The following is a 144,179-nucleotide window of genomic DNA, read 5'->3' on the forward strand; positions in this document are numbered from 1 at the left end:
ATTGGAAACCTTAGAGTTTGGTCAGATTTGGGCATCCCAAGTTGCTCAAAATTCGAAGTCTTGGGCTGATCAGATTTGGAAGTTAAAGTTTGAAACAAATTTGGTAACTTGGAGGTTGATCAAGAATGGGAAACTTAGAGTTTCTTGGAGAGTCGATTGTTCTTTTCTCTCTTTCTTTTTTTTTTGTTCTTTTTTTTTTTGTTCTTTTTTTTTGTTCTTTTTTTTTTTTGTTGTTTTGGCTCAATCAGATCCTTTCAACCATGCAATTCCAGTCCCAAATTCGGTTCTCAAATCACAGCTTGCCATGGCAATATGGTCGAATGTCTTAAGGGTCAAGTGACCCTAAAAGCTGAAACAAGGCTTCAAGAACTTCCAAGATCAACCTTTGGTGATCCAAGAACTTCAAGAAATTTGTTCAAGAAGCTCAAGAACTACTCCAAATATGTTTTGGTAATCAGGATTTGTAAGAAACAATACTGCAATTCGGGAAACAAGGGCAAAACAGATTCGGCAGCCACACCTAAAGCAGATTCCAGCAATATGTTTCAAGAGCAAGGTATGCGACCACCTCCCCTTTTTTTTTTATTTTTGCTGGGTTGTTTTGCAACCCTAACGACACAAGACAGCAACTAGAACAGACCACAATATCACAGCAAATAATGAAACAAACAAGCTGGACAGATTTGCGATACAAGGACAACCCACGCAAGATGCGATAAGAGGAAACCCTAGCCGCTGCAAAAACAAAATATTATTTTTTCTGGTCAAGACACAAAACATGACTAACCCATAGAGTTACGGACACCAAACAGAAATTCAAGCACCAAAACAAACGACAAGGTTGGGCAGAAGTTTGGGACAGCAACTATCACAACAAACGAACGCAAAGACAAACAAGAACAGATTTCGGACTTGGACAAACAAACCCTAACACGTAAATGACAGATTTGAAGACAATAAAAAGAAGGATATACGTGATACCTCTACTAGCTCTTATACCAGATGATACGAGATAGGGAAGCTACTTAGGATCTTAGAGGACACGTTGCGGAATTGACGGAGTTGAACCCGAACTTGGACCACTCAAGAATGACTTCAAAGGTAGAGGACGCCACAATCAAGTATGTTTGCGTGATTGATAAGTCAAGAAACAACCTAGGAACCACGCTAGGATGTTCAATTTAGCTTTCACAAGCTAAAGGAATTTGCCTTAATGGAAGACGAAATTCTGGAATTTTATTAATAATATTGCAAAACTGAATGTAAAACATCACTTAAGGCTAGTTATAGCCTTGACTAAACTCTAGTAAAGCTTGGAAAACATGAAGGAAATTCGGCCAGCCCTTGGGCTTCTCTTTTGGCCGAAACTTGGCCCAACAATATATATACCGACAGCTCGGCGGAGGGACTTAACTGCGGCCCAATCCGCTGTTTGAAGCTTGAACACTTGCATCTTCAATTGTAAGCAACACTTTAGTAGTCTTGCAAGGATCTTCCAACTCAATCCCTTCAATGGGCGGTTTCTCTTGGGCTTGGACGACATGAACCAAGGTTTGAAGCGACTCCTTGAATCTCTTAGCTCGTGCTCGTGTCACTGGGCCTTGGGGCACCTTCACAGGGTCCACTTGAGCACCAAGGGCCTCATGCTCAACCGCATCACACCCTCTTTTCAACAGTCTTGTCCTTAAGACTTGAACTGAGGAAACTGAGCTTGGATGAAGTCTTTGTCTTCCCACGAAGCTTCTTCCTCGGGAGATGACACCACTTGATCAAGTACAGAATGATTGACTGTCCATTCCTCATAATCGCCCTTCTCCTAAGCACCAGTTCAGGTAGTAAGGGGCATTGATCATCCAAGTCAGGTTCAAGTACAGTGATAGCAACTGACTGTAGGGGACCTATCTTCTTTTTGAGTAGCGAGACCTGGAATACTGGATGAACGCGTGCTCCAGCAGGTAACTTGAGACGATAAGCTACTGGCCCAATCCTAGCTTCTATCTGGAAAGAACCATAGAATCTGGCAAATAACTTGAGACATTTCCTGATGGCCACTGATTGCTGTCTATAAGGTTGCAGTTTCAAGAAAACCCAGTCACCCACTTCAAAGGTTCTTTTCGTGCTTTTCTGGTCAGCAAAATGCCTCATTCTTTGCTGTGCCTTGATAAGATGATCCTTGATACTACTGGAAATCCTTAACCTCTCCTAGAGTAGCTGAGAGACTGGTGGAATTATGGTGTCAAGGTGAGGACCAAGGGGTAGGGGAGAAGGCTTGTAGCCATATAATGCCTCAAAAGGGGTCATTTGCAAGCTGGAGTGGTAGGAGGAGTTGTACCACCATTCTGCCAGGGGCAGCCACTTGCTCCAGTTGTGAGGGAACTCCCCAGTCATGCACTTGAGGTAAGTTTCCACACACTGGTTGAGCCTCTCACTCTGCCCATCTGATTGAGGAAGATAAGCAGAGCTATACCTCAATTCTGTCCCAGCCATCTTGAAGAGCTCTTGCCAAAATGCACTAGTGAAGATCCTATCCCTGTCAGTGACAATGGATTCTGGAAGTCCATGCAGTCTAAAGATATTATCCAGGAAGAGCTGAGCCACTTGCTTGGCTGTGAAAGGATGAGCTAGCACTAGGAAATGTCCCACTTTGGTCAGCCTATCAATGATGACCATCACAGTATCATACCCCTGAGATTCTGGTAGGCTCTCTATGAAGTCCATAGTGATGTGAGTCTAGGCTAATCTAGGCACAGGTAGTGGTTGCAGCAGACCAGGATAAGAGACATGTTCAGATTTAAACCTCTGACATGTATCACAGGCTTGAACATAGTTAATGACATACTGCTTCATATTAGGCCAGTAGAATAAAGCTTTCAACCTTTGCCAGCACCCTCTTTGTCCAGAGTGTCCCCCAATGACAGATGCATGGAGAGCCTGGATCAATGTACCCCTTAGTCCCGTGTTAGACCCCACATACAACTTGCCATTGTACTTTAATAAACCATGATTCCACTCGTACTGAGACTGAGCAGCAGGATCCAGTAATAGTTGGGAAATAATACTTTAGTATTGAGGGTCAGCATCATAACTCCTTTGAAGTTCTTGGATCCACAGGGGTGTAACAGAAGAGATAGCTAAGCAGGACCCTTGCTGAGTTATTTCATCTGCATTCTTATCATACAGTCTGGACAGTGCACCAGCCACTTTATTTGTTGTCCCCTTTTTGTACTGAACCTCATAATCTAGTCCCAACAACTTAGCCAACCATTTGTGCTGCAATGTGGTAGTAAGTTTCTGGTCTAACAAGTACTTCAGAGATTGATGGTCTATTTTGATAACAAAGTGATATCCTAGTAGGAAGTGTCTCCACTTAGTCACTGCCATCACCAATGCCAACAACTCCTTTTCTAAGCTAACAATCCCAAGTTCCTAGGTGATAATGCCTTACTCAGGAATGCTATGGGGTGGCCTTCCTGCATCAGCACTACTCCAATACCTCCCCCACTAGCATCAGTTTCAATAGTGAAAGTTTTCTTGAAGTCTGGCAGTCTAAGTACAGGAGACTTACACAAAATGTTCTTTAGTGAATCAAATGCTTGCTGTGCCTCTGCCTTCCAGACAAAGTTGTCTTTCCTAAGCAAATATGTAAGTGGCCTGCAGATGACTCCATAGTGCCTGATGAACCTCCTATAATACCCAGTCAACCCTAGAAAGCCCCTTAACTCCTTGATAGTCTTAGGAGTAGGCCAGTTCATAATACTTTCTATTTTTGACTGGTCCATAGATACTTCATTTTTAGTGATGGTGTGCCCAAGGTACTCCACCATCTGTTGGGCAAAGGAGCATTTAGATCTCTTTGCAAATAGACTATGTTTCCTCCAGACAGATAGTACTGTTCTCAGATGTTCCACATGTAACTTAAGTGTAGCACTGTAAACTAAGATGTCATAAAAAAATACCAGAACAAACTTTGTTAAGTATGGCTGAAAGATCTGGTTCATCAGGGACTGGAATGTTGCTGATGCGTTGGTCAGCCCAAAGGGCATGACCAGAAACTTATAGTGCCCATAGTGAGTTTGAAAAACAGTTTTATGAGTATCCTTGGGTTTGACTCTGATTTGGTGGTAACCAGAGGTGAGATCCAGCTTGGTTTTATACCTGGATCCTGCTAACTCATTGATCAGGTCATCTACATTTGGGATGGGATATCTATCCTTAATGGTCATTTCATTCAAACGTCTGTAATCTACACAAAAATGCCATGTCCCTTCCTTCTTCTTAACCAGTAACACTGGTGAAGCAAATGGACTATTACTGTTAATGATTATCCCATGTTGCATCATCTCCTTCACCTACCTTTCAATCTTCCCTGTCTGTGAATGAGGATTCTATAAGGCCTCATTTTAATAGCCTGAGATCCCTGTTTCAAGGAAATCTCATGGTCTATCTCCCTAGTGGGAGGTAACTCAGTGGGGGTCTGAAACACATCAGTGAAGTCCCTAAGGACCTGTTGAACCATAGTAGGCATGATAGGTTACAATTTTATCATTTATTTTATTATTAATTTTCCCTATTACATGACTTGATATGGATTTATTATTAGATTCTACTCACTTTTCGTAATTTGCATTTATTTCAGGGAGTAGAACGAAAATACCTTAACCAATGCCAATTTGACAGTCATCAGAAAAGAGTTCAAGTAGCAGATATCTAGGGGTATTTTTGGAATATCAAGACATGACCCTCTCTCGTAATTTGCGAAAGACAGCATAAAAGAGGAAGAAGGAACGCAGGGCTGGGCGTTCTTTCCCTTGGGGGCTAGAGCCGCCGCACAGAGCCAGGCATTAGATAGGAATTAGGGGAGCAGAGGATTTGTCCTCCTAGAGTTTTTGTTCTTTGACTTTTCTTGTTAGCTTAGGAGTAGCTTTAATTCTTACGCATGTCAGGGTCAAAAGGGAAGAACTTTGACTCTTCCTTTCTTGCTTTCATAGTAGCTTTCCTCCCTTGGTCAAGGACGATGGCCGCGGCTTCCTCTTCAATTTTGCGTGGGATTTGTTCATCAAGAATGAACTAATTTTCTTTTTCTAGTCAAGAAACAATGGATGCTTTGGATCGCCTAAAATTGTGAGATCGATTTAATTTTATCTTTTTTTTTATTTATTGGTATTCGCATATTCCTTCATTGCAGTACTTAGGATTATTTAATTAACTGATTGTCTTGAATTCGGATAATTAGTTAATTTGATAATCTATTGTCAATTGGGACGTTAAACCCGTAATTGTTTAATTGTTTCAAAATAGTGATAACTGGCATGATTGGGTTTGTGTCAGGGGAATACGCGGGCTAACCTAAAATAACCCTGGTAGTGTGTTATTTGGTTAGAATAGAGCTCCTCTAATACGTAAGGCAATTGGGGAATTAAATCTTACGGGCGTACCTAAGATTATTTCTTAATTAGATTAGTGATTAACGGGCGTACCTTAATCACCGACACAGTAAGGAGGGGTTGACTGTCATCGCTTGTTTGGCAGTTATAACCTATTTATTAGTAAATAATTGGAATCGCCTTTGTTTCAATGATCAATTAGGTGAACCATTGTTGAAGTTATTCCTTGGCTAGATCTTTAATTATCACTCATTTGATTTTAGTAAATTGTTATTTAATTTCTAGTTAGCTATTTTATTTTTATTATTTTACTTTTAGTTGAATTGCTTAAATTGTCACCCCTGATATAAAAACACTCCCTTGTCACTGTGAATTTGAAAGGAAACAATTACTCCCAATTCCTATGGATTCGATCCTGTTCACCGCTATCTACAGAAATTACTTTTAGTTTGAGCAGGTTTTATTATTGCACAGGCTGACAACATGTCAATTTTTGGCGCCGTTGCCGGGGATTGGTGTCAGATTAGTTTGTTTCTTTTTGAGTTCATCTTGTTTTCATTTTTTATTTATTTTTCTCTTTTTTTTTTATATAGTTTATGGCTGCTACCATTCCGTATTTTGATGATAGACTGGATTTTATTCCTGAATGGGGTTATGAGACTCGTGATTTTCCTAATGATCAATTGGCTGTTACAAATTGTGGAACTTATTTTGTTTCAGGTATTCAACTGACATATGCCCCGCATTTCAAGACAACCTAAGTGCTCCAATTGATACTTTTAGAAATTTTTCACCTCGATTTCAAACGTGGTATGACCCTTACTCAAACAGGTATGATCAAGGATGGTGGGATAACTCCAATTTTAATTATGCGACCGGACCAATGAATTTTCAACAGCAAGAGTCTCAACAACCATCATCCATGTCAGGTATGTCTCTTGAAGAAATGATTGAATTACTAGCTACTAATACATATCGATTTCATCAGGAGACACAAGCGAGTATTCGTAACATGGCGGATCAAGTGTAACTATTGACATCCGGGATGGCGTATCAAGTGGATCTATTGACATCCAGGATAGCGCGATTAGCTTCTCACCTTGAAAAATTGCCCTCACAAACCAATATCAACCTTGAAGAAGATGAGAGTGCAATTATCCGGCCAAATGACATGGAACTGCAAGAGTTTCAAGAAAACGGATCTAAAGATGCAGTTGAAAAGGAAAGTGAAGTGCAAGAAATGAGACCCCAATATCAATTCGTCCAAGTGAATGAATCCAGTGTACAATCTCCAAATGCGGTGATATCTTCTCCATTCCTTAATCAATATTTTCCTGACCCCTATTCTTCAACTCCTGTTACTGAAATTGATTTTATTATACCAGAAAATTTGAAATTTCATGACAGGAAGAAGTTAAGAGTGGTGATGGCAAAATATCTTGAACCGATAAATGCGTGTGATAGAGGAGTGAATGGAGAATACAAATTATCGTCGACTTGTTTGGCGCCATTTACTAGTCCATGGAAGCCCGTAGCTCATGTGTCCAAGAATTACTCTATTTACGAGGGCTATCAGGACTATATAAAGGATGAAGTATTAAGACGAGTCACAAGATTTTATCCTCCATGAACAAAACATGATAATATCTAGTCAAAGACATTAAAGAAAGGCGCTCATTGGGAGGCAACCCAATTTCTTTTAGTTGTTTGTTTAATTTTGTTTGATAGTTTGAACATGTTTTTCCATGAATTTGACTGATTTTTGGTTTCAATTTTCTTTTTTGATGATTCATAGGCATCCCTCTGACATGACACGCCCGCGTCAACTGGGTGCGTGGCACAGTGCGACTTTCTGGTACTTAGTAAAAAGGGTTTCGATCCTCTTGACGTGCTCGCGTCAAGTCTCATGAAGAGCTCATGGTCAGAGAGCTCTCTTGTCCTCATGACGTACCCGCATCACGTTCGCAGGAAAGGTAAGTATCCAAAAAAGCTCAAGAACGACTATTGATTTTCTGTTAATCTCTACTTTTAAATTTCAAAAATAAATTTTGTCAATAAAAAAAAAGAAGTTATATATATTAAAAAAAATCTTCAAAAAAAATTTCAAAAAAAAAACCTTTTTTAGTAATTAACTAAAAGAAAAAAAAAAGAAGAAAAAGGGGAGAGTCTTCCCGTAAAAAAATTCTAAAAAGAGAAAAAAAAATGAAAAAAAAAACAACAAATGCTATTTTCTTTTCCTTTTCTTTTTCTTTCTTTCCTTTCTTTCTTCTTCTTTCTTTCTCTTTTCTTTCTTTCTTCTCCCCTGTTTCTTCTTCTCTTTCGGCCGAGCACACCTCATGCCCGCCACCATCTCCTTCACCTGCGACCAAAGCCGAGCGACGACGCACGCTGCTCCCTGCCCACAGTCACACGACAGCCGCCGCTGCTAGTGTGCCGCGCGTCGTCCACAGCCGAATCCGCTAGCCCACGCCGCCATCCTCCCCTGCCCACATCTCCCCTGTCCGCCGCCTCTCTCCATAGCAGCCATAACAGCCGCCGCAGCTCTCCTCATCTCCACGACCGACGACCGCCACTCGCTCAGCGCCATCTTTCTCTCTTCGATCTACCACCGCGGGCCGCTGCTGCAGCTGGCAGGCCGCCAGCGATGACCTCCAGCTCAGGCCGCCAGCACCCTGAGCTTCCTCATCTCTTCCCACTTCGCACTACACCACCAGCTCACCAGCGACCCCATCGCACGCCGCCACTGCGTGGCTCTCTTTCATCCTCCGCCCACGGAGACGCCGAAGCCCGCATCCACGAGGAGCAGCTGCCGCCAGCGCCAACGACCACCACCGTCCTCGCGCCTCTCTCACTAGCTCTCACTGTCTCTCTCTCTGTTCGCCTCTCTCTGCTCACGGCCGCACGTCCCACTCAGCCACGTAGCCGCAGGTCACCAGCTCTCTTACCACCACAACTCCACTGTAGCTCCTGTCCGCGACCAAGTCACAGCGCCGCCTGCCTTTCCCCTTGCCGCACTATCGCTCCCTGTAGTCGTCAAGGTGGAGGTATTCCTTTAACTCCTGTTCTTTAACTTGTCCAGCAACCTTTGTTGGTGATTTTGCAATTTCGAGTGCGTGGACAACTTTTGAAATCAATTGTGACCCACTCTGCTACTTTATTACTGAGTGACTTGAGGTCGGTTGTGGAGATTAATTTGGGTATCGTCTGCTTGGAACGTCTATTACCACTTTAGTGGGGTAATTTCTGCTTTCGTTTGTTTGATTGGGAGGCTTCTATGCCATTTACATTGCTTATTCAAATTGGGTGCATTTAATTGAATTGCTAGGAAATATTCTGACCATTGCTTTTAATTGCTAAGTTTGTTGAGGTTTCTTTTGGGATTCTGGTTGAATTATTTCTGAAGTTGCCTGATGAATTGGGAGACATTATTAGCAATTGATCTGCTCTGATATTGCTCTGTTGGTGGCATGTTCTCTTTCTTGTTGTTGGATTAACACTTGGGGCTATTGCTTTACTACTGCTCTACTCTGCTATAGCAATTTCATTGATTTTGGACTACGTTTTGTACCAGTGGTACTGGTTGGGGTATTTTGATTAGCATTTGTTATTTCCAATTGGTTGGCTACCTGATTGTGATTGTGTGGTTATTCTCCAATTTCTATACTGCTATTGCTGGAATTGCCGCTATTGAGTTGAGAAATTAACTGTCTACTTGGAGGCTTTGTTGAGATTTTGGGTGACAGAGTTTTGCATTTGCTGGTTGAATTGAGTTAAGATGTCTCAGTACTTGGGTGCATACTTCCACCACATCGATTTTCTTCTACTGTTCCCGCCTACCCCTTCGCCATTCGAGAGGGAAGTTTCATTGTTCTTTTCACTTTAATTACTTTATTACCTCCATTAGGGATAATGTAGGATTTAGGTGTGGGGGGGGAGCAGTTATGGTGTTAGTTTTTCTAGTTCTTAGTTTTCAGATATTTTTCTTTTATTTTTAGTTTGTTATTTGTCTAGTTTTCGCTTACTTTTTGTCATTTATCTGTCTAGCTCTCCTATGACTGCCAAGTTTGATGTTGGCTTGTTACCTCTATTTCTGCTATTGCCAAATTTTAATAATAAAAGTGTATCAAGTTAATGTGGTCGAGCCCAAGAACATCTCTTTGGTGAATATCGGTGATTGCTTGACTCTTTTGATTTTTGGTTAACTTTTCTAGGCGTAGGGAATGATTGTTGGTATTTTCATGTGAATTGGTCCGGTTATTAACCTTAGTTCTCCATGTTTGAAAATGAGACTACCTGATGCAAATTTTCTTTTGAGTTTTGTGTTATATTGAGTTTTTGTGTGAATAAGAGTTGACTGTACTCTGCTAGCCTTTACTACCAAATAACCGGGGATCTTCACCTAAAGTGTCGATTCTCGCGTCAAAAAATAGTAATTTCTATGAGTACGTGGTCGTATAGCGATAGGAGTTGAGTAACCGGGCTCCTTCATCTGGCAAATGTTGGAGTTCAGTCAAAAGACTCCGATGGCTAGAGACTAAGTCTTTTGTGCTATTGAAAAAAAAAAGAAAAAAAAGAAAAAAAAATAAATAACGAAAAAAAAGAAGTGAAAGTTGTGTTAGTGTGTGATATAAGTCAGCTTGCCGAATTATGGATTTAATGTTGAGATTTTGGTTAATAGTTGGACCATTTGCTGATAAATGTTGAGCGATCATTCCTTCTTCTTAGATTAGTTAACTTGGAATTGAAGGAGTTTGTAGTTTAAAAACTAACCGGGGTGATGTTTCTTGGATTTTGATCACTGATGCTTGAGATATTTTTCTTGATATCTTGACAATATGATAGAGAGAGCAATAGCCATTGTCAAATATTGGGGTTTGTTTACTGTTCTTATGCTTGAGGACAAGTATGGTTTAGGTGTGGGGGGAATTGATAGGTTGCAATTTTTTCATTTATTTTATTATTAATTTTCCCTATTACCTGACTTGATATGGATTAATTATTAGATTCTACTCACTTTTCATAATTTGCATTTATTTCAGGGAGTAGAACGAAAATACCATAACCAATGCCAATTTGACAGTCATCAGAAAAGAGTTCAAGTAGCAGGTATCTAGGGGTATTTTTGGAATATCAAGACATGACCCTCTCTAGTAATTTGCGGAAGACAGCATAAAAGAGGAAGAAGGAACGCAGGGCTGGGCGTTCTTTCCCTTGGGGGCTAGATCCGCCGCACAAAGCCAGGCATTAGAATAGGCATTAGATAGGAATTAGGGGAGCAGAGGATTTGTCCTCCTGGAGCTTTTGTTCTTTGACTTTTCTTGTTAGCTTAGGAGTAGCTTTAATTCTTACGCATGTCAGGGTCAAAAGGGAAGAACTTTGACTCTTCCTTTCTTGCTTTTGTAGTAGCTTTTCTCCCTTGGTCAAGGACGATGACCGCGGCTTCCTCTTCAATTTTGCATGGGATTTGTTCACCAAGAATGAACTAATTTTCTTTTTCTAGTCAAGAAACAATGGATGCTTTGGATCGCCTAAAATTGTGAGATCGATTTAATTTTATCTTTCCTTTTATTTATTGGTATTCGCATATTCCTTGATTGTAGTACTTAAGATTATTTAATTAATTGATTGTCTTGGATCCGGATAATTAGTTAATTTGATAATCTATTGTAAATTGGGACGTTAAATCCGTAATTGTTTAATTGTCTCAAAATAGTGATAACTGACATGATTAGGTTTGTGTCAGGGGAATATGCGGGCTAATCTAAAATAACCCTGGTAGTGTGTTATTTGGTTAGAATAGAACTCCTTTAATACGTAAGGCAATTGGGGAATTAAATCTTACGGGCGTACCTAAGATTATTTCTCAATTAGAGTAGTGATTAATGGGCGTACCTTAATCACCGACACAGTAAGGAGGGGTTGACTGTCATCGCTTGTTTGGCAGTTATAACCTATTTATTAGTAAATAGTTGGAATCGCCTTTATTTCAATGATCAATAAGGTGAATCATTGCTGAAGTTATTCCTTGGCTAGATCCTTAATTATCACTCATTTGATTTTAGTAAATTGTTATTTAATTTCTAGTTGGCAATTTTATTTTTATTATTTTACTTTTAATTGAATTGCTTAAATTGTCACCCCTGATATAAAAACACCCCCCTTGTCACTGTGAATTTGAAAAGAAACAATTACTCCCAGTCTTTGTGGATTTGACGCTGCTCACCGCTATCTACAAAAATTACTTTTAGTTTGAGCATGTTTTATTATTGCACAAACTGACAACATGTCAAGGCACCTCAGAATTTTCAGGTAACGGTTCTTGTCCCATCCTCAGGGCCAGGCATATTTGCTCTCCTATAGCATCTTCAAACTCAATTTCCTCCTCTTCATCATTAATCAACAGGTTCAACTAACCAGATTTGCATTGATGACCCTGTCCAAACTTCTCTCCATACTTGAAACAAAGTCCATGGTTCCTTCTGTATTGAAGCTCCTCTGCTGAGAGTCTCCTAGATTCAGCACCTAGAGTAGTCATTATTTTGCCTTTGAATGGAGTATTCCTGAAGGTGCTGGTGGAAGGCACCTTATAATAAGTTCCTAGAGATTGTACACTGGATTCATTCACTTGGACGAATTGATATTGCTGATCTGGTGTTGGGAAGAGTTCCTAGAGATTCCAAATTTCTCATCAGATGCAACCTTTCCTCCCTTCTTGAGGGACCTTGTTTGAAGCCTTAATGCCTCTTCCTGTAGTGCAGCCAATTCAAACGCTTCTGACAGGTTTGCAGGTTTTAGCATTCTTATCATGGTTTTGATCTCATCTTTAAGGCCACTGATAAAGCTTGATACAAAATACTCCTCATCCAGATGTGGATTTCTAATCATCATTAAAGTTTTAAACTCCTCAAATCTTTCCTGGTACTCCTCCACCTTACCAGCCTGTCTCAATTTATTAAATTCCTCCACCACATCTCTCCCATTTCTACTGTCAAACCTCCTATACAGCAATTCCTCAAATGTTTTCCAAGTCATTCCTGGTTTTTCCAACTTAATTCCTTGGAACTAGATATCTACCTTGCCTTCCAAATACATTTCTATAACTTCCACTTTCTGATCATCAGGAATCTGGTAATTTAGACAATATTTGTTGCATTTTCGGATCCATTCCCTCGGATTCTCACCAGTAAACATAGGTAAATCAATTCTAGGAGGATTTGGCACTAGAATCTTACTTGTGTCTTTCCTTGCGGTCCTGTTGTTGTCCAATCCAATCTGCAGCCTCTGGTTCAATGGTAGAGTTGGTAAGAGTGGTGCTTGTTCCACTCTTTGCCTGTCATCGTTTGGAACTTCTCTGTCCTTGCTTATCACTGCTCTCACGAAGGCACTGAGCTCCTGCTTCATTTCAGCTACCAAATTCTCTACTCTCTTGCCATTTTCTTCTAATTCCGTGCGGAATTCCCTCTGCATCTGCTATTGCTGTAGTTGCGAGGATTGCAGACCTTCAATTACCTCTTGGATTCTGATCTCTTGCTTCTTGATCTGCTCCTCCAAAGTCTTGAATCTGGTACTTTCTGCCATTAAATTTCCTTCTTTTTGATGTTGTTCCGAGGATTCAGCCTGCTCTGATACCACTTGTCAGGCTTTTAGATCCATTTCTGTTCTTGAGTTCGTGAATTAGTTCAGAAATTGGGGAAAGGTTGTGAAGTTTGAGGACGGAGGGAAACAAGGAAGGGGAGGGAATTGAGAGAAACGGAAAGTAGAGAGAGAAATTAGCAAAAAAGAGAAAGAAATTCTGTTATGCTTCTTTGATACCTTTCCCACCAATCAGAGCTATACAAATAGGATGGAATAACCGACTCATTAAGTCGGCAACTAATTCTATTATTCCTACCACACGACGTCGTCCTACTTATTACTGAAACTACTGAATTGTAAGCAACACGACAACGTATGGAACTTGGGGAAAAATCAATTGGAACATTTTTACAATTAATTTCTGCGTCCTGACATTATGGTTCACTTGTTCTGATCAGAAGAAAAGAAGAAGAGAAACCAAAAGAAAAAAAAAAAAGAAAGATGGAAAGGATTTAAGTTTTTACTTGCAATGAGCTCTCAGATACTCTTCCTATAATGGTGTGCATTTACAGATTCCCCAGCAAGAAAAACAATAAGAAAAGGACAAAAAACAGCAAATGGTTGATTCAGGCTGGATAGGATGGAGAAAAGTTTCTACTGAACTTTTTCTCACATCTGCTAGAAAACTGTTTTGAGCGACTCTCTGGTACCTCTTTTTCCAGGTTCGTGATGGATACGGCTTTCTGTTCAGTCAAGTAGATATTTGTTTAGTTGTTCATTTACATATTACTATAATATTCTTTTCTTATGTTGTCGAAAATCTCCAGATTCAGGAAGTACAAGGGAGTTGTCCTGCAAGAAAAAAGAGAGAGCATGGAAGAGGCGCTGCTGCCAGAAAATGATAAGGAGACAGGATCAACAAAGGTGGCAACTTGGAAGATTTATGTGGAAGAGTTGAAAAGGGTAAATGGCATAGCACTTCCGATGATGGTAGCAGCTGTGGGACAATATCTCTTGAGAGTTTCTCCAATCTTTATGTTAGGCCACCTTGGCCAACTCCAACTCTCTGGTGCCTCCATTGCCACATCTTTTTCCAATGTTACTGGTTTCAGTGTTCTTGTAAGTCCTTTCCCATAATAGATAATACCCCAAAATGTTCATCTGATACATGCAGTTGAGATTATCATTCAATTATCCACAAAATTATAGTAAGTCAAATCTTCGTCTTGGACTAGAATATATACTCTGAGATGCATATGCTATATTTTCGATAACCAAAGCAAGGGAAAATTAATTAATATGAGAAAATGTAGTGTATTAGGGAACTGTTTGATATAAATCCACCCTACAAGATAACTGTGTCTCACAGAAATTGGCTCTTCTTCTTTCTTCTTTTTTTTTGTCAACTATCACTGTCTACTCTACTCCTGCTCCTACTCTTGCCTATTCTAGGGAGAAATCCAACTGGACTCAATTGAAGAACCGACAGGATTGAATCACCATCGGACTATATGGGTGCACTGTACATCCGTATAGATTTGGAGAAGCCACATATACTGGTAAAGCGATGGAAGGCAAGGTTTGAACCCTTGACCTCCCACCCTGCCAAGAAATTGGCTCTTCTTGACTCTGCACTGTTTATGTAGAATGGCCAATGCGGACTAGGGTCTCTAACACCAGATCCAATCATACATAAATTATTAGGTGGTGCAGAACCTGTACCACTAAGTTATCACAAGGTATGACTCACTATCATTACTTGGTGAGGTACTGATGCATGCCACATGGTGCACATATAGTGTGTCATGCCTTCTCGCTGTTCTACTAGAAAGGTTGAAGTAGTCAAATTAGATACATTGTTGAACACAGGTAACATAGCCTTCTGCATAGTTACTTGCAGAAAATACAAGAGAAATGGCTTATTCATAATAGAATTGTCATTAAGATAAAAAAAAAATCTAGTAACATTAACAATGATGACGATGATGATGAATACTTACACTGCACATTACAAAGCTTGATTCCATTTATAATCTGTGATTATACTAGATATGTGCTCTTGAAACATGTTTATTAAGAGATGAAACAAATTAACTACCTTGCAGTTTGGGATGTCAGGTGCACTGGAGACCTTGTGTGGTCAGGCTTTCGGAGCAGAACAATACCAGAGACTTGGAACCTATACTTATGGGGCCATCATATGTCTCTTCATAGTTTGTATACCAATATCCCTTCTGTGGATGTTCACTGACAAGCTGTTAATACTCACTGGCCAAGATCCTGCAATTGCAACTGAGGCTGGCAAATACTTGATCTGGCTCATACCTACACTATTCCCTTATGCCATTCTCCAGTCACTTGTTCGCTTTCTCCAGACTCAGAGTTTAGTCTTTCCAATGCTGCTTAGTACAGTTGCATCGGTATCCTTACAGCTACCTCTTTGTTGGGTTCTTGTATTCAAGTTGAAGCTAGGGAATGCTGGAGCAGCTTTGTCAATTGGTATATCATATTGGTTAAACGCCATCTTACTTGTGCTGTATGTGAAGTATTCTTCTTCCTGTAGAAAGACTCGTGTTCCTTTCTCAATGGATGCTCTTCAAACAATGGGGGGATTCTTCCGTTTTGCCATCCCTTCCACTGTAATGACTTGGTAAGTTTTAATCCTTAAGCCTCTCCATTTGTCCAGATAGTTCTTGTCCTCTGGTTCTTTACTATCTGTTAATCATCCTGATGATGGTAGTTTGGAGTGGTGGGCATATGAGCTAGTTGTGTTGCTGTCTGGCCTGTCACCAAATCTTAAGCTAGAGACCTCTGTGCTATCTATATGGTAAGCTTATTTGTCAGCATTTTCATACTGCGATTAGAACTTGAAAACTAATTCTTACTGATTCTGTATTTCCCTTGAGCAGCTTAACCATTACTTCTCTGCACTACCTCATAGCATACTCTTTTGGTGTTGCTGCAAGGTTTGCCCTTACACTAAGATGCATTGATAAATTGAATATGGTGCTTTTACTTATACAACAGAAAAGTGTCATGATTTCAAGCAAGTAAGATTTGTCTAAAAAGAATATCTTTTTGTATTTTATAGTACACGGATATTAAATGAGCTAGGAGCTGGGAATCCAGTGGCAGCAAGAATTGCTCTTTGTACAGTACTATTAGAATCTGTATCAAAATTTTTTCTGGCAAGCATAACTTTATTTCTCTGCCGTTCCATACTTGGATATGCCTTCAGTGACGAGAAAGAAGTTATTAACTATGTCAAACACATGACTTCTCTTCTATGCATGTCCATCATCATGGATAGCACTCAAGCAGTATTATCAGGTATTTTGCTGCCTTGGCTTTAAGCTTTCTTAATCTTTTGACTAGTTGGAAAGACATCCGAGGTGGTATTGCAATTTGGGAAGAACTAACATTATACATATAATGTAAATCTCCCTGACATCATTCAGTAAAGGAAATAGCGTTTGGCTTGCAAAATTCATCTCGCTCGTAGTTTTTTCTCTTTATCCAGAGTAATTTGGCAGCATAGTTTGAGCCCTGAGAACCCGATATATAATGCATCCCATGTGGACTGAAAATGATAATGGTCCTCTTTGGTCAGGCATAAGTATTGACAGATATACACGTTTCACCATGAAGATGGAACAAAGACAACAGAAGTTGTCAAGGACACAATAATCATATCACTGAAGCTAATGAAACGTTCTGAACTGATAAACTTTTTTCACCCGATTGTCTGTTTTCTATTAGCTTAAGGTCTGATTTCATGTTGGCTGATATATAAACAGAATTTCTTCACTATAAAACATATGAATGTTCCATAGGCAAAAAATCCACCATTTTTCGAATTCAGAACTTTAAACGGTAAGCTCAGGACATCATAGAAGAATGTCAAAGTAGGCAAGACATTGAACCTTTATTTCCTATCATCTTCTAAGCCAATGCCATCTTTTGGCACCAGCGGTAGCAAGATGAAGTGGATGGCAGCACTTAGGAGCTTATGGAAATCTTGGGGCATATTATCTGGTTGGAATTCCTGTGGCTTTAATATTGGGATTTGCACTGCATTTAAGAGGAATGGGTCTGTGGAGTGGACTGGTCGCTGGAGCCACGGTGAAAGTCTTCTCTTGTCCATCATCACAGGCCTGACAAACTGGGAAAAGCAGGTTGGAATGCTAAGTCCACTAAATTACTTGAATTTCCTTTCACATTATTTCACTTCAGTGAATTCTAGAACTTAATTCATTGGTGATTGGTAAAATCTTGTTGATACTAAATCAGCTAGCTGCCTCACTTTTACTCGTGTGGATTGATATATCTGTAACAGGTAATTGAAGCTAGAAGCAGAATATATGAAGGGGAAGAAGAAAGGGCCACTCCAGTGTGAGTCAATTGGATGGAAAAACTAGCAATTGCAGGGCACAAATGAGCTTTTTCATGTGCTTCAACTGCACGAGGTGTAACGTTATGTCGAGAAAGTTTAATTGCACGAGGTGTAAGAGACTCAAAGATATGCTATAATTCATTAATGCCTTTTAAATAGTATTGATTAAATAGTATGAACTGCATTCATTCTTTGCAGTTAATTAAATATTTGGTAAGTATTAATAATTAAGATAAAGATGATTAAAAGGTTTAGGTCTAGTGGTTGAAATTAAATTTACAGGACTTAAAGGTTTTGGTTCCCTGCTTTTTGGATTTCACTCTTCCCTACTAGAAAAAACTTTAAAAAAAAAAGATTTAGATGATAACATGAGTTAATTTAATAGTGAAAGCGTCGAAACTCGTTTTACGTAACAAACGATTGCGCCATTAAAGTTACTTGCACCTCCTGTAAGTTTACTCTTTCATTGGCGCCTTTTCGGACTTTTTCCTCCCTGGCAATATTTTTGTTGCACTTTGCCTCCTGTTATTAAGTCACACTAGCTTTTACAGATAAACTCTATAAAGTTTCAATTTTACCATATCTCCATTTTCTTCTATTCTTCTTTTTCCTACCCAACTTTTTCATGTCACCCATTTCTAATGATATTCATTTGTTTTAGAAAATCAAGAATTGAGTTCCCAAAAAAAAAAAATCTAATCATATTAAGTAAATTCAAAACTTTGCTATTGTTAAACATATTCTTTCTAAAATTGTGAAATCAATAAATAGAGGTACGACACAACTTTTGGTAAGATATCTCTTTTGCACGTATCATGAAAATTTGAATATTTCAATCAAAAATTTTGTTGTAAAACTTGGATGGTATTCTTTTTTTGCTAATTATTTTATGACTTTTTTATGCATGAAATGATTTGATTTTAGATTATAAAATATATTTCAAGAGCATGTGATTTTCTCAAGTGGTTTGTTAGGATATGCAACTTTTCCTACATATTTTGCTAGATTATATTTGATATCAAAATAATTTAGTTATTAGAAAATAAGGATATTTGTTAACCAAAGATCATGTTGGTTTGTTAACAAATATTTTAGATAAGATTTGCTAGTAGTAGAAGATTATATTTTGTTGAGATTTTTTAGGATAATTGTTAGTTGGATATTTTGCTAGTTTGTTTCATGTAATCACTATAAATAGTGAGTTGATGAATGTAGAACATAAGCTCATCTTCCATCTTCAATACAAGTCTCTTATAAGCTTTTTTTGCAACACTAAGGTGTTGTTTCTTAGTTTATGCCCCAAAAAACCAACAAAGTGGTATCAAGAGCCTATATCTTAAGGGCCTGAGGTTTTTTTAGAGTGAGTGCATTGGTGAGGATCCTTTATAAGTTCAAAGCCATGACAGGAAAGAACTTTTTGTCAAATATTTCAACTTTTAGTGGTGAAACTTACCAAATTTGGGCCATAAAATTTTGGACTTATTTGGTAGTCAATGATCTACGGGATATGGTGGAGACGAATTTTGTTTTATCAGCATTTGAAGAGCTGATGGACACACAAATTAGAGACCACAGAGTTGCAGTCAGACAGAGATCCAAGACCAGCATTCACATATCAGTTTTTGATGCCGTTTTCACAAAGATAATGGCTGATGATTTGATTGAGAATAAATTATTCTCAATTAAAATAAAAAGGAGAAGTTTCACTATGAATTGGTCGGATTTTGACAATTCTACAGTGGAACATGATGATGAAATCAAGAATCCAGATCCTGAAAAAATTCAGGAGGAGATCATTGATAAGTCAGGAAGTATCAAATTGTTTCCTGATATTTATCAAGATTATAACATTTCTGTTTTTGAGTCTACAGATTTTGATGGTCATGACAAAATGAAGAACCATGCAGAATTTCATATTTTCTGTATAGGTTCAAATATTGTCAAAGAATGTTCCACTTTAAACCTATGAGAAGGTTATTTGGAAACATTAAAAAAAATCATCTTTTATGTGGAGTTTGGCATGAGAAGACAAAAGAAGTGGTTTGTTGCAAGACTAATATTTAGCTTGCATAAAAATCCAAAGAAAGAAGTTCATTGCAAGGCTAATCATCAATTGCAGAATTTCTTACAAAAGTCTCGTCCAAAACAAGATTCAAAGATTTGAGAAGACAATTCAAAATCTGCAGCAAAAGTGGCAAGGAGGAGTGTTAGGATATGCAACTTTTCCTACATATTTTGCTAGATTATATTTGATATCAAAATAATTTAGTTATTAGAAAATAAGGATATTTGTTAACCAAAGATCATGTTGGTTTGTTAACAAATATTTTAGATAAGATTTGCTAGTAGTAGAAGATTATATTTTGTTGAGATTTTTTAGGATAATTGTTAGTTGGATATTTTGCTAGTTTGTTTCATGTAATCACTATAAATAGTGAGTTGATGAATGTAGAACATAAGCTCATCTTCCATCTTCAATACAAGTCTCTTATAAGCTTTTTTTGCAACACTAAGGTGTTGTTTCTTAGTTTATGTCCCAAAAAACCAACATGGTTGGATTCCATTTGTAAGGAGTACGAACATCATCTCGAAATAAAAAAAAATGAATATTCTCCAACATTGTTTCCACTAATTATTATTTTGAAGTCATTAGTATCTTTTTTGCTCAATCGTTAGTGTTGATCGTTAATCAATGGGTAAAAATGCAACAAAAATATGACACCAAACTTTAGTCGGAGGAGGAGGAGGAGGAGGAGGAGGAGGAGGAGGAGGAGGAGGAGGGGGGGGTGGGCACAATTTAGGTTTATGCTTGGCATTGTTCTTTCCTTGTGTTTGAACGTCAATACAGTAAAAGCAGGCTTGGCAGTTGGTGCGGTCTGAGACTAAGAGCTTCCATTATCACATTTTGGAGGGGCCAATGTTCAAGCTTTTATAGGATTCTTCCAAATCGTGGTAATCTTTTTAGTGTTCGTGGTAATCTTTGGCATTTCTTCCAATTCGTTGCTTGTCACTTCCTTGCTTGTCATTTCCTTCAAGCTTTTCTTTTGTTGAGTGGTACATTACCACTTTGGCATTTCGCATACACGAAATTCTGAAGCATCAGAATTTCGTGTATGCGAAATACCAAATGCTATATATGGATGCTATATATAACCACCAGCCGCCAAATGCTATATATGAATGCTATATATAACCATCAGCTTTTGGGCCGGTAGCCACTACCAATGCATTAAAGTTTGGTAGGGTGGGAGGTAAAGATTAAAACCTTGTCTCCCATGAATTTTGCATCATCTTAACCACAAATTTGTGATTAAAAAATCCAGACGGGTGCGTAGTACACCTGTCTGGTCCGGTGGTGGTTCAGTCCCCTTCGAGTTATCCCAGAACCTCTTCGGACCCTCCCTCTCCCCAAAGTGTAGGAAGCTATCATATCGACAAAAATATATATATTTATGGATGATTTACTTGATACAGAACTCTCATAAGAATTTTTTTCTGTGCCTATCAAAAAATGGCAAGCTCAAGAATCAACGAGGATAGGAGCAACCGATCTGCTGCTTATAGAGCAGTCTTAGAGGGAAAAAAACAGTCAGTAGAAACCTTTCGCAGTTTCTGGAGGGAAGAAGGTGTTGAACCACTTGATAAATGTGGTGATACTGTTCTCCATTTTCTGGCCATTTACGGAAATGTGGATGCCTTCAGATTACTTCTCCAGGATGGTCTTGTGACCAGTGAAAATCTGAAGGCAAAGAATGTCAATGGCGACACTGCATTGCATGGAGCTGCAAGATTTGGCCACAAGGATGTTGCAGAGTTCATGTTAAGGACAGAAAAGGATTTAGTGTCTGAGAGAAACAAACTGGGTGAAACCCCCCTTTTTGTGGCTGCTGCATGTGGGAAAAAGGAAGTTTTCTCACTTCTGGAAAAGTACATCGGTGATTGCATGATGAGGAGGAATGATGGATGCACAATCCTTCATGCTGCTGTAATTGGAGGATATTACAGTAAGCTTCTCTATCAAGTAAAATTTTGATTGTCTCTGCAAAAGTTATCAAGTTTGTTGCTGAATTTGAACTCTATGCTTGTTCAGTTTATCAGATTATGCTATCTTATCTTTTGTCTAGGTCTATGCTGGTGGAATATGATGTGGGATGTTGTTGCATTAAATGTTAGTCCTTTTCAAGTTTTCGCTCTATTGTATCAAACAGGTTTGGCAATTGGCATATTGGAGTCGTATCCTGATCTTGCTGGCAAACGTAATGAAAAAGGAAAAACTGCTTTACATCTTTTGGCTGCAAAACCAGAGTCCTTCAGGAGTGTTTCTGCCTACACGCTCAACGATCTTGGCAGGAAGTCCCTCATTCCTCTGCATATACTCCGAGCTATAATCTATTGGTGTAAGTGCTGTATTATTACCCACATGCAAGTTGCAACATAATTCTTTTCAAGTACTCAAGTACTCTACCCGCATAGCTGATTAGGCAAATTGACAATAATCATTGGGCTGAATGTGATATGGTTTTGAAGTCAATGCAGATCCTATCAAGCATATGATTATTCCCCTCTTGTAGTATGTTCAGGTGACATGAATTTGTGCTTAGCCTGGAGACGTTGCTAAAAATCATCTAATTTTGTGTTTAATGGTTTTGGGATCCATGGAGAAGCAATTTGAACTACCATTTTATCTGCCAGCTGGTTTTTTTGAGGATGCCCTCAAAATTTTGAAAGAGTGATATTATCAGTTCGTTGTGTTGCTGGCAGGTATTCCGGTCTTGAACAAGGAATCGCAACCTGTCAACAGTGCAGAAGAACCAAGCAATTCAGCTTCCATTCATAAATTGGACAGATCTTCTTCTGTCAATTATATCTTGGGTAAAGCATCTTCTTGCATCTACTACATATGCACTCATGCTAGTGATGATAGAATATGTTGATAAAATTTTGTTTTCCCAAATTCTTCTTTTGAGAGTTGAAGCATAGTCTTGTCTAGCCTACCTTCGCAGTTACAAGAACGTCTTATTTCCTTTGAGTAAATTAGTTTCTTTATCATGCCTAACCCATGTAAGAATTTAGTTTTCAAGTGGTATTAAGCTGGGCCTGCATGCTCTCTTCAATTTCCTTTTACTTCACATATCTTTATTCGTTGGCGAGCTGTAGAAAAAATGTATAAACAAGCAATTGCAAGTCTAGAAATTCATTTCAGCCAATTGAACCTCCTCAAACTGTTTCTTTTTAAGAACCGAATAGATTTGTGCCAAAATAATAGATGCTAAGAATAACAAAAAGCCTAGGACATGTAATGGATCTTGAAGTACTCATTAATGGAGTTACTCATTAATGGTTTATCCAATTTGATGTATTTGCCCTCTAGGTTTTCCTTGGCTTAAAGAAATTGATGATGCAAAGCAAAGCCATGCAGTTGCACTAATGCTTGCAGAAAGGTTAATCAGAAGAGAAGATTGGAGCAACTATGTGCATACAGAGGACAAAGATATTGAAGGCAGCCAGTTTGGGATATCATCAGAAAAGAAACATAGGATGCCAGATCCACTAATACAAGCAACGAGAATGGGCATCATTGAGGTAGTTCAGGAAATCCTCAGTGTCTACCCTGAAGCTGCGTATACTTTCGATGGAAAAGGAAGGAATATACTGCAAATTGCAGTGGAGGAGAAAAAATGGTTCTTGTACGACTACTTGATGACTAGTGGTACTAACATGGACATGATGCTAAGTGCTATTGATCACGAAGGAAATAGCATTATACATCTCGCAGCACGCCTGGAATCCCCTCCCAGCACTCCCCCTGGAGTTTTTCAGCAAATGATGTGGGAAGTCCTCTGGTTTAAGGTACCAAATTAAATTAATATCAGTATTGCATTGCCTGTTGTATATTGTTTAATTTTCTTTTCCGGACTATTTGCAACTTAAGATTGATCTTTGGCTGAACAGCGGGTTCAATATGACTGTTATCCATATCTCTGGCAACTACAAAATTCTGATGGGAAGACAGCAAAACAAGTATTCGAGACGAAACATGCAAGCCTACGTGAAAGTGCTGAGAAAACTGTGAGAGAATTGGCCAACGCTGTGTTGATTGTGTCTACCCTCATTGGTACCATAAACTTTGCTGCAATTTTTACTGTACCTGGAGGTTTCGATCAAACGACTGGAGAGGCCATTTTTCTCAAGAACCGGCACTGGGAATTCGGCTTGTTGATGTTCTACTTATTTGGAGGACTGTTCTGCGCTCTGTTCACCATGGGGACTCTGCTTGTGATTATCTTTTTGCGATTTGAAACTGATGATTTTTATGTTTCCCTGCCCTTCTACTATGTGATGGACATGATTTCCATCTTCTACTCGGCGGTCTTCACAATCGTAGCATGTTGCCAAGCATTAATAGTGCAGAAAGTTGTGATTACCGACTTCACACCCCTTGTGGTGTTCTTCTTTATCTATGGTCTCCTGGCCGTTGTGCTCATGGAAACATCATACGTGATATTCGACTATGTGTATCACCTAATTCGTTATTGCCTTTGTTATAGAGGGCTAGAATCTTAAGCACTGCCCTTGCTTATTCATGTCAATTTCATGCAGACTGAAAAAGTTTTGAGCAAGTTTGTGAAGAACTTTTGCTTGTCATCAGTATTAATTTAGGTGTCATCCGTTCTCATTGTTTAAACAATGAAATCAGAAAAGCCTGTTAGTTGACCTTTTCTCAAATCAATACTCCGCACATAATTGATTATGACCTGGCGTAGGTACAATTTTTTGAGGCAAAATTTTGTGAATGAAAGGTTCATAGCAGACTTCTTCAAGGCCTAGCAAATTACTTTTAACATTCAACTGCTGGTAGGTGTCGTTTCCTCTCACACCACCACAAAGTAATGACGCCTTTAGTTCTGCCATTTGTAAACTGACCATTTACTCAACCTAGCAATCAACATAACTAAGTGAATGCGGACACTAGACAAGCAGAAATTGTAGCAGACAAGTGGTAGGACAATGGCAATTCTAGATCTGAAAACGAAAAGAAAGAACAGTATACTTGTGAAAATTGTTGGCTGTTTCAATACTAAAATATCAAAATTTTAACTAGCAGATAGCAGCAAAAATTTCTGATGATCATGGAAAGCTTTCAGTAAATGGGACTAAATATATCAAGCGAAATTCTATGATTCCTTTTTAGGATGTGGAAGTGCTAAGATCAACAAGAAAATGGAATTTCCAATCTAGTGAATGATAAGGACCTTCAGATCATCAGTTCCAAATCGAAGGTTCTCCTCCTCCTTAATTTTCACGACTGATTTTTCAACTGAGTCACCGCAGTGCTGCACTTCAATCATCTGCAAGGTAGATATCTCCACAAAATCAATGGGAAAATTGTTGAGCTTCTCACATTTTTGTAACACCAGCTGCTCAAGTTTAGGCATGTGATCTTCACTGGCAATCCATTCAACAATGTTTAGATTGCCTAATTTCAAGAATTTGAGTTCAGGGAACTCGTCATCACTCATCTCCCATGTGGTGTCCTCAAAAACTATTGAAACTAATTTGAGAACCTCAAGATTTTCCAATCTGCCAATTGCCGAAATGCGATCCCACCGCAAAGAGAAATGTGACAATGATAGCCTTTTAAGACTTGAAAGAAAGCTAAATTCACCAGCATTAAGTGCCCTACCACAATATAGTATTTTAAGCGAATCCAACTGAGTTAAATCTTCCTATCTCAGAAATTCAGAGCTATTCTGTGAATAATCCCCTGATTGTGTAAAGTCACAACTCAATCTTTCAACATTAGACATCCTTCTAATGATTTCCTCCATATGATCCCCACAAGAAAGATAGGGAGTTGAAAAAGACAACAAATTGGACAATGTGGGGTTTGTGGTCCAACCCATTTGGTAGGCCAAACCACAATTTAAACTCATTAGGTTTCCAAGTCAATTTTTGACTTGAGATTATGGCATGTGACTGGCCAATTCGACTCAGCGTTGTTAGACTGGAACCAAATCGGCTGGTTCGACTGTGAACCAACTTTCTTTTCGAACTGGTTTGTAGCACAAAATCTCTTTGGTAAAAAACTAGTCAAAACTGTAAAAAATTGGCTAAATCAGTGACCTGATTCAACTAGTTGACACGGTTCTTAAACTTTTCTTTCTTCCTTTTCCCAAACATAATTGTAACACTTTCATTTATTAATAGGAATGAGTAAACCCACTTACTTAGTGTAAATATCAAGACCACTCATTTTCTTGAATGATCTCTAAATAAAGATATTTTCATCCCTATGATCTTATCAATTTAGGATCAATGATTCTAACTTGCATTAAATTGTTTTAATTTAATTTTTCAAGTAGTTTTGGAGAATGGACATATTTTAGTCATGAATTTACATTTTTATATGTAATTATTTGGTGTACATAGAATATTTACATTTTCTATGATTGGCCAAATATAGACAAGACCTTAATTTCAATATTTCCAAAACTTATATAAATATAAAATAATTATGATATCATGCCGATGTCATAATTATTAATGGTTGATCCAATTTCATGCATCGCCCTCTAGGTAATCCTTGGCTTAAAGAAATTGATGACACAAAGCAAAGGCATACAGTTGCAGTAATGCTTGCAGAAAGATTAGTCAAAAAAGAAGATTGGAGCCACTATGTACATACAGTGGACAAAGATGTGATGGTATCAAACAGAATCTAGGCACTGATTGATAAACTAGTGCAGAACCAAGATTAATAATAGGAAAGAATCAGATAACTAACTGATGAATAACCCAATGAAATGGTATTGATATTGATCAAAATAAGAAGATTACAGACTTGGCGGGAAAAGGAAAGAAAAATGATAGAATGAAGGAAAATAGAAGGAGAGAATGCTCAGGGAATGATCCCTTACAATGGCTAACAAAATCCCCCTTCCCCTCTGCTGATCCTATCTATATATAGCTAGCTGACAACTAACTTCCTTGGCGTTTTCCAATCCAGCTCGGCCATGTGAATTGCTAACCGAATCTGTTTGCAGGACCACTTGCTGATGAGCTCACGTTGGTTGAGCTTGTTTCCAGCAAAGGCGTGTTTCTAATCTCACGCCTTTGTTTCTGCTTCTTCTTTGTGTTTCACGCTTTTCTCCATTAGTGCACGCCTTTCTCCTTCTAATAAAACGTGATATTAGATTTCCACGCCTTCAGCTTCCCTTCTGTTATCCTAATTAAGGCGTGATACTTAGTTCATGCTTCCAGTTTATTTTAGCTAACTTCTGCTCCATGACAATTGCTCCTCCTTCAATCAATCTTGTCCTCAAGATTGAAATCTAGGGAACTCCTTTTCAATTCGTTCAGCATCCTCCCAAGTAGCTTCAGCTGGTTGAGTTCCCCACCAGTGGATGAGCCACTGTACAGTTGCAGCATTTCTTCTCTTAACAATTCTTCGGTCTAACACTGCTACTGGCTCCACTCTGAGATGCCCCTGTTTGTCTACATTTGGTAACTGGAGTACAAGGGTTGTATGGTTTCCCACCTTCCTTTTTAGTAAGGACACATGAAATACTGGATGTATCTTGGCTCCTTCAGGCAACTTAAGTTTATATGCGACCTCTCCTACCTTCTGTATCACTTGGTAAGGCCCAAAATATTTGGCAGACAGCTTGGTGCTGCCTCTTAGTTCCATAGTAGTTTGTCTATGAGGTTGTAATCTCAGGTACACCCAGTCTCCTATATTGAAGGTCCTTTCACTCCTCTTTTGATCAGCATACAGTTTCATTCTGTCTTGTGCTTCCTGTAAGTTTCTTTTGAGTAGCTCATCCAACCTTTGTCTGTCCTTCAGATGGTCTTTTACAGTAGCCACCCTGGCCTGAGTGTAGGGTCCTAGAGCTAGTTGGGGAGGGGTTATCCCATACAGAGCTTCAAATGGACTCATTCGAATGGCAGTGTGGTAGGTGGTGTTATACCACCATTCTACAAGAGAGAGCCAAGCATTCCACCTTTTAGGCTCCAGATGAGTCATACACCTTAAGTACATCTCTAGTACTTGATTCATCCTCTCAGATTGGCCATCTGTTTGGGGGTGGTATGCAGTGCTCAACTCCAGTTTAGTTCCCAGCAGAGAGAACATCTCAGTCCAGAATTGGCTAGTGAATACCCTGTCCCTATCAGAAAGCATACTGAGAGGCACTCCATGCAGTTTGCAGATTTGATCATAGAATATCCTGGCCACGGTTGGAGCATCAAAAGGATGGGATAAACTGATGAAGTGAGCTGTCTTGGTGAATCTGTCCACAACTACCATGATGGTATCCTTCTTTTCAGATAAATGTAGCCCCTCAATGAAGTCCATGGTTACATGGCTCCAGGAGTATTGGGGAATAGGGAGTGGTTGCAGAAGTCCTGGATAGGCTATGTGGTCATCCTTGCACTTTCTGCATGTATCACATTGTAACACAATACTCCTGATGTCCCTATATATTCCTGTCCAGTAAAAAAGTTGTTTAGCTCTGAGATAGCTGGCCTGCACTCCTGAATGTCCTCCTAGCTGAGACTCATGTAGTGTAGCAATAATCTTCTTCCTCAGCTCTCCTGATGAGCCAACTACTATCCTGCCTTTGTATCTGAGCACTCCATCCTGATAAGAGTGTTCTGGTGGGTTACCAAGTGTAAGTACTATTTGTCTGATCATGTTCTGCACTTCCTCATCTCCTTGGTAGCTTCCTATAACTTCCTTTATCCACTCAGGAATGACACAAGTTAGTTCAGTACAATCTCCTTCCTCTCCACTTGCCCTTCTGGATAGAGCATCTGCTGCTATATTCTCCTTTCCCTTCCTGTATTGAATCTCATAGCTAAGTCCCAGCAGCTTGGTGAGCTATTTCTGTTGAAGTGTGGTAGTAATTCTTTGGTCTAGGAGATACTTAAGGCTCTGATGGTTAGTTTTTATAATGAAGTGGTTCCCCTCCAGATAGTGTCTCCATTTAGTAACAGCAGTTACCAAGGCTAGTAATTCCTTCTCATAAATAGACATTCCCAAGTTCCTGGGTGCCAGGCTTTGACTTAAGAATGCTATTGGCCTTCTGTCCTGCATCAGCACTGCCTCAATCCCTCCATAGCATGCATCAGTTTCAACTACAAATGGCTTAGTGAAATCTGGCAGAGCTAGCACAGGGATGCTACACATTGCCAGTTTGAGTTTCTGAAAAGCCTCATCTGCTGCTGCACTCCAGTGGAATCCATCCTTCTTGAGTAACATGGTGAGAGGCTTTGCAATAGCCCCATACCCCTTTACAAATTTTCTGTAGTATCCTGTTAGACCAAGGAATCCTTTGAGCTCCTTGACAGAGACTGGTTTGGGCCAGTTCATCATACCTTCCACCTTCTTTGGATCTGTCATCACTCCTTCTCCTGAGATAATGTGGCCAAGGTACTCCACCTCTGTTTGTGCAAAGGAGCATTTACTTCTCTTGGCATAGAGCTGGTGTTCCTGCAGCAGGTTCAACACTTCTGCTACCTGTTGTAGATGTACTTCCAGGGAGGGGCTGTAGATTAGTATGTCATCAAAGAAAACCAAGACATACCTCCTCAATTGATCCCTGAAAATGTGGTTCATGAGGCTCTGGAATGTTGCTGGAGCATTCGTCAGCCCAAAGGGCATAACCTTGAATTCATAAAGGCCTTGGTGAGTTCTAAAAGCTGTCTTGTGTCTGTCCTCCACTTGGACTCTGATTTGATGGTACCCAGCCCTCAAGTCAATCTTGGTGAAATATTTTAAGCCATGTAATTCATCCAGTAGCTCATCTATTAGTGGCATAGGGAACTTGTCCTTCAAGGTGAGTTCATTAAGTTGCCTGTAGTCCACACAAAACCTCCAGCTACCATCTTTTGTTTTTACTAGTAATACTGGGGATGCGAAATGGCTATTGCTAGGTTGAATGATTCCCATCTGTAGCATCTCCCTTACCAACCTTTCTATCTCTGCCTTCTACACATAGGGGCACCTGTATGGCCTGATTTGGAATGGAGTAGCTCCTCCCTTCAATGGAATGCTGTGGTCATGGCTCCTCCTTGGGGGCATGCCTTGTGGCTCAGCAAATACTCCTTCAAACCTGTGCAACAGATCTTTCATCTCAGCTGGTATTACTTCAGAGTTCTCTTTTCCTTCCTCTACCACACACAGCTGGGCAGTTATCCCATATGCTTGCTTTCTCCTCCATTTGGCCAGTTTACTCCCTTTGATGGCCCTGAGTTTCAGTTCACTGACTTCCCCTTTCAGCTCCACAGGCTGCCTTCCTTGTATGAATCTTATGGAGAGTTGCCTGAAATCAAACTCAATGGGGCTATACCTAGCCAGCCAATCCACCCCCAAAACCATGTGACAGCTCCCCAATTTCAAAGTGTTGAACTGATGTGTGAATTTGTGCCCCTGCATTTCCCACTGTAAGGCCCCTTGCAGCTGCCTGGATTCCAATTGTTCTCCATTGGCAACCTTGACTGTCAAGGGCCTCCCACTAGTTTGTAGTTGTATGGTCTCTGCTAACCTTTCATTAATAAAACAGTGAGTACTACCACTATCCACCAGGACTATGATTTCCTTTCCTATTATCTTACCCTTTAGCTTAAGGGTCTTATGCTCAGTTCCCCCTGCCAATGCATGAATGGATACTTCTATATTTTCATTACTCAATTCCCCTTCTGGACAGTCACAGAATTCTTCTGTGTCTTCCCTTGGTTCCTCTGATGTCTCCCCTACCCCAAGAGATTCATCTACCAATATGTAATTCAGGTGAGCTTGTTTGCAAATATGTCCCAAGGTATACGGTTCAGCACACTTGAAGCACAACCCCTTTTCCCTCTTGTAGCTCAGTTCAGAGGGAGTAATTCTCTTGAACTGGTCTACTGACTGGGTTCCAGGTCTAGCATTTCTATTAGGAAGGGCCTCTGGCCTTTTAGGTTGGAAGTTAGGCCACTTTACTTTAGTATGTGGAGGGAAATTCTGTTTGTTGACTGGTGGGATGTTGGGTGGGGAAGAGTATCTTTGCATCATTTTTCCTTGGGTCTTCCTAATGGCTTCCAAGTTCCTCTCCTGTAGTTTAGCAGCTTCAATGGTGTCTGCTAAGGTAAGGGGTCTGGTCATCCTAACCATACTCACTCTTTCTTCTTTTAAGCCACTAAGAAAGCATGATTTATAGTAAGAATCAGGTTGACCAGGAAGAGATACCATTACCATGGATTTTAGTTGTTCAAACCTTTCCAAGTACTCAGTTACACTCCCAGTCTGCATCAATTTGTTGAACTCCTCTATGGCCTCTTCCGGATCTCCTTCTCCAAACCTCTCACATACTGCCATTGCTAGCTCCTTCCAGGAAACCATCCCCTTCTCTTGGTACATGCCATGGAACCAGATATCTGCCTTCTCCTGGAGATGGAGTTGAGCAATATCTGATTTCATCCCTTCTTCCACTCCATGAATCTGGAAATATTTGTTTGCCCTTCTAACCCACTCTCTGGGGTTACCTCCATCAAATGTAGGGAAGTCCATCTTTGGTAACCTGGTTCCCCCTCTATTCCCCATCCTCTCAGTGGTGTCTGTGGTAATCTCTACCCGGGTCTCCCTCTCAGAACTACCTCCTACTACTTCCTTTCCCTTGTCATTCAACTTAGCCATGATCTGAGCCATCATGTTCATCATGCCTTCTTATTTTTTATCTAAATTTTTGATGGCTTTATCTGTGTTCTCCTGTCTATGCTCCATTGCCCTTACAGACTGTTCTACCCCATCATTCTTATTGGCAAAAGTCCTAACCACACTCCCCAACTCAGTGAGCTCCCTTCTCAGAGCTTCCTCCTGAGTTTTAGTCATCTCCCAATGGCTCGTAGCTAGCTCTGATACCACTGTGATGGTATCAAACAGAATCTAGGCAACAGAGCTGCTTCCAATGGACTGATTGATAAACTAGTGTAGAACCAAGATTAATAATAGGAAAGAATCAGATAACTAACTGATGAATAACCCAATGAAATGGTATTGATATTGATCAAAATAAGAAGATTACAGACTTGGCGGGAAAAGGAAAGAAAATGACAGAATGAAGGAAAACAGAAGGAGAGAATGCTCAGGGAATGATCCCTTACAATGGCTAACAAAATCCCCCTTCCCCTTTGCTGATCCTATCTATATATAGCTAGCTGACAACTAACTTCCTTGGCGTTTTCCAATCCAGCTCGGCCATGTGAATTGCTAACCAAATCTGTTTGCAGGACCACTTGCTGATGAGCTCACGTTGGTTGAGCTTGTTTCCAGCAAAGGCGTGTTTCTAATCTCACGCCTTTGTTTCTGCTTCTTCTTTGTGTTTCACGCTTTTCTCCATTAGTGCACGCCTTTCTCCTTCTAATAAAACGTGATATCAGATTTCCACGCCTTCAGCTTCCCTTCTGTTATCCTAATTAAGGCGTGATACTTAGTTCACGCTTCCAGTTTATTTTAGCTAACTTCTGCTCCATGACAAAAGATCTTGAAGGCAGCCAGTTTGGGATACCATCAGAAAAGAAAAATTGGATGCCAAATCCACTACTACAAGCAACAAGAATGGGCAACAGTGAGGTAGCTGTGGAAATCCTCAAAGTCTACCCTGAAGCTGCGTACACCTTCGATGAAAAAGGAAGGAATCTACTGCAAATTGCAGTGGCGGAGAAAAAAATGTTCTTGTATGACTACTTGATGACTAGTGGTATTGACAAGGATAGGCTGCTAAGTGATATTGATTACCAAGGAAATAGCATTATACATCTTGCAGCAAGCCTGGGATCCCCTCCCAGCACTCCCCCTGGAGTTACATACCAAATGATGTGGGATGTCCTCCGGTTTAAGGTACAAAATGAAATTAATTCCAATATTGCGTTGCCTGTTGTATATTGTTTAATATTCTTTTCGGGGCTATCTGCAATTTATAATTGAAATTTGGCTCCAGAGCGAGTGCAGTATGACTCTTATCCATATCTCTGGCATCTACAAAATTCTGAGGGAAAGACAGCAGCACAGGTATTCGAGACGAACCATGCAAGTCTGCGCGAAAAGGGTGAGAAAACTTCCAAAGAAATTGCCGACAGTGTGTTGATTGTGTCTGTCCTCATTGGTACCATAAACTTCGCTGCATTTTTACTGTTCCTGGAGGTTTCGATCAAGACAATGGAGACCCCGTTTATCTCAAGACCCGGCATTGGGAATTCGGCTTGTTGATGTACTACTTAGCTGGAGGGCTGTTCTCCCCTCTGTTTGCCATGGGTACTCTGATTGGGATTATGTTTTTGCAATTTGAAACTGAGGATTTTTATGTTGCCCTGCCTTTAAAGTGTGTAGTCACCACAATTTCCATCATCTCCTCCGCGGGCTCCACAATCATATATAGTAGAGACAGTTGCGGTTAGCAGCTTCCAAATCCTTCTGGTGCTCTTACTTTCTTATGTTATGATGGCCTTTGTGTTCCTGGATACATCATATCTGATGTTCGACCAAGTATTATGTGATTCGTTATTCACTTTCTTATAGAGGGCAAGACCCTTAAGCACGGCCCTTGTTTATTCATGTCAATTGGATGCACACTGGAAAAGTTTGTGCTAAGTTTGTAAAGAACTTTTGCTTGTCATCTACTTATTTAGTTTAGGGTGAATTTCGATTTGGCCCTCCAAATTTGACCAAGGTGTCGAGTATGCACTTCAAAGTGATTGCATCTCAATTAAGCCCTTCAAACACAGAACTATGTTCCAAACCAGCCCTTTGGTCAACTCAAGTTACATGATTAACGTTTCGTTGAGCTCTAAGAGATGAGTTGATGATAATAGGTGCAGCTTAAAAAAAATTAAACTAATTAAGATTTTCAAGATTGAGATTATTGAGTTTTTATTTTATTAATCAGTTTTTGAAGTTGGTGAATAGAGATTGGAAGAGTAGGAGCTTAGAAGTAAAGTAGCAGGAGCATTTAGATTAGAGCAGCCACTTTTTTTTGTAGCCAAGATGTTAATTGCTTCAAAGTCCCTAACAGTTTGATAAATTTTCATTTTATCTCTCAAGCTCACTAAAATTTTAATCACTTGACTTGAGTTGACCAAAAGAATGGTTTGGAATGTAATTCTAGGTATGAAGGGCTTAACTGAGATGTAATCACTTTCAAGGGCTCAATTGACACTTTCGAGGGCCATATCAAAATTCGCCCACTTACCTATTCCTATATACTATTATTCAGTGTTATTCACTGTTACGGGTTGCTCCGGAAGGAAGGAAGGAAGGAAGGAAAAATGGAGTTCCTTGTTCTCAAATTGCTTCTCCATCATGTTCAAGCGCTGTGCCACCTTTTCAGTTGCAGAAGCATAGGGATCATAAACAAATGTTGAGCTAGAAGAAGCAGTCCGCCCCATCTGATCACACTCCGGCGGCTTAGTGATTGATCTGTATGCCGAACAAAAATGATAGGAATTAAAGTGGAAGACAACAAAGTCAAAAGAAGCTCGAGTTTTTCTATATACTAAGACAGAAGGCACCAGATAGAACATGGTTTTTCTTTTTGTTTTGGATTCCATGGTAGTCTGAAGCAACAAATTCTAATCTACGCAGTAGCTCCCCCCACTCAATTGTTGGTGTATTAGCTGGGTTAAGATTGAAGTTTGAACACGAATAATTTACACCATCTAATACACAATTATCAGCCAGCAGCTTATTTCATCAATTCATTCCACCTCCATGATGAAGGTGTAAACTAAATAATCTAAGCCTTAAAATCTCAAATTAAGTAAATCTCAAATTAAGTAAGATTGAAGTTTGAAAAGGAGGTTGTGTAGTCAAATGAACTCCCAGTTGATTATTCATAAAGAATATCAGTCCACTTTTTGTAGTAAAAAAGGCACGGTTTATTCATCAAGAAAGGGTAAATTATTACATATCTCTATGTGGTTTTGTCTATTACTACAAGACTTTCCTAAAGTTTAAAATGTCCACTTGAACCCTAGTAATTTTAAGTAAAGTGAAAACTGGATGGAAAATAGCATTTATAATGTCCGTTATTTGAAATTTTAGTGTTATCCTTAAATACTAAACATATAATAGGAGGTTGACCACATTGCACCAACGACCCATACCATAAAAGAATTATGTAGATACATGAGAATAACAGTTAGATTAAGAGGATGTTTCAAGAGTGTATCTGGGTCAATTAACTAGAGTTACTTTTCACTTTATATAAAAAGTAAAGGAAAATTATGTCGATATTTTAAAACGTTAAAGTGATCGTATGAGAATAGATATAGTTTCAACTTAGTCCTATTCATAGTCCAACAAATCAAGGGGGACAATCCACTAGATTTGGAAGCAACCTGTTGAGCTTAACAGTGTTCTATTCGCAAATTTAACGAGTGAAAATCAAAATTTCTGTCAGTTTTTAAAAAAGCTGTCAATATTGGGCTAGAAAGTTTGAATGTGCAACCTCTTCCCTAAATGGTATGCTGGAGCTAATAAAGCAAGTAGCAACTACAAAAACACAAGGCTTTTTGGTGTTTAACGGAAAATTTTAATATTTTAAAACGTTTGTAATAGCTTATGTATATTGTTTTATTATATTATGGTATCTACTGGTTCAACCAATCGGACCCATAGTTGAACTGCTAGCGTACTATATTGGTCACTTTATGATGTTGATAGCTGTTTTGGATTTAAGAACTAGGGCAATGTATGAACTATATGGTCTAAATAGTCATTTACCCAAAAAAAAAAAAAAACGCACGTTTTTGTGTTTAGCTAACTTTTCTGCTTTGAGGTATCTCCAATGTACGTCTGCAGTAATTCAAAAGAGGTTTCCAAGTAGTGATTAGGTAGGGGTGATAATTTTTAGTACAACATGACAACACAAATCAAACATGACTCAAAATTGACAAGTTTCACACGATTCGTAACTAACAAGTTTAACATGACTTGGATTTATATGAGTTATTGTTTGGTCAACCTGTTAACTGCACAAATGTAATGGGTTGGGTTGACTTAACCTGTAGATTGACTTGCTAACCCTATAGTAATTTAACATTACGAAATCATCCTAGTTCTTGCTATTTTTTTAATCATTTTTTGGTAATAAGTTCTTGCTTTTCTTTGACAAATCCAAAAAAAAAAAGAGAGAAATGAAGGTATGTAAAATGCATGGTTGCACGGGCTTGCAAGTTTAGTTTAAAATTTTGAATTTGAAAATTTAGAAACTTATAAGTTTTTTGTTTTATTGTGTATGACAATATTAGACTTTTTTTTTTTTTGAAACCTTTAAATATTGAGATTTTTTTTTTCTTTAAATATTGAAAATTGGTTTATACTAAGAAGACTTTATTACGTATTATAACTTTATAAACTTTGAAGACTCTTAAGTTTTGTATTTATTCTTACGTATTGTGCCTTCAGAACTTGATTTGTTAGCAAGTTGGTAGCTTGAACTTTGAACGTTCTGTGTCTTTTTTCTTTCCCCCACCAATTATCTGCAAGAAGAAGCATTAAGACAAAACAAACTCTTAGATGCTAAGGAGGCCTTGGTCTAGTGAGATTGCAACATTAGGATTTAGAAATTATGGATTCAAATCTCTTTACTCCCACCCTACTTAAATCTCACCCCTCCTTTGCTTAAAAAATTTTGGAAAAAAAAAAAATTTGGATGAAAAGTTCCATTTCAAGGGATGAAAATTACTTCCACCAGAAAAGTCGAGAAAAAAGAAACCATAGGACTCTTAAATTAGATTGTTACATTCGATTAACTAAAAAAAAAAAAAATTCACCACTGAATTTGAAGTTGATTTAGTGAATTACATTGAGTACAAAGCCACATGAAACATGAAAGAATTCCAGAAAGAAACAGCACCAGTAATTTTCCTTACAACCTAGCAGCACGCATGCAAGTCCGGATACCTAGCTTTACAATCTTTCTTAGGTATATATGCAATGTTATCACATAACTCTCCTACCATTTTTAACTATCTATACAACCTCCTGCAGTTTTAGACAAAGTGAAAGTTTAACTAGAAAGTAGCCTTTGTAATGTTGTTAGTTGAAATGTCAACAAAACATTTACTTGAGTACTAAAAAAAGAGGTTCCATAAATCCACAAGGGGAATACAAATATATGCAAAATTATGGGGAGCTAGGTGAATATTTATGTGAAACGATAGGGGGTTAAGTGGATATTAAAATTTCATAACACGTGTTTCTGTTTTAACATCAAACCATAAGCTAATCTCCCTTTCTTCACCTCGTTGCTCAAATTTCATCCATCCTCTGCTAGGAAAAAGAATTTAAAAAAAACTATAACGGAAATATGGATATAAGCAAAATTGCAGGAGGTTAAGTGAGTATTTATATAAAACAATAGTGGTTAAGTGGATGCTATAAATTCATGATATGTGATTTTGGAAAATGAGTTGCTTTACATCCAATTTTTCACTTTATACCAAATTATAGAGAAATTACGTGGATATTTTGAAATATTGGAAAAGTCGCTGGCAATATGCAACACTACATGAGCTTTATTAACAATTTACCCCTTATATTGAGTTTGCTTGGGCTTGTGCAAAGCTGGACAATTGGAATTGGATCCTCTCCTTGACCCTTTTCTCTTTAACATCCCTCAAAAAAACTAGTTCCGAGAGTTCAGTTTGCGTGGTTCGAATCAAAGGAGATGGTGACGCATTGAGATCGGACATGAATAAAGTTCAGGACATGAAGAGGTCCTCCATTGGTCACATTCTGATTTGGGAGAGACTGGAGCTGTTGTTTAGGAATCGAAGATGATGTTGAAATTGATAACGTTTCCGCCCCAGCCTTGGTTGGTTACATCAGAGAAGAAGCCATCTCCTCCCTCCCTCCCTCAGGAAAGTCTATTTCACTTGCACAAAACTACTAAGCTTGGTCGGTTGAATAGCAAAACAATTCGAACGCCTTTCTTTTTCACATACGCAACAACGAATATGGCCCAGGCCAACGTCACATCCAAAGAAGGAACCAAAACTTATATTTGAATTTTGAAACCATGGCTGGACCGGCCGGTTTGCAATCCACGGTCTGCGGTTTGACTGTTCAGACTATAAATCGGCTTCGATTCATATTTTTAGTTGATTGAAATTAAAACCAGTGAGAACCGTATGAAATGGTTCATACCATTGAACTAACTTTTTTTTTTGTTTCGTTCATTAAATTGAAAAAGAAGAAAAAAAGATTGGGTTCTCCTCAATCTTAAAGGCTAATCACTAAGTGTCATATCCACTTACCCTCTTATCAAGTTTTCATCTCTACTCTCCAATTTTCTTACTTTCTCCAAGCTCCAAGTTTCTTTTTTTCTTTTAATTTAATAAATTTGCAATCTAAGTCACAAAAACATAGTTTAAAGTCAAAGTGTCTAATTCCTAACGACATGAATTTTGTTTAATTTCAGAATATTGTGGTATTTTTTGGGTAGGGTTTAAGATTATTTTTTACAATTGAGATGAAATTTATTTTTTTGAACTTATCATTTAAAAAATTGATTTGTGAAAGTCCAAGTTCTTTAAAAATATTAAACTTTTTATTAGATGAAGTCTTGAATTAGTTCATTGGATATCTTATTTTGTGGACACATATTTATATAATCTATTTTTTTAAAAAAAAAAATTCATTGAGTTGGAGTTGAATCGGTCCGAGTGATTGAATCGTGATTCAAACACCTCATTGGTTCAATTAATGGTCCGAGTTTAGAAACATTAATTGTCTTTGAACAAGAGCCACAGTCAAAGGCTGAAGTTGGTTTACGCCAGCATATTGTATACTTTAATAGACTTAACTCTAGTTGAGCAACACAGAATTTAAGAGTCTAGCCATAGAGGAAACTTCCTTTCTTTCTGCTTTAAAACCCCGCAGTTGTTATCACAATTGGGAGGTGATATTCAATACCGAAAGTTTGGAAGAGTAACCCAATTGGAAAGAAGGATAAAAAAAGCTTTAATTCTTGTTGAACGTCACATCCAAAGAAGGAACCAAAGCTTATCTTGGAACGAGAGCCACAGTCAAACGCTGAAATTGGTTCACGCTAACATATTATATACTTTAAATCTTAGTTCCGCAACGCGGAGTTTAAAATTATCCAACCATGGCGGAAACTGCCTCTCTTTCCCTTTTGAAACCCCGCAGTTGTTATCACAATTGGGAGGTGATATTCAATGCTGAAAATTTGGAAGAGTAACCCAATTGGAAACAAAGATTGATTAAAAAAGAAAAAGCTATAATTATTGTTGCAACCTTCTATTAATGAGATAAAACAATTTATTCTTTTTCATTAACTTCATTCATGCCAGCTAAGTAAGTTTAATTATTTGCACTGATAATCTTTTTATATTCAAAAGCTTAATATATATATATATATATATATAAGTTTAATTATACCAATTTACCTACTCTCCCAAATAGTCCAATAGTATAATTGTATTGTTGTAATTTTTATATATTACAGATGCTAAACTGAAAAAAAAAAGAAAAAAAAAGTTTTTACTAGCTGAATTAGAATTTTATAATTTTATTCAAAAAACTGGGGAACTTTTCATGACTCAATTATTTTTATTCACCGACCAATCTGAGTAAAAAAGTTTTTTTTTTTTTTGTTAGCATACTTAGTTTTGAGATGATGGTGCGTGTGGCCCAGGAGTCAGATGGCTGGTTTATCTTCTACTAGACGAAATTAGATATGCCTTTAGATGATGAAACTTGAGGGACCAATCTCGGTTAACCTTGGTCAATAAACAATTACAAGGGTTGTTGAGCAAAATTGGTTATATAATATGTACTGGATAGGAGGTCGGTCCTGGACAATTTGACAATTATACCAACAATTTTTTTTTCTCTATCCTGCTACCCAAACTTTGCTTGCAACAATGTCAAACACAGTGAATGACCAGCTTGATCTTAAAGTTGTTAAAGCTCGTAGGATAATTGAATTCCTACAGGACGACCTGAATTGGCTGATGCAAGACCAGAGATCCATTGCTCCATTTTTTGGTTTTAACAAGACGAAAATGATATCCCTTTGCAAAGATCTTACATTCCTGATGTCTTTCCTGGAAAGGGTTCAAGAAACTTCCGTTGGTGACCGTCCAACTGTTGCAGGTTTGCTCAATGAGATTACACCTTTGGTTGATAAACTATTAGATGAGGTTTACTCTTATATACACGATAAAAATCAAACCATAAAAATTGATGGCTTCTTTCAGCGCTTTAACATCAGATCAACAAAAGAGGTCGCCTCCCTCCTGTTGGGTTTGGGCTCTGTTTTCAAATATATATTTAGAATTTTGATTTTTTTTCCTCAGATGGTCTACCTCCAATTATATAGAAATCGGACCGCCTTCCTTCTGCTGGTTTCGCTCAATCTATTCATCCCTTTTCTCAAATGTATTTCTAGAAATTTGCCTCGGTATTCTTGGATGGGCTTCCTCCAAATTTCTAGAGAATTCCTTCAGAGTGCTGAGATGGGCGTCCTCCAATATGTTATACATTTCGCTCAGAATTCTCGGAGGCACTCCCTCCAAGATTATAACCCTCAGCATGCTCTTTTCGTTATTAAGTTTCAGCTTTGGCTCTTTCTATTCCTCTTGCCTTTCGCTTTGTTTTTGAATTCCATGATGAACTTCCACCTATATTCTTGGAAGATTGGTAATTTGTTGAAGAAGGTTAAGTCTGTGGAGCAAGAGGTTTTGGTTACTTTCAACTGCAATGGTGCCATTGATAAAGTTGGAAAGCCTTCTGTTAAAATTTCATTGATACACAACCCCAGTTTTGTTATCAAGGAAAAGATAGTGGTTGGACTTCATGAGGAGGCAAGAGAACTGCTACACAAGCTTATTGGTGGGAGAAAGCAATTGGAAGTGATTTGCATCACTGGGATGGGAGGAATCGGTAAGACAACTTTGGCATGTAGATTGTATGATGATCCATCTGTTGTTAATCATTTTCATTTGCGTGCATGGACATCAGTTTCTCAGTTCTATGAAAAGAGAGAGTTATTCTCTGATATTTTAAGTTCCATCTTGAATGAAAGTGATCCAATATTTTCCACGAGTGATGAGCACATGGGAGAGAAGTTGTATAAGTGCCTAAAGGGAAACAGATATTTGATTGTGCTAGATGACATTTGGGATATTGAAGCGTGGAATGAGATAAAGGTCTGTTTTCCAGAGGATGACAATTGTAGCAGAATTTTGATGACTACTCGAAATGAGGATGTGGCTTCAAAAGTTAGAATTAGTAGTAGTCCCCCTCACCGTTTGAGGTTTTTAACTCATGATGAAAGTTGGGACCTTTTCAAGCAGAAGGTATTTCCTGATAAGAGCTTCCCTATTGAGTTGGTTGAAATAGGGAATCAAATCGTTGCAGACTGTAAGGGCCTGCCTCTTGCAATTGTTGTTATCGGTGGACTTCTTGTGAAGGAGGTCAAGACACAAGAATGGTGGAGACAGGTTGCTCAAAATATAGGATCTGCTATTAGTAATGGCCCAGAGAATATCCAGGATATACTAGCATTGAGTTATGAACACTTGCCATCTTCACTGAAATCTTGTTTTCTTTATGCTGGATCATTTCCTGAAGATTATGAAATCCCTGTGAAGAGGTTGATAAGATCTTGGATTGCTGAAGGGTTTATTCAGCACACTGATGAACAGCAGTTGGAGGATGTGTTACCTGAAGAAGTCAAAAAGAATAAGAAGTTGGAAGATGCGGCAGAGGATCATCTGATAGATCTCATCAGCAGGAGCCTTCTCATAGTCGAAAAGAAAAGACCTGATGGTGGAATAAAGTCTTGTCGTATGCATGATCTGTTGAGAGATTTATGCCACAGGAGGGTTAAGGAAAAGAAGTTTCTGCAGCCCATTTGCAAGTGTAGACAAAATGGTGCTCACAATCCTCGTACATTTTCTGATTGTCAATATTTCCACTTCTATAATTCTCATTTTGTCAATGAAGGAGAAGTGTTTAACAAAGATACATTGCCAGTATATAAACTTCTAAAAACACTGGATATGAGGCATATCAATCTAGATTCATTTCCTAAGATGGTAGCACGGTTACTTCATTTGAAGTACTTGGCACTTCGGGTTGACCGCATTAAGAAGTTACCGCAATCAATATTTGAACTCTGGAGGCTTGAGACTTTCATCCTTGATGGAGATAAAGGAGGAAGAGTTACCTTAACTGTTCACATTCTGAAGATGGTGAACTTGAGACATTTACAAATTTCACAAGAATTGGTACTTCAACAATTTTGGAGGGCATTATCACGGGAGTTACACATGAGTTCTGAAAACGGACCGGCCCTTCTTCCACTCATACTGGGCAAGTTGCAGACCATTTCTGAGCTGTGTTCTCTAAATTCTGTAGAAAACTTGCTTGCAAGCACTCCCAACCTCAGAAAATTAGGATTTCGTTTTACATTATCTAAGAGAAATGAGTCCTTTTCATTTCCCAATCTTTCTGGTTTGAATCAGCTTGAGGCACTGAAATTTGAATATCAAACTTTGGGCATGGTGCCTCTAGGCATTCCTCATCCCGAGATGTTCCCTCCAAGTTTGAAGAAGATGACACTAATAGGTAGTCATTTGAACTGGAAAGAAATGTCAATTATAGGGGAGCTACCTAACTTGGAGGTTCTCAAGATAAAAGACAATTTCTTCAGCGGACCATTGTGGGAAACAAGCGATGACGGTTTTGGCAGCCTCAAGTTTTTGAAACTCTCGCATTTGGATCTTCAAAACTGGATTTCCTATAGTGGTCATTTCCCTAGGCTAGAGTGGCTAGTGATAAATGGATGTCTAGATTTGGAGGTTATTCCATCTGAGATGGGAGAGATCCCTACACTGCAGAAAATCGAGGTGTATCGATCGTCTAACTCTGCAGTGGAATCAGCAGGACAAATCCAAGAATCACAGAGGTCTTCGGTAATGATGATTTCAAGGTCTTTATATACCAGCATTTTCAAGAGTTCTAGACTCTTAAGAGTCTGGAGGGTTTCCTAGATTTAGTTACATGTATATATCATGCAGAGCCTCTTGTGTATTGGCTGTATTTTTTGTCTCTTTCCTTTTTCCAGATATATAGTAATCTGATTCACAGTGTTTCTTACAATAAGAAGTGATTCTGATTCATCTGACTATTACCTGGCTTCTCATTATCAATCTATACCGCTGGTTGTAGCTGGTGCTTTTGCTCACAGTTTATCACAGGCAGTCTATCACTCCGTGATATGATTTCTCCAAGGCCAATGCCGTCCCTGGTCACATTTTTGTTGTTATCCGGATAGAGTTTAATTGAAGGCAAAAGCTCTGCTGCAGGCATCAAGAATCATGATATTAAATTTTTGAACAAATGTAAATGGCATGCAGATCAGATTAAAAAGATTGCCGTACTTCATTTTTTAAATTTATTAATGCATGCCAATTGGATGATCAAGAAGTTTAAACATGGATCATTTGTTTTATGATTCCCGATGCTTACTGTACAGATGGAAATCTCATCCTTTACTTCCAATGTGGTTATCTGCTCATATCATATTTTGGTTCTTTTTTATTTCATAAAATCTAGAAGTTAGAATAATTCAACAATTACATATGGGCGCAATTGGCACCTAGATGGGCTCCTGTTTCTCTATCACTGCATATAGATGGTATAACAAAACTACTACTTATGGAAATATCTTGCTTCACAAATAACAAAAAGAAAGAAAAAAGAGAATAATGGGAAGGATTTTGCATCATTGCACAGAATTAGACTTGTGTTACATATTTGCTTGAAACATGTAAAGTTAACGTGCAGTAAAACAGAATATAACAAGAATATTTTGCCAAAAGATCATGGTAAATCTGAAAAATTATATATAGACAGGATCAAAGTAAATCAGGAGTAAATTCACCAACTTATGGGTATTTGATCTTTTTTTAAGTCAAGTTTAGAGAAATTCACCTCTACATTACCATGTATTTAACTTCCACTGTCTTTGAATATACTAAGTATTTGAATACCTCGTATAGGCAAAATTAACCTTAACTTGAGATATAGTCATGGCCTAATTCCTTAGGATCATGTGTTTTCTCATTACTAGGATTGATGTTTAAGTTCAACCTACAAGGCAAATGTCATCAAGATGAAATTGTCTTACAAGGAAATATTCAAGTTACATGTGCACTATAACCTAAAAAATCTATAAAAATTCAGTTAGCAGCCATAAAAAATGGACTAATTTATGATGATTAGGTACTATGTAATTATCCATGGCCCCATTGTGGACGAAAGTTCAACCACTCAGCAGATTGTTATTACTTCTTCAAAGAAGCGAATTAACAAAGGAAGAAGAAAAGTCAATTTTGATTAGATTTCCAATCTCCATGAATGCAAAAATATGGCCTGAATGAGAATACAACTATTTCATTCCAACACTTGCTTAAAGAAACTAGTCATCTCAACTCCACCACTGAAGTCAGATGGATGAAGCTAAGATTCTTGTGGACTTGCTACTTGAGGACCTTGAATTGGCACTGAGAGATAACTCATATTCGGTCCTTTCTGGAGAGAGTCCAATGGTGATTTCACTCTATGAAGATCTCAAAATCAAAAAATCTTTTCTGGAAAGAATTCAACATGGCCCCATTGATCAAAAGCAACTCCAATCTTTCTTTGTCACAGAGATTAGAGATGTGGTCTTGAAGATGTTGGTGGATGTTGACTCTTATATCGTCAATACTTTCACAAAGAATGAAGGAAATTTTGGAACGGCGATTGGCAGTCTCTTTCAGCTTTCACCTGAGTTTTCCTTTCGAGCAAAACAGATTGACTTGTACAAGAAAGAGATTTTGGAAATTCACAATGATGCCTTAATTGGTCCCTCTGTGACAACAATCAAAGATGTTGGAGAAGTTTCATTGAAAACCAGGAGCAGAACTCTCAGCTTTCTAATGGATGAAAAGATGGTAGGCTTTCAGGATGAGGCAACTGCACTGCTGGACAGGCTTACTGGCGGGGAACAGATGCAGCTTGAAGTGATTTCCATTGTTGGGATGGCAGGAATTGGCAAGACAAAATTGGCAAAAACATTGTACAATGATCCAGTTGTTGTTCATCACTTCCATGTACGAGGATGGGCAACCACTAGTGATAGTGGTCTACTTGAGGTAAACAATATATTGCAGGACATCTTAAGTTGCATTATCAATGCCAAAGAAAACGTAAATAAAATGACTTACAAGCAAATGGAAGAGAAGTTAATGAACTGTTTAAAGGGGAAGAGATATTTGATTGTGATTGATGGTTTAAGGAACTGGGATCCATTTTCTCTGAGGGGCTTTGGTAGATTCTTCCCAAATGATTGTGCTGGTAGTAAAATTTTGTTGACTAGCAGGACCAAAGAAGTAGTTTTGAGATTGAACCCAAGCAGCCCCCTTCATTTTTTGCGCTATTTAAGCCATAGTGAGAGTTGGAGATTATTTGAGAGTAAAGTATTTACCAATACGAGATGCCCCCTTGAGTTGATGGAAGTAGGAAAGGAAATTGTTTCAAAGTGCTGTGGACTCCCACTTTCAATTGTTGTTTTAGCTGGAGTTCTACAGAAAGATATCTCGCGAGAGTGGTGGATGCATATTGCTGAAGATATGACTTCGGCTGTTAGGGGTGAAGAAGAACAACTCATGCATATTTTAGCCATTGGTTATGAGCACTTGCCTGACTGGTTGAAACCATGCTTTCTTCATCTAGGATCATTTCCTAAAGGCTATGAAATCCCTGTCAAGAAATTAGTCCGGTCATGGACTGCTGGGAGATTCATAAAGCATAATGGAGAAAAGAAAACGGAAGATGTAGCAGACGATTATCTGTCGTATCTAGTTGACAGAAGTCTAGTTATAGTTTCCAAGAGAAGATCCAATGGTGGGATAAAGACTTGCTATATCCATGATTTCTTGTGGGATTTATGTCTCAAGAAAGCTAAGGATAACATGCTGCTGAGGCCAATTTGTATTTATGAACAAACTTCTCTTTTCTCAACTGCTCAGTTAACTTTTCTTCTCTACTATGCTCAAGGTGTACCAGATCTAGATCCACCTTATCATTTCTTTGATTCTCTGAAAGACTTGAGGATAAGTTTTCCTAAGACGGAATCATTAGTGACAAAACTTCTCATAGTGTTGGATTTAGAAAACATCATCCTACAAGTCTTTCCTCTAGAGATATTAGTGATGGTTCATTTGAAGTACTTGTCACTTAATATTCCTTCCCTGAGGAAGCTTCCACTCCTGTGTAACTTTTGGAACCTGGAAACCTTCATTCTTGTCACAGAAAAGGGGGCAACTGTCACCTTACCACATGACATTTGGAAAATGGTAAACCTAAGGCATTTGCACATTTCAGGGGAGCTGGAATTTGAAAGAGCCTGTTCAAGTTCTTCAAGTCCCTTTATGCTGGACAATCTGCAAACCATTTCTCAGTTATGTCCTTCAAGTTGTATCAAGGATATATTGGCAAAGATGCCCAATCTAGTAAACTTAGGATGCATTCTATCTTTTTCAAACACTGCTAAAGATTTTCTGTTCCATGATCTTTCCATTTTAAAACTACTGGAAACATTAAAATTTGATATTCAAACTTGGGGAACACTACAGTTCTGTTACAGTAGTCCTCAACCAACTTCATTTCCTCCAAGCTTGAAGAAGCTGACTCTGATAGGTAGTCTGGATTGGAAAGAGATGTCAACCATTGGGAGGTTGCCAAACTTAGAAGTTCTAAAAGTGAAAAACAATTTCTTCAATGGACAGCAATGGGAAACTAGTGGTGAGGGGTTTCATCATCTCAAATTCTTGAAACTTTCACATACAAATCTTCAACGCTGGATTGCCTCGAGTAGCAGCTTCCCTTGCCTCGAGCACTTGGTGCTGCATAGATGTCTAGTACTGGAGGAAATACCACCTAGCATTGGAGATATCCAAACTCTGCAGATGATTGAGGTCAGTCATTCATCACCAGCTGCAGCAGATTCTGTTTGGCAAATTCAAGAATCACAGAAGTATATGGGTAATTTTGAACTCAAGGTCTGTGAAGTGGAATAGAGGGATCTTTCAGTCTTTGATGTCTGAGCATTTATGGAAATAGAAAAGAATTTTCAGAAAGTTTGAAATGGCTTCTTAGGTTTCAATCATTCGCTGCATAAATTGTTATTAGGGGTGTGATATGATATTTAAAGCTCAGTAATTCCAGTTTTGGTTTCATTTTAATGACAGGAATTGAATCAAACTGTTGTCAACATTTTGCCTGGTTTCTCAGCTCTGCAAGTTTTGGTCTTACTTCGACCAATGCCATCTGCCAATAGCATGTAAATAAATAACTACAATTTTCAGCTGCTGTTAAAATTTTTTGTACGGTGTTTCTCCATATGTTCATTCCCTCATGATTCTTGTAAAAAAAATTCATAATTGTTAAACCAAGTTTATTAGTTTAGAAGGTACCGTATATATTTTTTTAGCATTTCATTCTCAAGCAAAGTTTTCAGTTGCTTTCTTGTTTTAATAACATCTATACTATTTCTAATCCATTCCAAATTAGAAGGAAGAACACAATTGAGTCATGTAAGGGGCTAAAGGGAAAATTTTATCCAACTCATATGAATGCACTATCCTACCTTCTACGGATTTTTTCATCAATAGGTGCTGGATTTTTAACATTCGGCCGATAGGCCAAAGACAAGTTGGTTTGTCTCATCATTAATTTATTGGGTTTAATTTGTTTCTTACTCACCGAATCGTGGGGTGTAAGTAGGATACTTTTTGTTGGTATATTCAATTGACAAAGTTGAAGAGCATCTTGTTCCAATGGTTCAACAAAGCGCCATATATTATCACATTCCTAGTTTCCTCCATTGAAAGAGGAAAAACGGAGGCAAAACTTTGGGAAGCAAAGGTGCAAAAAGATAGTTTTTTTGGGGGGTAAAATACATTTTATCTCCTTGTGATTTGGTGACTTTTCACATAATCTCCCTATTAGTTTTAAAATCTGTGCATAATCTCTTATGATTTGGATAAAAGTGTCAAAATAACGGAAATGATTCTCTGTAACGAAATCCAAGAAAATGTCGAGATTACCTTTGTTTAAACTAAAATGGTTGAAGTGACTAAAATATATAAATATAATATACATGACACTTTAACCCCTTTATAATTTTATAATTTATCACATAACTCTCTTATAGTTTAGTGTTTTACTATATAATTCTCTTATAATTTTCAAAATATATACATAACCATAACCCCTTATGGTTAATAAAATATTTTCAACTTTATATAGGGGTACTTTTGATATTTTAGTTGATTTTATTATGAAATGTAAATTCTATCACTTTAACGTTTTAGTTCAAACTATGAGAATGTTGTATATAGCTTTTGAAATCACGGGAGAATTAAGTGGAAAAGTGCTAAACCACATGGAGGTAAATGGAAGTAAAGTGTGATTTACCTTTTTTTTTTTTTTTTTTTTGGATAACTCTCTCATGTTGTTCCATAATATCACTTAGGAACGGGAGGCAAAACATTTCACGGGCTACTCTGCATTGTGCTAGGCCAAGGATAGAGCGAGCATACAACCAACTGTATAAGGTTTAGAGTCCAAACTGTAGGATTAGACATCTTTGGGAACAGGGCAATAACACAGCTATACCTTCTTTAAAAATGTGATTAATGGGCTCACTATGCATAGTGAGATTAAGACATGAGGAAAAGGGTATTTGGGTCGGGAATAAGGAAGTATTATACATCATGGTAACATAGTCCTTAGGAATTATACATTTTATCATCATTGCCATTACTTAGCCCTTAAATTAGCTTTTTTTTTTTGTGAAAATATAAGGGTAGATTAATAGTAATTAGTAACCCTCTTGTATAAAAGTTTTTTTCACTTTATATAAAAGCATAAGAGGGTTATATGGCTATTTTAAAATCTTAGAGTGGATTATGTGGCATTGTGCAAAATCACAAGGGGATTACATGTAATTCACCTTTGAAAAATTGTCTAGCCATGCATGGGAGTCAAACTTAAACTTAGCGTGTGTTTGATAAAACTAAAATATGAATTCTAAATTTTAAAATCTAAAGTCTAAAATCTAAATTTGTTAAACAATTAAATTGTTAAATATTAAAATCCTAACATTTAAGCGTATTTTGCATTAAATGATAAGTAAATAATTTTTTACTTATTTTTTTGGAGTAAGTCTTGCCTAGGTAATTGAAATCTACTTAATTAATTAACACGTTCTATTTTTTGTTATCAAATACGTTTGTACATGTTACGGTCTAAACATACTAAATTTAAGTACTGAATTATGTTATCAAATAGAGCTTTAATCTAGTTTGATTATCTCAAAACTACAAAATTGTAGTCAACGCAACTGCTTATGATAACTTGGTCTCATGTAATTGCCCTAATATATCACACTAATTAGGTGGTTCAATCGACCTTGATTGCTTCTCGGAGTGCATTTCGTCAATGCTTACCCAGTCACGAAAGCCTCCAGGCTCCAACCACTCGGTAGACTAGTTATCTTCTGTCGCATTTGAATTAAAGACAAAATTAATAAACAAGTATTTATTAGCCTAAACCGAACGCTTGATTCTGTTATGGATCGGGTTTGCTTGTAGACTATCCTGGAATCAGTAGAGATGGTCTACTAGAAAGCCCGGTCAAAATCATCCATAAAAGGCCGCCTCAAATGAAACAAGTCAAGAAGTACCTCAGTGATCAACCAAAACAAAAAATTGTTACGACATTTGAGAATAGAGAGAGATGGATGAAGCTCACACAGTTGTAGAGTTTCTACTTGAGGATCTTGAATTGATGTTGGAAAAGGCTAGTTCCCCATGTTCAATGCCTGTCAAAGAAAATCAAGTTATGATTTCTCTCTTTGAGAATCTCAAAATCATAAAATCCTTCCTGGAAAGAACAAGAGAATCCCCCTTTGACCAAAGGCAACTCCACTTTTTCTTGGTTACAGAGATTAGAGAAGTGCTCTTGAAGATACTACAATCCGTGGACCCTTATGAAATCAATGCTCTCACGAAGAATGGTGGAATCTCTGGAATGGAGACTGGTAGTTTGTTCAAGAGTTATCCAGAGCTTGCTCTTCAAGCAAAACAGATTGAATTATTCAAGAACGTGATCTTGGAAATTCCTCATGATGCCTTGAGGTCTTCCATGGAATCCAATGAAGTGGCAGAAGTTTCAGGTGAAGTTTCATCAATAACCAAGAGCAGCAGTTCCATTCAGTTGGAGGAAGACAAGATGGTAGGTTTTGATGATGAAGCAATCACACTGCTGGACAGGCTTACAGGGGATCAGAAACAACTGGAAGTGATTTCCCTTGTTGGGATGGCAGGAATTGGGAAGACGACTTTGGCTAAAAGATTGTACAATGATCCACGAGTTGTTTATCACTTCCATGTTCGCGGATGGGCTTGTCTAGCAGAAGGACAGAAGGTAAAGAATGTGCTTTATAACCTATTAAGTTCAGTTATCCTTGACAATGCCTCTCTGCATAAAATGACTAATCAGGAAATGGGAGATAAATTATACGAGTATTTAAAAGGGAAGAGATACTTTATTGTCCTTGATGCTATATGGGGTTCATTCATTTGGAATTCATGGTTGAAACAGTATCTTCCAGATGATAATACTGGTAGCAAAATTCTTGTTACTTGTCGTATGCAAAATGTGGTTATAGAAATAAGTGCTCCTGTTTCCATCCATAATTTGCAGTTTCTTGGTCAGATTGAAAGTTGGAATTTATTTGTGAGTAAAGTTTTTGCTCACAATGAAAGCTGTCCTAGAGAGCTAATGGAATTAGGTAGTGAAATTGTTGGAAGAAGCAAGGGACTGCCCCTTGCAATTGTAGTTTTGGCTGGAGTAGCAAAGAAAGATAAGACGCCAGAGTGGTGGACTTATATTGTCCAAAATATTGGTTCATGTATACATGGTGAAGAGGGACAGTTCATAGATATTTTAGCATCAAGTTATGAGCACTTGCCTAATCACCTAAAATCCTGCTTTCTTCATATTGCATCATTTCCACAAAACTATGAAATCCCTGTGAAGTTAGTGTGGTCGTGGATTGCAGAGGGATTTATAAAGGACACTAGAGAAGAGAAACTAGAAGATGTGGCGGAGGATTATCTGAGAGATCTTGTTGATAGAAGTTTAGTTGTTGTATCCAAGAGAAGGTCCAATGGTGGCATAAAGACGTGCTATATCCATGATCTGTTGAGATATTTATGTTTCAAGAAAGGCAAAGATAGCAAATTGTTGTGGCCAATTTGCAGATATCGACAGCTCTCTCTTTTCTCGCCTTCCCATCCTACCTTGTATAACTACTTTTTTGCATGTGCTGCAGAAAATAAATTGATCCATTGCCGCAAGAAGCAAGAGCCAACTTCTGGATGCTTCCATTCTTACAGTTTCCACCATGTCCAGTCAAATCATGTCAATATCACCCACTTGAGTATATATCTTGATGAACAAAAGTCCCTTGTATATAAGCTTCTCAGAGTGTTGGATTTAGAGTACATCATCCTAGAAAACTTCCCCATGGAGATACTGCAGCTAGTTCACCTAAAGTACTTGGCACTCCGGATTTTTTGCCTCAGATATCTATCCCTGCTGTCAAACTTTTGGAACTTAGAAACTTTCATTCTTTGTACTGAAAAAGCAAGTGTGACTTTGCAACAAGATATTTGGAAGCTGGTAAAACTAAGGCACTTGCATATCTCAAGTGAGCTGGAATTTGAAGATGCTGGTTTGAGCTCCTCAAGTCCCTTGATGTTGTATAATCTGCAAACAATTTCCCAAGTATGTCCTTCAGGTGGTTCTTTCCAGAACATATTGGCGAGAATGCCAAATCTTATAAGGATGGGATTGCATCTAACTTTGTCAAACAATGCCAAAAATTTTGAGTTCCCTGATCTTTCTAGTCTAAATTCGTTAAAGAGGTTAAAATTTGAGTATCAAACTTTAGGTGTGATAAAATTCTGCCTTCCTCAGCCAAGTAAATTTCCTCCTAACCTGAAGAAGCTGACTCTAGTAGGTAGTCACTTAGATTGGAAAGAAATGTCAGTCATTGCAATGCTACCAAACTTGGAGATTCTGAAAATAAAGGACAATTTCTTTAGTGGACCACTATGGGAAGGAAGCGACAAGGAATTTTGTCATCTCAAGTTCTTGAAACTTTCACACATAAATCTTCAACAGTGGATTGCCTCAAGTAGCAGCTTCCCTTGCCTCGAGCAATTGGTGCTTAATGGATGTCTAGATCTGGAGGAAATTCCATCCAGCTTTAGAGAGAACTGTACACTGGACAGAATTGAGGTGTATCGTTCATCACAGTCTGCATTAGATTCGGCTAGGCAAATTCGAGAATCACAGAAATACATGGGGAATGACAAATTGAAGGTCATCATTCACCCGTACTTCAAAGAAAACTAGAGAAACTTTCTAGTCAAAGATGTTCTCATCCAAGCATCGTAAGTTAGCAAGCAGAAGTGCATTGCATTTCATTTCGACAGCCATCTTTCTTTTGATGTATGACATTTAAAAGTTCAGCTTTCAGCTATTTGAATGGAAGAGTCATCAACTTGTTATCTGGCTTCTCAATCAGCTCTACTGGATCCTCCTCAATGCGTCAAGATCTTTTGATGTCGTGAGCCAACTACATTTAAACATCCATCAGTTGTTGCCGAAGTCTCTTGCTCAATTCATAGCATGTTCATCACCTCATGATCATTTCCCAATATGTAATTCAGAAAACTGAATCCAAAACCTTGGTAGTTTCACTTCTTTGTTATTCTGCTTTTTGTCTATACCATTTTTTGATTTGCTTCATTTAATTCTTTATCTTATTTCAATTTATCTTGTCTAACATGCCAAGAGCATAAAATCATACCAATTTAAGAAAAGGACAAAAATAACAAAGTTCGAAGGCTAACTCAGCACGTACCTGTATCGATATTCATCGATACTCCTAAAGAAATCCATGCTATGTCTAGTAGCTTTGGTCTTAGTTTGTTCTTCTGAATTTTACCTTTAATGCAACAGCTTTCCAGGCTGCTCCAGTTCTGATCATTCATATGATGTCTTTCTCTACTGCTTAGAAGAAGAATTGTGGCTCCATCTAGTGCAAGTGAAAGAGTAGTGAATCTTAAAAAAGTCTGAGGTTCTTTCATGCTTTACAAGAATTCATAAGTCAATGAATTATTCCCATGTGTTATCTTATTCATATCTCCTGTTTTTTAGTCTTCTAAACTGCAAGCCTTAGCTAGAGAACGTGTGCTACACTAGCTCATGTAGTGGAAAGTAGAAACCACTATTATCAGCCGTGAGTTGCAGAAGTTTAGCCAACTTTCTGCATCCAGAAGTAAAAACAGAAGAATCGGAGTGTTAAACTGCAGAATTTTAAGGAAATATAAGCACTATAGAGCTGATAAATGAAATCACTGAAACATATAATTGTGTCATATAAAATAGCAGGAAAAATCAATTGTAATAAGACACATTAAACTTGTCTGAATAATTGGCCAATTTGTTTTCAGATTATTTATATTATAACTGGTGGTTTAAAAATATATCAACCACACTAACCATTCAGAGAAGTTTGTAATTTTTCTGGCTATGAGATGTGATCCGTGCTCGACAATGTGAACTGATATTCATAAGATTTCTCCAAATTGACATACAGTTTGAATATGCAATCAGGATTATTTTTCCAACAGGTTCTGCTTATGGCTTCTATGATACTTGCAGTTCAACTGCAAACAGAGAAAGGATCACTTTTCCTGTTGTTTTTAATGTATTCTGGAATAGTTGACAGAGGCTACCTATTGAGTTGAGAAAGTCATGGAATAATCTTTTCCAAATTACCTAGCACATAGAGTAGCATCTGAAGTAGCAGGCCATTGGGTTTTTCTCATAACAGACTTAGTACAAAAATACCTAAATCAGAGTAACAATTTGCCCTTGCCCAATTATTTAAAATTATGCTGCCTTTTATCTTGGAACATTTCCTCAAAACCATGAAATCCCCGTGAAGAAATTAATCAGATCATGGACAGCAAAGGGATTTACCTTGTCTAATGAAGAAAAGAAAGTGGAAAATGCAGAAGAAGGTTATTTGAAAGATCTTGTTGACAGAACTCTAGTGATCTGCTATTTTTACAAGCGCACATAGCCATCATGGAATATTCTAAGGGTCGAACCAGGATGAGTCAATTTTTTCTACTTTAATTATTTTAGAAAATAATAAAATTCAAATTCAAATATACTTAAAATTATAAATAAATAATCATGGCAAATTAAATAGAGTTGAGAAAACACTTGACAAAAAATTAAGGTTTCAGATTTTGATCCAGAGTTTTAATTAATTATCCAATTATTTTTCTTAATATGGCAAGAATGTATCACACATAGATATTTTAAATTATCTCTCCATACATCTAAATTGTGCTCAATTAAATCTCACATCTCTCTTGAAATCATAAGTATTTAATTAAATCCTTTAAGATCTTATGTGATTTAATTACGCCATACAAATCCTAACCTACTCTCATTATTACGCTAAGTATGTTTATTTATTTAGTACACGATTGTATATCTCTTCTCAGTTCAATACAATTCTTAAAAGCACGTGTATGGTGGCTAAATACAAGCATGTAATTAAAATAAAACAGATAAATCAAGACAAAAGTAAAGAATTTAACTAAAATAATTAACCAATACTCTTTCACAAAATCCTAACCCTAGTAACAGAGTAGTTTAACATAAACATGATATAAATCAAGAATTCAAGAAAAGAAATACAATTTAGAAAATAAAGTAAGAAAAACTTCTCAATTTTTGATTCTCTAGTCCCCGCGTTGATTGCTCATTGATTCCGACTGACGTTCTCTTGATCTTGATCTCTCTAACATACTTTTTTTTTTTTTTTTGTCAATTGTCATCCCTACTCCTACTCTATCTACGGGGGAGGCTCAACTGAGCCTATGGGGACCGATGGGGACAGAACCACCACCGAACCAGACGGGTGCACTACACACCCATCTGGATTTGAAGCAGAGCCACAAGAGTGGCATTTTGGTGGGAGGTAAGGTTTGAACCCTTGCCTCCCACCCCACCAAAGCCTTAAGGGCTTGGTGGTGGCCACCAGCCCAAGAGCTGGTGGTTATCTCTCTAACATACTAAATAACCCTAATTTAATGCTTTCTCACCCTAAAAGTATTCTAGATAATTCTAATTTTTTAAAATAACCCAAATATGGTAGGACTGGGCTTTTTGGAGCCAACAAAATTCACATTTGTGCCAAATTCCAATGAAGTCCAGCCCAATGACTGTCTTGCTGTTTGGCGCCAGTCATTGGGCGAAGCTGAAACTAGAAGAAGATTGGCCTGATGTCCAATTTCATGTCTGGCGTTGGTTCTGGTGAATCCGCCCACGGGTCCAAATAGGGCTGTCAACGGGCTGGGTCCGGGCCGGAATTCATTATTCCGGACCCGGACCCGAATTACTATGCTGGATCCGGATCCGACCCGTTTACCCGACGGGTCTTTTATTCTATGTTCCGGATCCGGATCCGACGGGTCCCGGATCCGGATCCGGGTCTACCCGAACAAATTTACCAAATTTTATAATTTCTAATAAAAATGAGAAAAAAATATATTTGTAAACTAATTTCTAACTAATGCAAAGAAAAAATCAAATAAGAAAAGAAATCAAAATTAACTTTATTAAAATACATCACCCTAATCAAATTATATTGATAAATATATATTTTTTAAATTATTAATTCATTTATATCCGGATCCGGGTCTAATACGGGTCGGAATACTATATTCCGTATCCGACCCGTTTTTTTGTTTGACAAAACGGATCCGGATCCGGATTCGGAAAACGGAATTAAATCCCTACCCATACCCGCAATAATTTCACGGATCCGGTCCGGATCCAGGTCTAGACCCGACCCGTTGACAGGCCTAGGTCCAAATGATACTAGCAGCCCTCGTTTGTTACTTGTTCCACCTTTGTTCCATTGCTTTTTCGCCAAATTGAGCTCAAATTGAGTCCAGATTGGTCCATTTTCTCTCAATTTGGGCTCTCCTTCCTTTTTTTTTTTTTTTAAATCCTATACTATTACAATGAGGGATTTTGGGGAAGGGGAAATCCCATTCTATTACAAACAGGGGTGTAAGTGAGCCAAGCCTGCTCGCAAGTAACTCGAAAAATGCTCGACTTGACTCGATTTTATCGAGCTCGAGCTACTCGAGTAGTAAATCGAGTTGAACTCGAGTTTCAAAATAATAAACTCGAGTGCTCATGAGCTTAATCGAGCATATGTATTAAATATATTAAATATATATTTTGTATTTATAATATTACTTATAACATGTGGATTTGTCAAGAAAAACCTAAAACCTTACTTTTTCTCCATCAACCGCTATTGCTCTTTCTTCTTCACGACTTTTGACTTTCACCAAAAACTCTCCTTCATCCTTCGTCCTCTTTGACTATTTCTTCCATTTGCCCAATTGGTATGATCTCTCTTTCTTTCCATCTTCTTCTTGTCTGATGGCTCGTTGACTTATTCTTTAATCAATTCTTTTTTTTTCTAGTTTCTAAAACTTTTAGCTTCTTGGATCTTGTATCCCAAAATGATGAGTACTGATTATCTACGAAGTGATGAATACTTATTGCTGAAGGCTACAAGATGGAAACCTTATTTGCCTTTTCAACTTCGTTGTTTTTGGGATCCCTGATTGATGACTAGATTTGATATGATTTGTATTTTTTCTTTGGATATTTGTGTTTTAATATTTGCTTTGTAGTTCACAGATTTGTTCATGGTATTTGTTAATTTTATGAATTTGTTGAATTGTGGTTATTGAAATCATAAATTTTGACTTTGGGTTTGGCTTGAAATCATTTGATCTGAGTTCTATTCAGCTTGAAAATTGGTTTGAAAATAATTTTGAAGGGGAAAAAAAAAGAAAATGGGTGCTCGATTGAGCTTGAATACAAGCTCGATTAATACGCGAGTCGAGTTCAAGCCTACATTTGAAGGGCTCGATGAGCTCGAGTAGAGAGTTTCAGAGTCGAGCTCGACTTGATTCGATTACACCCCTAATTACAAAAGGAACATCTCTTGCTGCTCTTGCCTACCGACCTGGTAAGTTGCAATAAATTTTGTGAAATTGGGAACGTCTCCTACTACTCCTGCCTGTCGACCTAGCAAGCTGCAATAAAATTTGTTAACTTGATTGAGGTAGGAATCAAACCCTTGACCACTGGGAAGAAGCTCCAAATGACAAATGGCTCGATCCCCTCATCACGTACCTTATATGTGATCATTTTTTAGGAGTAAAATTGTCAAATTAAAATTTATATTATCCGATCTATAGTCATTTACATTTCACAAAATGAATTGTTTCGTCCCTCACATTTCACAAAATAAATTTTTTAATCCTTCACATTAAACAAAAATAATTTCATCCCTCATTGACCATGTACAAATAGGTTTTTTTAAATCTATATATATATATATATATATATTTGATTTTATCTGAACATTATAAATAACATGCAATATATCTTTATTTGATTTCGCTTAAACAGACTAATTGTAATTGTATACATGCTATTCAATAAATATATACATGGATTTAAATATAACAATTTTATTTTAAATCCATATATATATTTATTTGATTTTACCATGTGAATCTATTCAATATTTGTAGTCTTTTTCTTTTGGTGATAATTCATTTATTGAGTTGTGTATAAGGCCATCTAATTAATCGATTCTAATTTGAATTCTATAGTCATGCTAATAAATTGCAATTTAAATCTGAAGTTTTTACTCGCGATTTTTAAGACCAACAGTTGAATTTCTTACTTTATAATCGTTTTACAAAATAATTACGTTCATTTTTGTTCACTATCTCAGCCCAAGAGGAGGAATTTTCCTGAGAACTCCTACTTCCCTGAAATTGGATCTCATTGGCCTTGCTACAATTACCAGTTAATTGGACTGTAAGATGCCCTCCCTTCTGTAGATCCACCCACGTAACAGGGGCAGTTTATGGACGAACCGAACGCCATTGATGCCTCCATTAAGTAGCAAATTCCCTAGAAACTAGAGAACTCGCTGCGGAGATGCAGGATTTCACCAGATAAAGTCGGTGAACTCTTTGGAGGACGCAAGTTCCTCTACAACACCTCTCCAAAATAGAGGACAATCAATGGGGAGGGAATGACCAGTAGCGAACCGGAGAAGACACTGTTGACACAATACAATAAAATTAACAGAAAACTGAATCGGGAGGAAGGAATCGGACAGGAAGAGGAACACAAAAATCTAGAAATTATCCCATTTGACCTTTGGAAGGCTCAACAATGGCGAAATTTCCAGAGGCGTCTGTTAGCAGAGTAACTTCCTTTGCGCACTTTAGCATATGTTACACATGTTATGACATGACCTGTAAGGCTTTGACAAACTGATTTAAATGACCATAACTATGTGAGGAAAATCCAGCTTGAACAGAGTGTCTCCAGAGGTAATCACAAATTTTGGTGAACTTAGGGTTCAAAACCTGAATATTTCTGAACGATTTGGAAAATACGTCGACCGGTTTGGAAATTTTAACAAACTCACAGGCAGCGATAAAATTCTTTCCCATCTCATGATATTCAGCATCAATTTTGTCAAATTCAGATTGCATTTTCTCCCTGCCGATGAAGTGAAACTTGTAGAAAGAGTAGATGAATATTGTGAGGAAATCATACTCCAATTTGAAGCGCTTGATCCTGGACATTGCTAAAGATGTCACGGATGGGTTGCTCTAAAAGGAAGAAGAGATTGAATTCCTTCTTGTTAAATTGCTTCTTGAGGACATTTAATCACTTTTCCACCTCCTTAATTAAAACATAGGGATCATAATCAGATTTGAGCAAACTGGCGAATTGGAGTTCACCAGATCAAAAGAACCTAGAATACTATGTATCAAGAAACCAAGCACCAGCTTTCCAATCCAGCTGCATCATCACATGGTTGATGATTCCATAGTTATTGGTTCTAGACCAAAATAATCATATAAGTAATCGTAATTTCTCTGATAAAATTTAATAAAGAAATAAACAAAAATCTCATACCTCAATATTGCATTAATAAATGCAAATAATTTGTAACATCAAAAGTTAATTTGGCATGGGTTGATACGTGGACTAGATCTTAAAATTATTGGAAGAGAGCACACGAACAACTTCTGATCTTCAATCCAACTATCTTGAATTTGATAGCTACTATAAAGTTCGGTAGGGTTCAGGCACGTAGAACGCTCTCTTTAAGATGATACGCGCCCTTACGGTATTTTTATTTTAATCAATGCAGAAGGTCTAGTGCGCCGCCTCTCGGATACAACAGTCCAACTCTATAGTTGTTGTTTCGCTTTGATCTGCACAACCAAGAGAAGTAGAAGCTTCCCAATATCTTTCTTTGCCCAAAGAAAATAGAATGAGGGAGAAAGAAAAGAGTATGAGGAAAATAATATTTAGAATGATCTCTTATTGAGAGAAGTACGTATGAAATTCTCCAAAAAACTTCAATATTTATAGGCTACAAAACCTTTAGAAAATGAGTTGAAAGTCCAATGTATAACGGTAGTTTGAACATATGGAGAGATATTATTCCGATCGAAAAATTTCTGCACTGATAAGGCTGTTTCAGATTACGAAAACTTATTGAAAAGTATTTCTCCAATAGAGATTTAAATAAAAGTACTTATTAAATGTTTAAGTATTTTTAAATATATTGTTTAGATACATAGTTCAATAAGTAATTAGTGTATTGGATATTATATAATTTGAAAAATTTTAAATATATTTATCTCTTTATTAAGTTCATAATATAGGATAAAATGATTAAATCTAATGTTTTATTTTTTAAAATACAAAAACTATTAGGGAAGTCATTTAAGCATAATTAGTTTTATGAGCTCAACTCCACTTGCCATCTATAGCAAATGAAATCTCGGGTCATTTCTTATTCCCTGAGTAATCATAATTATTAATTAGATATGCAATACTTAAAATCGACAAACAATTCAAAAGGTCAGGCAAAATTTTTTGCCATTCCATAACTCAGAAAGGGTCGTAATTGACACAAATTGAATTCTCAGTTTACTGCTCCCACAAAGGATCAGTTCCATTTTTGACAAAACAGACATGTATTATATATGTGCCCAAAATAGAAAAAAAAAGGAAAAAAACAGAAGACAAGATAACACATTTGAATTAGGTGTTACAATTTGCAAGCACGTAGACATATCAAATTTCTGCATACACATGCAATAGCTATTTTGCATGCGTAATCGAGTTTCAGCCATAGTCATTGTTTAAGATTTAAAAGTGCTATTGGATTTGTAAGTTGAGAATAATTGAACAAATTTTGAAGTAATGCTACAAATTGAGGTGTGATCTTCTTCGACTTAGCATATGCCCTTTGATCTTCTTGAAGTTGGAAGTGATGGAACTACTATAGATTATCACAAGTTCCCAGTTGACGGCTTTTTGCATAAGAGGACCTGGAACTCTTACAGGTACATTGATCTTAGAAAGGAAGAGCACTTTCTGAAAATCTAAAATTCCTGAGCTCTTTCCTCAAAAGGGTCCAAGAACCATCCATGAGAACCTTCCAATTTAGATTGTATGTGTGCTTGATCAGATGTTGGTGTTGCCATTGACTGTGACATGCACAAACATCATAAATAAAGAATGAAAGTGTAACTTGGGCAGTTTTCTTGGAAGCTTTTTGGGTGAAAGAATAGGAATTGGAATTGCTTTTTTTAAAAAAAAAGGGAATTGCTAACCTTTGACGATACTCTCTGCTTGTTATACAGTCAAACTGACTGCCAAATTGTTACTACCATTTTTTTTAAAAAAAAAGGGACTAATTACACTTTACATCCTTTATGTTTACACAAGTTCTTTACATTTTAGACACTTTACACTCTCTAAAATTCATAATTTTTCCAAATCACGCCGGCCATTCATATTGCGAATGAAAATACAATAATTTATGTACTTTAGTATGAAAGTTTTTCATCATAAGAATTTGATAGTGCACAAGATTATAATAACTTGGAATGTGCTAATAACTTTAAGTGCAATGTTTCAAAAATAATAATTAGAGGTGTACTGATGCAGCACTTAATTGGTAACTTCACCGTGTATGTCCAAAATAAAAATTCAGGGGGCGCAAACTAGAATTAGTCCAAGACTTAAGACCCTTATTATAGCACAAAAAGATGAATTTTTTGTGCCCCCCAAAAAAAAAACGCATCACTTTTTGCATACACAAGTAACTTGAAACAAACAAAAGAATACATGTATATTGAAGAGTTTTAATGTATAATGCTACAGATTGAGGAGTTTTCAAGCCAACATGGACGAATTACAAGTAAATGAAATTTTGATTGGGTAGCGAGTCATACCTTGATTAATCGCGAGATGGACAATATAAGTAGTAATATAATGGTAGAAGTATCAAATTTGGATCCCAACATTATGGGTTCATTCAATGATGGAACTGGTACTGCAAGATCAAGAAAACCATATATTATGCTAGACTTATACTTAAAAATTTCACAATTTTTCCTTTATTGTCTGATAGTACTATTTTTGAATTACCAAAATGATCATGATCCGGCAATTAGAAGCAATAATTATCTATCAACGAGTCGATGAATGAGAAAACTGCAACCAATCGGCAAGTTTTATCAAAATCTTTATCTTGTATATTATAATAAATTTTTGGATATATATTAAAAATTAGCTTTTGATATTTAAGATTTCCTCTAAAGATACCAAGAGTTGCTTCTTCTCTATTTTTTATTCGATTAAAGGAGTATGAATATTTTTTATTCAAAATCGCACTAAAAGAATACTAGTAATAAGTGAGATTAATGCTCCTATATTTGTTCTCTTTAGGTTAGGGAACCTGAAAATCATTAGCTCTTGTTGTCTCTATGTTTTACAGCTTCACATTTCGCTAGACTTAGCTTTGTTCGTTGGGTGCTTGTGTTTGATTCATTAACATAGACCACATATTATCAGATTCTATCATGCCACCTCTGCTCTACTCTTTACCAGTTGCATATGTGACGTACTTCTCTGAAAGATATAGTAGAAGAAAGATTAGTATCATCGATGCACAGATCTACGGACTAGTAACTAAAAGGTGTCCAACAAAATTGAATAGTTTCTGAATGTTCATGCCAGATCTGTCCACGGATTCATTGTTTCCGAGTCCATTTTGACACTATTTACATGTCTTCGTTTGTACATTCTTCAAGACTTATTTGTACATTTAAGTCACAATTGTACACAGTCACAAAAATTTTTACTATTTTAGTTTTTATTATGAGAATTTATATATATATATATATATATATATATATTTATAATTAAAGTCACTATTTGATTTTTTTAGATGTCATATATTTAAATGGATGGAAATTATTTTGAACATAGCATATTAAGAAAATTTTGGCCCCCCTAAAAAAAAATCCTGGCTCCATCACTTATTGTACATATACATGTTTTATGACGAACTAATCCAACAATCAAACCAATCACCAATCACCACTTTTGCTGGTGTATTATCCACGTTCATAACTGAGAATAGTTCTTTGATGCCGGTTCCTACATATTTCAGAGACTCGATCAGACATGTCCGAGAGCACAACCAGCTTTCTTATCTGGCGCCAAAGGGGGCCGTAAGGTGCAAAACCAAAAGCTGCCTTGTTATGGCCAAGATATATCCAAGGGAGTAAGCATAGACTTTGTTGTTGGTTGTGAAGCATTCTTTGGCAGCTTTCCAACTGCTTACCACCAGGGTTTGGGTTCATTCCCACCCTGATGCAAAATGACTGGGCCATATTCATCCTTCCAGGCTCCTAAGATCCAAGCAACAGCAGCATGGCTGCCCAATTGGCGAAGATGGCGTATGACAGGCCTCTAAAATTCAACCACCACCATTAAATTGGGACGCAGACAACATAGCACACTTTTGCAATATCAAGCAAATAACCTGGCGGCCCTACTATGAACACCACCGTGTCCTTATTATCAGTAGCTTATTCCTCCCCCTTTCCATTTTGATCGATTATTTTGGATTGCACGTTTGATCTACCACTCAACTTTCACGTAAATCAAACGTAAAGGTGTAATAATTAAGCAGTGACCCTAAACCTACAATTGTAAGGCTTTTCTTTTTCCTCTTTTTTTTTTTTTAATGAAAACCCAATAGAAAGAAAAAAGGACTGGTTTTATGATAAGATTGGTTGCTAAAACCGTAATAAATATTACTTGCTTCAAGGGGGAGATCATAGCGATTCTGTTTTCCTACGATTGGTTTGCAGATATAAGCGCTACAACTACAAGAAAACTATCAATTAATGACATTCAAATGCAGGGGCGGAGCCAAGATCCCATGGTAAGTGGAGTCAAATTTTAATACAGTAAACCTTGGAACCCGTTTAATTGCTATTTTCTAAAATTTTTGTAGAAAAATATGTTATAGGGATTTGATATATTTGATGTAAAATAGTAATTGAAAAATATGTTTATGAAAAATATAAAAATTTCTTTTGAAGAAAATCCAAACCACCGTGTCCTTAATTGCAGTCCTGGATGTAAATTACTGAGACAAGATATTTGTACTAACTATTATTATTATTATTAGCTTATTCCTCTCCCTTTCCTTTTTGGTCCATTATTTTGGATTGTACGTTTGATCTACCACTCAACTTTCACGTAAATTAAACGTAAAGGTATAATTAAGCAGTGACCCTAAACCTACAGTTTTAAGGCTTTTCCCATCGTTGTAAGGCTTTTCCTTTTCCTTTTTTTTTTATGGAAACCCAATAAAAAGAAAAAAAGGATTGGTTTTATGATAAGATTGATTGCTAAAACCGTAATAAATATTGCTTGCTTCAAGGGGAAGATCGTAGCGGTTCTGTTTTCCTACGGTTGGTTTGCAGTAAACCAACCCACTTAACTAAATTTACCTATACCCGTCCATGAATAGATAGGTATGGGTATTTTAAATTTTTGTAGATGGATATAAATGTGTTACCCAATAATACCCATTTAATAAATAGGTATTATTGGGTAACTCATCAAACCCAATTAACCCATTTAGAATTCTCTTCCCGCACCCATTTTTTTTTTCAAATTTTTCAGTTTGTCATGATGCTAACTACTTTTATTTCATTATTATTATTATTTGTTGATTTTATTTTTTTATTTTATTTTCTCTTATTTTGTTAACTTGCTCATTTTTTAGCATTACCAATTTATGATAAGTTTTAGCCTCTTTTCTTATCTTTCTAAAATGAAAATTTAAATTTATATATGAAAAAAACGCTAGGGGTTCAAAATTTTTGGATTAAGTTTTTATATTAACTTTTATAGTACTTAGTTCAAATTTTTTTTATTCTTATTATTCAATTATTAAATAATATGTAATTTTGCAACATAGAGTATAAATGAAAAAAAATTGGTAATTAGGCTTATTGAACATTATAAGTAAATATTTAAAATTAATAATGGGTACAAAGAGCGGTATAAATTGATAACTTAGTTTGCAAAAATAAATTTAAATGAGTTTACAAAAAATTAAAATAAATGGGTTATAAATGGGTAATTGGGTTACCCAATTCATTTTTTGACTTACCCATTTATACTCATCTAATTAAATGGGTACAAATGGGTTGACTCACTTATACTCATTACTCATTTTACCCAACCCAAACCCGCCCAAGTCACCCATTTTGACACCTCTAGTTTGCAGATATAAGCAATGTTTTAAAAATCGGACCGTTAATTGAACCGGTGAAGTGAAAGGGTCGAGGTTCAACCGGTCGAACCGGTTCAACCTCGGTTCAATGAATTTTTTTAAAAATAATTTATATAAATATATATGTACAAAATAAGACATGTAATGGACTAATTTAATACTTTATATGATGAAAATTTTACTATTTTTTAATAACTTGGATTTTTAAAAATAAATTTTTTAAATTATAAGTTAAAACAAATAAATTTCGTCTCAATTTCAATTATATCTAAATCCAACCCAAAAATATCACAATATTTTGAAATTATACAAAATTCACGTCTATGAGAATTTAGATATTGTGAACTTAAATTTTAATTTACGTTTTGGGATTTAGAGATTGCAATTTAAAAAAGAAAGTTTGGAGTTCGAAGGAAGTCAAGAGAATCGAAATAGAAATGTAAACTCGATAAGAAACAAAAAATGAGATAAAAGTGAGTGGTTGTGGCATTAAATAATTTGGGTTTAAAAAAATAATTCTTTTTTAACTTTTTTCAATTTAATGGACAAAAACAAAATTAAAAGATGGAAGAAAATATCAATAAATTAAAAATAAAGAGGTTTGATTAAAAAGGAAGTGACAAAAGAAAAGAGGATAGAGAGAGAGAGAGAGAGAGAGTTGAAAATTAAAAAGAAAGAGCCATGAGAGGATGAGATTTTGTAAGAAAAATGGAAAAAAGAAATATGAGTGTTTGCTTTATATAAATAAGTTATCAAAAAAAACTAATAAGATTTGATGGTGCAACGGTTAATACATTAGTTTTCTATTACAAAGGTCTTGAGTTCGAATCTTAATAGCTGCATTTTGCAAAACTTAACAAAAAAAAAAAAAGGGGAAAGTTGAAAACCGGAAACCACCGGTTCAATCCGGTTCGACCGATTTTCTAACAGAGTCAACTATGACATTGAACTGGACCGATGCCATGACCGATTCGTGATTCAACCGGTCGAACCGGACTGGTCCAGTCCGGTTTTCAAAACATTGGATATAAGCACTACAACTACAAGAAAATTATCAATTAATGACACTCAAAAGCAGCGGCGGAGCCAAGATCCCAAGGTAAGTGGGGTCAAATTTTAATATAGTAAACCTTGGAACCCGTTTTGATTGTTATTTTAACGAGTTTTCGTAGGAAAATATGTTATAGGGATTTGATGTATTTGAGGTAAAATAATAATTGAAAAATATGTTCATGAAAAAACGTAAAAACTTTTTTTTGAAGAAAATCCAAAAATTTTTGGTAGTACATTAAAACTTCTATAAGGAAAAAAGTAAAAACTACTAGCATTATATGCATATTATTTTTTTTAATAGAACATATTATAGCCGTTAATACTGGTGCCACGATAGTATACTAACACTTAAAAAATCTACAAAACAATTATTAGAGTGACATTTTAGCATGCCATTGTACCACGAATCCATGTCATGAGAAGGTGCCACTAAATCATTTTTTAATGGAACTTGCAAATGTCATTAATTTGAGCTCTCCTATCATTTTAAGTATCATCATTTTCCATGGCACTTTCAAAGGCCACTAAAAAATTGGCAAAATTTGAAAAAATTAAAAAATTAACAATCAAATTAATCATATTGATATCTGTAACTGTTACAACTTAAAAAAATTTCTCCATCAAAAGAAATTCACAACTAACTAAAATATCAAGTAAGAAATAATTTGGATATGCTTGGATAGGAGACTATTTGGGATAATATTTCGAAACAAATACTATAATACTTTTTGGATTTGATATATGTGAGATAAAAAAATGATTGAAAATGTATTTATGATACAAGTAAATAAATTTGGCAAATAATAAACTATCCAGACAAACCAAGTGTATCAACTACAATGTTAGTGTACACAAATTCACATACGTTTGTACATGAACCATGTGTAAAAACATTAATTTTTTAAGGTAACGATTTGAATAAGGTGATGTATTCCTTGCTTTATTAACCCTTTGAGATGATTTATTTGCAATCTGCATTTAAATAATAAAGTAAACATATTAGCTCTACTTGAGGATTGTAAAACTACTAACTGAATATATATCCAACAATATCTGAAAGTTTAACAACAACCAAAGTGGAAAGCATGAAGGACTACCTTGAACCTCCCATGTAGCAATTGAAGGCATTCCGACAAAGAAACCTCAGCATTCTCCAATATTCTTTCTAAAATGAAAAGAAATAAAGTATCGATAGGTTAAGATTTGATCCCAAAACTCAAGGAAAAAAATGAATAATCCAATAATTCCTAACACCTGACTATATCTTTTGAACTTAACACCATAATTTTAGATTTGCTTATAGATGTCATGCTTCTCAAAATCAGGCTCTTCCAATGTCAGGGAGATGTTGGCACGTTTGACCAAACAACGCAGTAATTAAATGAAGACAACATGCATTGCACCTTTTAACTTTTTGGGTATTGCGCTGAGCAAAATGGTTAGGTATAGAGAGTGATTAGGAAGTCTGAAATATATTTCAATTGGAGGTTCCCCCGATATTTTTTGTGGCTTGTCCCACCCCAACTTGGATAACTACTAATCAAAAAAGTAGTGTCTATGCTTGTGAGGGTGTCCTAAAATTATAGAACCACAAAAAAATCCTAGAAGCCTCTTTATTTTGGGTGAAAGTCTTACTAGTATATACCTATATATACAAACACATTCAGGGCATGGGTCATTCGCTGCTATCTATCCTTTACTGAAAACCCTTTTTTAAGAAGAGAAGACCAGAAAACAAAATGATGGGTGTGATCAAAGGGGAGTTTGAAGTGACCATAAGGAAGAATGAGGTGGTGCCACCAGCGATGCCAATGCAAGAGTATAGACTGCTGCAGTCCAACCTTGACTTGCTCTTGCCTCCCGTCAACCCAAGCTCAATCTTTTTCTACAAGAAGCCCTTAGATGAAAAGTTTACATTTGACTGCATGGTTGGAATTCTCAAGACAGCCTTGGCTCAAACATTAGTGCATTACTATCCACTTGCTGGAGAAATGGTGCAAAACGAAGCCGGAGAACCTGAGGTTCTGTGCAACAACCGTGGCGTGGACTTCATTGAAGCATTTGCTGATGTCCAGCTTAAAGACCTCAACTTCCATAACCCTGACGAGAGCATAGGTGGTAAGCTCGTCCCAGCAAGGACTCGAGGCATGATGGCTGTCCAGGTGAATCTATTGGAAAACCATTGCTAATTAAGCCGTTTTTTATTTTGAGCTGTTACTTATTTTTATACGTTTTATTATCTTGATTTCGGGTGGAGGGATACAATCCTAAAAATCGTTCGTCCAAGCCAATATCTTAAAAACTCAACAGAAATGCTCAAATATGTTCTTAGGTTGTCGACAAGTAGTACTACATAGTCATCGTCATGAATGAGTGATAATTCTACCCCTTGCGTTTTCAAACTATGTATGGTACAATCGCTTTCAACTTAAAGGACTTGTATCCAAATTGCCATATACAACAAAGTTGTACTACTCAGTAGTTAGTACTAAAAAATTGTACAATCCAGGAGGAAGGGAAGCAAAATTTTCGGAGTTATTATTTATACCCTAGATAGAACTACTATTTAGGTGGATCCAATCTCGTATATCAACATGCGTTTATCAGATCTACTGAAGAGTTCTCTATAATTAAATGGAGTTGTAATTCCCTAGCAAAACGAAAAAAAATTCTCAATAATTCTGAAAACTTGAAATCTTGGATAGTATTACAAATGCAGACATTATGAGCCGGTCAGGTTATCTTATGCAGATCTATATTACTAGTGAATCTAAACTGGGATACGTGAACTTGACATTGTTCAACTAATAGCCATGGAAGCTAATAACGCAGGTTACTGGACTCAAATGTGGAGGACTTGTGGTGGCATACACGGTTGATCATCGACTGACCGATGCCTACTCTTCCCAAATGCTTGTTCTGTCATGGATAGAGCATGCTCAAGCCAAACCTCTTTCTCGGATTCCATCATTTCAACGATCATTGCTGCTCCCGCGGCATCCTGGCCACTATGATTCATCTATTGAAAAAGTGTATCTGCCCATCTCAAAGCTACAACTTGAAGCCAATTATCATGATGATCAAGGGGACATAAGCCGTGTATACTATGTGGAGGCCAAACAAATAAGTGAACTCCAGTCCCTAGCCAACAATCCTAAAAACACTGGCATTGGAGGTAAGAGGACCAAGCTTGAATCCTTTAGTGCCTACTTGTGGAAGATACTTGCCTCAAGTGTGGATAAAAGCCACGAGAAAATCTGTAGGATCGGTATCATCGTTGACGGGAGGTCTAGATTGGCAAATGGAGATGAAACTAAAGCTGAATTGATGGAAGCATATTATGGTAACGTGCTTTCAATCCCATTTGGCGAAAAGAAAATTGAAGAGCTTAAGAAGAAGCCATTGAGTTGGATAGCAGATGAAGTTCATGATTTCATCAATGGCGCAACTAACAAGGAACATTTTCTTGGGGTCATAGATTGGGTTGAGGCACATCGCCCTGAGCCAGCATTAGCGAGAATGTATGCCACCAGGGTTACAGAGGAAGGGCCGGCCGTTGTCATTTCATCAGGGCTGCGATTTCCGGTAACGGAAATGGATTTCGCATGGGGCGTCCCGGCCATTTTGTCGTATTATTTCCCATGGGGTGCCCAAGCAGGTTACGTTGTGCCAATGCCAAGTCCAATTGGTAATGGAGATTGGATTGTGTACATCCATATGCTGAAGGACCAATTGCATTTCATTGAAAGTGAAGCTCCCCATATTTTCAAGCCCTTGACTTCCACATATCTTAACCTGATGTGAGTTACAAAAGGGGCGTAATCACTTCGAGTTTTTTTATTGAATTAAAAAAATAAATAACTGAGTGCTTTTTGATGTATGTACCTTGTATTCCTGCACAGGATTCTATCTTGAACCCGTTTGAATTCGTGTTGTCGATTCTCTTCATGAAGTTACTTTTGTCCTATTAAAAGTGTAATAATTTTCATTTTAGAATGTTCCAAAATATTAGTTATATTAACAAAGTTAAAGTTATCTTTTATCTCTCTTCCCAATATTGCTCTTTCTTTAATTAAATGCAAGTCAAATTCAAATTTTTTATTTTGAGGGTAAGAAAGTCAAATCCATCTTCTATTTCTCTTTCCAATATTGCTCTTTTTTTTTTTAATTAGCTGCTTGTTGAATTCAAATTCAAAATTTTTTTGGAATGGAAAACACTAACATCACAATCAGAGGAGTAATTTTAAAAAATAGATTCTCGAAAAGCGACAAACAAATTGGAATGGAAGGAATGCTATGTTGCTTCCAACTAATTGTTAAGCTCTTTGTATGGGTATATTCTTTCTACAAATTGAGATACTCAATCCTACATCAGAAATTTAAGAGATGTGGGACTAAGTTATAAGTAAGAGTCTAAGCATTCAAATCCAATTTGATATATCTATTTTGGACTAACTAGGACAGTGTCAAAATAATTGGATTTGGATGCTGAGACTCGAGTTGCACCTTGGACAACCAGGTTTTTTTTTTTTTTTTTTTTTCCGAAACGTTAGAGTCATTTCATTCCAAGTGCTGAGAAAAATACAAGTACGAGCAAAGGCCCGATAGTTCTGTACAAACAGTGCTCAATAGCACTGAGGAACAATCCATTCCTCATCCACAATAATGCCAAAGGCATGATAACTTAAACTTTTACTTCTTTCTATTCTATCCTCCCTAACAGAGCTAAACAAGCACATGCGAAACAGCTTCTGCATGTTAAGTATGTCCTCTATCAAGGTAGCTAAACTGCAGTTGGACAACCAGGTTTAGGGTGTGATATCCTTTATGGCGCTTCTACTGTTGCTGGAATTTCGAGTGCATCCGGCTGCTTCAGGCTGTTGTACGTTCAAGTGCATTGATCTGGCTTTGTGCGCTGTACATTGTACATGGGAAGGTTTTGCTTGTGGTCCACTTTTCCTTTATAGGGAGGACTCCTGCTCAATTGGTTGTGGACTGTGGACTCCACTTTGATTATTTGTATATATATAAAACTACAGACATTATGGAAGAGAAATGACTCTATTGGCTATCTCTCTCATTGAGAGCCTCTCTCTCTAACTTTTAGAGAATCCCTCCTCGGTGTAGGAGAGTGGGAGCAAAAGTTTTCAAAGTTTCAAAGTTTCAAAAGTTCAAAACTCAAACGCAAATCCCAAACACTGCTCTTCTTTGGCACCAACCCAAAATTCACCATAGAATTAGCAATCTTCAGAGTAGACAAAACCAGAGTTTCATCTTTATTTATTGGAGGAGTAAATGCTTTGGACAAAACATGATCCATTTAGACAAATTTATGGAGCACTAACCTTTTTCGGAATTTGGACTGTCGTTACTCCTCTCTAAAGATTAGAGGTTACGTATAATTAAGTATATCTTCATATTTAAATTTATTCCTCAAATAGAATATTATGTGCTAGCATTACATAAAAGCCATATGAACCACAAGACGGGGACGCAAGATTAAGCTTAATTGGTTATTACATCCTAGACAAAAGAACTTTCTAAATTTGTCCTGTGAGAGATTTCTGGTACTAATGGTTTTTCCATATATTGTACTTATTCTATTTTTTTTACGATGATGGGACCTACAATATTACTTTACTCGTTCCCTTTTTTAAATTCCATAAAATCGTATTCCTTCATTAAAATCTTATTCCTAATGCAAACTTTAAGATTGATATAACATAAATAGGCTCAACAGTCAAGGCAGCCAGTTTTAGGGAGCCAGTAGATTTTGTTATAATGGCAATGTTGAAAACAAAATGTATATTACGAAATCAAGTTAATATAGTATTTTGTAGTTTCTTAAGTCAACCTTACAGTCACAAAAGGGCATCCAATCATGGAGACTTGACCGCAATTTATGATGAAGCTATTATTGGAAAGAAAATCTAAATTGTTAAATCAAACACCCATATTCAATATTGTATGGATACAGAGTTAAAGAGAAATTCATGTTTCTTTAACGCGAGGCGAGTTCTTCAATATGATGCTCTTGGGGAACTAATTAAGAAGACAGGCTTGACTTTTTTTCTGCACAATGGCGGATCTTTGTTGCGAAATTTTTACAATTGAGAAAGTAAGTGATAATTTTAAAAGTTTAATATGGTTCCTTAAGGTATCAAATAGAAAAAATCAAATGAGACACACAATTTTCATAGTGATGACTTTGGCGAATAGGCATTCTATCAAATCGATTAGATACCACAAAAAAATCTTTAATGTGAAGTTCTACTATATAATATATCTGTCTAACAAATGCCAAGCGAAATTGCCAGAGCAATTATCTTCTTGTCAGAGTGCATTTTACTTAAATATCAAAATTACCCTCAATCAATCAACTTTATATGTGTTCATTGATTTTTCTAGGATTTATTATGCATTAATTACTCCTATTTTCTCTCTCTAATTAAATATTTTCTGATAGGGTTTCTCACTCTTCTTATTATTATTCTCATTTCTCTCTTTATCACTCACACACTAAAACATCTATTATTTTATATTTAAATAACATTGTACCTTTTTGGTTCTATGTGCTCTTCCTTTTATATTCAATTCTAAAACTTTTATTTATTCATTCATTTTTTTTTTTGCAAATAAACATCATTTGAAGCCAACAAATTTCAGATTAAAGTGATTATTATTGAAAAGGGGTATCTTTACATAATAAATCACACAATGGCTTTGCTATTTTAGAAAAATCCTTAATAAAGCGCCTATAAAAGCCTGCGTGTCCTAGAAAGCTTCTTATCCCCTTGACATTGTTTGGAGGAGGTATTCGTTCGATGACTTCAATTTTTGCCTTATCCACCTCAATTCCCTTAGTGGAAATCTTGTGCCCTAAAACGATTCCTTCTTACACCATAAAATGTGCATTTCCCAAAATATATAAATAACTATGAAAATGGAAAACTGGAAATTGGAAAATATCAAAGAAAGTGAAGAATCGTTACCTCAAATGTGTAGAGTAATGCTAGAAGATGGTAAGGATGCCAAATGTAAGGAGAAACAAGCCTAAATTCGACCCAATTCTTCTCTCTTTCAATTATTGTCATGTCATTGTAACTCAATACTTTAGCACTAAAATTTTTTTGACATGCAACATACATTTTTCCTTTGAATTCTACTTGTTTATCATTGCCTCTAAACAACTAATACTATTAAAACTTTACCATCTTTTTCTCTTTTATACTTGTCATGTAAATCTTGACTTTATCTTTTATCAAGTATTCATATTTATAATGTAAGACTTGGTTTCTATCAATTATTCATATTCTCTAATAATTAGATGAAAATAAGTTTGAATTATATTACATTATATATCCCATGAATATTGAAGGTAAAATGTAAGGCTGTTTTTTGAGATTATTTTTATTTTAAAATATTATTTACTTTGAATTAAATTACATTGTGTTTGAAAAAAGAACCCTTTGAGTAAAATTTTAAAAATAAGAAAAATATAAGAGCATTTAAAATTAATAAACGAGAAATTATTAAAGCTAAAACCAATTTAGTAAATCATAAAAATAATTGATGAATAATGTGTGTATGTGTGTGTGTGTGTGTGTGTGAGAGAGAGAGAGAGAGAGAGAGAGAGAGAGAGAGAAGAATGTGAATAAAAACTTTAATAAGAGAGAGAAGAAAAGGAATAATTAGTGTTTAATGGATATAAAAAAATTCAAGAAAAATATACGGAGTTCATTAATTGAGGATAATCTTGGCATTTGAGGAACATTTACTCTGACAAGAACATTATTGCTCTAAAAATATCACTAGCCTAATAGGTGCCATTGTTAAAATATATTTCAGGTGTCATATTTTTAAAATATAAAATTAATTAGAAAAAGTAAATAAATATAAGGAGAGTGGGTAGATTAAATAGGGAAAATACATAAATACAAAGAGAGTAATAATTGTAATATATATACACATAGTAGTTAAGTGACTTTTATATGTATTAATGAGTGCTACTGACATCTGTTGGAAAAATTCATAATATATTTCTTATATTGAAGATTCTCGAGCATAGATTACCCTGATATTAATACTAATTAATGAGTAAAGCATGAGCTGACTCCTTACTTATTTTCCTTTCTAAGCTATAATATCATATTCTTTTGCAAAAATTCACCATACACTTAGAAAGATCCTAAGGACAGATAGATATTACCAGGCATACAAGCATTATTTTTTTCTTTTCTTTATACTGTCATTAATCATTGTGATGAGGGTATGGATAATGATTAGAACAACTAAGATGAACAAATTCAGGCCCGGAAAACTTTTTAAATTGGTACTTTTAATTCTCAGGCATAGTCTCCAACATGAAGGTGCATTAAACATTTTTCCCAGCAAGGAAAAGAAAAATAACTAAAGAACCTAAAAGAACAAGGAACAAGATTTCATTCATTACCTTTATACTAAGCCTGCTAGTAAAGCTTCTGCCAAGCTTCATTTCAATTCTCATATATTCTAGACAATAATTTTAAGCAGCGTTCTGGTTCTCATTATCCATATTCTCTGCTAGCTCAGCCAAACTTTTTCTTTTATTATTATATATTTATTATTTTTTTGGGTAGAAAATCTCAAGACAATCAGGCAAATACTAGGCAAAGAGAGAGCAATGGAAGAGGCATTGCTGCCAGAAAATGGTGTGGAGACAAGATCAAGAAGGGTGGTAGCTCGCAAGACTTGTGTAGAAGAGTTGGAAAGGGTCAACAGCATAGCACTTCCGATGATGGTAGCAACAGTGGGACAATATCTCTTGAGAGTTTCACCAATCTTCATGTTAGGCCACCTTGGCCAGCTCCAACTTTCTGGTGCCTCCATTGCCACGTCTTTTTCCAATGTTACTGGCTTCAGTGTTCTGGTAAGCTCTTTCACAAGCTACCACAAGAATTCCACATGAAAAATGGTTCCAATATTATTATTATTTGATTATCCAATCACATATAATTAGTGACATCTTTGTCTGTAATATACGCTTCAAACATACAATGTTTTGTAACAAATCAACGGTTCCTGTACCACAGAATTTTTTGATAGAGACATGGTCTATGAATCGCCTCTCACAGCAAAGTGAGCCTCACGTGAATTCCATTCGTGGAGCTCCCAATTTATACAGATAGTCTATGTGGATTGTGGCCTATAACAGAAGGTCTAATTAATAAGACAAAAGTAGTATTGGTCATTCTGAAATTATTGTTGAACATGGGTAAAGTATTATGGTGCAAAGATACTTGTTGAGAGGTAAAAATTAATAAGCATTCCCCCCATCTAAACTGATTCCAGGTAATCTTGACTGCTTAAGGAGAAAAATGGCTTATTTCATGATTATTCTGGCAGTATTGTCTTCAGAGTAATAATAATTATTATGAAAAATTGCACTGCTCTTAGTCGAGCGAATTGTAAATTTGGCTCCTTTCTCAATATGTTGACTGACGCAGTGATTCAATTTTGTCGACTAACTCCAGGCAACTGTCTAACAGATTACAAAGCTTAATTCCATTATAAATTGGGATAATGCTGGATATGTGCTCATGTAAATATGTTTATTAAGAAATGAAACAAATTAACTACCATGCAGTTTGGGATGTCAGGTGCACTAGAGACCTTGTGCGGTCAGGCTTTCGGAGCAGAACAATACCAGGGACATGGAACCTATACCTATGGGGCCATCATATGTCTTTTTATAGTTTGTATACCAATATCCCTTCTGTGGATCTTCACAGACAAGTTGTTAATTCTCACTGGCCAAGATCCTGCAATTGCAACTAAGGCTGGCAAATACTTGATCTGGCTCATACCTATTCTCCATTCGCTTGTTCGCTTCCTCCAGACTCAAGAGTTTAATCTTTCCAATGCTGCTAAGTACAGTTGCATCTGTATCCTTACAACTGCCTCTTTGTTGGGTTCTTGTATTCAAGTTGAAGCTAGGGAATGCCGGAGCAGCTTTGTCAATTGGTATATCAAATTGGTTAAACGCCATCTTGCTTGTGCTGTATGTGAAAACATCTCGTGTTCCTTTCTCAATGGATGCACTTCAAACTCTGGGGGGATTCTTCCGTTTTGCTGTCCCTTCCACTGTAATGGTTTGGTAAGTTTTAATCCTTAAGCCTCTTTAATTGGCCAGACATCTTTCTTGTCCTCCGGTTCTTTAATATCTTCAAATCTTCCTGATCATGGTAGTTTGGAATAGTGGGCATTTGAGCTAGTCATATTGCTGTCTGGCCTGTCACCAAAACCTAAGCTAGAGACCTCTGTGCTATCGATATGGTGAGATTTTTTTTTTCAGCATTTTGCTTCTGTGATAAGAACCTGAGAACTAATTGTTACTGATTCCAGCTTAACCATTACTTCACTGCACCACCACATACCTTACTCTTTTGGCGTTGCTGCAAGGTTTGCCCTGAGTAATGTTTACTAAGAACGCATTAATTTTTACTTTATACAACAGAGAAGTGTTATGACTTCATGCAAGTAAGATTTGTCTAAAAGGAACATATTTTGTATTTTATAGTGCACGGGTATCAAATGAGCTAGGAGCTGGGAATCCAGAGGCAGCAAGAACGGCTCTTTGTATGGTGTTATTAGTATCTGTATTAGAATTTGTTCTGCCAATCATAACTTTATTTCTCTGCCGTTCTATAATTGGATATGCCTTCAGTGATGAGAAAGAAGTTAACAACTATGTCAAAAACATGACTCCTCTTGTCTGCATCTCCTTCATAATGGATGGCACAGAGACGGTATTATCTAGTATTTTGCTCTCTGGCTAAAAGCTTTCATGATCTGTTGACTAATTGGAAAGAGTTACATCTCCAACATCATAATTATTAGATGGCTAATTGTGCACATAATTTGTGAATAATTTTCCTTTTATTTTGCTAAAATATGGTGTTAATTGTTAGATTCTATTGATATTTGGTTTTTGATGTTGTTTTTAGAAACTTATGGTGAAAACGGAGTAAAAAGTGTATTAAAGGCAGAATTTCCACAAGACAACACTTTAGAAGGTGTAACCACGTTTTAACTTGCTATGAAGTCCTAATGTTACTAGTTGTAAAGTGGAACAATACCTTAGAAGGTGTGACCACATTTTAACTTGCTGTAAAGTCCTAACGTCAGCAGTTGTAAAGTGAACCCAGCTTGAAATGTCTGCGTATACGTTTTAATTTCCTAAAAGGGTTGTGCTTGATTAGTTATTTAGGTGCATGAGCAAGAATATCTTATGTTTTAATTTGGTAATATTAGTATTAGAGTTGAAAAAGGACTCTTATCCTTTAGAGAAGAAGCAGACGTTTGGAGGAGGTCCGTTGGGCATTGAACTAGTCTTGTGGGGAATAAAAACAAGGACGGAGAAGTTCCTCTCTCTTTTTTTTTTTTTTTTTCCTCGGAAATGATAGAAATTTTATTATAATAAGGAAGTAAAATTACATAGGTTGAGCAATGGCTCAAATTGGTCTTTACAAAAGGACGGAGAAGTTCCTCTCTCGCTGGTTCCTTTTCTTATTTTCCTATTCAAAAGCAATAAATCCTAGCTTAGGCTGATTCGATAACCACAAGAAGTAAGTTAATTGTGATTATTTCCCTTGTCACAACAATTAGGCTGATTAGCTGTTTCCTGCAAGAGCTCAAGGAAATAAGAGGGATTTGTCATCCCAATCCGAAGGTTGGTTGCATTATTGAGTAATCTCTTGTTTTAGTTTTTTCCCACCCATTATTGGTTGGATGCTTGTATTGGCAGACTGAAGAAGATCATTATATGCAGGCAAGTTTTTTTCAATTAATTGTACATGATGATGTTTTAACTTAATAAGAATGGTTGAAAATAGGTTCTTTATCCCAATTACTATAAAACAAGATTGAGATATATACAGCATCATTTTTGGTCCTTTCGAGTGTAAAATTTTAGGTATTGGCGCGCAATGAGAACATCCAAATGATAAATGAACTTCTTTTAAAAACACAACATTGAATATCAAAAAGAAAAAAGAAAAAAAAACTTCTTTTAATGAACATCCATTTGGTACTTAAGAGGAATACCAGAAAATAGCATGAATTTTGATCATTCTCCTCAGCATAAGAAGTTACGTGAAGTCATGAACATGCTGCCAACTATGAAATTTGACAAAGTAGACTAACTCTGTGATTTTCTGAGAATGCTAATGAATATATTATCACTAATTTCATACATAATTAACAAGAGAAAAATATACTTCTCATTGCAAATTAAGCAAGTCAGAAATCTAAAGCATCATTCCTTTCAGCCATTCATTTGTTTTCCTTTAGCTGTCATCTGTTGAACTGCCAGATATAGCCCGAGTTATATCCGTTACCAACATAATATCCAAAACATTCCACAAGAAGAATTGATGCATCGTTAAAAATTACAATGTATAGTTTTCCTAAGTAACAAAATCACCACAATTCAGGATTCATTACGTACGCATTCGACACAATACGGATGCATATTTGATAACAATATTAAGTGCTTAAATTCTAATAAAATTGAAAGGAAAAAGACTAAATTCCAGAATGGACTACTAGTTCTTACCAAACTAGGCCAACTCAACTCAGAGCTAAATACCAAAGTCTTATTACTTGTTTTTGCTGCATAATGACCTGAGCTTCTCTATTGCTTCATGCAACTCTTCTTCACCTTCTTCTCTTAACTTTTTACTCAATTCTATAGCTTTTTGTCCCTGTAGTTTTCCCTCTGTCTTCTTGACAACCACCTCGTTTATGACTCTAGCAATCTCTTCCCTCTTTATCTGTCCATCTTCATCCTTGAGAATCTCAATACCAACACCAATCTCTACTGCAAGTCTTGCGTGAAGAGGCTGATCAAGATGCATTGGCAAGGCCAACAACGGAACCCCATAATATATGCTTTCGATCACAGAACCCCATCCACAGTGACTCACAAAACCACCCGTGCTTCGATGCCCAAGAATTTTAGCCTGTGGTGCCCATCCATTCACCACCATCCCTCTTCCTTTCACCCTCTCAAGAAACCCTTCTGGTAAAGCTTCTTCGAGGCCAATGGCATGTCCAACTGGAAATCTAACTACCCATATGAAGTTAGCATTGCTCAGCTCCAGCCCTACTGCTATCTCTTCCCTTTCTTCCTTCGACGGGAAATATTCGCTCCCAAAAGAAACATAAACCACTGATGCTTCATCTTTACTATTCAGAAATTCAATGATAAGGGAATAGCTGTCCGCCTCCTTGCCGTTACATTCTTGATTACTAAGAGGTCCTACAGCAACCAATTTCTTCCCGCAAGAGGAAGATAAGTGATCAATATATTTCCCCTCAATTCCTCTCCAGCTTTTCACCAAAACAATATCAGAAGATAGTTCAATGCTCTTAAAAACATCTAATGCGTCACCTTCTTTTGCTTTGGATTCTTGTAGCTTGGCTAATATCTTCTTTATCTCATAGTCCCTATAAAAAATTTCGGGGAAAGGGTAAGTCTCATTAGCACCAGAGACTCTGCATCTAAGGCTATGATAAACGAAAGACAAGTTCACTGCTCCCACAACTAGGAAAAGAACAGAAGGGATATGATTCAGTGCAGCTAGCTCTGAGGCCCATGGTTGGAAACCATCGTAGACTAGCAAATCAGGTTTCAAATTGTTGAGTATGTTTTGGAAGTTGGTTTTTGCCATATGGAACGCACGCTTGAGGGTTGGTTCGAGATGGGGTGGGAGGTTTTTTGTTGTGTGATAGTGTGGAGGGAGTTCAGGCAAATCTGGCAAGTCAAGTTGTACGAATTCGATTGCATGATCAGATGAGTTCTCATCAAACTTAGCACTTCTCTTCATGAAATTCAAGTTGATTTCAGTGGAGCACAAGTATACTTGGAAGTTGCTTTTGGCGAGTCTCTTGGATAGTTCCATGAAGGGAGAGATGTGACCATGAGCTAGCCATGGAAACATCAAAATTCTGAATCTAGGAGCATTAGATTCTCTTATTGTCCCTTCCATGGCTGATTGAATTTTGGAAACCCCCAATGTTTCGTTTGTTCTTTGGAATGGAACGTATAAACCCGGGGTACTATATATGATGGTTTTCTTTGTTCTTGAGAATGTGACCAAAAAATAATAATAATAATAAAAGGATTCTTGCTTAACATGAATTTAAAATAGAATTGGTCTACGACTCTATCGTCCAAAAGATGACTATAGAATTGGTCTACGACTCTATCGTCCAAAAGATGACTATAGAATTGGTCTACGACTCTATCGTCCAATAGATGACTAGTTTTCAGTCTCAAGGGAAGGCTTGGAATTTACAGAATACAGGCATAGTTTGCAATTTCGTCAGCTCACGCACATTCCTAATACATCAATCACAAGAGAGTTTGAGAACGAAGGACTTCTTGAAAGCTTTTTCACAAAAGAGCTATAACAACAGAGAGTTCAAGTGGAGTTCATATATCACCCAAAGGAGAATTTCATCACATCACGCACCATTCCAAATACATCAATCAGAAGAGAGCTTGAAAACAAAGTAATTGTTGAGAGCTTTTTCACAAAAGAGCTATAACAACAGAGAGCTATTATACAACTAGAGTTGACATGTCACCCAAGGAGTTAAACAAAGATAGGTGTTATCACTTCATAGAGCAATAATACCTTCTTGAAAAAGAAGAAATTAAAAAGCCAAAACCATGAGTGTCGGTGGTGCGGCACCTTTTTTGTTGCGTTAGTGCCTTGATGTAAATAATTACCTATTTAGTTGTATAATATATCATTTCCATAACATTTTTTATTTGTTTTTGAAAAATATTTGCATAGGTATCGTTAGGGCCTAGGTGAAAAATTATTTTAATAATACGTTTATACATAATAACCTTTAGAAGAATATACTAAATTTATATTGATGATGAAGTGTTAAGTTTTTTTTATTATGTGTAATCAAGAAAATCTGATTTGTTTTTGCATTTTGAGTACCATATTCTAAGTTTGATTTATTAGCATCAAATAGATTTAGTGTTGCACCCATATCAAGAAAGATAAATAGAAGAAAAAGAATGACAGCACAAAATCCTTAAAGTTGTGAATGGTACATTACAGGCACGAGAAATGAAAATAATTAATACCTCAAAGATAGCTTCTAAAGAAAAAAGACTAAGGATTTTTTAAATGAGTAATTCTATATGATGGAATATGTGCAATTAGTGAGGAAAAAAGAATTAAAGAGTGAAGTATATTTTAAATTGATCTTGTTTTAATAGTTGTGCATTTTTTTTTGTTTAATAAAATCTAAAATATTAATTCACTTTGAGTAGTCTGAGATGCGGGCATCTCTTATATCAAGTCCAAATTATCAACATTTTTAATAATTGTCACTTTAACACAATTTTCACTTATTTTAGTAGTATATTATATCTAGGCAAATTCTATGACATCAAGCATTATATGTCACAAAATGTAATACATATTTGTATCATGACTTTGATATTATGATTAATTTGATTTTAGGTGAATTGTAAACATATTAGTTGAGTTTAGAATATCAAATTTGATTTTGTATTGTATTTTTTAATTTAAAAGGAATATATGTTGATCGGGACATTGGATAAAGAATATATACTAATTTCTTACCAATAAGATGATCTTTATACCGAGCGGAAGCTGAACTATTAAAAGAAAGAACCGTCAAAATTCGTACTGACTCGCAATATTAAAAAAAAAAAAGAAAAACTACACGTGGCAGGTTGAGTATTCATTCATCTTTATTGAGCCCATTTCTCTTTCTCATTTCAGTTTTTTTTCCCTTGCATGACCGCATCAGCCGGTGTCCCTCCATCCTGTCACATCAACTAGTTGCAACGGAGGTAGTCCTTGCCACTTTTGTGATAGTCGGTAGAACTTAGCAACCGGAAACCGGTGTCCTACACTATCTATCCTGCTACTGTCCAATTTCTTTCTTTCTTTTTATTTTTTGTGCTTTACGATAAGTGACTAGTTTGTGCTATATTTGAATGACATTTTAAGTTATTTTTAGTCACTTTTGCAATACTATAAAAAGGAAATGGATTATTTTGGCTATAATTAGTTTAAAATGCTCTTAAGTGATTAAATAAGATTTATGTCCCTTATACTTGCATTTTGTCCATAATTTTTATAGGAGTTGGAAGTAGATTTCGTTTGGATGAAAAAGGAAAGTTGACAATTTTGACACAGCTTTGTATTTCAGCTATAACTTGAGTTACATTGATTGCATTGAGATGATTCTTAAATTATTTTGAAGATAAGATATGGATCTACAATTCTTGTGAAAACATCGAAATCTAATTTAAAGGTTTTCCAAGCTAAAAAATCAAATTACAGTAGCCAATTTCTATGATCGAAACTGAAATAAGGCATTGAGTAGTTAAGAATATTTCAATAATTTTTCAACCTACACAAATCCAAATGAGGTGATTCTTGATGCATTGGAAAGCTAACTCAAAAGGTTACGAGTCTTATGTTTTGGTCAAGAGTTAATTCAGTTTCTATTATTAAGAAAAGTTCAGTTGAATTTGATGCAAAATTGAAACAGCATTGAAGACTGAACAGAAGTTGAGAAGCAAAGTACGGGAGCAATTCGGCCGACAATTCGGCCAGTTTCTGGACGAATTCTTGACCAGATTCTGGTCAGAAATGACTACTCTCCACTTGCACAACTTGTTTCCTCATCCAATAATTCACAACTATTGATGGACGTGCAACAACTATTTTGCAGTTGTAAAAGTGATGTTTAAAGCCTCATTTCTTGACTAATTTCATCTATAAATAGTCATAGAGTTGCAAGAATCAAGAGAGCTTGGAGAGTGCAAGAAATACCACTAAAATGTAGTTTTTACATTTTCTTAATGTTAGGTTAGTATAGTATAGGATAGTTTAATTAGTTAGTCCATCATTCTTGTTTATTAACTAGGCAAAGATGAAGAAGAAGATGAAGATAAAAGAGATGAACTCATGTGACAAGGGTTACTTTTCTTTTCAAACTCTTTATCTTTTGTATTTAATTCTATTGTTTAGTTAATATACAAGTTTGGATTCTATGTTTATTATGTGTTTCTAAAGTTTATGCCTTGAGTTTGGTTGAATTTTCTATGATTGTTAGTATTTATTATTTGGCTATTTGATGCTATTATTTTGAACAAGTTATTTAGCACTTTAACTAGGGATGGCAATGGGGAGGGGGTGGGACGGAGGACACCTCCCCCAACCCCCGCCCCGTTGCATTTTGATTCCCCCCGCCCCCGCCCCGTCCCGCCCCGCTTCTCCCGCGGGTGCCCTCGCGGGGGAAGTACTAAAATTAAATTTCATTAAATTTTATTATATAATTTCATTATAATTAAATTTGAACAAATAATCAATTACTAAAATATATTAACACATCACCAAATTATTATTCATTATAATTTCACTATTGAAACTCATAAAAATAAGGGTTAATTCCACTTTGTCCCCTCAAACTTTGGACGATTATCCACTTAAGTCCCTAAACTTCAAAATGGGACACTTAAGTCCTTAAACTTATAAATACCTGCCACTTAAGTCCCTGAACTTATAAAATGGGACACTTAAATCCCTAAACCCTTATAAAATGGGACACTTCGACCACCAACGGCTTTCAGGATTTGTTAACAATTTTTCTCAAGTGGGATGTATTTATAAGTTTAGGGACTTAAGTGTCCCATTTTGAAGTTTAGGGACTTAAGTGGGTAATCGTCCAAAGTTTGGGGGGACAAAATGGAATTAACCCTAAAAATAATTAAACAAAGGTTATTTGAATGCAATCTAATATGATAAAGCAAATATAACTAAAATAATCAAGTTTTCACTTTTGATACAAATACAATCACTAAATTATTATTGTATTTTTTTTAGAAAAAAAGTGTTATTTTATTAAGTGTAGTTAGGAATTTAACATAAATGTATTAATAAATTTAGTATAAATAATTAATAATTTTTATTAATAGGCATGTATAATTAGTAGTATAATTAAAAATATCATTATATATATAATTATGTACATATATATATATATATATAGTTTTTCAAACGGGTAGCGGGGCGGGCCCCGTTTCTAAACGGGGTGAAAAAATTCTCCCCCGCCCCAATGACCCCCCGCGGGGCGGGTGCCCGCCCCCGTTGCCATCCCTAACTTTAGCTCTTTAAACTTGGTACCATTAATTGTGATTATCTAAAGATGTTGTTTTTCAATAAAAATTGAGATTTAACACTAGTTCAAGAAGTGTTAAACTTCAGGAGTATATTCATGAGAATAGAGGTGCACCTTTGTAACTTTAGTGATTCATTTCATATAATTTTATAAAAGAAATGAACTTATAACTAATTTCATAGCCACAAGAGTAGGTATGAATTAGTTATAAATATAATTGATTCACTACGAGAGTAGGTTTTATATGCATAAGGAAATTACGCCATAGCTAGCCAAGATAGTAGCATTCAATGATCCAAAAATAGCACTTGCATGAGTAGTTAGGGATATCATAACTTAAGGAGTTTTCATTTGTTATTTTCTTGCATAAGTTTAGCATAGTTTTGTTTCTTTTAATTCATTGATCGTCTAAATAATAGAGAAGTTTTAGTAGTGCCGATAATTGTCTTATCTTTCTCGTGGGATCGACCTAATATATGCCATAAATTACTAAGTTGACTAGTATACTTACAGTCAAAATGGGTATAAATTGGATTTAAACTTGTACACATATCAAACACCCATCATTTTACATCATCGTAAATTATTTTTTTTCTTTTTACTCCAGGAGTGCCATTCTTCCGCTTCAGTTTTAAAATTCCAACTCTCCCCCTTTTCTGAGTTTACTAACAATTGTGTGTATTATTTAGATGTGTATAAACGCATAAAATTTTCAACCATTTATTTGTAAATAAATATAGATTTTATGTAAGCACACCCAAAAATTGCGCCAAAAATACAAACGAAATATACGTTGCATAGACCCAAACCCTTTCCACGTATTTGAACATGTTGTTTGTAGCAAGCATTATCTCTTTATCAATATTTTCACGATTAGTTGTTTTTCTTTAAATTTTTTGCCGACTTAATTATTTTCTGTTGGATGGGGAAGAATTTTTTTTATTCTTTTTAATGTTTAACTGATTCATTTGATTCTTGATTTTTATTGAACATTTGATGAGATGTTAGACAGAATTGACCACTCCAATTTCAAATGAAATACACCAACTATGTGTATCAATACAAATACAAATACAAATGCACACATTTCAAATTGTTTCTCCAAAAATATATAGTGTGTGTGCATATATATCTTGAATAGTAATTACATGATAGATGTTGTAACTTGTAACTTTTACATAGACGTATATGACATTCCCTCTAATCACTTATATCGCTTGAAATTTTAAATAATCGTGAAGTATCTACAAATAAGGGTGGGAATACCTTTATTTAGGGATAAAGATATAAAATAATGATACAAAAAATAGTGGTTGAGAGTGATATATAACTTTCAAAGTTACAGAGAGTTTGTCATCTTCAAATTTTTTGTTCTTTCTTTTATTTTTTTTCGTTGGTCATGCACGAACAACTTTTCAAATTGTCCCCCTACTCACTGCTCTCATCAACCATACAGTTCGATAAATTTACCATGTGAATATATATATATATATATATATATATATATATATATAGCAGAACTGATAATTGATACTATCTTGTAAGCAAAGTTGAGACTTTCAAGAAGAAAAGCTCGAGATAAATGAATCAAAGCTCGAAATTCATCACATAAATGCAAGAAATCCTCACATCAATACTACCTGCCTAAAATGCACAATTTCAATTAAAGTTTTGGTGGATAGAGTACACATTGAAAACAAAACAAAACGAATCATCGAAATATAGAAAAGGATCAATTGAACGAAAGAAAAGAGAGTAGCAGGGCAAACTAAGCAAATCTCCAACAAAATTCTCCGGCAACAAGGAAAAAGCTTGATCACCTGAACATAAAAGGGCAAATTCCACTTTACCCCCTTGTGGTTTAGCGTTTTTTCACATAACCCCCCTATGGTTTCAAAAGCTATACATAACCCCCTTATGGTTTGGATTAAAGTGTCAAAGTAACGGAAATAGTCACTCGTAACGGCATCATCTAAAATGTCAAAAATACCCTTATTTAAGGTTGAAATTTATGTATTAACCAAGGGGGGTTATGTGTATATTTTGAAAATCATAAGGGGGTTATATGGTAAAGTATTAAACCATAAGGGGGTTATATGGTAAAATATAAAAATCATAGGGGGTTAATGTGTCATGTATTTATAAGGGTAATTTCGACATTTTTAGAAGTTCCGTTACGAGTGACTATTTCCGTTACTTTGACACTTTAATCCAAACCATGAGGGGGTTATGTATAGCTTTTGAAATCATAGGGGGATTATGTAAAAAAAGGGTAAATCACAGGGGGTAAAATGTAATTTACCCAACATAAAAAGAAAATGAGACAGTAGCCTATCAGATATTGCTCTGCCTATACAATAAAAGCTTTTATACCATCAATGTTTCGAGATTAAAACAATGTTTAAGTTATTACTCAGCCTTAAATAGAGAACTCGCATTCTTTCATCCTTCCTCTTATAGGGAATAGATAAATTCCAGTTTAAAGGCGAAAGATCATGTAGTCTTTTTTTTTTTATTTTAAAATTTTCTTGCGGATTTGAATGTATGTGTAAAATTTGAAGTTTAAACTCAAGTCGAGATGATTAGGTATGGATCTTGGCCTATTTTTGTATACATATTGGTGTAAAAAAGATTAATATTTTATTGTTACATCACTAAAACAAATGACAAAATATCAAGTTTACGGACGTTTTAACTTCGAGACAGAATTGACAGCATTTAATATAAATCAATCTGTCAATCCTAACCTTGTTCCTATATTTTAGATATAACTCCAAGAACGCATTCCAATTTCTTAAAATCTCAAGCGTTTGTTGATATGATTTTGAGAATCTGTAATATTGTCCAAACAAATTTAGTATTAGAGGGGAGAAAATGGGAGAAAAAATTCCACCTATTGTCATCCCAAAATCGTGAATTTTGCAATGGTGCATTGGTGCTGGCCAAATTAGACTGGGAAGCTGAAAATTGTGCTGACCAGAGCTGCCTCGCTTTGCAGCCGATTGTCTCAGACAAGAATTTTTTTTTTTTGGGAAAAAACCCAGACAAGAAATTTTGAAGTCACAAAAGTTAGAGGGCAGCCCTTTGTGTATGTTACTGCGTTAGGTCACTACTAATATGGGAAACAGAACAGGCTCCATGGGGCCATTCCTTGTAGCCCAATTTATACCATTTCGTTTCCCTAATGTCGTCGAATGGCTTTTTCAAAGTGATTTGTCACCATGGTATTTTGAGTTTCCACAAATATTTCGTTTCTATCACACACACCCTAGGCACTGTTTGGTGAATTGGGAATTGGGGTTGGTATGGTTGAGCTAGACATGATTATTATGAGATTAACTCTTATTATAATTCGTCCATAACTTTGTGTACTAATTTCTGTCAAAAGGACTTTTTGCTTGGGCAAAGTTTGTAATTGACAATTGTACATCAACCAAAATGACAATCGCAAAGGTTGGTCGCATAATTACTGCACATGAATTATTTATCTTAATAATAGTTGTTAAAAATAGGTTCTTCACCCCAAAAAAAAAAAATCTTCTTTCTCAGTAATAATCAAATCTTGCACAAGTCTAGTAATCCATTTGGAACTTTACAAGAACAGTTGAAAATCTTAGGAACATTAATTATTAATGATATATAACATGTTAATGTGCTATGTATTTATTGCTGTAGGAAGGATAATTTTGTGTTACCGAGTGTTGGTAATTGTCATTTTCATCTAGTTAATCATTAATTTAACTAAATAAATGAGAAGAATGATGCATGATGAATTATGATAGTTCTCCTTGAGATAAAGTTACATGAACATGCTACCAACCATGAAATTTGACAAAGGCGACTAACCCTGCGACTTTTTGAGAATGCAATCTGATCACAAATTTCAACACTGGACTGAAAAGAGAAAATATACTTCCCATTGAATGTAGAAGCTGAGTTACTCCAATCTTGTTTTGATGTTATTTAAGTTTGATATCTCCTTGGTGAATAACATCAAGAAACACTTCTGGTTAGAAAGGAGAATTCTAGGCTTTTTAGTTTTGCATCAAGAAGAGATATGTAAGCATACCTCTTTTTCTTGTATCACACCTTTCTTTTATACTCTGTAAATGCTTCGCACCGCTTGAGCTGGCATCCTTTGTGTTCTCAAGACCTCAAGGTGAAGCAAGGAGCCTGCCTAGCATGCTATGTTTATTCTTTTTATGGTATCACACCTTTCTTTTATTCTTTGTTGTATCACTTTATGACTTGGTTTTGAACTTTTCTACTCTTGTAACTCTTGTAAGACACATGTCAATAGCTAGCAATCATATACTTGTAAGACCGTGTTAATGACAAGTGACTTTATGACTTGATTTCAAACTTTTTTTTATTATAATGACACTTGTAAAATACGTGTCAATGGCCGATGTAATGATGGGTGACTTTATGATTTGGTTTCGAGTTTTTTGACTGTTGTGACACTTGTAAAACACATATCAGTGATTGATAATGTATTTGTAAGATTAGCATGGGTCTGGCCTGCTCAGTAATATCAATAACTAAATTGTGGGCCAAAAAATTTTTGCTGTCTATTTAACTCTTTTATTGTTTGTGTCTGCTGTAATAATGAGGATAATTTGCTCAAACTTCATAATGTATTTGTCAGTTCAAGGGGTAAATCATATGCAAATCACGACCATAGATTACATAAACCAAGCCATTCAAGTTTTAGCAGGACATGTACTTCAGTGCTAGCCACTACATAGTAGTAGCTCTAAGTAAGATTCATTGCTTACGGAAGTGTTTCATTGCTAACTAAACTATTAATAGTTATATTGGGATCTATTATTTATTGAGTGAAAAGAATCATGGATCGTAACATAATTCAAAAAAGATTGTCTAAGCAATAGAGGCAGTCATTCAGCTAGTTAACAAAAGACTTAACAAAAGTACAAAATTAGGCAATTTCAGACCTGCTGGGCTTTAACTTTCTTTGCTGGACTATCTTGGATATTGCTAGGTGGAGTGTTCTATCGAGCTGTTTCTTTAGTAGACTGCTGAGTAGTCTCTGTTGGTTGTTTGCATGGTGTTTTTGCTGGTAAATTTTCATTCCGAGATGGACTTTCTAGAAAGCCATGGCTTCTTTTCACTCTTCTGCTTGTAGATATATATGGTTTTTCTTGGAAGAACTGGCTGTAGTTATTTCTTAAAGCACTAACTTAGAGGTTGGTGAGAACATTAGGTCCTTTGTTGCTTTTTCTTCATGTATTGCTGATGAAGTGCCGAGTGAAAAGGAAACTTCAATGCTTTCTGGACATGCTATTATGAGTGGAATATTTGATGGCTCAGCTGCAGTGTAAGCTTTAGAGATACTATTCTTTCTTTGTGGCTGGACTTGAAAATGAGACTCATAAGTCTCCAAAAAACACACGATTGTGTATTTCTTCAAGGTATCATTAAATTTAGTGTCTACTACAAAGCCCTATAGCATTTTGTTTTTGAGTTTTAGTGAATTTTTTTATGTATTTCCATATTTATGGTTGAATATAAAACAAAAAGGTTTCACTTACATCTTCTTGTGCTTTAAGTTATAGTGGAGTGAACTCAATCAATTTTTCAGCATCTTCTCCAAATATAATATAATGGATTGATCCTAAAGCATCAGTTAAAGTAATTGGAATCCGAGCCCTTTAATTGAATAAGGGGAATTAAGATTAATCTATGATAAGACAGTAGAATAATTTATAATTCAAGAGTATAAATTAATAGTCTAACTTGAGTTCACTTTCACTTTGCTATTTGCATGAACAACAGTGGATAATCCAGTCAACGTCGGCATGAGCATTTTCTGGCAATTCATGCAAGTAGTAGTCCAATATTTTGTCCTTACCAACATATGCAAGTTTCACAAATCCTTGCACCCAAACCGTCTTTTGTTGAGTAAAGCAAGCATGGTATAGACAAAATAGCTATGTTTAGGTGGAATTTTTAAATAAGAAATGGCACCTACAACTGGAAATGATGCTTGGAAATTCCTGATTGCTTTGATATCTTCTTCATTTGCGGGAGGAAATAAATGGTTTGGATCTTTGTACATTTTTTCATCAAGCAAATTCTTGATTTCTTCCTTGTTCAAAGTACACCTGAATGATTATAGTCAGAATACAGATAGAGAAATCACCATGGGAGTGCATTAATATTTTATAGTCAAAAGGAAAAAGAAGATTAAATTTACCATTGCCTCAAAAAGAGTTCATCTGGCAGTGGAGGATTTATTAGAATATCAGACGAGTATCTTGTAGTGAATGACAAAACTGTAGAAATCATGAAAATTTTTAGTAAGACAGAACTACAGAAATCATGAAAATTTTTAGTAAGAGAATATATGAAGCATTTAGAAGTCTATTAGCAAACAATTATAATGCATAGAGAAAGTTTTACTATTGAATGTAGTCACTTTGACGTGCATAACTATGATTAGGGGGCAGTGTTAATCATGTTTGCTATTTTGCTTCCTTCATCATGTTCAAATTCATTGTACAAAGTGATAAGCATGAGTCTTTTCCTATCAGGTATAGCAAAGAATTGTAAGTGTTATCCTTGATCTAAAAGATAGATATAACCTAATCCAAAAAACTACCATCTCACTTATTAAAATTACACACATAATATTACTTAAATTTGATGCAATAAGACAAACCTTGTTATATCACTTTGAAACTTAAATCTCTACCTTGATGCAGACAAATCTAAAAATTTTAAAAAATATAAATCATTTATGGTGATTTATAAGAACAACAGGGGTGCCTTTTTGACAAAAGGGAAAATGATTCCAAGTAAAAAAATAAAACTACGAGTAGAAGGAGGGAAGAGAACAATTGTACCTATGTTTTCTCTTCTTCTTTTTTTTTTCAGCAACGATACATTTGTATAACATACTCTATCCTAATCTAGGGGAGAGGGGGAACCTAAGGAGGCTGTGGTAGGGGACTAGTGGGTATACAGATCCAACTAGACCAAGGGAGTGCTCTGGCACAACCCTTAGATTTTTTTCGCTGCAGATGAGGTTTGAACCCTCACCTACAGCCCAAGGAGGAACTTAAGCCCCTCCCTGGTGGCCACTGAGCCATTGGTCCAGTGGTTACCTATGTTCTCTACTCTCTTCAATATTGGCGAAACTGAGAAAATGGCATAAGAAGGCTTTGTTGTTTCCCTTTTTGTGTAAATGGTGGGTTTTGGAATCTGTACCATACATGATTAAAAAATTCTTTTATAAAAGCAAACATCACTTCAGGAAAGAGAAGAAATTCCATCACAAAAATTGATACACGGTCAAATATTATACTGTATAATTATCCCCTAAGTTGAGTAATACATTTCCCAGTTTGTTTTTCATGTTCGTGTCCGTTTTTCATACATATATATAATTTGTGTACATAAAATCACCACGCTTAAGGATTCAATATGCACTCTAAACATTACGGACGTCTATTTAAGACCGATTTGTACATGCTTAGAAAATCTAATAATTTCAAAGAAAAAAAACTGAATTCTATGTAATTCTTATCAAATTAGGCCAACTCAACTCAAAGCTGAATACCAAAAGTCTTGTTACTTGTTTTTGCTGCACAATGGCCTGAGCTTCTCTATTGCTTCATGTAACTCTTCTTCACCTTCTTCTCTTAACTTTTTACTCAATTCTATAGCTTTTTGTCTTTGTAGTTGTCCCTCTTTCTTCTTAACAACCACCTCGTTTATTGACTGATTTTTTATATAAGTACAAGTTTAATTTCGAAATATATCCATTTTGACTGCAAGTATACAGGTTAAATTAGTAGTTTAGGGCAAATATCGGATCGATCCCACAGAAAGCAACTTTACAAATACTAGATCCCTACTTACTCTATTATTTTAGACTAATGATCGATTTAAGCAAGAGAAGTTATTATTACTACTATCTAACTAGTCTCAACTAGATATTTGTAAGGTAACAATAGAGAAAATGCACTAAATACTTGAATTTAGGAATATAGATTCCACGTATGGCATAAAAGATACAAGTAAATAGATTTACTTCTTGTTATAACCCTTGTTCAATTAGGGATTCATTTCCACTATTACCAAATTTCATTCTCATGATAAAATGGCCTAAAATAGACTAATTTTCCCTATTCTCATGGTGAATAACTAGATCTACACTTGTTCCTTCATAAAATGCAAGTTTAATCCACTTAAGTGTACCTCTATTCTCATGAGTCTACTACTCAAGTTCTATTTATGTTGTTCCATTATTATTACCAATTTTCATTGAATAATAACAACTAAAAGCTTGCTATTGATGATCAAGCAACAACAAGTGATAAGCATGCATAAATAGACAAGTTAATACAAGGTGTAACGAGTGTAAATCATATTCACTTCATATCAAGCAGTCATAAGTTTCATCTACTCCCTAAATCTAGAAATTTAGCTACTCATATAAGATATAACAAGAAAGAGTATGGTTTCATTGCATGAACACATATTGAATCACAAGTGAAAAATAGATAAAGAAAGTTTAGCCAAGATTAGTAAAGAAGCTCCCAATGATCTTCTATTTCGTCAACAAAATGAGTTGTACAATGAAGTCTCCAATTGTTCTCACAAAAGTTCTAACTAGAGAGAACAAAACAAAACTAACCACTAGGCTCTTTTTCTAAAATCTGATGAGAACTACTTCTAATATGTCCTCCTCTACCTCTCTAATGTTCTAACAACTCTAGTGTTAAGAGAGTCAAAAAGTGGTGTTTTGACAAGACATAAATCTCATTTTTTTTCTTCCAAATGGTTCCTTGAACATGTGCAGCTGAAATTCTTGTCTGGAATAGAGTTGGAAAGTAGTGTGAAAGCAGAGCAAGAGACTGAGCAAATTGTAGAAATCAAACTATAATACACGACTTTGGAATACGCGACTTCAACTCACATATTGCCAAGTCACGTATTCACTTCTGTAATTTTGACATCATTTCAACTACTATTTTCTCAAAGATAGAGGTCGAACTAGCTCTTTGGCAAAACATGAAAGTTCTATTCCTTCGAGTTAGCTTTCCAATGCATCAAGAATCATCTAATTTGGAGCTCTGTGGACCAAGATATGACCAAAATACCATCAATTGGTCAGAGCTCCATTTCAGCTTTCGATCATGCACATGCACTTCTGTATTTTGACTTTTTGACAAGGAAAACAACTAAACTAGATTTTGATATCTTCATATCAAATATAGATCTATCTCTTATTTTTAAAATGGTATAAGAATCACCCCAATCTGATACTTGTAACTCAAGATATTGCAAAAATACCACAAGGTGTCAAAACTATCTTCACTTGCATTTCTTCCTTTGAATGTTTTGCACCAAGTGTCTTCTTTAAACCACTTCGAATTATCACTAATTATCCAATTCTCTTCTCAATTCATCCCATTTGATGATTGAATCATTAAACCTACAAAAACATGAAGTTTTCACCATTTAAACCCATAGAAATGCAAATTTTATCACTTAAATCACAAAATGCATATTTTTACCAAAACCTCAGTTAATTAGTTATAAAACTAAATAAAACACACCAAAACTAACTAATAAAACATACAAAAAACACGTAAAATATACTCTTATCAAACTCCCCCATACTTGAACCATTGTTTGTCCTCAAGCAAAAAGAAATACAAACCAACAATGATCTAACATTTTGACCATAAACATATGTGCACCATTCTACTTCATTTTTTCAAGAACAAGGTAAACAACCATTATGCAATCATTCATTAATTCTCAAGTACTCATAATATCTAGTAAATAAGAGCTAATTATACCCTAATTATGCTAGTTCAACTCAATCTCTCACCTTCACCCAATATCACAAGTAAGTAATTCATATGGTCAATAAAAGTGCTAGCTAATCCCATGATCATTTTCTTATTCAACTCAGAGAGGGATTTATTCATAGCATATAGCGAAATATTACTCAAGTTGTGAAAGTGCCTTTTGTCGCAAAGATCGACATTTTTAGATGAAAATCGACATTTATAGATGAAAACTCCCGGTTACTAAGTACAAGAACCATTGGAGTAAAATCACTTTTTATTCTCTTTTTTTTCTATTCTTTTTTTTTTTTAGAGTAAAGATAATAAAAATTCCCTCAAAAGAATAATCATGAGAAGAGTATTGCAATTATTTATCATATTTATCACTTAACTTATAAAATCAAGTAAAGAGAAGAAATTTCATCAAATATACAAAATGTAGGTATAATTTTCTCCACTTTACAGGATATATTTTCATATAAATGTATAAATTATAATTACATAATAGTCATTTCCAAATTAGATAAGAAAATAAGTTTTCAAGTCATATATATTTATCTCAAAAATAGAAAGGATTTGAGTTACTAAAGATGTGGAACTTGTTGCCCTTTGGATAAAATTGAAAAAAATTTGAAATATTCTGGGGCACATTGTAATTTTGGACAAGATTTTTGAAAAATTTTGACAGAGTTTTTCCTTAAAATTAGACGAAACTCCCTGCCAGCAACCTAAGATTAACAACAATTAAGTGCAATTCATATTCCAAACATCAAGTCCAAGCAATAAATACAAAAATACTATCAAGTACCACACATTTCCTCCCCCACACTTAAAATACACATTGTCCTCAATATGTAAGGAAAGAAAATAACAAAAGATAGAAAGAAATACTCCCCAGTGCAATGGCTGAGATCCAGATTAACCATGAATCACGAATTTTCGCCAAAACACAAATATCTACTAACACTGTCCAAAAGATGAAATGTAAACAGAAAAGGCCAAGTTAAACATCCTACAAACAAAAGATTAAAAACAGCAAGCAAAGCTGGAAACAACAATAATAGCCATTCTAGAGGCGCAGCTTCAATCATCATCTTCATCTTCATCGCCATCATGAGGTGGAGGAATGCCTAGGTGATATTCAATCCTCTCCAAGCGAGTATCCATTCGTCCTAACTGATACTTGATATCATCCAAGCGAGTAAAGAGCCGCTGTCAATTCGATTATAGTGGTGGAGGAGAAGGTGCAGTAGTACAAGGTCTGGCTTCCTCTAGGCCATGTCGTGCTTTTCGTCGCCTTTCTCGAGCAAGTTGAGGAATATTCTCCGTACCAATACCCAGACAACGAAGGGAAGAAGCCGATAACTCGGTTCTAGACTTAACAAATTCCCGAGTTACACCCTGCAAGTTAACATTGAAACGCTCGAACACCAAAGAGAGTAGACGAGTAAATGCCAATTTGAAGGAAGTAGTCTGCCTGCCTCGCCATAGACCTTATGTAGCTAATAATGATGTGCGGCAATGAAATTCGAGCATAGAAGGACTCCCGATTATGAAACATATAATCAAGAAAATAGATATCACTTTTTCGGACCTCCGTATGACCCGTCTTTTTGGGTATGACGTTGTGTGCCATCATATAGATAATGAGACGATGACGAGATTCGAAAACACTTACCACCATTGTCTCCTTCCTTGAAGACCTCACTACAAGAATTTTGGTCATCAGTGACAACTACCTTTCGCCACAAAAAATCAAAAAGTCGTCACTGATGACCATTATTGACAACATTTCGGTTGTCGCTGGGTCGTCACTGAATCTCCGTCGGTAAAAGTAAACAGTGACAACTTTAAAGTCGTCAGTGAATAGCGAGTTTTTTATGACAATATAGGTCGTCAGTAAAGGCAGAAAGTATACAGTGACGACCTAAAGTCGTCACTGAATAAAACTTTTTTATGACAACCTATATCATCAGTAAAAGCTATAAATCTAGTGACAACATCTTTTCTTGTCAATGGTGCATGAAGGGAACGGTAGTGAGGGTATATGGGAATTAGTGACAACTTTGTTGTCAATAAACCCCTTATCAACTGTGACTACAGCCCCTTATCAATGGACAGTTTTGATTGAGTGACAATAACAATTGTCAATAAAGACTATTCTGCCTGAAAAAATACTATTCATTTACAGCACCTTACACATGATTTTCCTACTACAATAATATCTAAAAAATGAAAATATCGGCAATGTTTAATAAATAACAAACGTAGGCACCCGTTACAATAGAAAATGCCAGAATAACATATTAAATATTCAAATATCATAAATAAGTGCAACATCATAGTACAAATATTTTCATAAGTTTCAGTAGAACAATTACTACTCATAAGTCAAGGCTGCACTAAAAAACATATTCCAAGTCCCAAAACATTTTCTGTGCTACCGAAACATTTTCTAAACTTAAGACAGCACTATAACCACAGTTTTTGAGTCGACATGTAAGCCGTACTGCTAATTTTCTTCGAAACCTCCAAAATGAGCAATATATCTGCAATAAAGTAGTAAAGTTATTAGTAGATGATAGAAAAATTTAAATGGTGCATAGAAGACCTTGAAATCTGAATATACAGGATACAGCATACATAATACAAAATAAATGACTAACAGTACAAAAACAAAGTTCATGGTCACAAAGAGAAAATGCTTTTTAAGATCAGTTAAGAGCAGTGCATAAAAACACTAACGAGTTATTATATATTATGTGCGTGTGTGGTTCTGGGAATTTGGTTCAAAAGTTTTAGTAAACTTCCTCTCCTTCATTTGGGCCGCAAAGCAGGAATCAGTGCAAATAAAGACATCAGAATATCAGTTTAAGCTTCTTTAGATGTCGAGGAAGTAATTTACATCAGAATAGAGAATATGCCTGTAGCTAATGTATTTAATTCCGGGATTAAACACCGTATCATATTCATTAATCAATACCAACGTTATTGTTCCATAAGTTTAAAGTTCTTCTAGATTTGTCCAAGCAGTAGCTTTAAATCATCAGTAAGTCATGCAAACGTGTCAAGCTACATATGCAGCTACAGAATTGACAGAGAATTATGATTTATGAATGTTCTACTCAAACTCTTGCCATGCGAGGGGCGAAAAACACAAAATTGCAATTCGGACAACTCCAGCAAAAATAAAAATGAAAACAAACATGTGAAATAAAGTTAAAATTCTAGTAGATTAAACAAATTAAACAAATTCTAGTAGATCCAGTGAAAATGAAAAAGCAACGAAATGTCTTCATAGCAGAGATAATATTGATTCCATATCAGACAATGATCACCATATCAGCTTAGTTAGCAACATAGCCAGGGCCAGCTAATCAAACCAGAAGTTTCAGGGATGAGGAGGCAAAGTTTAAGTGGTGTAAGGTTTGATCAGTACAGTTTGGACAGAAGGGCATTCCATACCTGAATACCTATGATGGTCGTACCATTCGTTACCCAGACCCACTCATCAAGGCCAATGACACCATCAAACTTGACCTGGAGAACAACAAGATTACTGAATTCATCAAGTTTGATGTTGGGAATGTTGTCATGGTGATTGGGGGAAGGAACAGAGGTTGGGTTGGAGTACTCTAAAACATGGTAGGTCCATATACTTGATGTCATCATAAAAGTATATACACACAAGGCAGCTTGTAGTATACGTACATAAACAAGTTTGAATATAGGGAAGGGAAAAGGAGCAACCAGAAAGGAGAAATCCTCATTCCTCTAAATGCTAGGCGAAGAATCATGTCATGTTCTAATTTTCATACATGACAAACAAATTATTTCATTTTGTCTTCATTAATTACATCTTGATCATCCAAAAATTTCACTTCATCCCCAAATGGAACCAACCACAAAGTCACACAAATGAAAAGCATTAAGTTTTCAGGACACTCACAAGAAATCACTTGCATGATAATCAGCCTACCATACAACTTATGATTAGATTTTAATATTCTTTTACAACTCAGTCAAATCATTTTTGAGTTTCCTATGGTGTGAAAGTGGTAGAAAATCAGATTGATAACAATATTAGCAGTAATGTAAGATCTTTAACTCAAGGACCAAAGCCTTTGACACATTGATGCATCACCAAAAATGAGTGTGAACACGATGGAGTCAACAACAAAAAAGAGTGATAGGAAAAGGAAGCAATAGAGATGCTAGAAAAAGAAAATGAGAAAGGGAGACAGTGGAAGAATTTTCATTATTCTATACATATATACATCTCAGCACAGCAGAGCAAAATATTCATGCCATTTGAACATGGGACTCTATAAATCATCCATACAGAAGAAAAAATATGGAGTCGAACACTAAATAGGGATTACCACACTTAGTAGCTAAGGGAAGTTTAAAAAGAAGGAAAGTACATTCTAAGAACAGTGAGATCCTACTTTGGCTCTTCGACACTAAAAGCTTGACTCCATGTGCCTCTAGCTATAAAGTATATGAACTTTAAAATATGAACTAGTTTTCTTAACATTACCACTCAACAAAATAAACTAAGACTCATATAACAGGCTTTTAATACCATCAAGTACCAATAACACGTTCCTTTAACTTGTAAAGATCCTAAAGATCATTGGTCTTAGGTTCCTAAAGATCCTCAAGGGCTATTCCTTCTGGTCTTGTAATGGTAAAAAGGATTTCTTGTAACATGAAACACTTGACAAATCCACTTCGGCTAAAGAAAGCAAGTGGTGCCCATGAAATAGATGGATACACCAAATCTAATGGATGTTGCCAATTCATCAAATGCATGATTGATAAAGGGAAAATTTTACATATACTTTCACTGGTGGCTTGTGGGTTCTAAAATTTATTATTGGGGAAAATTGTTTTTGGTACAGATTCAATGCATCCGTCAAGTAGAGAGAGCAAGAGGAAGACAGCTTACATGGGCCAAAGCGTGCCCAAAAGAGGATGGGGCAATGGGCAAAAATTGTGGGTTCTCCAACGTATTACCCTTCCCAAATGATATGATGATAAGAGCTTATGAATGAACATTTAAAGCAACTTTTGTTTCTCTCTTGGTAACTCAGTCTTTCTGTTTTGACCCCCTTTTGACTCATTTTCTTTGCCTGTTTCTTGGAGCGTGCATGAACAAGGGAAATCAATGGGTCCCTATCTATTGAATTGAATGCAAATTGGATATAGTCATACTCCCAATATAGATTGAGGATCACACATGCACACACATACATTTGCCCAGTAGGTGGATTCTTGGGACAGATTGGGAGTTAACTAATATGGGCAAGTTCAAGGATCCAAACTACAAAAGTTTTATCATCAATTCTTGGAGATGGTGGAGTTTGTTAGCCAGTCATGAACCTTAATGTACAACTATAATATATTGCCCAGAAGGCAAAAAGTTGGGGAATGCTATTGAATGCTGTTGTTCCTCGAATTTAATAAGGACAACCATAATGGTAAAAAGAATTCAACCAAGAATGAACATTTTTCTAAATTGGTCTTGTACCCTGCTCTACATATTTTATTGTTTTTGCCATTTCCTATCAATACAGTTCATTTCTTTCACAATTTTCCAAGAGCAAGCATCCTTGAACTGTTGGGGAAAACTCAAATTATCACTTAGAGAACACTAGTTTGATTATTGCATCTTTCAAACCTACATTTACACAGGTCCTGGAAACATTGACCTCAAAAACTAAAAGAAAATCAAACTTTTAAACTATCAAAGAAGTTGTGTTCAGATGTTATTCCTTTAGCTTCTCATGTGGGTGGAAACAGCTCCTTCTCATCCATTTGATGACATCATAAAACCAAATAGCAAAGACTTAATTATATTAGCATTCCCCAGCATTCAAACGTGACACCTTTTCCTTTCACAATGATACACATTGCTGGGATAGAACTTTAATGTAGGAATGTTTAACTATAAGCCCAAGGGGGAACATATATACAAGAGAACCAGTCCCTACGGCTTGTCCAAGGGAAAAAAAATTAGGACCAGAAAACGCATTTTTGTCAAGGAAAGAAACGGTTAAATTGATTAGAAATAATGATTGTAATGTCATGCAACAATAATTGTTCATAACAATAAGTGACAATATTTTTGTTTTAAAAAATTAAAAATTTGCATGAAGGACAAAGTCTCAGTAAAACACAGAACGTGATAAAAATGCATCAATCGAAATTTGTACAGCTGAATATCTGACTTACAATTGAGAATGCAGAGCACTCTGCATTGCTGATCACTAAGTCTACAACTACAAATATTAGTTTGGATTGAGAGGTGACTTTTCAGGATGGTTGATGAATAAAGGATTTTCGAGTCGTGGATTTCCATCAGGTACATAAAACTCAGCAGCGGTGGTACGGTCAGGAATGCCAATTTCCCAAAATTTTGGACCATTTCTAGGAGGCGTAAATACGAATTCAATCTGCACCATTTTTATTATTAATAGAACCCATTTCTTTGCGTACACAAAACATAATTCTTTTTATGAAAGTTAATGTACACTAAAACGGAATTAGCATACTATACTAGGCAATTTGTTTGTTTCATTTTTCAGTTCCCAAGAACATGAAATCTAATTTAGTGGGCCTGAAAAGTCAGTAATTGGTTCTTGGTAAAACTATCCTCACCCCCAACCTTCCTATTCTCGTAACCACCTTTCTATCATACCGTATCTTCCAAATTCAGTCACCTATTTGTATGCTTTGAGTGTTTGGTGTCTCTATAAGGGATCCCGTGTTCTATTTATGTGTAATGGTGTCAATAAGTGATTGAGTTTTCTATGGGTGTGTGACTGCACATCCATGTCCAAAACCCACAAGCAAGCATATTCCAAAAGGAGGAGATGCCGCCATCCATAAATCAAATGAAACCCAAAAAACTGGACTGAAATTTTTGGCAAAAAAATTAATTAGGGCAAACCATTTGGGGGAAAATTAGGGAGGCAAAAGAGAATCAGCATACCTTTTTTTGTAGAGAGTTGCTGCTAAATGTGGTCTTCTATTTCATCATTTCCGAGCCAAGATCGATTAGCAGATGGCGAGGAGATGTTTCTTGGTTCTCGGCGAGGAGATGTTTCCGGCAGAGATGAGCAGTGTGTTTTTTGGTTCTCGGCAGAGATGAGGAGCTGTGTGTTTTTTGGTTCTAAGTGTTGCTTGTTGGCTGTTGGCTCATGGCTGGTAGTAGTGTTTTGTTCGGTGAATGACTAAACATGACCGCGAGTTGTTGGTTTCACGTTCAAGACTTCAAGTCAATTCCGCGCTTCTCCTCCAACTATTGACTTTGAATGAAATTTCAATTTCTTACATTTCCCCCCTGCTCGTACCAAAATTTCAACCCAAGTTTTTTAGTTTTGAATTAATATTTTACTAATATATTATTACTTGCAACTTTTAAATATTTTTGTAAAAATATTCATAATAGGTAATTTTTTTATGACATCAAACAATTGATCCCATATTAATATTGATATCACTTTCTCAAAATTGTGAACTAAATTACAACTTAGTTATCTTTCTTTTCATTATTTTTCCCAAAACTCCAGAATTTTTTTTTATTTTATAATAAGGAGAGATGATTTGTTTCAAATGGTTAATTTCACTTCAAATTATTGCACTAATATTAATTTACATGACAAAATTTGAGTTCCTAATAGTTAAAAAAATCATTAGAGAGCAAAAACAAAATAACAATTGGTTGTCACTAATGACCAAATTTCTTGTAATAGATTTGCAAGATATAGATTTATGGGTAATTTCTTTTTTTTTTTTTGCTTTCACATATTTAATTTATGTTAAATACAAAACCTACCAGTTTCCCTTTTATAAAAATATTAGTGCAACACTTTTTGAATTTTACTTACAAACATTTATGTATTTAACATAAATTAAATGATTCAGAGTGAAATGCCCATAAAGAGCAGAATATTTGTTCATGTAATAGAGGAAACCCACAAAGAGTTGGTACTTTATGGGCCATTTCTTTTTTTAAAAAAAAAATAATTTATGTTGAAAAGATAACCTGCCAGTTTTCGTTTTGTAAGAAATCAGTTTAACACTTTTTGAATTTTACTTACAAACATTTATAAATTTATCATAAATTATATGTTTGAGAGTAAAATGCCCATAAAAAATTGGTACTTTGAATAGATAATGTTCATTTGCCCATAAACTACACTCCCTGAAGGCTATTTTGTTAATTACTTTGTAGTACTTTGTTATTCCTTTGCTAATACTACTTGGCATGTAGTACAAAGGATAAATCTGGCATAAATTTCTTATTCCATTGATAAAAAGACCTGCCTGCCTTATAACTATTGTAATGAAAGATATATCTTTAGAGTTTATAACAAATTATTACTTAAGTTCGAGAAAATTATAAAATATTTATGCATAGTTTATCAAGATACCATTCGCAATTTCCTAATAAAAAAATAGGGGCTAAATTGTAAAAGTTAGGGTGCCATAATAGAAATAATAAAATTGGTGTATTACATATGGGGGTTTAATTGCAAAAGTTAGAGTGCCATAGTAGAATTAATGAAATTGGTGAATTACATATGGGGCTAAATTACAAAAGTTAGGGAGTAATAACAGAATTAAAGAAATCGGTGTATTACATATGGGGCTAAATTGTAAAAGTTAAGGTATCATAATGGAATTAATGGAATTTTTTACAACATTTGGGGCTAAATCGCAAAAGTTAGGGTGGCACAGTAGAATTAATGAAAGTGACTTAGAAATAAGTACTTTAAACTGTGACGATTAATTCTTGTCACTAAATCCGAATCGGTAGAGTGACAGTGACGATATTAGAAGTTGTCACTATATAGATCATTTTAGTGACAACATTTTTCAAGGTCGTCAATGAAGACTAGTTGCTTTGAGCAATTATGACAACTTTCCTTGTCGTCACTAACAAACACGTTTTATGACGAATTTTGTCGTCACTAAACAATGTTGTCACTAATGATCATATTTCTTGCAGTGTAGTTTGTGACGAAAATAACGGGTCGTCACTAAAAATTTAGTTGCTTTGATGCAATTGTGACAACTTTAGGTGTCGCGACTAAAGAATCCCCTTTTATGACGACTTATTGTCATCACTACAAAATGTTGTCACTAATAAACTTTTTTTTAGTGATTAGTGACGACAACAAAAAGTCGTCCATAAATAGGCCAAGCAATAGTGATGATGTTCTTAATGTCGTCACTATTGTGTGTTCTAAACACTCCCGCGCTCTTGCTAAATCTTGGCGGGAATTTACTAGTGACGACTTAGAAAAGTCGTCACAAACGAGTTGGCCTCCATTAGAGGTTTGTGACGAGTTAGAAAGTCGTCAATAAAGGATCAACTTTTGTGACAACTTTTTTTCGTCACAGAGAAAAGTTGTCACTAATGACCAATTTTCTTGTAGTGTTGAAGCCTCATTTCTTGACTACATTCATCTATAAATAGTCATGGACTTGCAAGGACAAGGAGAACTTGGAGAGTGCAAGAAATACCACAAAAATATAGTTTTTATATTTTCTTAGTGTTAGATTAGTATAGTATAGGATAGTTTAACTAGTAGTTCATCCATCTTGTTTATTGGCTAGGCAAAGATGAAGAAGGAGATAAAGATAGAGGAGATGAACTCATGTGACAAGGGTTACATTTCTTTCCAAACTCTCTATCTTTTGTACTTGATTCTATTGGTTAGTTAATATACAAGTTTGGATTCTATGTTTATTATGTGTTTTTAAAGTTTATGCTTTGAGTTTGGTTGAACTTTCTATGATTTTAGTGTTTATTATTTGGCTATTTGATGCTTTTATTTTGAGTAAGTTATTTAGCACTTTAATTCTTTAAATCATGATTAACTTTGTACCATTAATTGTGATTATCTAAAGGTGTTATTTTTTCAATGAAAATTGAGATTTAATACTAGTTCAAGAAGTGCTAAACCTAGGGAGTACACTCACAAGAGTATATGTGTACGTTTGTGACTTTAGTGATTTATTTCATGTAATTTCATAGAAGAAATGAACTTGTAACCAATTTCATAACCACGAGAGTAGGTATGGATTAGTTATAAGTATAGTTGATTTACTACGAGAGTAGGTTTCACATGCATAAGGAAATTGCACCATAACTAACCAAGATAGTAGTACTCAATGATTCAAAAGTAGTACTTGCATGAGTAGTTAGGGATACCATAACCTAAAGAGCTTTTATTTACTATTCTCTTGCACAAATTTAGCATAGTATTATTTCTTTTAATTCATTGATCGTCTAAATAATAGAGAAGATTTAGTAGTGCCAGTCCAATCTTCCTCATGGGATCGACCCAATATATGTCCTAAATTACTAGTTGACCTGTATACTTACAGTAAAGCGGGTATATTTCCGAATTAAACTTGTACTTATATCAAAAACCCATCAATCATCTCACCGGTTGAGGTGAAGATGACCTCTCTTCCTCACTTTCTTCCATATCCTCACTCACCTCCATTTCGTTAATATTAGAAGACGAATAAACAACTTGCTTTCCCCTTTTTATAGTAACTAAAAAAAAATTTAATTATCCACATGTACTAATACCTATTTCATAACTTTGACAATAACGAATCTCAATTGACACAAATAACCACAAAGACATATCTCTATGTCATAAGAAATCAATATTACATACTTAAACGACCACTATTATGACACATGAGAAGTGCCATAAAACATGTCAAAATTTGTCCAAGATCACCAATTTATCAAAATAGGTAACAAATATATCCCAAACAATGAAAATAGCACTAATCATGATTATATCAATCGTTAATTAGCAACAATAACACACATTTAGCTATAAACATGGTTACACAAAAATTATCTTAATAACTCACAAAATTCATCAAAATAACTCACTATACACAATGTACATGCTAAAATATCATCAATTAACCATTTTGAACCATAATCATCTATCACAATTAGCCCAAATACCGGTTGAAACTATTTTTCTCATTATTTCCAAATTTAGCAATATTAAAATTTGAAGATCCATTGAACAATAAATTGCTACATTAAAACATGTAATCATACTCAAACAACCTAAATAAGCAAATTGAAAGTCACAAACATTGATAAATATCATCAAAAATTCGAAATTAGAAGATGTCAGAGAACTCAAGAAATTGAAAAATACCATCTTCTAAAAGACAAAGATTTGATAGAGAAACTCACCTCAATTGCGAAGAATGATGTTTGGAAATGACGATTATGCAAAAAGCCCTATGAAATCACTCCAATTGACCTCCAATTGATGAAATTAAGAACTACATACCCTAACTCCAAATTTCTTAAAAACAGATTTTTAGTTGTTTTTCTTGGATTTCAATCGGTTAAAAAGACTTTATGAGAGCTAAATGATGGTGGGTTGATGTTTTCTAGCAAGAAAACTGACAAAAAGTGGAATTTTGTGAAAAAGAGTTTTGGGCTAAAGGAAAATGCGGCTGGAAAATGAAGAAAGAAGAAGAAAACTAAATTGGAAGTCACGTGTTAGGGTTTTGTAGTAATGGAAGAATACACGACTTCAACTCACATTTTGCTACGTCTCATTTTCTTCACATGTCTTGCAGAATGGAGAACGCGCTTTCATGAATACGCGACATGAAGTGGCGTTTTCCTGTAATACGCGTTTTCTTCTGCGAAATTTGCAGAAATGCTAACTTTCAAAAATTACACATGGTACCTCAATTATTCAAAATGCATCCTAGATCATTTATTTGCCAAATTTATCATCGCATGCACATGTAAAACAGTCAAAACATGCATTTTACCCCTTTTTAACGCATCGAATCTTGCATTAACGTTTATCGAGGGGTTGAGTTTCTAGATCAAATTTCGTTTTTTCCACCTCAAATGGTCATCTTTGCTTCCGCTTGCCAAACCTATAGCACAAAAATAATAAACTAACTTAAATACATGTATTAAATACAAAATCATATCAAATTAACATATATAACTTAAATATTGGGTTGTCTCCCAACTAGCGCTTTTGTTTATAGTCGTTGGCTCAATTCAAAAAGATTGGTTCATTGAGTTGAAGACGAATCACCCAAAGGACATATGAGTCCCTTGGGGACTATTTCACCCGTCAAGTAGGGTTATAATCGTTGTCTGTTGTTCGTTGACCTTGAACCGTTCATTTCTTGCATTAACCACTTCAATGACCCCATAAGGAAACACTTGAATGACTTCAAATGGTCCTCACCACCTTGTTTTGAGCTTTTCGGGAAATAACCTAAGGTGCAAATTGTATAAGAGCACTTTTTGCCCCATCTCAAATTGTTTGGATATAAGATACTTATCATGCCAATATTTTACCTTATCTTTATAGATCTTGGCATTCTCATAAGCATGTAGTCTGTATTCCTCAAGTTCGCTTAACTCAAGTAGTCTTCTTCCACCTGCAAGATGAAAATCCATATTAATTGCTTTAATAGCCCAATATGCCTTGTGTTCAACTTCGATAGATAAATGACAAGTTTTTCCATATACTAATCGATACGGCGACATCCCCAAAAGTGTCTTAAATGCCGTTCGATACGCCCACAGTGCATCGTCGAGTCTTCTCGCCTAATGTTTTCTCGAGTTGTTCACCATTTTCTCCAAGATGAGGTTGATCTCTCAATTGGCCAATTCAGCTTCTCCGTTCGTTTGTGGATGGTATGGAAGTGATGCCTTGTGCCTACAACCATATTTAAGCAACAAAAAATCAAGTTGTTTGTTATAAAAGTGCTTTCCTTCGTCACTTACTATGGCCCTAGAAATACTGAATCTACTAAAAATTAAAGGTACTATATATTTTTTCCTAATAATTAATTATTTATAAGTTTATAGAATACGAATTATTTTCTTTCCACTCTCCAACATAAAAAAAGGAAAAAATACAAAAAATAAAAAAGGAAAAGATACATTATATTTCCTTCTAATTAGAAAATTCAAAACCCAATTTGTAAGCATCTATTTGTTCTTTTACCTTTAAAGAATTTTTTATTAATTTCTTTTTTTATATTTTTAAAAATATTTTTCTAACAAGTGTGTGAGACCCCGAAATTTTACTTGTCTTCATAACCCTTATGTGAACTCACTTACCTTTGATTTTTGGTTACTTTAATGGTTGAATTTGAGTCAAGGGAGTGAATTTTATTAAGAAAAGTTTCATAATCTCAAGTTGTTAGAAAATCTAGAATTTTCGCAGGAGGCTCGCGCAGTTTTGGGAAATCGGCTATAACTTCGTATAGGAAAGTCGAAATTGAGTTCCGTTTGTTGCATTTGAAACTAGACTCAGAGGGCTTCTAGAAAATAGGCAAAGTTGACTAAAAATTCTGCCCTGCACAAGTAAACATAGGAATGTTGTAGTAGCTTATGGCTCAATTTGGACCAACTTATGAACTAAATCTCTTTGAGGTGTCTTTTAAAGATTCTTAGTATTTGAAGTCTAGTTTTTAACAAACCAAGTTATATAAATTTTTGATATTTATAACTCAAGTTATAATTTTTCTAAAGGAAGGGCATAAGTTAGGGTTTTTGTGCATACTAGGGTTTTGGTGTGTGCTTTTGTGTGCATTTTGGTAGTGTGATTGTGAGAACTTGTAAAATCCCTCATATTTTCTTAAAAATTCCCTTTTATTTGGAATCCATTATTTTACAATAGTTTTACTACTCACTCACTTTCTCAATAGTTACAATTAATCATAGAACCAAGGGTTTTCCCATTACTTTCATTGTTAAGGTAAACTAGGGTTTTTACGTCTTTTGGTAGTGTGATTAATCGGTATAGACTCTGTACTAAATTTGGTGGTTAAGAGTGAGTTTTAGATAAGAGAAAGTGTGTGATTAGAAGTGATAATAATAAGTTAGTGAATCATAATTTAAAATCCTAGTACGCGCGATTTAAGGAAAATCGATTTGAACCGATGGGTACCGTTCGCTACCAATTGAGTGCACCACTTGAATACTACTTTATTACCTTAATCTCTTTAGTTTTATTTCAGCAAAATTAGCCCTAAATATCTCCTCTAATCAGCTGAAATTATTGATTAATAAAAGAGAGGAAAAGAAAAAAAATTTGAGATTGAAGCTTGAGGCGACACTTGGCAACCATCCAAGGGTTGTTTGACCAACCAATTTCCTTCATTTTTATCACCAACTTTACTTCATTTCTACATCTTGTGGCCGAGCTTGAGGGAGGAGAAAAACCAAGAGAGAAAAGTTCGACTTTAACCTTGAATCCTTCTTGTTTGAGTGAAATCTCAAAACCTAAACCGATTAAACTTACCTTGTGGTGTTTGACAAGCTTTGTGTGGAAAAATTTTTCGAAGAAAGGTGTTTGGTTCTCACTTACAAGCACTTTTGGGAAGGTATTATGGCTGCCTATCCTTTTTCTATTCCTTAATCTTGTTTAAGTTGGATAGAATCTTATATTCTTGGCTTGAGACGGTTAATTTGTTAGTTTGGCATGATATGTTGGATTGTTGAGCTAGGGTTTGGAATTTTCAGTTGTTATTTATATAGTATATGATGTGCAAGAACTTGGATAGGGACTTGGATAGTGATTCAAGATATGAATGTGACTAGTAATCATTGAATCATTAAATTTCCAGCTTTAAAGAGAAATCTGTCTTGCTTCTGACCTGTTTAATTCATCCATGTTAGAGGCCGAATCAGACTTAGGTCAAAGCATAAAAGTTGTAGGAAATGGTGTTTATAGCTTCCTGCAAAATTTCAGCTCGATCGGAGTACGGTAGCATGTGAAATAACAAAAATACCCTTGACTGCCAAATGTGCTGTTTCGCGGACAATTTTCTGTTTTCTCTGAAATTGCACCTTTTGACCTTGACAATGAACGAAATGGCTGTTGATATCTTCATAAGACTTGTAGTTCTCTATCTTAGCTTCGAAACGGTATAAAGTGTACCCTAAACCGATAGGCGTAGCTTCGGTTGTGACCGAAACGCCAAGAAACGTCAAACCTGTTATTGTGTTATTTGTCTTGAACATTAGTTCCGGTCGCATTGTAAACATTGATTTGTAATTGAATGATTTTGAGCCTAGTGAACGGTTATTGTGGTAAGATTATTTATGTGTGACTTTGGGGCTGAATTGAGAAAAATAATGAAGTCATAAATGGCTGAAAAAATAGCTAAATACAAAGGGCATGCCGCCCAAATTTTCACTATTTATGTGTGTACTTATGATTCGAGCAAAGAGTTGAGGTTGAATTGAACTTGAATTGTCTAGATTATTCAAGTCCTCTTCTATAGAGGTATATAAGCAAGAGTTTGGCCGAAACTTGTACTCTTGGAAAAATAAAAGTAACGACTAATAGCAATACATGTTTCTCGCCTCTTCGACTCAAATGCAAATTTCAAAGTTTTAGTTGCTTCTTTGGCAACACCAAAAGAACGAGCATGAATTTTCTAGATTTTGATACGTAACATGAATTCTATCTAAACGAATTTCATTTACTTGATCTGTTTAAAGCGAAACTCTTAAGTTTCAAACCCTAGTTGATTTCAAGCTTTTAAATGATATTGTATTGCAGATTTGGACTCCAACCAAGGAGTTACATCTGAACGTGATTTTTGCAAGCACTAAATCTTTGGTGAGTGTTCCTTGTGTGTTTGTACAATAAGTGACTATGTGACTATTTGTAAATGTTTGCTTGAATGTTAAATGCTTTCTAAGGATTACTAAATGGATTTTCGATGGGCGAGTGTACACTTTATCACACTCGACCCAAGCCAAAGTGAATTTTCAATGATTGAATGCTATTTGTGCATGAATGTAAGTCTTTTGTGTCAGGTTAGGGAATAAATAGTCTGAGACGGTGACGTTTTGGGGCTAGATTAGGGCTAAATTGAGGGAATAAGTGGAACGGTGACGTTTTGTACTAGTTTAGAGCCAATTAGATTGTATAAGTAGAACGGCGACGTTTTGGGCCAGACTTAGCACCTGATTGGTAACTGAATTAGTTAGAGGTTGTTAGCTGTCCTATTTGTAACCGACAGATTGGTGAGAAACGGCATGCAAGAAATTAACAGAAATTCAGATTGTTTTCTCAACTTTCTCTCTCTATCCTTTCTCTCCCAACTCTCTCTTCTCTGCAAATCTCCTTCTTCTTCGTATCTTTCCTATTTCCCTAATTCAATTTCTGCGATTATGATCTCTGGACCTTGACAAAGTGGTATCAGAGCTCGTGAATCCTTGGAACTGGTACCAATGGCGGAAAGCACCAGGTTTAAGACCCTTGAGGAACAAATCAAGAAACAAGAATTTAAGCTTCAGGAGGTGGTAGAAAGCTTCCAAGCTTCGCACCTCCAACAACAACAGATGCGGGAGGAGCTGCGAGCAGAAATGGAAGAAGGTACCAAACGAGTAGAAGGAATGGTGGCCGGACTGAAACAAGAATTCAGTGCCTTCATGAGAATGATGATGGAAAAGGAGAAGTGGGGGCCAGAGGCAGGGAGACATCCCAATGATCAACCGCCACTGCTGCCGACTCCGCCGCCCATCCAGAGGTTGCAGCCTGGACACGAAGGCTCCAGGAATGGAAGAAGGGAGGCAAGTAAGGTGACAATTCCTAATCCCCCAAAAATTGACTTACCACTGTTCACAGGAGAAAATCCAAGAGATTGGATCAGAAAATGCAACAAATATTGTGTAAACTATCAAATACCTGAGGAACAGAAGGTGGAGATGATAGAGATGTATCTGGAAGGAAAGGCGGACAGATGGTTCCAGGGGGTCAAAATGGAGAAGCCTGGGATATCCTGGGAAATGTTTGGAGAACTACTGTGTAGAAGATTCGATAACAATATAGGCAAGGATATTGTTGAGGAATTCAATAAACTGCACCAGGTTGGGAAGGTGGAAGAGTATCAAGAGCAGTTTGAGGAGCTTAAAGTCCTTATGACCACTAAGAACCCCTATCTGAGTGAGGAGTATTTTATATCCAGTTTCATCAGTGGATTAAAGGATGAAATCAAGACCATGATTAAGATGCTGAGACCTACTTCCTTGTCAGAAACCTTTGAGTTAGCCACCTTACAGGAGAACGCATTGAACTTGCAGTCGAGGCACTCCAAGGAGAGTGGTAAGACGGCCACAGAAAATAGGTTTGGGATTTCCAGAAATTTCTCTCAAGCACAGAATCACATCTCACAGTACAAAGTGCCCTGAGTCAACTCTTTCAAGAACACTCACCTCAAAGGCAGGCCTGTTTCTGCTACAGAATCTGAGTCCAGGAGAATTTCACCCCAGGAAGTACAGTACAGGAGAAACCATGGACTCTGCTTTAAGTGTGGAGAAAAGTATGGGCAGGGTCACCAGTGTAAACTTGGACACTTAAACTTCCTGGTTCATGATGAGGAGGAGGATTCTGAGTTTGAAGATGCAGTGGGAGAGCAAGATGAGGCTACGGGCAACCCAGGAGAGGTCATGGAGATGTCCCTGCACACTCTATCTGAGGCTCTAAAAAGGAAAACTATAACTCTAGTAGGAAGACTGGATGGAGAAGACATGCTAATCCTAGTGGACACTGGCAGTTCAGACAGCTACATTAGCAGTGAAAAGGTAATTGCCTTTGATATCCCTTATCAGTTAGTTCAGCCTTTCTCTGTAATAGTGGGAAATGGGGCTTGTGTAACTAGTAAAGCAATCTGTCCTAAAGTGGTGTGGGGGATCAATCAGCACAGGTTCTGTTATGATCTCAAGGTGATGGATCTGAGCGGCTGGGATATGATACTTGGGGTTGACTGGATGACCCAGTTTAGCCCCATTACGTTTGATTTCCATAAATTGACTATTTCTTTACAAGGTCAGGGGGAAGCAATACACCTACAGGGCCAAGCTGAGGACTGTGACCTGGACCTTATAAGAGGAAATGACCTAAGAACCTTTATTGAGTATAAGAAGCAGTTATGCATGAACATGAGGTTAGGCCAGGGGGACAGAATGGAGGAAACTGATGTTCCTGGGAAGGTTCAGGATATAATTGAAGAGTTTGCAGATGTGTTTGCAACTCCTACTGAGTTGCCTCCTACAAGGGGGGTAGACCATGAAATTCCATTAAAATCTGAATCTCAGCCTTTCAAGATGAGGCCCTACAGGTACCCACACTCTCAGAAGGGGGAAATTGAGCAACAAGTCAAGGACATGTTGCAACATGGAATAATAATCCATAGTAACAGCCCGTTTGCCTCACCCGTTCTGTTGGTTAAAAAGAAGGAAGGAACATGGCGTTTCTGTGTTGACTACAGAAAACTGAATGAGATGACTATCAAAGACAGATACCCCATACCAAATGTAGATGAACTGATCAATGAGTTGGCAGGTTCCAAATATAAATCCAAGTTGGATCTCACATCTGGTTATCATCAAATCAGAGTTAAACCAAAGGATACATACAAAACTGCTTTTCAAACCCACTGTGGCCACTATGAGTTCCTGGTGATGCCATTTGGACTCACAAACGCACCAGCTACATTCCAAGCCCTCATGAATCAGGTATTCCAGCCATACCTGAGGAAATTTGTCCTAGTTTTTTTTTATGATATCCTGGTCTACAGTCCATCCTTAGAATTGCACTTGCAGCACCTGCAAATTGTGTTATCAGTTTTAAGGGAACACAAATTGTTTGCAAAACGTTCCAAATGTTCATTTGCACGGCACACGGTGGACTACCTTGGTCACACCATAACAGAAGAAGGAGTGTCCATGGACAGATCTAAAATTGACAGTATTATGAGCTGGCCATCTCCAAAGACAGTCAAGGAATTGAGAGGGTTCTTGGGGTTAACTGGCTATTACAGAAGATTCATTAAGCATTACGACATTATCTGCAAACCTCTTACTGAATTACTCAAGAAAGACAGTTTTGCATGGAATTCAGAGGCTCAGGAGGCTTTCTTAACTCTAAAGCACATAATGTGCACTGCCCCTGTCTTACGGTTACCAGATTTTCAGAAGCCTTTTACTATTGAGACTGATGCCAGTGGAGGTGGCATTGGGGCAGTGCTGATGCAGGAGGGTCATCCTATTGCTTTCTTGAGCAAGGCTTTATCACCAAAAAATCTAGGACTCTCTGCCTATGAGAAGGAGTTACTGGCCCTGGTCATGGCAGTAACTAAATGGAGACATTACTTGGTAGGTTACCATTTTGTCATTAAGACTGATCACCAGTCGCTGAAGTACTTGCTGGATCAAAAGCTTACAACTACTCTACAGCACAAGTGGTTAACAAAACTACTGGGATTAGACTATGAAATACAGTATAAAAAAGGAGTGGAGAACAAGGTATCAGATGCCTTATCCAGATTGCATGAAGGGTGTTCATTTCCTACAGGCTCTTGTCTAGCACTGTCAACAGTTAAGCCAAATTGGATGCAGGAATTGCTGGACAGCTACTCTTCCGACAGCCAATACAAGGATGTCATGACCCAATTAGTGGTAGATCCTTCCTCCCAGCCAATGTATGAATGGAGCAATGACCTTCTGAAATACAAAGGCAGGATTTATGTAGGTTCGACTACTGCTCTGAGGAATAAGATAATCCAGACTCTACATTCTTCTGCTGTGGGGGGGCATTCAGGTCAGAGAGGCTGTTGGCAAAGAATTAAATCCTTATTCTTTTTGGCCAAACATGAAACATGATGTTATCCAGTTTATCAGGAACTGTGATGTCTGCCAGAGGTTTAAAGCTGAGCATGTTCATGCTCCTGGGCTGTTACAACCACTACCTATCCCTAGAATGGCTTGGACACACCTCACTATGGATTTCATAGAAAGCCTACCCAGCTCCCAAGGCTTCAACACTATAATGGTGGTCATTGATAGATTGACCAAAGTTGGACACTTCATAGCTTTAGCTCATCCATTTTCTGCCAAACAGGTAGCTCAGATCTTCTTAGACAACATTTTCAGGTTGCATGGACTACCAGAATCCATAGTGTCTGATAGAGATAGAATCTTTACCAGCATCTTTTGGAGCGAATTGTTCAAACTAGTTGGTACAGAATTACACTACAGCTCAGCTTACCACCCTCAATCAGACGGACAGAGTGAGAGGGTGAACCAATGCGTGGAATCTTACTTGAGGTGTATGACTGGGGAATTCCCCAACCAGTGGAGTAAATGGTTAGCTTTGGCAGAATGGTGGTACAACTCATCCTACCATTCCAGTTTGCAGTTATCTCCATTTGAAGCATTATATGGCTACAAACCTATCCCATTACCTCTTGGTCCCTACCTCGATACCATTATCCCTGCAGCAGCTCAACTTCTTCAGGAAAGGATACGCATTTCTGGGAGCATCAGAGAGCACTTAACTAAGGCTCAGTAGAGAATGAAATTCTTTGCTGATAAGTAGCGTACGGAACGATCGTTTGAGGTGGGTGATTGGGTTTTCCTCAAGCTCCAACCCTATCGTCAACAAATAGTTGCCATCAGGAAATGCCTCAAGCTTGCTGCCAGGTTCTATGGGCCTTTCCAGGTGGAAGCTAAGGTGGGAACATTAGCATATCGTCTGAAGTTGCCGACAGGATCTAGAATCCACCCAGTTTTTCACATTTCCCAGCTAAAGAAGAAGATTGGACCACTGCAACCAGTTTCTGGGAGTCTACCTGAGTTTGACAGTACAGATCAATGTCCCTTACAGCTAGAATCTGTCTTGCAAAGGAGGGTTATTCTACGTCAAGGCCAGCCAATAATTCAATTCCTGATCAAGTGGTGCCAGCTCGGAGAGGAGGAAGCTTCATGGGAAGACAAAGACTTCATCTTGTCACAATTTCCTCAATTCCAGTCTTGAGGACAAGACTTTTCTTTTTGCGGGAGGCAATGTCAGGTTAGGGAATAAATAGTCTGAGACGGTGACGTTTTGGGGCTAGATTAGGGCTAAATTGAGGGAATAAGTGGAACGGTGACGTTTTGTACTAGTTTAGAGCCAATTAGATTGTATAAGTAGAACGGCGACGTTTTGGGCCAGACTTAGCACCTGATTGGTAACTGAATTAGTTAGAGGTTGTTAGCTGTCCTATTTGTAACCGACGGATTGGTGAGAAACGGCATGCAAGAAATTAACAGAAATTCAGATTGTTTTCTCAACTTTCTCTCTCTATCCTTTCTCTCCCAACTCTCTCTTCTCTGCAAATCTCCTTCTTCTTCATATCTTTCCTATTTCCCTAATTCAATTTCTGCGATTATGATCTCTGGACCTTGACATTTTGGCTGAATTGAGCCCCTGCCCTTCATTGCCAACCGACTCGAGTCAGAAGCGGATTCGGTCGGGCGATTGACCTTGGGATAGTGTTTTGGTATACTCGAGTATGACCACGAAGATTGGTGGAGACTGGCCAGTGAATTGGTTAGTGGCGGGAAATGAAATGAATGAATGAATGTCAAGAACATTGGAGGAGTTTTCACTTACAAATATTTTCTAATGTCGGAGGGATAAGGAAAATAATTGGCGAATGAATGAATGAATGATTTGAATGAATGGCTCCAAGTGAGCACGTATCCTTCCAATGATTGAGTGTTTATTTCTTGAATGACTGGATATTACTGTACAAAATGTGAAAATTGTTAAATGTAACGTTTCCCTGATTTCTATACCTGATTACTTGTTTGGGAACCTCACTGGGCTTTTAGCTCATTCCACGCCATTTGTTTTCCTTACAGGAGGTACGAGCGAGGCGTGAGACTAGTACAGGCAAACATAGTCTATTTTTTCTGAAATTTTACGATTGTACTCGCGTTAGTGCTCGGTTAGGGTTGAATGTATTTGGAATTCACAACTTTTGTTATATTTGGAATTGTAAGAATGTTTGGGAAAGATATGAATGTAAGTACATGTTCCAAACTTGGGAACTGTTATTTCTTTTATTCTCGAGATTACACCCTATTTGCTTGACGTGAGTGAGTGAGTCCTGACGAGAGTTGGACAGACGGTCCGCTAAACCCTAGGGTACACCCTAGGGAGAGGTGAGGTCATCACAAAGTGCCTATTAAGCACTCGTAAAACCTAAATTGTACCTAATCTACTATGTATATACATATATTAATAATTATTACTTTCCCTTGCATTTATACATTTTCACATAATCTTACATTCTTAAAAATCTAACACCTAAAATACATTTTAAGGAGTGTACAATGGGCACTTGTTAGACAGTCTCTTTTTTAAAAAGTAATCAAATATTAATTATACTCCCTAATTTGTTTACTTTTATCATATCATACTTTACCACCACTAGGTTAAGATTTGTTAAGAACTAATAATTATTTTGTGCAAGAGTAACTAATTTTATTCCATTTAATTTAAATGTTTGTCTTATATTTAGTATCCTAAAATTTGTTAAATTTTTTATTTTAATTTTTTTGTATCCATGTTCATCTAGAGATAAAAATTTCAAAGATAAAAAAAATTCCCATGTAAATGCACAAGCAAATAACTAGTTGTACCCTTATAAATGCAAGGTGAGTAAAACGAGAACCATCAATGGCTTTTGACGGGGACTTTATTTAACTGTTCCTGCCCCATGGAAATGGAGCCTCACAAGTTCCATTTCGCACAAGTTGGTGTAAATTAACAATTTACTTTTAATTTATACTAAATTGTCTTCAACTTACAGTAAATGATAATAATCAACTTATATCAAAGTGTACCTGATTTACACTAAATAATAACAAATTGACATACACTAAACTTCACCTAATTTACATCAAACTGGACTTGATTCACACCAAAATCTTAATAATTTACATCAAAGTTCAACTTATGCGAAATTATACCAAACACAAATTGTGAGGCCCTGATCCCCCTTGCCCCATCAACCTTTCCTCCCATGGCAACTAAGTCAACTATTGGGAGAGTCATTAACCACAAAATTAAATGGCCTCACCTAGACAACTATGCAAAATATCTGCGTCATTCCTTCACTGAAATTCGATAACCATGGCAATGTACACTCAGGCTAACATATTTTTCGGCATTCCATCTGTTGCTATTTGTTGTTACAAAAAGCACAAAAGAGATGGTGTGCCATTAACAATATTCATATGTTTTCAATGGTTAGAAAAAGTTCTTAGAGTACTCTTTACTATCAGGTTCGAATTTTGGGTTCGGTAGTTTGGATTAGAAAGTGTGTAAGGAGGGATGGGAGGTAAAAAAAAAAAATCCTTATATTCAAAAAAAGTGTTAATAAAAAAAATCATTGCCAATTAACAAGTGAAGTCATTACTCCAACTCTACTCTCAACCCAATTGGGATTCTACTGCACAATCACAGGCGGAACAAGATGTTGAGACTTGGGAGAGCAATTTTAGTAACTATCTATACTTAAAGGGGAATCTTTATAATTTTGTCAAAATCTTGGGGGACAAAATCCAATATTTAAAAAATAGTATTGAAACCTTTTAATAATTTAAGGGGATTAAAAAGGATTACTAATTTTTTTTGGGGGGGAAGGGTGGGTTGTGGGGGGTACGGATGTATACAAAAACTTCTAATTTAAGCAAAGATTTTGATCTGCACCTCTCTTTACATCATCTAGTGCATGCAAGTTCTTGGTTTTGGGTAGAAACTTGCAAGTACGTTCTCAAACCCACAGACGAAAGTCACGAAACCAGAATTTTAATTAGAAGGGATAAGTTTTAATATATCCAAAATTATTCAAATACTGTATAGTATTTTCTGAATTTTTATAGGGACAAAAATTTGAATTTACAAAAAATATATTTAAAATTTCTTAAATTTTCAAGGAGGGAAACCTCATCTTTAGGTACTGGGGGAGGGGAATCTGACCCCTCCTCGCCCTTCCCTAGTTTCGTCCTTGCGGTCATACCAAATATTTTCAAGACAAGTTTATTATTAAGCAAGGATTTAAGCTGTCGCATAGTGAATAAAGAATATAAATATGCCTAAAAACAAAGTTTATAAATAAGTGTATCTCCAATAGAAAATCTAAATAGTGAATTTATTGCTCAAAATAGAAATTAATTTATACCTTGGTATTACATAGTCATGTGAACCATATGATGAACTTGAAAAATTAAAATTTTTTATGGTAATTGATGCAAGATATATACTTCTAATTTAGCCCCTAAAGTGCAAGGTTAAGTAGGTACATGGTTAACAATCACATAAAATCAAGCCATCAACAATGAAATTGGAAACTTCGCAAATGCAAGCTAAATATGGGTTTTTAGGTCAAAGTAAACTACACAACAACAGAGTAGGTCAACTGACCAAAGACAACCTTAGGGACTAAACTAATAGAGGCACTAAAGGCTAAGTTCTCTATATTTAAAAACCTAAAAATAGTATTCTTTTTTTTTTTGAAAAATTGTTCAAAACGTCCTTCATATTTTGCAAAAATGACTTTTTCGTCCATTACTTTTAAAAGTATAATTTTACGTTCCCTACAAATTTACATTGGGCAAATTTGGTCCCTACCTAGGTTTTTAACTAGTTTTTTGTCAGAATTCACCACATGTCTAGCATGTGATCATTTTTGACAAAATTATCAAATCAAATTTTACATAATCCTATTCATAGTCCCTTACATGTCACAAAATGAATTATTTCGTCCCTCACATTTCACAAATTAAATTTTTTCATCCATCATATTTCACTAAATGAATTTTTTCATCTCTCATTGACCATGTATACGAATGGTTTTTTTTTAAAAAAAAATTCGTGTATGTATTTGTTTGATTTCACCTAAACAATACGAATAGCATGTAATATATATTTATTTGATTTCACCTAAGCAGGCTAATTGCAGTTAAACACATGCTATTTAATAGATATAAATAGGGGTTTAAAACTAACAATTTTGTTTTAAACTTATGTATATATCTATTTGATTTCACCATGTGAACATATTCAATATTTGTGGTCTTTTCTCTTTTGGTAATAATTCATTTATTGAGTTGTATAATAAGGCCATCTAATTGATGGGTCCTAACTCGAATTCTATAGTCTTGCTAACAAATTACAATTTAAATTTGAAATTTTTACTCACCACCTTTAAGACCAACAATTGAATTACTTGTCTTGTAATTGTCTTAAAATTTGAAAGTGCCAATCACTTACTTCTTTTTGTCATACTTTTCTTTTATTTATTTTTTCTATCCAAATTTAATTTGATATAAACACCAAGTAAAATCAAATAGAGATATATTATATGATATTCATACTGTTAAGGGAAAATTAAATAGATATATACATGGGTTTAAAAAACTATTCGTATACATGATCAATTAGAAATGAAAAAATTCATTTTATAAAATATGTGGGATAAAAATTTTAATTTGTGAATGTGAGAGACAAAAAAATTTATTTTGTGAAATGTGAGGGACTAAAAAATTTATTTTGCGAAATGTGAAGGATTATAGATAGGATTATTTAAAATTTGATTTGACAATTTTGCTTTTAAAAAATGATCACGTGTAAGGCACATGATGAATTTTGGCAAAAAACTAGTCGGAAACCTAGGTAGGGACCAAATTTGACCAATGTGAATTTGTAAGAGACATAAAATTACACTTTTAAAAGTGAGAGACGAAAAAAGTCATTTTACAAAATATGATGGACGTTTTAAACGATTTTTTTTTTTTTTTTTTTTGGGAACGATAGATTAAAATAGTATTCGTATTTGAATCTTCAAGATTGATATATTAAATAAGTTGGCTTAGAAACTTACCCATTTATCATCCATGCTTTTTGTGCATAAACATGTCTATTAAATTGATATAACTCAAAACCATTCATGTAAAGTTATACAATTTCTTATTTTGAAGATTCGTCAATATAGTTTGCCCTGATAATAATATCAATCAGTAAAGCATGAGACTGACAGGGGCCGAGCCTGTGCAATAATAAATACCTGCTTAAATAAAATATAATTTCTGTAGATAGTGATAAGCAGGGTCGAATCCACAAGGACTGGGGATAATTTATTTCCTTTAGAGTCCGAAGTATGGGGGTTTTTGGAGAATATAAAATAACTAATTAACTAACTAATAAAACAACTAATAAAAATAAATAGAAATTAATCAATAACCAATATGACTCTAGCCAAAGGTACAACTTTTCAGACACGGTCCATGCAACTGATCATCGACGCAAAGATAATTCAATTACTCATTAATAGATTGGTTATAGTTGCCATACACGCGATGAACAACCAGCCTTTCCTTAATTTCTCGATAGTTAAGGTACGACCGTTAACTATTTCTCTAACCAAGAAATAACCCTAGGTACGACCATAGGATTTAATTACTTGACTGCATTAATAATTAGAAAAGCCCAACCCTAACCAACAAACACGCTACGAGGGTTTGTTTAAGTTAGATCATACGTTTCCCTAACATGAAACCAATCACGCTAGTCGCCACTGGTATTAATCGATAGAACAATTACGGATTCAATCAATTAATATGACAGTAGATTATTAGGTTAATTCGAATATCGGGCCCTTGACATTCAAATAACAAAACAATCATAAACAATTAAATCAGGAAACGTACAAATACCAATAAATAAAAGAAATAAATAAAATAATTAGATCTCACAGATGTACCGAGTCCTCAAATTGACCTTCGACTAGATGAGAATCTTAGCCACGCCTCATGAGAAAATCTCCACGTAATTTAATTGAGGTCCAGGCCATCAAGGGAACCAAGAAAGAATAAAACTAAACTATGCTAAAAGCTAAGCTAAAACTATTGATAAGCAAACCTCATGTACGTTTGTCTTCTTTTAAAGCCAAAGGAAAATGACTCATGCTATCTAGTCCCGTGGTCCCCACACGAATTGAGAGTCCAATTCCATTTCACAAGCCTTTGTACGTTTCTTTCCAAGAGCCCAAATGACTCATGCTTCTTATCTCCGTGGTCCCCACGCAATTGAGAAAAGAGTCCATCCCCTGTAGTCCTCCGAAGTCCTCCTTTTTAGTTCCCTCTTGATAGTCAAAAACTTTAATACTCCAAAACACTCCTAATCAGCAAAAAGGAAGACAATCCGGTTCCAATACAACGTGGGCCAGGCTCGTGGAAAATCTCCCACGCTTGGAGTCTTTTTCTCAATATGATTTCTTCTTTTTAGCACGTTTCAGTTCCACTTCCTGAAATTAAATCCAAATACCAAATATAAGTAAATATTAATAATTTAAACAATATTTGGCAAGGACAAAGGGAAAAATTAACAATAAAATTACTAACAATTAACACTCTATCAATTCCCCCCACACCTAAATCATACTTGCCCTCAAGCATGAGAACAACAATTGAACACCAAAATTTGAACATGGCTGTTACTCCAACTACCGTATTGCCAAGACACCAAGAAAATCATATATCAAGCGACACAGGTCAAGATCCAAGAAAAATCACCTCGGTTAGCATCTAAACTACCAACTCCTCCAATTTAAAGCAAACTAATCTAAGAAAAAGGAATGGTTGCTCACATTTATCAGCAAACGGTCCAATTATTAACCAAAATCTTGACATTAAGATCACAAATAGGCAAGCTGACTTTCTTTCTTTCTTTTCAAATACTAACACAAACTTTACTTGTTTTTTTTCTCTTTTTTTTTTTTTTTTTTTTAGGAATAGCAAAAGACTTAGTCTCTAACCATTTAGAGCCTTTTGACGCGAACTCCAACATTTGTCAGATGAAGGAGCCCGGTTACTCAGCTCCTATCGCTATATGACCACGTACTCATAGAAATCACTACCTTTTGACGCGAGAATCGACACTTTAGGTGAAGATCCCCGGTTACTCGGTAGTAGCAACTAGCGGAGCACAGTCAATTCTTATTTATAACCATATAGCACAATAACTAAAAACAACACAAAAATAACAGCAGTCAGCCCCAAATTTCCAAACATGGAGAACTAAAATTAATAATTAAACCAATTCACATGAAAAATGCCAACAATCATTCCCTATGCCTAGAAGAGTTAACTAAAAATTAGAAAAGTTAAGCAATTATTGATATTCACCAAAGAGATGTTCCTGAACTCAACTACATTAACTTGATACCCTTTTATTACTAAAACTTGGCAATATCAGAATTAGAGATAAAAATCCAACATCAAACTTGGTATTCAAATGGGAACTGACCACTAGAAAAAACAAAAAGAAAAGGAAATAAATGAAAGATGGACAAAAACAAACTAAAAAAATAAAGAAAAACAAAAAACTCTAGAAACTAAAAACAAAATTACTAGCACCACAATGATTCCCCCCCACACCTAATTCACACATTGCCCTCAATGTGATAATGTAAAAGTAGAAGGAAGGAGAGGGGCAACGATACTTCCCTGAAGTCATCAAAACAGGGGTAGCTCAGGTGGAAATTGTGGATCAAGACCTGCATGGTGACGTCAATGTGGGTCATCCGAGTCTCTAGTCTCTCAACTCGCATCTGGAGATGGTGCCATTCGTGGCTTCACCATGAACTCTAAATATCACTCTAAGCAACAAGAGACTACAATTGCCAACAAATAATGGAAGCCAAAAATTCAAAGTAATAACAATTTTTAAAGCCATCCCAATGAGCAAAATGCACAATTCAATCTCCCACAGATTAAACCAGACCCCAACACTTATAGCAAATGCAATCAATAAGTACTTATGGACCCCATGTAGTCAAATTCAGAATTAAGTCCGTCCAAAGTGCAACAACTGCTCCAAATACCCCAAGCAAGTCAATTAAAGGCAACCGACTTCAACAAGCAAATGTAAACGGCACATTCATATCCCAATTCAACAAATAAACGCAGGAAAGTAGCCACAATACTAGAGCACAGCTCCCAATAATGCAACAGAACAGCAACTCGAACAAACTAGGAACTGTGCTAGTGTCTTAGTAAATCAACAACTTTCAGCAATTAGACACAATCGAACCCAATATCGTAACAACTGTCTCCAATTGGACAGTCAATTACTCACTTCAACTTGCTAAAATTAGCAATTGACCCAAGAAAATGGCAAAACCAACAAAAGTAGTTCAAAAGTTGGACAGAAAACAACTCAATCACAAATGCTCAGCAGTCACAACTCGATCAATTGAACAACTAATAACACAGGATAAACAAATGTTAAACAACTACCATCGCCAGTACCACTGGTAAATGCACAGGGGCAAATTAAATCAAAGAGCCAACCGAATCCACTAAGAGATACAAACAACACCAGACAGTACTCCAAGAGCCTAAACAAATGACAGTTATATTAGACTAGGCAAATCATTTGCAGGACATCACCCAATGCACTGGCTCCAGTAACACATGCAATTCAATCAAATTTACTCAGTGAAATCGCAAGCATCAAAATCCCATCAACATCAAGAAATCAGAATCGGGGACCACAAAATTAATAAGAAAAACCTGGCACCAGGGAGGTTGGGCTACCGACGGCAGCGCTGGTCTGTGCGTCGCGTGTGATGGAGATGGAGTGGTGCGCGGGCAGGGCGGCTGGCAGAGAGGCTCGCGGAGGAGGAAGAGCTGTTGCGTGCGCGACTGCTGACGTGAGGCAGCGGCGCGCAGCGGTCACTGGCTGTGGGCTTGTGGATGCACGCACGGCTGGAGTCGCGCGAGGTGGAGGGCTGGCCAGGACAAGGTCGCGCGAGGGAGGATCTGGCCGTGGGCTGTGGCGGTGCCCGAGCTGAAGGGCTGGCGGTGGCCGCGGCTCCTGATGGCATGGCAGACAGTAACGGCGGCGACGTGCGGCGCAGCTGGTAAGCAAAGAGAGGCGCGCGAGCTAGTGGATAGCAGCAGCGGCGCGGGCTGGTGGCGGTGGCTGTGGGGCGCGGGCAGGCGGCGGTGCACAGCTGGTGAGTGGAGGTGGCGGGTGGAGCTTGGAACGGAGGAGCTCAGTGAGCTGTGGGTGGACGGCCGTGGGCAGGGGAGCAGCGGCGGCCTTTGGAGCTGCTGAAGGTGGTCCGTGACGTGGAGCTTGGAGCTCGGAGGCGGCGGCGATGGAAGCTGGTCAGCGGCGTGCGGCAATGGATGAGAAAGGGAGACCGGTGGCGTCGGACTAAGGAGAGAGTAAGGGAGATGATGGCGGATGAGCGAAAGAAAAGAAGGAAAGGGATACAGGGCAGCGGGGAAGAAGAGAAAGAAAAGGGAAAGAAAGAAAGAAAGGAAAGAAAGAAAAGAAAAAAAAGGAAAAAGAAAAGAGAGAAAGAAAAGAAAAAAATAAAAGAAAATAAAATGGTTTTGGGGTTTTTTTTTCATGTTTTTTTTGCGAATTGAAATTTTCAAAATTTGAATTTTTGAAGAAAAAGAAAAAAAATGCTTTTTGAATTTTCTCAATGTGAAATTTTAATTTTTTTTTTTGAATTCATTTTTGGGTCGTCAAACACCGCGTGGGCACGCCAAGATTGTAAAACGTCCACTGACCATGAGACTTGAATTTAGACGCTTAATGCGTGCCCTGCTCGCGTGGGCACGCCAAGATTACCTATTCTGGTCATAGTGAGGAAACATCAAGAGTGATTAGTACCCAAGTGAGAAACGACATATTTAAGAAATTGAACACAAAAATAACAAAATTAACAATTGGGTTGCCTCCCAAAAAGTGCCTTTCTTTAATGTCTTTGGCTAGACATGCTATGCTTGTTCACGGAGGATAAAATCTTGTAGCTCGCTTCAATGCTTCATCTTCAATGTGATCCTGGTAACCCTCATAGATGAAGTAATCTTTGAGCACACGAGCTACGGTCTTCCATGGACTAGTTGATGGCGCCAAATAATCAAGCATTGATCGCAATTCTTCATCCATTCCTCCATCAAGAGCACTCAACGGTTCAAGATATTTGACCATAGCCACTCTTAACTTATTTCTGCCATGAGACTCAAAAACTTCCGGTATAACAAAATCAATCTCATTAACAGAAATCATAGAGTAAGAGTTAAGAAAATGCGAGTTAGGGAATGGAGGTGGTGTCATTTGATGATTCTTCACTGGATTTTTTCACTTGAATGGGTTGCGGTTGGGGTTCCATTTCTTCCTTTTCGACTTCTTTTTCAACTGCATCTGTACATCTCTCATTTTGACACTCTTGCATCTCCTCACCACTAATCAAGCAAATTGCACACTCATTTTCTTCAAAATCAACAATGGTTTTCGAGGGCAATTCTTCAAATTGAGAAGCCAATCGATTTATTCTGGATGTCAATAGACATAGTTGATCTGCCAGATAACTCATTGCATCCTTCATCATCTCATTCCTCATTTGTGTCTCCTGTTGGAATTGGTATGTATTAGTAGCTATTGATTCAACTATTCCTTCAAGAGACATACCTGACATAGATGACGATTCTTGAGACTCATACTGCTGAAAATTCATTGGCCCCGATGTATAATTATAACCGGAGTTATCCCACCATCCTTGATCATACCCGTTTGGATTAGGGTTATACCACGTTTGAGACCAGGGTGAAAAATCTCCATAATTATTGAGTGGGACACTCAGATTATCTTGATATTCGGGGGCACATACCGGTTGAATGATCCCTGGCATAACAAATTTTACAGGTTGCAGCAGCCATTCTTTCTCTAATAGAGTTTAGTGCCTCTGAGTATGCAAACTTAGGAACAAAACAAGACTCATCGTCTTCCCTGGAAACAAAATCCAGTATATCACCAAAATACGGAATGTTAGAAGCCATAAACTATATAAGAAAAAAATAAGAGAAAAATAAATAAAAAAAAATAAAAACACAATGAATTCAAAAAGAAACAAATTAATCTGGCACCAGTCCCCGGCAACGGTGCCAAAAATTGACAGGGGCCGAGCCTGTGCAATAATAAATACCTGCTTAAATAAAATATAATTTCTGTAGATAGTGATAAGCAGGGTCGAATCCACAGGGACTGGGGATAATTTATTTCCTTTAGAGTCCGAAGTATGGGGGTTTTTGGAGAATATAAAATAACTAATTAACTAACTAATAAAACAACTAATAAAAATAAATAGAAATTAATCAATAACCAATATGACTCTAGCCAAAGGTACAACTTTTCAGACACGGTCCATGCAACTGATCATCGACGCAAAGATAATTCAATTACTCATTAATAGATTGGTTATAGTTGCCATACACGCGATGAACAACCAGCCTTTCCTTAATTTCTCAATAGTTAAGGTACGACCGTTAACTATTTCTCTAACCAAGAAATAACCCTAGGTACGACCATAGGATTTAATTACTTGACTGCATTAATAATTAGAAAAGCCCAACCCTAACCAACAAACACGCTACGAGGGTTTGTTTAAGTTAGATCATACGTTTCCCTAACATGAAACCAATCACGCTAGTCGCCACTGGTATTAATCGATAGAACAATTACGGATTCAATCAATTAATATGACAGTAGATTATTAGGTTAATTCGAATATCGGGCCCTTGACATTCAAATAACAAAACAATCATAAACAATTAAATCAGGAAACGTACAAATACCAATAAATAAAAGAAATAAATAAAATAATTAGATCTCACAGATGTTCGGAACCGAGTCCTCAAATTGACCTTCGACTAGATGAGAATCTTAGCCACGCCTCATGAGAAAATCTCCACGTAATTTAATTGAGGTGTAGGCCATCAAGGGAACCAAGAAAGAATAAAACTAAACTATGCTAAAAGCTAAGCTAAAACTATTGATAAGCAAACCTCCTGTACGTTTGTCTTCTTTTAAAGCCAAAGGAAAATGACTCATGCTTCTTATCTCCGTGGTCCCCACGCAATTGAGAAAAGAGTCCATCCCCTGTAGTCCTCCGAAGTCCTCCTTTTTAGTTCCCTCTTGATAGTCAAAAACTTTAATACTCCAAAACACTCCTAATCAGCAAAAAGGAAGACAATCCGGTTCCAGTACAACGTGGGCCAGGCTCGTGGAAAATCTCCCACGCTTGGAGTCTTTTTCTCAATATGATTTCTTCTTTTTAGCACGTTTCAGTTCCACTTCCTGAAATTAAATCCAAATACCAAATATAAGTAAATATTAATAATTTAAACAATATTTGGCAAGGACAAAGGGGAAAATTAACAATAAAATTACTAACAATTAACACCCTATCAGAGAGACATATTTCAGATATTTCGGGCATATTATTATTACTACTTTCGGTTGAAACTGTGAATGATGATGACATTAGTAAAGTGGCTAGTTTGTATCATGCAATTGGAATTGTCAAAGTTGATAGGTTATGAGGTATCCCGCATCGGTAGAAGCAAGAGGAAAGGAAAGGTTTAAAGGCTTAGGTCCAATGATTACATAGTAATTTGCGTTAACTATTTTGAATTTTTGGATTTCGATCCAAAAATTGTTTGGATCAGTCCTTGGACTCGAGTCGTTGGTATCAGAGTGAATCTCGCGTGGTTTCGGCGTGACTTTGGGATCAACTTTGAGATTCGAGTTGTGACAGTTGGTATCAGAATAAATATGGTGTGAGGTGACTCTTGGCCAGCGGATTATAGTTCTTTCTACACAAGAAAGTGCAAGGGGCTAAGTGCCCCGTTCGTCGGGGACCACCACTAGTCCCGCATCCCACATCGGTAAAAGCAAGAGGAAAGGAATTATTTAAAGGCTTAGGTCTAATGGCTACTTAATAAATTGCTTGGGTCAGCTCAAAAGGTTTAAAGGCTTATGTCCAATGACAAAGGTTTAAAGGTATAGATCCAATGGCTACATAGTAAATTGCTTGGGTCAACCCGAAAAGTTTAAAAGCTTAGGTCCAATGGCTGTATAGTATTGGATCAACCCTTGGACCGAGCGTGGTCTCCATGTCGGGTGAATTTGAGTCAGTGGATTATGGTTCGTCCTATATAAGAAAGTGCTAAGTGTCACGTGCGATGGGAACCACCTCTAGTCCCGCATCCCACATCGGTAAAAGCAAGAGGTTAAAAAAAAGAATGACAAAGGTCTCCCACATCGGTAAAAGCAAGAGGTTAAAAAAATGAATGACAAAAGGTCCAATGGTTACATAGTAATTTGCTTGGATCAGTCCTTGGTCACGACCCACCTCTTAGATTCGGGTCGTGACAGGTTAGATGGAAAGGATTTAAGTTTTTACTTTCAATGAACTCTCAGATATTCTTCCTATAATTGGGTGCATTTACAGATTCCCCAGCAAGAAAAACAATAACAAAAGGACAAAAAACAGCAAATGGTTGATTCAGGCTGGATAGGATGGAGAGAAGTTTCCACTGAACTTTTTCTCACATCTGCTAGAAAACTGTTTTGAGTGGCTCTCTGTACCTCTTTTTCCAGGTTCGTGATGGATACGGCTTTCTGTACAATCAAGCAGATATTTGTTTAGTTGTTCATTTACTTATTACTATAATATTCTTTTCTGATATTGTAGAAAATCTCCAGATTCAGGAAGTACAAGGGAGTTGTCCTGCAAGAAAAAAGAGAGAGCATGGAAGAGGCGCTGCTGCCAGAAAATGATAAGGAGACAGGATCAACAAGGGTGGCAACTTGGAAGATTTATGTTGAAGAGTTGAAAAGGGTAAATGGCATAGCACTTCCGATGATGGTAGCAACAGTGGGACAATATCTCTTGAGAGTTTCTCCAATCTTTATGTTAGGCCACCTTGGCCAACTCCAACTCTCTGGTGCCTCCATTGCCACATCTTTTTCCAATGTTACTGGCTTCAGTGTTCTTGTAAGTCCTTTCCCATAATAGATAATACCCCAAAATGTTCATCTGATACATGCTGTTGAGATTATCATTCAATTATCCACAAAATTATAGTCAGTCAAATCTTCGTCTAGGACTAGAAGATATACTCTGAGATGCATATGCTATATTTTCGATAACCAAAGCAAGGGAAAATTAATTAATATGAGAAAATGTGGTGTACTAGGGAACTGTTTGATAAAAATCCACCCTACAAGAACTGTGTCTCACAGAAATTGGCTCTTCTTCTTTCTTTTTTTTTGTCAACTATCACCATCTACTCTACTTCTACTCCTACGCTTGCCTATTCTAGGAGGAAATCCAACCAGATCAATTGAAGAACCGACGGGGATTGAATTACCATCGGACTATGTGGGTGCACTGTACACCCGTATAGATTTGGAGAAACCACATACACCGATAAAGTGATGGGAGACAAGATTTGAACCCTTAACTTCCTACCCTACCAAGAAATTGGCTCTTCTTGACTCTGCACTATTTATGTAGAATGCACAATGCGGACCAGGGTCTATAACACCAGATCCAATCATACATAAATTATTAGGTGGTGCTGAACTTGTACCACTAAGTTATCACAGGTATGACTCACTATCATTACTTAGTGAGGCACTTATGCATGCCACATGGTGCACATATAGTGTGTCATGCCTTCTCTCTGTTCTACTAGAAAGGTTGAAGTAGTCAAATTAGATAAATTGTTGAACACACGTAACATAGCGTTCTGCATAGTTACTTGCAGAAAATACAAGAGAAATGGCGTATTCATATAGAATTGTCATTGTGATTTAAAAAAATCTAGTAACATTAACAATGATGACGATGATGATGAATACTTACACTGCACATTACAAAGCTTGATTCCACTTATAACCTGTGATTATACTGATTAAATTCACTATCAACTAGATATGTGCTCTTGAAATATGTTTATTAAGAAATGAAACAAATTAACTACGTTGCAGTTTGGGATGTCAAGTGCACTGGAGACCTTGTGTGGTCAGGCTTTTGGAGCAGAACAATACCAGAGACTTGGAACCTATACTTATGGGGCCATCATATGTCTCTTTATAGTTTGTATACCAATATCCCTTCTGTGGATCTTCACTGACAGGCTGTTAATACTCACTGGCCAAGATCCTGTAATTGCAACTGAGGCTGGCAAATACTTGATCTGGCTCATACCTACACTATTCCCTTATGTCATTCTCCAGTCACTTGGTTGCTTTCTCCAGACTCAGAGTTTAGTCTTTCCAATGCTGCTTAGTACAGTTGCATCGGTATCCTTACAACTACCTCTTTGTTGGGTTCTTGTATTCAAGTTGAAGCTTGGGAATGCTGGAGCAGCTTTGTCAATTGGTATATCATATTGGTTAAACGCCATCTTGCTTGTGCTGTATGTGAAGTATTCTTCTTCCTGTAAAAAGACTCGTGTTCCTTTCTCAATGGATGCTCTTCAAACAATGGGGGGATTCTTCCGTTTTGCTATCCCTTCCGCTGTAATGATTTGGTAAGTTTTAATCCTTAAGCCTCTCCTATTGTCCAGATATTTCTTGTCCTCTGGTTCTTTACTATCTGTTAATCTTCCTGATGATGGTAGTTTGGAGTGGTGGGCATTTGAGATAGTTGTGTTGCTGTCTGGCCTGTCACCAAATCCTAAGCTAGAGACCTCTGTGCTATCTATATGGTAAGCTTATTTGTCAGCATTTTCATACAGCGATTAGAACCTGAAAACTAATTCTTACTGATTTTGTATTTCCCTTGAGCAGCTTAACCATTACTTCACTGCACTACCTCATACCGTACTCTTTTAGTGTTGCTGCAAGGTTTGCCCTTACACTAAGATGCATTGATAAATTGAATATGGTGTTTTTACTTATACAACGGAAAAGTGTTATGATTTCATGCAAGTAAGATTTGTCTAAAAAGAATATCTTTTGTATTTTATAGTACACGGATATCAAATGAGCTAGGAGCTGGGAATCCAGTGGCAGCAAGAATTGCTCTTTGTACGGTACTATTAGAATCTGTATCAGAATTTTTTCTGGCAAGCATAACTTTATATGTCTGCCATTCCATACTTGGATATGCCTTCAGCGACGAGAAAGAAGTTATTGACTATGTCAAACGCATGACTTATCTTCTATGCATTTCCATCATCATGGATGGCACACAAGCAGTATTATCAGGTATTTTGCTGTCTTGGCTTTAAGCTTTCTTAATCTTTTGACTAGTTGGAAAGACATCCGAGGTGGTATTGCAATTTGGAAAGAACTAACATTATACATATAATGTAAATCTCCCTGACATCATTCAGCAAAGGAAATAGAGTTTGACTTGCAAAATTCATCTCGCTCGTAGTCTTTACTCTTTATCCAGAGTAATTTGGCAGCATAGTTTGAGCCCTGAGAACCTGATATATAATGCATCCCATGTGGACTGAAAATGATAATGGTCCTCTTTGGTCAGGCATAAGTATTGACAGATATACACGCATGACCATGAAGATGGAACAAAGAAAATTGAAGTTGTCAAGAACACAATAATCATATCACTGAAGCTAATGAAACGTTCTGAACTGATAAACTTTTTTCACCGGATTGTCTGCTTTCTATTAGCTTAAGGTCTGATTTCATGTTGGCTGATTTATAAACAGAATTTCTTCACTATAAAACATATGAATGTTCCATAGGCAAAAAAATCCACCATTTTTCGAATTCAGAACTTTAAACGGTAAGCTCAGGACATCATAGAAGAATGTCAAAGTAGGCAAGACATTGAACCTTTATTTCCTATCATCTTCTAAGCCAATGCCATCTTTTGGCACCAGGGGTAGCAAGAGGAAGTGGATGGCAGCACTTAGGAGCTTATGTAAATCTTGGGGCATATTATCTGGTTGGAATTCCGGTGGCTTTAATCCTGGGATTTGCACTGCATTTAAGAGGAATGGGTCTCTGGAGTGGACTGGTCGCCGGAGCCACGGTGCAAAGTCTTCTCTTGTCCATCATCACAGGCCTGACAAACTGGGAAAATCAGGTTGGAATTTTCTTTCACATTATTTCACTTCAGTTAATTCTAGAACGCAATTCGTTAGTGATTAGTAAAATCTTGTTGATACTAAATCAGCTAGCTGCCTGACTTTTACTCGTGTGGATTGATATATCTGTAACAGGTAATTGAAGCTAGACGCAGAATATATGAAGGGGAAGAAGAAAAGGCCACTCCAGTGTGAGACCGTGAGTCAATTGGATGGAAAAACTAGCAATCGCAGGGCACAAATGAGCTTTTTCATGTGCTTCAACTGCACTAAAGTACAACTCTTCAAATGATAACGTAATGTCGAGAAAGTTTAATTGCACGAGGTGTAAGAGATTCAAAGATATGCTATAATTCATTAGTGCCTTTCAATTAACTGCATTCATTCTTTGCGGTTAATGAAATATTTGGTAAGTATTAATAAGTAAGATAAAGATGATTAAAAGGTTTTGATCTAGTGGTTGAAGTTAAATTTACAGGACTTAAAGGTCTTGGCTCCCTGCTTTTTGGATTTCACTCCCTACTAGAAAAAACTAAAAAAAAAAAAAGATTTGGATGATAACATGAGTTAATTTAATAGTGAACTCGTTTTATGTAACAAACTGTTGCGCCATTAAAGTTACTTGCACCTCCTGTAAGTTTACTCTTTCATTGGCGCCTTTTTGGATTTTTTCCTCCCTGGCAATATTTTTGTTGCACTTTGCCTCCTGTTATTAAGTCACACCTAGCTTTTACAGATAAACTCTATAAAGTTTCATTTTTACCTTATCTCCATTTTCCTCTATTCTTCTTTTTCCTGCCCAACTTTTACATATCACCCATTTCTAATGATATTCATTTGTTTTAGAAAATCATGAATTGAGTTCCCAAAAAAAAAATCTAATCATATTAAGTAAATTCAAAACCTTGCTATTGTTAAACATATTCTTTCTAAAATTGTGAAATCAATAAATGGAGGTACGACACAACTTTTGGTAAGATATCTCTTTTGCACGTGTCATGGAAATTTGAATATTTCAATCGAAAATTTTGTTGTAAAACTTGGATGGTACTCTTTTTCTGCTAATTATTTTATGATTTTTTTATGCATGAAATGATTTGATTTTAGATTATAGAATATATTTCAAGAGCATGTGATTTTCTCAAGTGGTTGGATTCCATTTGTAAGGAGTACGAACATCCTCCCGAGACAAAAAAAAAAAAAAGGATATTCTCCAACATTGTTTCCACTAATTATTATTTTGAAGTCATCAATATCTTTTTTGCTCAATCGTTAGTGTTGACCGTTAGTCAATGGGTAAAAATGCAACAAAAATATGACACCAAACTTTAGTCGGAGGAGTCGGAGGGGGGGTGGGTGGGCATTGTTCTTTCCTTGTGTTTGAAGGTCAATACAGTAAAAGCAGGCTTGGCAGTTGGTGCGGTCTGAGACTAAGAGCTTCCATTATCACATTTTGGAGGGGCCAATGTTCAAGCTTTTAAACCATTTTATAAGATTCTTCCAAATCGTGGTAATCTTTTTAGTGTTTTTTAATGTCCACCTTTGGCACTAAAGCAATTCCTTGCTTGTCATTTCCTCCAAGCTTTTCTTTTGTTGAGTGGTACATTACCAATTTGGCATTTCGCATACACGAAATTCTGATGCTATATATGGATGATTTACTTGATACAGCACTCTCATAAGAATTTTTTTCTGTGCCTATCCAAAAATGGCAAGCTCAAGAATCAACGAGGATAGGAGCAACCGATCTGCTGCTTATAGAGCAGTCTTAGAGGGAAAAAAACAGTCGGTAGAAACCTTTCGCAGTTTCTGGAGGGAAGAAGGTGTGAAACCACTTGATAAACGTGGTGATACTGTTCTCCATTTTCTGGCCATTTGCGGAAATGTGGATGCCTTCAGATTACTTCTCCAGGATGGTCTTGTGACAATTGAAAATCTGAAGGCAAAGAATGTCAATGGCCACACTGCATTGCATGAAGCTGCAAGATTTGGCCACAAGGATGTTGCAGAGATCATGTTAAGGACAGAAAAGGATTTAGTGTCTGAGAGAAACAAACTGGGTGAAACCCCTCTTTTTGTGGCTGCTGCATGTGGGAAAAAGGAAGTTTTCTCACTTCTGGAAAAGTACATCGGTGATTGCATGATGAGGAGGAATGATGGATGCACAATCCTTCATGCTGCTGTAATTGGAGGATATTACAGTAAGCTTCTCTATCAAGTAAAATTTTGATTGTCTCTGCAAAAGTAATCAAGTTTGTTGCTGAATTTGAACTCTATGCTTGTTCAGTTTATCAGATTATGCTATCTTATCTTTTGTCTAGGTCTATGCTGGTGGAATATGATGTGGGATGTTGTTGCATTAAATGTTAGTCCTTTTCAAGTTTTCGCTCTATTGTATCAAACAGGTTTGGCAATTGGCATATTGGAGTCGTATCCTGATCTTGCTGGCAAACGTAATGAAAAAGGAAAAACTGCTTTACATCTTTTGGCTGCAAAACCAGAGTCCTTCAGGAGTGTTTCTGCCTACACGCTCAACGATCTTGGGAGGAAGTCCCTCATTCCTCTGCATATACTCCGGGCTATAATCTATTGGTGTAGGTGCTGTATTATTACCCGCATGCAAGTTGCAACATAATTCTTTTCAAGTACTTAAGTACTCTACCCGCATAGCTGATTGGGCAAATTGACAATAATCATTGGGCTGAATGTGATATGATTTTGAAGTCAATGCAGATCCAACCATTTTATCTGCCACCTGGTTTTTTCGAGGAAGCAGGCTTTAAATGCCCTCAAAATTTTGAAAGAGTGATACTATCATTTCGTTGTGTTGCTGGCAGGTATTCCGGTCTTGAACAAGGAATCGCAACCTGTCAACAGTGCAGAAGAACCAAGCAATTCAGCTTCCATTCATAAATTGGACAGATCTTCTTCTGTCAATTATATCTTGGGTAAAGCATCTTCTTGCATCTACTACATATGCACTCATGCTAGTGATGATAGAATATGTTGATAAAATTTTGTTTTCCCAAATTCTTCTTTTGAGAGTTGAAGCATAGTCTAGCCTACCTTCGTAGTTACAAGAAGGTCTTATTTCCTTTGAGTAAATTAGTTTCTTTATCATGCCCATGGTTCAAAGTCGCGGTCGCGGCCCGGAACGTTCCACATCGGTCTCGGCATATCGGTCACGGTCTCGGTGAGACGCAAATTTTAAAGCATTTAATATTCTAAAAACTGTTAATAATATAAAAAAAAGTATGCTAAACAACCTAGACCCCCAAGAATTCCCTACTGGCATCAACTGAACAACACATGAGCAAAGCAATAATGTCGTGATTGCCCTCAGATGAGAATCCACCACCTCATTCTAGCTGTAAACAAATCCACTCCATTTCTTTCTGCTTCCCTTTCACCCAAAACCTTGGGACTCACCTCCCATTTCCCCTCCCTCGCTTTATTCATCTCTTTACTGCTATTTAGTCTACACATTGCAAAACCATCAGTACTTATGCCCCCACTCTCATGAAGACTGAGTATGATGGGAGGTTTTTCTATTATTCTATTCACTTGATGAATCCTGAAGCTACCACTACTTTTGTTATTAATTGATGAACACTCTATCCTAAACCAATCTGTATATTCATATCATAAGTGAAACGACTGTCTGGGAAAGCTACAGTTGGCCCTTGTAATGGATCAGTTTCTTTTAATAACTCTAATGTCTTAGAGCACCTTACAAGCAGAATATCTGAAGGTACAATAAGAAAATCAATTACCTGCTGAAGCTTGACAAGGCAAGGGAGAACAAGGCAAAAAGGACATGAATCACAACCATCTGGGTTATCTCTGTGGAGGTATGGCCAAATGACTCCATTGGGCACTATCTTTTTGCAACATTCTACTTTGTTTCAGAGGGCGGAATTCCAAAGCTCTGCAAGAAGACAGAGTTAAGTTACCATGAAGAAGAATTGAAGGAAACGGAAAGGATTACTACGTTCTGCAACACTACTAGTCCAATAATTTAGTAAAGTGAAGGTAGTATGTTTAACGTGGACTATTCAAGGTAGTACCTTCAAAGTAAAGTGAAGGTAGTACACCTCCAAGGTGGAAAAGAAAACGCATCTTTTCACGTGATAGTACTGTGGCAAATTTGTTTCTATTTCCCATCACTCGCATTTCTTTCCCCGTATGAAGGATCATCAGTACTAGCCATGGTTCGATATAGGCAGTAGAGAGGTCCTCGAATTTCCCTTTTTTAATTCTTTTTTTGCTTTTTTTCTATAGATTTTTTGTTAAATTCACCTTGACTCGGGATGACTCGGGGAGACTTGGGGTGACTCGACCGTGACAACCCGTCGCGGTGACGTCTCGGCCGATTTCTCGGCGAGACGAGTATCTCGGTCGCGATTCGTCGCGGTATCGTCTCGGCCTAGGCCGAGACGGTTACGACTCGGCCGAGACGTCTCGGTCTCGGCCGAGTCTTCGAACCATGATCATGCCTAATGTAAGAATTTAGCATGTAAGAATTTAGTTTTCCAGTGGTATTAAGCTGGGTCTGCATGCTCTCTTCAATTTCCTTTTACTTCACATATCTTTTATTCGTCGGCAAGCTGTAGAAAAAATGTGTAAACAAGCAATTGCAAGTCTAGAAATTCATTTCGCCAATTGAACCTCCTCAAACTGTTTCTTTTTAAGAACCCAATAGATTGGTGCCAAAATAATAGATGCTAAAAATAACAAAAAAGCCTAGGACATGTAATGGATCTTGAAGTACTCATTAATGGCTTACCCAATTTGATGTATTTGCCTATAGGTTGTCCTTGGCTTAAAGAAATTGATGATGCAAAGCAAAGCCATGCAGTTGCACTAATGCTTGCAGAAAGGTTAATCAGAAGAGAAGATTGGAGCCACTATGTGCATACAGAGGACAAAGATCATGAAGGCAGCCAGTTCGGGATATCATCAGAAAAGAAAAATAGTATGCCAGATCCACTAATACAAGCAACGAGACTGGGCATCATTGAGGTAGTTCAGGAAATCCTCAGTGTCTACCCTGAAGCTGCATATACCTTCGATGGAAAAGGAAGGAATATACTGCAAATTGCAGTGGAGGAGAAAAAATGGTTCTTGTACGACTACTTGATGACTAGTAGTACTAACATGGACATGATGCTAAGTGATATTGATCACGAAGGAAATAGCATTATACATCTCGCAGCACGCCTGGAATCCCCTCCCAGCACTCCCCCTGGAGTTTTTCAGCAAATGATGTGGGAATTCCTCTGGTTTAAGGTACCAAATTAAATTAATACCAGTATTGCATTGCCTGTTGTATATTGTTTTATTTTCTTTTCCGGATATTTGCAACTTATGATTGATCTTTGGCTCAACAGCGGGTTCAATATGACTGTTATCCATATCTCTGGGAACTACAAAATTCTGATGGGAAGACAGCAAAACAATTATTCGAGACGAAACATGCAAGCCTACGTGAAAGTGCTGAGAAAACTGTGAAAGAATTGGCCAACGCTGTGTTGATTGTGTCTGTCCTCATTGGTACCATAAACTTTGCTGCAATTTTTACTGTACCTGGAGGTTTCGATCAAACGACTGGAGAGGCCATTTTTCTCAAGAACCGGCCCTGGGAATTCGGCTTGTTGATGTTCTACTTAGCTGCAGGGCTGTTCTCCGCTCTGTTCACCATGGGGCCTCTGCTTGTGATCATCTTTATGCGATTCGAAACTGAGGATTTTTATGTTTCCCTGCCCTTCTACTATGTGACGGTCGTCATTGCCTTCTTCAACTCTGCGGTCTTCACAATCGCAGCAGCTGGTCAAGCATTACTAGTGCAGAAAGTCGTGATTACCGACGACAGGCTCCTCGTGGTGGTGATCGTCTTTATCTCTTGTCTGTTGGCCCTTGTGCTCATGGACACATCATATCTGATATTCGACTATGTGTATTACCAAATTCGTTATTGCCTTTGTTATAGAGGGCTAGAATCCTAAGCACTGCCCTTGCTTATTCATGTCAATTTCGTGCAGACTGAAAAAGTTTGAGCAAGTTTGTGAGGAACTTTTGCATGTCATCTTTTGATTTAGGTGAATTTCATATGGGGAAAAAGCCCAGTAAAGAATGTAACGATAAACATCTTCATGAATAAAAGCTGAAATCTAACTCGAATACCACCATAAAGAATTTTGATATTCATCTTGAAAACCAATTAGCAATAAATTGACTAACTCAGGATCTTAATAAAAGAAAAAAAACTCAAAATCTTCTAAATTCGACTAAAAGTTCTTGGGAAGCCAGTGCCTTTGCATCTGTCAAAGGTCAATATGTTTTAAAGTTTACTGTTATGCTATTCTAAATTTGATAATCAATTTGTGCAGCAGTTCTCAAAGCCTTTAAAGAACAAAATTTCCTTTTAAAATATTTAACAAATCACTTTCTTCAAAGAATTTTACCAAAAGAAAAATAGACGCAAACAAGAAAGCTCAGCTCCTTTCTATTGAAGTAACTTGCATCAAGTGCATTGCAAAGTCAACCGCAAAATGCAAGCCAAAAAAAAAAAAGAAAAGAATAAATCACTAGTGACCTCCCCTGACTTTGCAGTGTTTGCACATTATTGCATGACTGTCTAATATTTTAAAATATCCACGTAATTTCCTGTGATTTTATGTAAAGTGGATATTTAATTATTACTATATAAAACGTATGATGAATCTTAGCAGTAGAAAGTGTAAGTATAAGCATATTTTGATTTTAGTTTTTGTTATGCCTAAATTACCCTCATGTCTTTTAATTAGAATTATTGCATTTCAATCATAATAAAAAAATGAAAAGTTTTAATAAATTACATCTCAAAAATGTTGGTAATTAAAATTAAAAACTATCCACTTACAACTATATTCACCAATCATTTTCTGCATCTCAAATTATTGTATGTGTTAAATTTATTTGCAATTATTATATTCTTATGCATGATAATTAAAGCTAACTATTTTATATACGTATTGGTTTAGAAGAAAGTCACAATTAATAAGAAGACAAAAGGTTATAAACAATCAATGAGAAAACAAAAGGTTAAATTGATGATTAAATTCACTATATTATGTCATATTGAATAAGAAAACTTCAAAAAAATTATTGATAATTATAAAAATATATAACAAAAAGGCTTTCAACTACTGAAATTGATAAAAATTTGTTGTATCCAAATCATAATGTTTTAGTATATATTTTGGTCAGGTTTTGTTGTATACGCTGGTTTGATAGAACATAGAAAATTTCCACTTCTTATTGTCGCAATCCAAATAAAATATGTAACAATTTAGTTTAGATGTGATAATCTTCCATCTTCAGAGTTTAATAAACTTTTAATTGCTTTGTATAAAATAAACATTTTTTACAACTAACAATTGCTTAATTTTTTTATATGGTTTCTTAGTCAATATTATATTAACAACTTAGCTTAAATATGATAATCTACCATCTTTAGAGATTTTATAACTGTAAAATGTACAATAAAATTTTAATTGTTTTGTACACAATAAACATTTTCTACAATTACCAATTACTTAATTGTGTTCAATATATAGTATCTTAATTTATTTTATGCCAATAGTCAAATTTGTACACAAAAACTTAATATGTTAAAGATTTTATATCTTGAAAAAAAAATATTCACGTGCATAAAGGAAAATACTACACATACTTTGCATGTAAGTATAATAACCTAAATATGATATTTTTGTAGCTACTAAAATTTGGATTGAACTTTATAACAATTGTTAATATTATCATGTTTTACCAAAGGTGTTGTGATTACCCTTAAATTATAAATTGTACTTTTTTGCACAGTTCAAAATAATGTTTTTGAGAAGAAAATATATATGCACACATCAAGTATGCATATGAGAAACAAATCTAATTTGCAAGTGCTACTAAAATTTTAAAAGGGGCATTAGAATACAGCATAAATTGACTTGTTAGATCTTCATCATTTCGATTATTGTACTATGCATCTACTTTCCTCCCCCTATGACTTTGCATGCTCATTTATCTGTTGGGGTTGAGATATGTCTTTTTCCTATTGAAAATAAAATATGTGATGTACTTTCTAGTAAAATTATCAGATTTTAATAATTAAAAACTAAGATTTGAATAAATTATTAATCACTTCATGAATAGTATTTGTAATATCAATACTTATCAATACTGACTATTTAATTGTAAAATTACAATCGGTTAATTATTTAAGAATAAAGTATGTGAATGGTATTTCTTTTTTCTTTTGATTCAAGTTTTCCATAATTTTAATTTCATATAAAACCTAATTATTTGTAGAGAAGACAAGTATTATTTATCATGTAATATGAGTTGAATGAGGTAGCGTTTTGATGAAGTCCTTTAGTATGAAGTTAGCTGCACTATTATTTTAATTTTTGGTACCACTTTTTAATTTGTTTATGTACATACTTTTAGTATATAAACTCTCTGTAATTATATAATCCACAAGGGAATTTTTATCCATTATATTTAATTATTTCTATGTAAATGTTCATTATCATCAATTAAGATTTTATTGACAAAGGTCGTTAAGTATTCTCTTTTTCATTTTTCTTCTATTGTTTTTATAATTTTATTTGAAGACAATGCAGCATAAAGCACAAATAACAACTATTCCTTTTTCCTACTAATTTTATAATGGCATGTTCAATATGGATACATTCAAATTAATCCATGAATTTTTTTCCCTTTTGCCTTAGAAGAAAAAAAAATCTAATTATGATATGAAAATTAGTTAGTTGATTATAGGTGAAATATAAGAAAATTTTTTGTTGTTTGCTTGGGTTTGGGTGACATGTACTGTCATTTCAATTAAAACTAAATTGTTTGCATATTTGTTAGTTGCATGAATGTTTTAAGTGCTCTCTTTTATGACTTGTTAGTTGTTCAATTTTACAATTTTTATATGAATTTGAATAAGATAAAATGAAGTATAATATTCATTGAATTTGGAAATAAATCTACGTAACGTGTTAGTTGAAATGCCAGTGCTAACCTACTCAAAGTACTAGACAGAATAAGGATCTGACCACTTTGCATAAAATCATAGAAAAATCATGTGGATATATATACGTAATGTGTTAGTTGAAATGCCAGTATTAACTTAGTCAAAGTACTAAATAGAATAAGGTTCTGAACACTTTGCATAAAATCATAGAAAAATCATGTAGACATGCAAAACCATCACTTTACATGAAATTCTAGATTTAGTAGGAATCATGTAACAACATGCAAAATCACAATCGGTGCTTGGTAATTTAACAAAAAAAAAAAAAAAGAGTGAACCGTTCTGACTGTTTAAACATTGAAAACTGAAAAGCCTGTTAGTTGCCCTTTTCTCAAATCAATATTCAGCACTAAGTTATGGACCATGAAGTACCGACAATAATTGACTGCTGTTATGTGTGGCTTTGTCCCACATCATTTTTTGTAAATGAGTTTTTTTCCTTAGTTGACTAAGTAGAGTGGGCCTATGATAGGATTAAATGCACTAAACCAAGAAAGTTTTAGTGGATTATTTGAGCCTTTGGGTCATTAAATCTTTTATTAAGTAAAATATTTTAGACTCTCTTGTGTTTTGAGTATTAGGTATTTTGGGTCTAGAAACACTTTTCTAAAACATTTTTGTACTCTCTTCTTCATAGTAAAATTTTGCTCCTCCTCCGCCTGTGGACGTAGGTTAATTTGATCGAAACACGTAAATTACTGTGCTTCTATTTTATTTATTTCTACTTTGTTATTTGTCTTTTGAGATTGTCAAAAACACTTTTGTCAATTTCTTGGGGTCAGACTTAACAAACTGGTATCAGAGTTTCTTTGAAAGTTTTGAGTTTTGTGTCAACAATGATAATAACAAAGATTGTTGCTGAGAAATTCGACAGGAATGTCAATTTTGGGATATGGTAGCTCAAGATGTAGGCTATTTTGATTAAAAACGAAGTTGATTTAGTGATACAAAGAGTGTGACAGATGTATATTTTGCTGAGATGAATAATGACAAGTGACTAATTTACGTTATATTTGAATGACATTTTATGTTATTTTTATCCACTTTGGCAATATTGTATGAAAAAAATGGATTATTTTGGCTATAATTAGATTAAAATGCTCTCAAGTGATTAAATGAGATTTTTGTCACTTTGTACTTGCATTTTGTCCATAATTTGTATAGGAGTTAGAAATATACTTCGTTTGGATAAAAAGGAAAGTTGACAGCTTTGACACATTTTCATATTTCGACTATAACTTGAGCTACGATGATCGGATTGAGATGATTCTTGAATCATTTTGAAAATAAGAGATAGATCTATAATTCATGTAAAGATATCAAATCCAGTTTGAAGGTTTTCCAGGTCAAAAACCAAATTACAGTAGCTAATTTTCTATGGTCGAAGCTGAGACAAGATAGTGAGCAGTCAAGGGTATTTCTAACCAGAATCCGGCCGGATTATTGGACGGATTACTCCCCTGCCATTCTTAGCAATTTCTGTTCAGTCTTCAATATTACTCCAATTTTGCGTCAACTTCAACTGAACTTTTCTTGATGATAGAAGCTAAATTAACTTTTGACCAAAACATGAAACTTGTAACCCTTTGAGTTAGCTTTCCAATGCATCAAGAATCACCTCATTTGGATTTGTGTAGGTAGATAAATAACAGAAATACCCTTGACTGCTCACTACCTTGTCTCAGCTTCGACCATAAAAAATTAGCTACTGTAATTCGGCTTTTTAACCTAGAAAACCTTAAAACTGGATTTTGATGTCTTCACATGAATTGTAGATCTATCTCTTATATTTAAAATGGTTCAAGAATCATCTCAATTCGATTATTGTAGCTCAAGTTATAGCCAAAATACAAAGATGTGTCAAAGCCGTCAACTTTCCTTTTTATCCAAACGAAGTATATTTCCAACTCTTGTACAAATTATGAACAAAATGCAAGTATAAAGTAACAAAAACCTCATTTAATCACTTGGGAGCATTTTAAACTAATTATAGCCAAAATAATCCATTTTCTTCCTACAATATTGCCAAAGTGACTAAAAATAACATAAAATGTCATTCAAATATAACATAAATTAGTCACTTGTCAATTCCCCCACACTTGAATCATTGCTTGTCCTCAAGCAATTCACACATAATCAACTACAATGACTCAAATGAAGAAAACATTATATGCACTTTTTCAAATTTAATTCCTCATGTCTTGGCAAACAATTATTATACAATTGTTCAATTTACACTAAATACTTATAATATCAAGTAAAAGAAAGATAATTATGCCCTAAATTCAACAAGTTAAACTTAATCTCTCACCCTAACCTAATTTCACAAGTAAGCAAATCACATAGTCAATTTATAGCTATCCTCCTCCAAAAATCATCTCTTCTTCAATTTTCATCACTAAGAGGGACTTATTCATACTTGATTTTTTCTCAAATACCTTTTGAAGCGAAAATTGACACTTTTAGGTGAAGATCCCTGGTTACTCAATATTTCACGTATTCAAGTTGCAATGTATACTCTTAATTCAAGTACCTTTTTACACGAATGTCGATATTTGTAGATGCTAACCCCAAGTTACTCGATACAAGAATCATTGGAGTAGACGAAAAACTCTTATTCTTCTTTTTTTCTTTTTTTTTTCTTTTTCTTTTCTCCCTTTTTTTCTTTTTTTCTTTTAAAATATAATACAATAACTAGATGTTCCCTCAGAGAAAATATATACGAATAATCAAAGGAAGAGTATAGGTTTTATTGACTATATCAATCACTTACTTGCAAAATTCAATAAAAAGGAGAAATCTCATTGAATATGCAAAATTATAGACATAATTCTCCATACTTTACTAGATATACTTTCTAAAATGAAAAAATTCTAATTGCATAATAATCATTTCCAAGTTAAATGAAAACTAAATCTTTCAAAATACAGATAAAGTTTCAACAAGTGGTCAAATAAAAGTGCAAAAATTTGAAGAATTTTTGGGTCATAGTGAAATATTGGAAAAGATTTTAGAAAAATTTTGATAGAGTTTCCTCTTATAAATGGACGAAACTCCCTACCAACAAGCCCAATTTCAAGAAAATTATCCACATGATAATATTTCCAAGCACAATTCCAACATTTCTAATGCATTTAAGTCCTCAAAATATCTTCACATGGCAAGTGAATGCAAGCCAATTATTCCCCTGAAGATGGAGTTGAAGAAGGTAAGGAGAGAACTCATGTGACAATGGTTACTTTACCTTTCCAACTTTTTGTCTTTTGTATTGGATTCTAAGTTTAGTTAATATACAAGTTTTGGATTTTATGGTTATTATGTGTCTTTAAAAGTTTATGCCTTGGATTTGGTTGAACTTTCTATGATTGTTAGTGTTTATTATTTGGCTATTTGATATTATTATTTGGCTATTTGATACTATTATTTTGAACAAGTTATTTAGCATTTTAACTCTTTAAATCATGATTAATTTGGTACCATTATTTGTGATCATCTAAGGTGTTGTTTCTTCAATGAAAATTGAAATTTAACACTAGTTCAAGAAGTGCTAAACCTAGGGAGTACACTCATGAGAGTAGAGGTGTGCCTATATGGTTTTAGTGATTCATTTCATGTAATTTCATAGAAAAAATGAACTTATAACTAATTTCATAACCACGAGAGTAGGTATGGATTAGTTATAAGTGTAGTTGATTTACTACGAAAGTAGGTTTCACATACATAAGGAAATTACGCCATAACTAGACAAGATAGTAGTACTCAATGATCCAAAAGTAGCACTTGTATGAGTAGTTAGGGATACCATAGTCTAAGGAGCTTTCATTTACTACTTTCTTGCATAAGTTTAGTATAGTTTTATCTCTTTTAAT

General features: G+C 36.1%; 9 protein-coding genes and 1 pseudogene across 16 annotated transcripts; 9 read left to right on the forward strand and 1 right to left on the reverse strand.

The window, feature by feature from the left end:
- The first annotated feature begins 13,766 nt into the window (after positions 1-13,766).
- On the forward strand, positions 13,767-17,527 carry LOC113717644 (protein DETOXIFICATION 14-like). 2 transcript variants are annotated; one of them, XM_072071754.1, is made up of 6 exons: positions 13,767-14,078; positions 15,065-15,609; positions 15,700-15,786; positions 15,869-15,925; positions 16,930-17,134; positions 17,296-17,527. In XM_072071754.1, the coding sequence occupies exons 1-6, from the start codon at positions 13,767-13,769 to the stop codon at positions 17,353-17,355; spliced, it is 1,266 nt and encodes a 421-aa protein (XP_071927855.1). In that variant the 3' UTR covers positions 17,356-17,527. The 2 variants fall into 2 exon arrangements, with proteins under 2 accessions (XP_071927855.1, XP_071927856.1); XM_072071755.1 differs by lacking the exon at positions 17,296-17,527 and adding an exon at positions 16,051-16,289 and having other exon boundaries at positions 16,930-17,071.
- Positions 17,528-20,682: 3,155 nt separating this feature from the next.
- LOC113718453 (uncharacterized) lies at positions 20,683-24,048 on the forward strand. Of its 2 annotated transcripts, none has more exons than XM_027243357.2 (5): positions 20,683-21,356; positions 21,477-21,749; positions 22,114-22,224; positions 22,724-23,202; positions 23,305-24,048. In XM_027243357.2, exons 1-5 carry the CDS (start codon positions 20,864-20,866, stop codon positions 23,914-23,916), a joined length of 1,968 nt encoding a protein of 655 aa, XP_027099158.2. In that variant the 5' UTR covers positions 20,683-20,863; the 3' UTR covers positions 23,917-24,048. The 2 variants fall into 2 exon arrangements, with proteins under 2 accessions (XP_027099158.2, XP_071927932.1); XM_072071831.1 differs by having other exon boundaries at positions 20,687-21,356; positions 21,561-21,749.
- Positions 24,049-39,276: 15,228 nt separating this feature from the next.
- Positions 39,277-42,530, forward strand: LOC113718455 (putative late blight resistance protein homolog R1A-3). Its single transcript, XM_072072122.1, has 3 exons — positions 39,277-39,555; positions 39,862-42,333; positions 42,486-42,530. The coding sequence occupies exons 1-3, from the start codon at positions 39,277-39,279 to the stop codon at positions 42,528-42,530; spliced, it is 2,796 nt and encodes a 931-aa protein (XP_071928223.1).
- A 1,342-nt stretch (positions 42,531-43,872) lies between these two features.
- LOC113717642 (putative late blight resistance protein homolog R1B-17) lies at positions 43,873-46,752 on the forward strand. The gene is made up of 2 exons (XM_027242413.2): positions 43,873-46,467; positions 46,657-46,752. Exons 1-2 carry the CDS (start codon positions 43,873-43,875, stop codon positions 46,750-46,752), a joined length of 2,691 nt encoding a protein of 896 aa, XP_027098214.1.
- A 2,455-nt stretch (positions 46,753-49,207) lies between these two features.
- Positions 49,208-51,895, forward strand: LOC113718456 (putative late blight resistance protein homolog R1A-3). The gene has a single exon (XM_027243360.1). The coding sequence runs from the start codon at positions 49,208-49,210 to the stop codon at positions 51,893-51,895; it is 2,688 nt and encodes an 895-aa protein (XP_027099161.1).
- A 15,163-nt stretch (positions 51,896-67,058) lies between these two features.
- LOC113717643 (coniferyl alcohol acyltransferase) lies at positions 67,059-69,331 on the forward strand. Its single transcript, XM_027242415.2, has 2 exons — positions 67,059-67,525; positions 68,196-69,331. Exons 1-2 carry the CDS (start codon positions 67,103-67,105, stop codon positions 69,165-69,167), a joined length of 1,395 nt encoding a protein of 464 aa, XP_027098216.2. The 5' UTR covers positions 67,059-67,102; the 3' UTR covers positions 69,168-69,331.
- Positions 69,332-74,025: 4,694 nt separating this feature from the next.
- LOC113718457 (protein DETOXIFICATION 3-like) lies at positions 74,026-76,180 on the forward strand (annotated as a pseudogene).
- Positions 76,181-77,750: 1,570 nt separating this feature from the next.
- On the reverse strand, positions 77,751-79,512 carry LOC113717591 (UDP-glucosyltransferase 29-like). Its single transcript, XM_027242343.2, has one exon. The coding sequence runs from the start codon at positions 79,391-79,393 to the stop codon at positions 78,002-78,004; it is 1,392 nt and encodes a 463-aa protein (XP_027098144.1). The 5' UTR covers positions 79,394-79,512; the 3' UTR covers positions 77,751-78,001.
- A 48,009-nt stretch (positions 79,513-127,521) lies between these two features.
- On the forward strand, positions 127,522-131,609 carry LOC113718980 (protein DETOXIFICATION 14). 5 transcript variants are annotated; one of them, XM_027243928.2, is made up of 8 exons: positions 127,525-127,767; positions 127,862-128,164; positions 129,163-129,707; positions 129,798-129,884; positions 129,967-130,023; positions 130,148-130,386; positions 131,028-131,233; positions 131,370-131,609. In XM_027243928.2, exons 2-8 carry the CDS (start codon positions 127,919-127,921, stop codon positions 131,427-131,429), a joined length of 1,440 nt encoding a protein of 479 aa, XP_027099729.1. In that variant the 5' UTR covers positions 127,525-127,767; positions 127,862-127,918; the 3' UTR covers positions 131,430-131,609. The 5 variants fall into 5 exon arrangements, with proteins under 5 accessions (XP_071928564.1, XP_027099729.1, XP_027099731.1 ...); XM_027243930.2 differs by having other exon boundaries at positions 127,873-128,164; XM_027243931.2 differs by having other exon boundaries at positions 127,528-127,767; positions 127,873-128,778.
- A 995-nt stretch (positions 131,610-132,604) lies between these two features.
- Positions 132,605-137,306, forward strand: LOC113718978 (uncharacterized). Of its 2 annotated transcripts, XM_027243925.2 has the most exons (6): positions 132,605-132,744; positions 132,906-133,435; positions 133,556-133,828; positions 134,072-134,182; positions 136,045-136,523; positions 136,625-137,306. In XM_027243925.2, exons 2-6 carry the CDS (start codon positions 132,943-132,945, stop codon positions 137,237-137,239), a joined length of 1,971 nt encoding a protein of 656 aa, XP_027099726.1. In that variant the 5' UTR covers positions 132,605-132,744; positions 132,906-132,942; the 3' UTR covers positions 137,240-137,306. The 2 variants fall into 2 exon arrangements, with proteins under 2 accessions (XP_027099726.1, XP_027099727.1); XM_027243926.2 differs by having other exon boundaries at positions 132,605-133,435; positions 133,640-133,828.
- The last annotated feature ends 6,873 nt before the right edge of the window (positions 137,307-144,179 follow it).

The sequence above is a fragment of the Coffea arabica genome, chromosome 11e (genome assembly GCF_036785885.1).
Source record: "Coffea arabica cultivar ET-39 chromosome 11e, Coffea Arabica ET-39 HiFi, whole genome shotgun sequence".
Taxonomy (NCBI): domain Eukaryota; kingdom Viridiplantae; phylum Streptophyta; class Magnoliopsida; order Gentianales; family Rubiaceae; genus Coffea; species Coffea arabica.

What these genes read in the sequence shown, in the direction of transcription:
- LOC113718978 (XM_027243925.2), top strand. Translation starts at nt 132,943, where the DNA reads ATGGCAAGCTCAAGAATCAACGAGGATAGGAGCAACCGATCTGCTGCT. An exon ending in TTCTGTCAATTATATCTTGG is followed by an intron (nt 134,183 to 136,044) that starts GTAAAGCATCTT and finishes ATTTGCCTATAG; the next exon opens with GTTGTCCTTGGCTTAAAGAA. An exon ending in GGGAATTCCTCTGGTTTAAG is followed by an intron (nt 136,524 to 136,624) that starts GTACCAAATTAA and finishes TTGGCTCAACAG; the next exon opens with CGGGTTCAATATGACTGTTA.
- LOC113717642 (XM_027242413.2), top strand. Translation starts at nt 43,873, where the DNA reads ATGGATGAAGCTAAGATTCTTGTGGACTTGCTACTTGAGGACCTTGAA. An exon ending in TGGGTAATTTTGAACTCAAG is followed by an intron (nt 46,468 to 46,656) that starts GTCTGTGAAGTG and finishes TTTTAATGACAG; the next exon opens with GAATTGAATCAAACTGTTGT.
- LOC113717644 (XM_072071754.1), top strand. Translation starts at nt 13,767, where the DNA reads ATGTTGTCGAAAATCTCCAGATTCAGGAAGTACAAGGGAGTTGTCCTG. An exon ending in ACCTCTGTGCTATCTATATG is followed by an intron (nt 15,787 to 15,868) that starts GTAAGCTTATTT and finishes TCCCTTGAGCAG; the next exon opens with CTTAACCATTACTTCTCTGC. An exon ending in TCTTTTGGTGTTGCTGCAAG is followed by an intron (nt 15,926 to 16,929) that starts GTTTGCCCTTAC and finishes TTTTGGCACCAG; the next exon opens with CGGTAGCAAGATGAAGTGGA.
- LOC113717643 (XM_027242415.2), top strand. Translation starts at nt 67,103, where the DNA reads ATGATGGGTGTGATCAAAGGGGAGTTTGAAGTGACCATAAGGAAGAAT. An exon ending in GAGGCATGATGGCTGTCCAG is followed by an intron (nt 67,526 to 68,195) that starts GTGAATCTATTG and finishes CTAATAACGCAG; the next exon opens with GTTACTGGACTCAAATGTGG.
- LOC113718980 (XM_027243928.2), top strand. Translation starts at nt 127,919, where the DNA reads ATGGAAGAGGCGCTGCTGCCAGAAAATGATAAGGAGACAGGATCAACA. An exon ending in CCTTCCGCTGTAATGATTTG is followed by an intron (nt 129,708 to 129,797) that starts GTAAGTTTTAAT and finishes TGATGATGGTAG; the next exon opens with TTTGGAGTGGTGGGCATTTG. An exon ending in ACCTCTGTGCTATCTATATG is followed by an intron (nt 129,885 to 129,966) that starts GTAAGCTTATTT and finishes TCCCTTGAGCAG; the next exon opens with CTTAACCATTACTTCACTGC.
- LOC113718455 (XM_072072122.1), top strand. Translation starts at nt 39,277, where the DNA reads ATGTCAAACACAGTGAATGACCAGCTTGATCTTAAAGTTGTTAAAGCT. An exon ending in TTGATAAACTATTAGATGAG is followed by an intron (nt 39,556 to 39,861) that starts GTTTACTCTTAT and finishes GAATTCCTTCAG; the next exon opens with AGTGCTGAGATGGGCGTCCT. An exon ending in AAGAATCACAGAGGTCTTCG is followed by an intron (nt 42,334 to 42,485) that starts GTAATGATGATT and finishes TCCTTTTTCCAG; the next exon opens with ATATATAGTAATCTGATTCA.
- LOC113717591 (XM_027242343.2), bottom strand. Translation starts at nt 79,393, where the DNA reads ATGGAAGGGACAATAAGAGAATCTAATGCTCCTAGATTCAGAATTTTG.
- LOC113718453 (XM_027243357.2), top strand. Translation starts at nt 20,864, where the DNA reads ATGGCAAGCTCAAGAATCAACGAGGATAGGAGCAACCGATCTGCTGCT. An exon ending in TTCTGTCAATTATATCTTGG is followed by an intron (nt 22,225 to 22,723) that starts GTAAAGCATCTT and finishes TTTGCCCTCTAG; the next exon opens with GTTTTCCTTGGCTTAAAGAA. An exon ending in GGGAAGTCCTCTGGTTTAAG is followed by an intron (nt 23,203 to 23,304) that starts GTACCAAATTAA and finishes TTGGCTGAACAG; the next exon opens with CGGGTTCAATATGACTGTTA.
- LOC113718456 (XM_027243360.1), top strand. Translation starts at nt 49,208, where the DNA reads ATGGATGAAGCTCACACAGTTGTAGAGTTTCTACTTGAGGATCTTGAA.